Raw genomic sequence first — 140,532 nt, forward strand, 5'->3', positions numbered from 1 at the left:
CCATATGCCCAACACCGATCTACAAAGGCCTCCTCAAACTCACAAAACACGTGCAGTGACACTGAATGCAGGACATGGGTAGAAAGTCTTTGGATCCAGTGACGGCGTATGCATCCCAGCTCTGGCAGGAGTCTCCACACCGCTTCTCCAGCACCCAGGGCTGCATCAGGGTAAATCCATGTGGCTTCTCCTTGGATATCTTGCAGGAATTGAGTTTTGCCAGCTGAAGCAGAGGACTAGCTAAGGCAGCCGCACACTGATCAGAACACCAGTGAGCAAGAGACAAGACGGGTGAGGCTCGCCGAGCCATTTCTCGCTCTGGCCTTCAATTAATCCCACGTGTGCGCATTGGCCAGGTTGCACAATAAGGCTTAACAATCACAGAGATGATGGAGCTGTACAACAGCTTGGAGAAGCTGGACCTTTGGGACATCTTTAACCTCCATCACGTAAGAACTAACTTTGTGCTGAATTTTTAAAATTACCTCTTGGCAATTGTAAAGATGGAAGGGAACAAAAGGGGGTTCTACTACACGGAACGTTCTTTTGACCCCCCTTCAAGGCTGGGGGTTGTCCTAGGAGTCCTCCAAGCAGTCTCTCGAGCGGCTCAGAAACACAGACACAAACTCAACCCAGGGGGGGGTTGATGAACAGCAGAATGTAGCTCTACATTCTTTTAAAAAATATATTATTATTAAAAGATCATTTTATTGGGGCTCTTACAGCTCTTATAATAATCCATACACCCATTGTATCAAGCATGTTTGTACATAAGTTGCCATCATTATTTTCTAAGCACTTACTTTCTATTGAGCCCTTAGTCTCAGCTCCTCTTGCCCCACTCCCACCCCACCCTTTGTGACTCCTTGAGAGGCAGCCTCTACATTCTGAGACTAGAAGGAGACTGTCAATCAGGAGCCATCATGCCCCACCGCAGAGGCTGAAGGAAAAACACTAATCAGTACTGCAGGGAGGGTGGGGTCGGAATCTCTTAGTCAGCTGCCCTAGTCCTGTCCTAGAAGAAAGAAGTTCTGGAATGTGACAAAAAATGTTATATCCAAAAAAAAGATGTTAGATCCAAATTGGTAGGTGATGGCTTGGAGATGAATAATATCTTAGCTATATTTGAACTCCTCTTGAACATAGAAATTGGGCTCCAAGAAGCAGCATTTTATCTGAGCATTATTCTCTGCCAAGTGGAGTCACTTAAGGATTTTTTACAATTTTATTTTAAGACTACCAAAGCAATTTTACCTTATTGCTCACAAAGGGGACAGATGAGAAGGCGACAGAGCAGGACAGGCCACTCCGACTCCAAACCCTTAGTTGGATACAACCTGTGACTTAGTTACCTACAGGCGCTGAACAGAATGCCACAAGTGGGTGGCGTTAGAGAACAGAAATGTTTTTTATTGTTGTTGGTTTTTTTCCCCCTCAGCTCCAAATTCAAGGCACCCACCCTTGGGGATGGCTCTCTTTCTGTCAGCTCACGGGGAAGGTCCTGGTCTTAGCATCTGGGACATGCCATCTAGCTGCCTCTCATCATGCCTGCTTGTCCCTGGGCCCATGCTGCTCCTTGTAATTAAGAAGTGATTCGGCTTAGGACACACTGGCAAAGGGAGCTCTGTGGCCACAGAGAGTTACGTGTTGGGTTCCTAACTGCAAGGTCAGTCGTTCAAACCCACTAACCACTTCTTGGCAGAAAAATGAGGCTGTCTGCACCCTTAAAGATTTAAAGATTGAGGGGAATTCACTCAACAACATTGGTGTTTGTTTTAACTCTTTTTTTTATGAATTTGGGTGAAGATTTCCAGAGCAGAGCAGTTTCCCATTCAACAATGCATATACTTTTGTTCCATATCATTTAGGATCTCAGAAACCGGAGAGAGCAGTGCCCCTGTGTCCACAGGGTGGCTATCCGTCAGAGTTCACTCAGTGGCAGGTGGGTTTTTCTCTCTCAGTATGGCTTCACTTACCTAACAACGAAATACCCCATTTCTGAATGGAACTACCTGCACAAGATTCCAATACACAAGATTCCAATACAAGATTCCGGGGGAAACAAGTCGCATGGCCGAGAACGGGGAAGTGAGAAGATGGGGACCATTCAGATAGAGAGCCTGTGGGTCCTAGTTTCAGGGCTTCCGCCAATCTCTGTCCAACAATAAGCCTAGTCTTTTTCATGTTTTTGCATTTTGTTCCACATTTTTCTCCCACTCTGCCTGGGACCTTCACACCTGTCAGAGCAGGGGGACGTGGTAGCTGGCACCATCCGGCTCTTCTGATGTCTGGGTTATGAAGACTGGCGTCCGCATGGTCCACTAGACCGTTGCCACGTGTCTTAGATGCTCTTCATTCTTCTTTCCTCTGGACAGCTGTGCACTAGATGGCCACTTACAAGTGCTCAAGTCCCCTGTCGCTACTCACCAAAGTAGGATAGAGAATGTGGTCTTTGCTGTACTTAAAATAACAACATTATGATAATTAGCTAAATGAAAGAAAGTGGGGCGAGACGCCCTCAATAACCCAATGTTCCTCTCTTTTAAATAGGGTTCAATGAAATGTTTAGAAAATACAATGTTTTGGAAATGATGGCAACATATGTACAAATGTACTTGATACAATTGATGCATGGGTTGTTATAAGAGCTGTAATAGCCTCCAATACAGTGATTTATTAAAAAGCAAGCAACAAAAAAGAAAATATAAAATTCAGAGAAAGAGAAGCAACAAGCCCACATGGAAGAAGCACACCAGCCTGTGCGATCATGAGGTGTCGATAGGATCAGGTAGCAGGCATCAAAATACCCCAAACAAATAAAAGTCATATGGTTGAGAATGAGGGGGGTCAGAGCAGAGACCCAAAGCCCATCTGTAGACAATGGAACATCCCCTCACAGAGGGGTCACAAGGAAGGGATGAGTCAACCAGGACATAGTATAGCACTGATGAAACACACAATGTTCCTCTGATTCCTTAAGGCTTCCTCACCCCCCATTATCATGACCCCAGTCCTGCCTTTCACTGTGGGCTAGACTGGAGCAAGTGCACAGGTACAGATAAGACTCACGACACATGGAACCCAGAAACAGGAATGGGAGTATCGATACCAGGAGGGTAGGGGGAAGGTGGGGGGAGAGAGGGGAGGAAGAGGAAACTGATCTCAATGATGTCACATAACCACACTCCCAGGGGGGCAAACAACAGAAACCATGGGGGAAGGGGAATAGCAGTCAATGTAAAATATGAAAATAATAATTTATAATTTATCAAGGGGTCATGAGGGTGAGGGGGGGAGGAGGGAGAGAAAAAAAGGAGCTGATACCAAGGGTCCAATAAAAAGAAAATGTTTAGAAAATGATGATGGTAACATATGTACAAATATGCTTGATACAATTAATGTATGGATTGTTATAAGAGCTGTAAGAGCCTCCAATAAAATTATCTTTTAATTTAAAAAATAAAATATAAAACTCACAAAAAAGTAAACATCTCCACAAGCCTATCAACTTTTTGAGTATGGAAATTACATAAAGAAGTCCAAGTTTTTCCCACCACCACTCCAAATCCCAGAGGGAGCCTTAGTAAGTCTGGGTGTGCACTTCCTAAATTACAAAATGGGGACACAGCTCACCACCCCAATGTACTTGTTAGAACTATCCCTTTAAATACCCTCAAAACGGTTTGCCTGGTGTAATGATAAGGACAGCACCCATATGTGTGAATGGACCCAGGTCTTGGCACTCCGATGAGCTTGTAATTTAGAGATGATTAGGAAAGATTGGGAAATAACCAAATGTAAAGAAAGTTGTTCTCATTTGGTTCAGCTTGTTTAAAAAAAAAAAAAAAGGAAGAGAGTCTGTAATGATGACAAGTAACTGGAGGACAGGAGGTGTGAAAGTCACCCCCGTGTACGTGCTCCATCCTTCTGGCAAGTCACCACTCAGGAGAGAGATGAGGCAAGTCCACTCCCATGAAGAGTTACTGCCTTGGAATCCCTCATAGGGCAGATCTACTCTACCCTATAGGGCCGTCATGAGTCAGAAGGGACTGGATGGATGGCAGTGAGCTTGGGGTTCTTTGGGGTTTTTTGGGGGGTTTTTTGGGGGGAGAGGGGTTGGCAAGCCACCTAAGAAGCCCAGCCGTGCGTGGGTTGGGCACTGGGCTAACAGCCGCACGGTCGGCAATTCACTCCTGCCACTCTCGGGGAAAGATGAGGGAGGCGAGCTCGCTGTGAAATCTCTGAAGCCCTCTATAGGCTTGTTATGAGATGGAATCGACTCCATGACAGTGGGTTTGGCCAGGTCGCCTGAACAAATAGGCATTTGTCTGAGATGTGCCAGCACAGGTACTGAATGGAGTGCCTGCCCTCAGGGAGTTTGGCGTCTCCTCATGGAAGGAAATAGGTATCTACATTCTACACAGATCCTTTGTCCAAACGGCAGAATTTGACTAAAGCTAAGGAAAGAGGTAATAGGAACACAGGGAGACGGGGAGAGGCCAGCACCTGTGCTGGGGGGGGGGGGGGGCAGGGAACTGAGCCACCTTGACTGAAGCCTGAAGGAGAGCCAGAGAGGACCCTGGGGAGAAGGCTGTGAATGGAGGGCAGGGCGCAGAGACTGCCTGTCATGTCCATGGCCTGGTTAGAAAGAGTGGGTGAGAAACACCAAAGACAAGGGGCCTGAGCAGGTCAGCCTCTCAACCTGGAGCACACACCCCAGCTTTCCAGAAGATGCCCAGAGATCACAAGGAAGAGGCTAATAAAAGCCATGAGATAGGAAGGGACCTGGGCACAGAGGCGGGGGGTTCAGTGCCCTGGAGGAGCAGACTAAGGGGCAGAGGACTGGGCGGCACTCAGCTCAGGGACCCACCACTGGAGATGCTTATCTCACAAGGGGCAGGGAGACAAAGCAGGAGCTGTGTCCAGAGAGGAGTAGAAGGCGGAGCATCCAAACCTGAGACAGTACAGGCAGGAGAGTGCAGTGGTTAGGGACGAGTGTCTGGAACCCAACCTCTGAATGTGTATGTGTCCCAGCTCCTAGGATCACTTCCTGACTGGGTGATTCTGGGTCCAAACTGAACCTGTCTGTCCCTCACTACCCTCATCTATCCAGTGTGGCAATGGCAGTGAAATCGCCTCCCCCCTCGACATGTGCAGCAGGAAGGACATGAGCATACAAGTGTCAAGAGCTCGCAGCACAACGTTAGCACCATCAATAAGAACGAGGGAGTGTTTAGGCAGCTGTCCTGATTGCCTTCCTGTCTCTGTTCCACTGATTCATGTATTTCAACCAGTGGTTCTCCACCTTCCACAGGCCATGACCCTTTCATACAGGTCCTCATGTGGTGGTGACCACCCCCCCAACCCTACAATTGATTTTCATTGCTACTTCATCATTGTCATTTTGCTACTGTCATGAATCAGGCAACCCCCGTGAGAGGGTCATTTGACTCCCGATAGGGGTCGCGACCCACAGGTTGAGAAATGCTGATTTAAACCCACTCCATTTTAACCGCTGATTTAAACCCACTTCATTTTAACCCAGGGCCAATTCCTTCAGCTGGTCAAGACGTGGACTCCTAAGACCAATAGGCTGGCCTCCTCCGTCTCCATGAGTCCCAGCATGCTTCATTCTACAAAGGGGTGCAGCACCCTGCCAGCACAGGCCCCTGGCTGTCTGCCCTGGGTGGCCCTTGGAAGGCAGATGCCCTTGATCATAAGATAAGAAGAAGCAGGATGTCGACCTGGAGGAAAGCAGGACAAGACGCGCGCGCACACACGCACACAATTTAGATCGCGCCATTTCCATCATTCTTTATTTTTTAAAATAAGGAAACTAAGTATTTTTTAATGACAGGTGTCCATTCCTCTTTTTTTTCCCAGCTCCCTTTTGAGCTCTCCCACCCCCACCCCCAACCCCTGCCCACACACGAACCCCCACAGAAGAGGCCTGGCTTTCCTACAGTTCTGCAGAAAGGCTCGGCCTCCGAAAGATCCCTCACTCCCCCTGACGCAGCAGGAGCTGGAGGCAAAGGTACTGGCAGCAGGCGACCCGAAGCCTATGTCTGGAGCTGCCAGGAGCGCGGCCGTTTCCAGGGTGAGCTGGTACCTCCACTGAGGACACAGAGCAACTCTGAATGCAGAATTGAAGCCTGCCACGCTCACCTCCCCCGGCCCCCTCCCCAGCTCCTGCTCTGCTGAGTGCCCCACAGCTGGGGGAATGCTGCCCATTGGCAGTCTCAAACAGCCCTGGAGGAAAGCTGGGTCTTCCCGGGTAGGGGGATTTTTTTTTCCCTCAACAATGGGGCTCAAGGTGGAGAAATAATAGCAAACAAGTAAAGAGAGACCCAATGGTGGACATTAAGCAGGACGGGAACGCTGTCCAGATTAGCCAGGGTCCTCACATTTCGGAACGGAGGCAGGTGATGGTTGGTGACCAGTTCCTCTCCTGGGCATGTGTCATCAAAGCAAGACAACCATAAGGGCAATGGTGGTTAAGCAAGAGAAATGAAGGATTCTGGGTACTGACAGGAGGCATTTAGGAAAACAGGAAACTCCTGCCAGCACTGATTGGACTGCTCTCCCCTCCACCTGTGTGGTGGCAAACGAATTTCCATAATACGGAGCGGAGTGAGGCTCTGTTCTTTCTCACCAAGACCAGGATGATGGCCCAGGGGTGATGGTCACAAAGACCAGAAGACACTGTGGGTGGGTGCACAGGCCACCATGTCCGTGGAGATTTGCCCAGATGCAGTCTGAAGTGAGTGTGGAAGAGACAAACAAATCAAAGAGGCACAGAGATGGGTCCTCCAGAGCCAGGGTCCAGCAAGGTCACCAGCAACCAGGGGAAAGATAAAAATTCTTTCTTTAGAACAAAATTAAAAAGACATGGGTAGGCAGGGAGCAAGGCACTAACTCACCCAAGGGGAGGGTATTGTTTATATCTCCACAGGAGAGGGAGAGAGAGAGACCAGGCTTCAACCTGGTGCACCAAGACGTGAATATGACATACTGGCATGCACCAGGGAACCAATAGAGAGGTCTGCAGGGCTGGCCTCAATCCAAATTATGTAGACACCCCCAGCCCCCCCTCAGAAAAATGCACTTCAGAGAACAGTACTGGGACTACAGCTTGGGGAGGGGGACACATCTGATTGGAGCACACCGGAGAAACGAAAAGGGATGGAGAAGGAGGAGAGGACATCCTGACCCACCAAGCCCCGAGAACAATATTCCTGCTCAGAGCAGACAATGCACAAAGAGGGCCATAAAGCTGGCCCCACCATGAGACACAACATCTCTCACTAAACCATAGTGCTGTAGGGAACAACACTAGAGACGCAGTGCGGGAATTGTGCACAATCTGACCCCATCCCATTGGGGTGAAACACTAAGGGCATACAACAGAGAAGCAAGGGGAACAAAGTGATGAAATCCTCAGGGAATACCAAAAGTAGACTTTGGAGACAGAGTGTGGTATCCCATCAGACTCAACTGGAAAAACTCTCGTAAAAGCCAACAAACAGACCTTGAACTATTTATAGGCTTTTCCATTTATTTCAGTGGCTTTCTTGTTGCTGTTGTTTTTCTTTGTGTTATTGTCTTGTTGGTCTTGACTCCCTTTATTTTATTTGGCTTTGCTGGGTTTTTGTGCTTATTGACGTATGTGCATGTCTATCTAGATAAGATAGGTGGGGTAAATAATTTGGAGATAAAAGAACAGGACCAATGGTTCCTGGCGGGGGGGGGGGGGGGGGGGAAGAGGGGAGGGGGAGGGGAATACGGAAGAAAGGGAGGTAGGAGAAAGGAAGGTGGGAAGGGGGGTGGGGAACCAACTTAGGTACAAAGGAACAACAAGTGAACTAAAATCAATGGAGAGAAGGGCGTAGGATACCTAGTGGGGCTCAATCAAGGGCAATGTAGCAGCGAGGAATTACTAAACCCAAACGAAGGCCACAAGAGGAAAGTAAAAGGAAATAAAGAAAGAACCAAGAGGCAAAGGACTTTTATAGAGGTCTAAATACAGGCATGTACATATGTAAATATATTTATATATAATGAGAGGGTAATAGAACTATGTACTCATATCTATATGTTAAGAATTAAAGTTGCCTCCACTCAAGTACTCCCTCAACACAAGAACACTGTGTTCTAATAATCTGGCATTCTGTGATGCTCACCTTCCTGACACGATCGTTGAAGACAAAACGAGTGCATAAGCAAATGTGGTGAAGAATGCTGATGGTGCCAGGTTATCAAAAGATATAGTGTCTGGGGTCTTAAAGGATTGAAGATAAATAAGTGGCCATCTAACTGAGAAGCAACAAAGCTCACATGGAAGAAGCACACCAGCCTGTGTGATCATGAGGTATCCAAGGGATCAGGTATCTAAGACCCAGAACAAAATCAAACCTGATGTGAATGGTGGGGGGGGGGGTGGCATGGAGTGGAGACCCAATGCCCACCTGTAGATAATTGGACATCCCCTCATAGAGGGGTCACAGGGAAGAGATGAGCCAGTCAGGGTGCAGTATAGCATCGATGAAACAAACGACTTTCCTCTAGTTCTTTGGTGCTTCCTTCCCCTCATTGTCATGACCTCAATTCTGATTAGACCAGAACATACACACTGCTACAGATAAGAGCCCACACACAGGAAGTTCAGGATAGATAAATCCCCTGGGGTCAACAGTGAGAGTAGAGATACTAGGAGGATTGGGTGGGGGGTGAGAAACGGGGAATCGATCACAAGGATAAACTTATAACCCCCTCTCAGGGGGACAAACAATGGAAAAGTGGGTGAGGGTGACAGAAGACAATGTAAGATATGGAGATAATAATCTATAACTTATCAAGGGTTCATGGGGGAGGGCAGGTGGGGGAAGGAGGGGGAAGAAATGGGGAGCTGATATCAGGGGCTCAAGTGGGAAGAGAATGCTTTGAAAATGATGATGGCAGCATATGTGCAAATGTGCTTACACACTGGATGATTGTATGGATTGTGATAAGAAATGTAAGGGCTCCCAATAAACGTATTTAATAAAAATTTTTTAAAGAATTCTTTCTTTGTTGTATGTGGCAAGGTGTACTTTGCTAAAAATGGACACATTTCCATGCCACGTGTGTGCCCAGAATTTTGCTGCTCTGCTTCTCTGTGAGAGAGGGCAAGGATGGAGAGACAGACAGACAGAGACTGACTCTCTCTTGGATTCAGCCACCATGCTGTGAGGTACCCCAGGTTATGTGGAGAGTCAGTCTCGAGTGGATAGGAAGCAAGAACCCAACTGCTAGCCAGTAAGTCCTCCCTTGGCCAGTATGTGATCAAGCCCTTGTGACTCAATCCCCTAACTATAGACTGTGTGTATAAGATGTGCAGAAATGAGCCTTTCCTGATGGGATAGTTAGGTTTTGTGTCAACTTGGCTGGGCCAGGATTCTCAGACTGGCTTGGCAGTTAAAACCTAGTCATCGCCCCTGATGTGACCCAACACAATGTGATCACTTCCCTAATGGGATCTGCTTTGAGCCACCAATCGTTGTAAGATGAGAGTGGGACACAACATCCTTACTCAGGTCACAGCTCTCATGCAATCAATTGAAAATAAATGTCCTTGGGGTGGGGTGATGGGGGTGTGGGTGTTGGGAAGCATGGGGGACAGGGGGCATGACCTGCTTCAATATAAGTGGACTCAGAGACAAAGCTTATTTGCTTTTTCCTGGGTCTGGATCCTGCATCTGGTTTGTTGACTTCCCATTCTTTAGACTCAAGCCAATGACTTGCCATATTGCCTGCTGATCCTGGAAATCAGCAGCATCCTGCCCTCTGACCTGCCCACCTTGGATTCATTCACCTCTGCAGCCACCAGCCTGTGGGCTTCCTGTCCCCCTTGGGGTTATCAGCCCCTGACGTTACCGGAGACAAGAGAAACACCAGCCTAACACCTGACTCAGATTTGGAACCTGCCAGGCCTTGGATTTGCTTCTACGAGGCTGGGAGCCATCTTCTTGGTATCAGTACCTCACTGGTTTCGCTGCTCTGGGAACCCATCTTAGGACACCACTCAGGCCTTGCCCACATTTCAAATTTGCAAGTAAAATGAACTATTGCTCCTGTTTCAGACTACCACATTTTGGATGGTTTCTTATTCAGTAATAAAGAATTGAACTAGGAGACAGAAACTATTTTGGATATTTGAAAGAAGAGGTTTATTAGTGACTATTAGGAACTTAAAATCTTTGGAACGTCTGCAATGAATCCTAGAACATCAAATGCTTGAGTTTAGAAACACACGGCAGTGTATGCAATCTAGGAACAAGCAGTCCTTGGTAGCCAGCACAACCACCTTTCCGTACTCTCGAAGGCAGCAACCTCCATAAGCAAACCTCATGTGTCCAGGATGTAACTTGATGCTGGCAGAAAGACAACCCAAAGAGTCATGAAGTCCAAGAGCAGATGTGATCTATCTAAGTTTGCTGTGAGTCAGCATTGACCAGATGGCAGTGAGTGAGAACCCTGTACCTGTGGGTGTAATCCACTTTGGGAAGAGGGCCCTCTTTGTTGTGTTAATGAATCCCTATCAGTGTAGGGTTGTCCTAAACCTTGGAATCCTGAATCCTCCACCCTCCTCCTCCCCTCCTCCCTCTCCCCAACCCCAAGTGGGGGGAGAGGGGCGCAGAAATTCTGGGAGTTTTCCACCAACACCTTGATGTTGCTTCACTAACAACTTGATGAAAAATTGGAGCTAGAATGAGAGAGACGAGTCAGAAGTAACTCTAAAGAAATAGTAGATTTTATTGAATACCAACTGGGAACTACGCATTCCACTCAAAGTTGTGTGAAAACCGACGGGTTTCTGAGATGTCACAAAGTAGATCGGATGTAAAGAGAAGCAAGCCAATGATAGATGACAAGGAACCAAGGCATGCTGGGATTACAGGAGCTAAAACAAGGAGTTTCCTACAGAGCAGACAGGGGGCGCCTTCCCCAAGAGCCAGTGTCTTGAATTCAGACTTCTAACCTAAACTGTGAGAAAATAAATTTCTGTTCTTGTCTTTCTGTTAGAGCAGCACTAGGGGCTGTGTTCCAGCCATCCCTGACTTCCTGCAGCTCCTTCTTGTCTTCTGGCCTCCACACAAGCTCTCCCCTTTAGCTGGAACCTGCTCCTCGCTCCACTGTTCCCTTTTCCTGGTTAACCGTTACCCAGACTTCTGGTCTCAATTGAATAGCACTTCGTTTCGAAGCCCCCTCTGAATTTCTAGATCCTAAAAGAGAAAGACCCTTGACGAGATGGCTTAACACAGTGCCGGCAACAATGAGCTGAAATGTAGCAACTGTGAAGATGGCCCCGGATGGGGCAGTGTTTCGTTCTATTTGTGGTACACAGGGTTGCTATGAGCCAGACCGGCTTGATGCTGAAATCTCCAAACCATCCTGATTGTGTTAGTCTGGGTAGACTAGAGAAGCAAATTCAGAGACACTCATATGTGTATAGGAAAGAGCTTTACATACAAGTGCAATTGAATATGGAGAAAACATCCCAGCCCAGTCCAGATCAAGTCCATAAGACCAATATTAGCCCCTATGTCTGATACCAATCTATAAAGTCCTCTTCAGACTCACGAAACACATGCAATGAGGCCAAATGGGGCAAGATCACAGGCCAGTGGGTGCAAACTCTTGTGCATCCAGATTTCAGCGACATTGTCGTATCTCAGCAAAGGCAGGGATCTTCATGTGGCTTTTCCAACTCCCAGGCTCTAGCTGCCATCAGCCTGTCCCCATGTGGCTTCTCATCAGAAATGTCTCCCAGAACCCTCAGGAGAAGGCCATGCCCACACAGAGGCCTCATTGGCTGTGACCTGATTGACAGGCTAGAGTCCACCTCCTCACTCTTAATCCTCTCAATTTGACAAAGATTATAATAGATACCACATTGACCTTGCCTCCCATTACCTGCAACGCACCTTTCTGTAACAAGTTGTTGAACTGGCTGATATTGTAAGCCCTCAGTAAGTACTCAGGTGAATGAGTAAATGAATGAATGAGAACAAGAGTTGAAAGACAAAAAGCTAGTCATGAAACTCAAGTCATGGTGACCCACCCCATTCTCATATGAAGAGGTGCCCAGAAAACAGAGCTTGCACCCCTATGGTGGGAGAAAGATTGGGCTTTTTATAAAGAATTCTATAAAGTCCATAAAGAATTATAGTCTTGGAAATGCACAGAGGCATTTCTACCCTGCCCTACAGGGCCACCTTGAATCAGAATTGACTCGATGGCAATGAATTTTTTTTTTTTAAATATTGCCTCTTACATGGTCTCCCACATCTGTAGCAAGTGCTCCTGCCTCGACCATGGTTGATTCTAACTTTTCGTCCTGAGATTGCGAGTAGAGCAGATAAGAGACCTCTTTTCACTGGCGAGGGAATGCAGGAATCGAAGGAATTCTTTGCTCCAGATCACAGAGCAAGCAAGCTACAGGCAGAGCCAAGTTCAAATGAGGTCCCCTGAGCCTCAGGCTTGAAATGCAAATTTCCTATTGAGACTCTCTAGGTCCCCTGTAGGCCCAAGGTCTTTACCAAGTGTAGGGCCCACCTTTCGGCCTTTGTGGGAGCAGGAGTCCAGAAATTCTGTTATCGTTCCTTCCATGCCCGACCTACCCTGCACCAGAAACCAGCTGCACAGCCATGATATAGGCAGTTCTGGTCTAGATCCCAGCTTGTTGCTGCTGCTGCCGCCTCCACCGCCACCGCCTGGGGTCCGCGAACCTAGCCCCTCCCCCATGCCTGCTGGAGCCTTCACATGGCGCACCCCATAAACATGTGGAACCCATTGGTTGCCAGGCTGCATGTGGCTCCGGATTATTCTAGGAAACAAATCGGTTGTTTTGCTCTGGATTGCAGGAATTGCTAATTAGGGATCTTTATTTTGGGCATTGCTCCTGAGAGCTGGCAGAGAGATGGAGTAGGCAGGCGATTGGCTCGGGCATCGTTAGGCAAAGGGGACTAGCCATTCCTGCCGCAGCCAGGAGCCACAGCTGCCCAGCCCCTGCCCTCATCGACCCAGGTTGAGTCTTCTTGGGAGACTCCCTGGTTTAGGATGATTTCTTCCTCTCTGAAAATGGCCCCTACAACACAGGCACAAGCCCCTAGCAGACTGCCCCTTAGGTGAACCCGTGGGAGGACAACTGCAGGTGGCTCTGGGGCTTCCGATCTGGGACTCAGAGCAGTAACCCAGTCACCCCAGCAGGTTGAGGGTTAGAATCCAGAATCTGTTGGTGACCAAGTTTACAGTCATCATCTCAATGCACAGCCTCTTGGTCCACCAGCTCCTGACGCCCATTGCTATATTCCCCACCCCCTTGCAGGCTGGTTGGTTGGCTGACACTCCCTTGAGTTCTGTGAGATAGACGATCAATCCCTTTTCCATTATTATTTTGGGCAAGGGGAATCCCAGCCGCATCTCCATCACACCTGCCTCGTGGTGGGGAGAGGTCAGGGTTCAGGGCCCGCTCAATGGACTTGGCGGTGGATACACTACCTGAGGATTTGGGAGTCCCATTGTTGGATTCCAGAACACTTAGCATTCCACTCCAAAGTAGTTTTAAGAAGACTATCACAAGACAGGGGAGGAGAAAAGGTGAAAAAAAAGATGAGGAGGTGAGCTGTGGAAGGGACCCCTCCCAGGGTCTCTGCTGTGTCATCTACTTCTCCGTCCTGTCCAGTGCTGACTTTCACCAAGGAGGGAGATGCAGCACGAGAGATGGGAGAAAGAATCGTCTCCCTCTCTCCTGCAGCACAGGACAGCTTAGCGGTCCTCCACCTTCCTCAGGCCGCGACCCTTTGAAACAGTTCCTCATGTGGTGGTGACCCCCCCAACCGTCAAATTATTTTTCTTGCTACTTCATCACTGTCATTATGCTACTGTCATGAATCAGGTCACCCACAGGTTGAGAACCGCTGACTTAGAAGCTACCAGAGATCAATCAAAGAGATTTTCCCCGTAGTGAGGGCAGTCATCCGGTTCTCCTCCTCTCCCCCTCTCCTAGGACCCCTGGGGGAAGGAAAGAAAGAGAAGGGGTGCAGAAACCCGTATTCTGTATCCCTGCCCAGCTCTCCTTCCAGCCTACACAAGCTCACTTTCAGGGGTCAGACGTCTTTGCCTGTAGAGTGGGATGAAGAATCCCACTTAAATGTCTTTTATTCCCCCAGGCATCTCAGGACACCCTTAGTGCTTTGTCCCTTCCTTCGAGTGAGGCATGAAGTCCTGACGTTCTGCGAAAGGAACTACCAAGACTCTATGAAAAACTTTCCATTGTTACTGATACTGTTTGCAATGCAAATTAAACACGCCTGGTTCTGCTTCTTAGCTAGCTGCTGTTGGGACCAGCGGTTGAAACCATATTTGTAGAGGAAGATTTGGCAGTGGATATCAACATTTTAAGTGGTATTTGTACCTTTGACCCAGGCATTCCAGGTCAAACCCAGGCAGTGTAAATTTTGACACCATCCCTTACTAACCACGTCAACTTGAGTCAGAGTCTCAGTCCCCTTGTACCTCTGTTTCCTCTATTGCAGAATAAAGAGAATCATAGCACTCACGGGTTGTTGGGAGGGTTTATGGTAAAAATATCGAGAGCTCTTCAGCCAATACCTGGCAGAGAGTGTCCACAGTCAGGGTATGCACTTGTTAGCCAGCAAGCTGTACTGTGGTCACTCCCACCAGAGCCCCATGTCTGCACAACAGGGGACGCACAGCTGGGTTCTTTAGAAGAGTGAACAGCAAGAAACTACTGAGTTAGAAAATTATGTACAGCCAGATGATGGAATATTATTCTGGAGAAGCTAGAGACACCAGAGATCCGTCTGGATCGTGATAGAAAAAATAAAAAGCATTCAAGGTATAATGTCAAGTTCGTTCTAAGACTACAGGTAGTGTGAAAACATCATTTGTATACATGAGATCAATGATGATGCCACTGCTGAATACATGAATGTTGACTGAATAACCGTGAGGATGCTGATATTAGATAAATGAGTGTTAAAAGGATCTGCATGGAAAAGAATCTATAGGAATAGATCTAAACTATTTAAATGTGTATATCTCAATATATGGTTATAAAAGGCATTGACAAACGCTTAATATGTCTTTTCCAATGAGACTGGACTTCAGTGGGCATTAAAAAATACCCCTAAGAAAGAAAAATTCTGCTGACTCAAACCACTGGCTGTGGGCAGAGCACAGGAAGACAAGTACCCCAACAGTGGTCTCCTGCCCCAGGGACAGGTGATGAGACTCCTGCCCCAGTGACCAACAGGGCAAGAGGCCACTTCAAGGGCTTGGGAAGGGGCACTGGGTGCTGCAGAGGTTGCAATTACTAACACAGTTGATCTCTGCTGCAGCTTCTTTGGCCTTGTTCCTTGTTAGTCTATCAACCCTGCTTCTGCCCTCCTTTTAAACATATCCATTTGGAAGACAAGGGAGAGGGAATGAATGGGGTAGGTGGGAAAGAAGAGGAAAGAGAGAGGCGTGGCAGCAAGAGAGGGAAGAGGCCGCCATGGGAGGGGAGTGTGGAAAGGCAGCATCTCTGTGGGCTGGGAAGTGGGACGCCAAACTGCTCCTCAGCTCTGCTCAAGAGTCGCCATGGAGACCGAGCACTGGCCCCTTCCTGATGAATACTCCCAGGCAGCTGTCTCCCAGGAGCCTTTTAAAATACATACACCATTATTTGAACACAAAGGCACCCTGGTGGCACAGTGGTTAAGCACTCACTGCCACCCAGAGACCCTAAGTTCGAACCCACTTGCCCCTGGGTGGGAGGAAGAGAACTGGGAATCCACGGGGGCAGTTCTGTTCTGTGAGCTGGAATTGACTTGACAGCAAGGATTTGGTTTGCTTTTGTCTTTTGAATGTGGATCCAGAGGCCAGGCTGGGTGTGGGGAAGCAGGCAGAGGCATCATCAGAACTGGGTCAGAGCCTGCCCTCCCACCCCATGCCCTCACCTCCCTCCCTGGTTCTGGAGCTTCCGGGTTCCTCCACTGTGCCACGCTGGCAGGCATTTACAGGGCTTTGCTCAGTGAGTGTTTGATGAATGGATGTGCTCATTCATTCACTGGATCCAGCAAAGGTTGGTTCAGTGCTTGTCAATAAAGTCAACTCCCCTTTCCCCACCCTCGCCATGCTAATAGGAAGTTCCCTCCCCCCCCTCCCCAAGACCACACAGGCACCTACTTCACCAACATTTTTGACAATGAGTGGAAGGGCTCGGTATGTGCTCCTCCGTGTGTCTGCTATGACCCACTGTGTGACCGCCAGGGCTTCCCACAGGGATGGACGTGTGTGCCACACTTAAATGGAAAAGCTATCGGGAGAGTCTCCACCTGAAAAACCATCCCCAAGGAGTCAATTGATTCAATGAAGACTTTTCCTAAAGGATCTTGTGTGAGGCGGGGTTCTTTAGAGAAACAAAATCAGGACAGTCTATGTATAAAAGGATAGGTTTATACAGCAAGAAGGAATATAATGGCTAATTAGTCTACACAGCAGTACAGAGGGCTCCTTTCAACTCACTTTTATGGAACAGTTCATAGACTGAAGGTCCTTCAACTCCCACAGGCTGCTGGTCCAAGGTTAAGGAAGCAGACAGCGGAATGTTCCCTCAGGCCAGACCGGCAGAGTTGGCACTGCCTGCAGCAGGCAGCAGGGATGGGGTAGCAACAAAGCAGGCCCGATGGAATCTCAAACTCAGCAAAACCTCGGCAATACTTCATGCATGCAGCACGAAGGGAAACAGTAGCGAAATAGCTCTCCAAGGAGCCTCAAGCTCTAGCGACAGATCCATGGGTTAACTTGGCCCACAGGCAGTGCAGCACAGGGCCGAGGCAAGCGACTAGATCAAGAAGCAGCACATTGGTCCCTTACTCAGGGAGGAAGAGAGATGGGATGGCTGCCGTGGAAAGCATTTATCTCGGTCACCCTCCAATCAAGCTGCAACCTGATTAAATTCTGCCCACTTGTTCCTATGGAGGCCTAGTTGGCACAAAAAGCTAACTGTCACAGATCTCTTGGAGCCAGATCTCCTGGGCTTGTCCCTCGGCCCTCCCACTGAGTATACAGTGTGGCCTTGGACAAGTCATTTAACCTTTTTGAGTCTGTTTTCTCATCTGTGAAATGGGTTTACAACTTCTTGTTTTCAATCATTAAATGAGATGAGGCTTATAAAATGCTCATCATACGCGATTTCCTGTTTTCCCCCACACCACGTAAGGTTGTGTTTTTATGATCAGAGTATGATTTGGAGTGGAGCTCAGAAATCTTCCATTCCTCAAAAACAAATAAAAAACCAAACTTACTGCCATTGAGTTGATGCTGACTCACAAGGATTCCATAGGACAGGGGAGAGCTGCCCCTGTGGGCTTCAGAGGCCTTAACTCTTGACGAGAGTAGAGATTATGGTGAGCAACCCAGTGCGTAATGACGACACCCCTAGGGCTCCTCACAGAGTGGCTATGTTGTGTCCAGGCCCAGAACCCTTTTTAAGAGGGGAAGGGAGTTGGGGACTGGGGGTGGGGCAGGGTGGACGGTGCCAGTGGGTTGGCTGGGAAGTGCTTCAAAGTACTCAGCCCACTTCCCCTCCTTAAGAAGCTAAATTCAACATCCCCTTACAGAAGTGTCCTGGAGAGGAGAGGAGCCAGTCAGGGTGCAGTGTAGCAACGATGAAACATACAACTTCCCTCTAGTTCCTAAATGCTTACTCCCCCACCCCCGCCCCCACTATCATGATCCCAATTCTACCTTACAAATCCGGCTAGATCAGAGCATGTACACTGGCACAGATAGGAACCAGAAACACAGGGAATCCAGAACAGATGATCCCTTCGGGACCAGTGCTGAGAGTGGCACTACCGGGAGGGTGGAAGGAAGGTGGGAGAGAAAGGGGGAACCGATTACAAGAATCTACATATAACCCCCTCCCTGGGAGACAGACAACAGAAAAGTAGGCGAAGGGAGACGTCGGACACTGTAATATATGACAAATAATAATTTATAAATTATCAAGCGTTCATGAAGGAAGGGGAAGCAGGAAGGGAGGGGGAAAATGAGGATCTGATAACAAGGGCTTAAGTAGAAAGGAAATGTTTTGAAAACGATGAGGAAACAAATGTACAAATGTGCTTGACACAACAGATGGATGTATGAATTGTGATAAGAGTTGTATAAGCCCCCAATAAGATGATTTAGAAAAAAGAGACTAAATGCAAATGTGAATTGTCCTCCAGAGGTGAGCATCCTATGTGAGTGTGTCCAGGTGTGCAGAGAGGGACATGTGGGTCACTTACACCGAAAGCACTAGCTATCTTCCTCCCCTACTCACGCCTACACACCACACCTGGTCTCTTAGCAAGAGGAAGTTGGGGTGACTCAGACCCTTGTCCTAACAGCCCCAGCCCCAAAGCCCTTGGCAACCTGCAGCAGTGACCTGGCAACTATCCAAAAGAAGAGAGGGATGAATCTGTGATGGAGGAGGGGGAGGAAAGCAAAAGAGGTGGCTCCATGTCATAGGGGGTCTAGTGTGCTGGGACCTTTATCCTCCCACAATGTAGGAGAGCAGAAGTCCAAACTCAAGGTGTGGGTTCTAGGGGAGGGCTTGCTTTCTCTCTCGACGCCAGAGGAAAGTTTCTCTCTTGGAAGCTCTGCTTCCAGGCAATCTTCATATGGTTTGTCGGCTCTCTTGCCCTACTGCTGCTGAGCGTCCTTGCTTCCTTTCTTGTGTATTTCAAAAGCGAGGGACCCAGCGTTGTTTGTGTTCCGATTCTAAGACAGTCAGCTTGTTTTCAGGGCATCAGATTTCGATCCGTGATTGCTTTATAGGAGGCATCCTTACATGCTTTGTTTGACTCGTCCTACATGTTATGCTGCTCTTTTGTTTGTTTATTTGCTTGTTTGTGTCAATGTGAAGCCAAATAGTCTCTAACTTTCATAGCATCTTTGATTTAGAATCTTAATTCTTCTTGTACACAGAGATGCGTATAAACCTGTATTTTTTAAGTTCCATAGTAGGGCTAAGAAAGGGGACAGACATGGGCAAAGAATAGTTCTATTTATTGTATTATGTCATAGTCCGGGATTAATTTTGTAACCTAAAGATCACACGTGTGATTTCTATACCAAAGAAAAGTCGACTTTAATATTCGAAAAGTCGCTTTTTATGTATTTTGGAAATAGCCATTTTTAAATATGTAAAACTAAACTTAGGTTTTTAAAGAGAGATCGACTCAATATACACTCTGTACTGATCCTGCTTCATTCACATAACAAAGATGACCCATTCCTAAAGGCGATTATAGCCACAAAGGGTATAGGATTTCCAACATATTTTGGGTGACTGGACACAATTCATTCCACAACAGATGGGAAACCTGGGGCTGGCCAATCTGGCCTGACGGGGGAGCCTGGGGAGCTCTGGACACCAGCCCAGCCAAATCACTCCCTTCTCCCTTCTTCCAGGCCGCAAGATGCCAGCTTGTGCTTGAGACATGTGTGCCCTGCGTGTCTGGTGTGGGCTCACCTGGACTTGGCAAAGCACTTGGATGAGAATCAAGACCCCGGTCTGAAACAGAATAAAGCACACGTGCTGGCTTCTTCATTCTCTATAAGCAAACCTATGTGCTATCCCCATGAATTATGTGGACACAGAAATCTATGGGGCATTTGTTATGACAAATGGGGAAGCTTTTCTATGGTTCGCTGATTCCAGAAGATGCCTGCAAGGGTGTCCGCAAGGTGACTGTGTGATGAAACACACTCCGTGGACACCCTCAGGATGCTGGAGAGTGGAAGGTGGGCAGCGAGGGCTGGAGATGGGCTTTGGGGTCCCGATGCAACCATTTACGGACTAAAGACCGATTGGATGGATGAATGTTGAGATATTGAATGAATGGGTGATTGGATAATGGGCACAGGGTGAAAGGACTGAAAACTTGGCAGGTGCTGGGCTTTCTCAAGCAGGCTCTCTTGAAATGGAGGGTGGGGGCTGCGGAGGCAGGAGCCTGCTGGTAACCACACTGCATCCCTCGACCTCCAAAGGCTTTATTCCCATGTCTAGGACAGTAGAGAAGAAAGAGGAGCTCTGAGGGCGTAGTGGCTATTTGTTCGGCTGTCATCTGGGAGACCAGCAGTTCAAAACCACCAGCAGCAGCTCTGCTGGAGAAAGATGGCTCTTTCTACTCCTGTGAAGAGTTACGGTCTCTTTCTGCATGGTTCTACCCTGTCCTATCGGGTCTGGTCGCCGTGAGTCGGCATCAACTCAATGGCCCTGAGTAAGAGAAGGAAAGGGAAGCTCCAGTCTTCCCCTCTCCTCCCCCCTTCCAGTACCTAGTCTCAGGAAGCACTGCTCTTTGGAAAGAAAGGAAGGAAGGAAGGAAGGAAGGAAGGAAGGAAGGAAGGAAGGAAGGAAGGAAGGAAGGAAGGAAGGAAGGAAGGAAGGAAGGGAGTTAAGGTAATAACACAAATATTTTTTTTAAAGATGAGGAAAGGAGGCGGAGGGAAAACCAGCACCAAAGAGCAGTTAGACCAGGAGTAGAGTTGGGGGCGGGTGCTATTGGGGGGCAGGCTTCTCCCCTGGAGCTGACTCTGATGCTCTGTGGGCAGTTCACCATTCCTTAGGGGTCCACAGCGAACACCACAGACTCATTGCCAGTGGGGCCATTCGACTCACAGCAAGCCTACAGGACAGAGCAGAACTGCCCTGTTACTGAGGCTGTACATCTATATGGGAGCAGAAACCCTCTCTTCTTTCTCCTGTGGAGCTCCTGGTGGTTTCAAACTGCTGGCCTTGGAGTTGGCAGCCCAACAAGTAACACTGACATGGGGGCTGGGGGACAGGGGTGTAGTTGTTGTTATTTACCGGTAATTTGTCAGAAGTAGCACAATCACTCCAGGTGCTGATCCCAGGGAAACGTTTCCTGTGACTCAGGTGTGTTGCTGAGAATAGTAGCGTCTCCATCTGTAGGGAGCTGGACATAACCTTAAGGAAGGGTCGCAGGGAGGAGATGAGCCAGTCAGGGAGCAGTGTAACAACAATGAAACATACAACTTTCCTCTAGTTCTTTAATGCTTCCTCCCCACCACTATCATGATCCCAATTCTACCTTACAAATCCGGCTAGACCAGAGGATGTACACTGGTATAGATAGGAACTGGAAACACAGGGAATCCAGGGCAGATTATTCCTTCAGGACCAGTGCTGAGATTGGCAATACCAGGAAGGTGGAGTGGAAAGGGGGAACCGATTACAAGGATCTACATATAACCTCCTCCCCAGGAGATGGACAACAGAAAAGTGGGTGAAGGGAGACTTTTAACAGACAAGACATGACAAAATAGCAATAATTTATAAATTATCAAGTGTGCATGAGTGGGGAGGGAGGGAGGAAGCAGGGAAAATGAGGAGTTGATGATGGAAGCTTAAGTGGAGAGCAAATGTTTTGGGAATGATCAGGGCAACGAATATACAGATGTGCTTTACACAATTGATGTATGTATGGATTGTGATAAGAGTTGCACGAGCCCCCAATAAAATGATTTAAAAAAAGAACAATAGCATCTCTAGAGTGAAAGAAAGCCTAGGTGTTGGGGTAGTCGGAGGGTAGGGAGAAGAACAGCAATGTTCCTTTTCTGGAAGGCAACTAGCCAGTTATCAAAATGTTTCCATACCCTTGACTTACAAATGACACTCCTTGTAATGTAGCCTACAGTTCGCCAAGGAACTGAAAGAGAAAGCCTTCCCCAGAGCCAACACTCTGAATGTGACTGACAAGTTTCTGGGATTTGTTTCCCTAAATGGTGAAAGCACAAGGGGGCAGACTACAGACAGGATCACTGGAAGGAGCCAAATGAACTAGATCGTGCTCCACCCATGCCATGGTAGAGGTTCCAACTCACAGGGACCCTACAGGACAGAATGGAACTGCTCCTTGGGGTTTCCATGCCAGTAAATCCTTCCAGGAAGCAGACAAGCTCCTCTTTCTGTGGTGGAGCAGCTGGTGGATTTGAACCTCTGACCTTTCTGTTTGCAGCCTAATGCTTAGCCCATTGCACTACCAGGACTACTTACGGAGTGCTTTAATAACATAGGCCTAAAAGAGGATGAGGCTTCATGTGCTCTGACAGTGAGCAGTCTCTTAGTTATTTTAAGTGAAAAATATTCATATTGCTGAATAGTAGGGATATATATATTTTTTGAAAGAATGCATACTCAAGGAAACTAAATATAGCTATGTCAAGGATTGAGGCAAAGAGCGACTTTCACTTTTCAATTTCCAATATACCTTCTGCACTGGTGGCCCTGCCCCTCTCCATGACAAGTGTCACTGTACTTTCCCGTTTACGTAATAATTGTTTTTCTTAGTGTTAACTAGAAAAAGCAAGCTGTTGATAAAAAGTATAAACGCACAGGAGTGAGCGTAAAAAATGAACAAATGATGCCAGTGATCTCCGGCGTTTACTGTGCGCCCTGGCTACGTTCCGTAGCAAATTTACAAGCCTGGTGGAATATCTCTATTTTACAGGCGAGGAAACCGGCGCTAAGGGAAATGAAGGGGAGACAGATTCGAACCCCAAACTAGAGAATCCCAAGGCCCAAGAAATTTCCTCTCTTCGCCCCTAGGCCTCTGTTCCCAAGCGGACAGTGGGCACCCGGCCTCCGTCGGCCACCCGGGAATGCAGGCCCCTTCCCCAGGAGGGCGCGTCCGCGGCCCCGCCGCGCACGGGTTCCACGTTCGGGAGCGCGCGCGCACGCAGCGGCGCCAGCCCGGCGGCGGTGGCGACGGTGACGTCACAGCCCGAGCTTTCCTTTTCGGGAGTCCCCGGCACACATCCTGTGTCCATGTTTGGGCATTTACGTCACGGCGGCGGGGCTGGGGCCTCCCGAAATGGCAGTGGCCCGGGGAGTCGGAAGCCCAGAGCCAGAGCCGACGCTGCTATATAAGTGGGGGGGCCGCGGGGTGAGGGAGCCTGGCTGCGCTTTGGAGAGGCGAGACGCCGCCGCCCCAGGCCGGTCCCGGCGAGAGAAGACGCAGTGGTCTGCAGACCCATTCCCCAAAGGCGCGCGCCTGCAGTCCAGGGCTCGGGCGTCTGGTTCTGCGCGTCGCGGGGCGCCCCGGCCACTGGCCTCCCTTCCACCCGCGCGCCCCCAAACCCAGCGGGCGAGGCCACCGCCGCCACCGCCGCCGCCGCGCCATGCTCCACCTCAGCGAGTTTTCTAGCCCCGACGCGCTCCTGGTCAAGTCCACCGAGGGCTGTTGCGGGGACCTCAGCACCGAACCCCGGCTGCCTGCCAGGGACGCTCCAGTGACCAACGGCTACCCAGGAGGTAAGGGTCAGGGCTTGGGAACTCAGTGCCATGCGGCTGAGAGAGGGCAGGGAGTGGGGCGCAAAGCTGCGGAGGTAGCGACCGCAGGAGATGTGGGGACTTGGAGTGAGCACCCCCATTCCCCTCCCCGTGGGGCTGCCAGCGCCTCCGCAGGCACCTGTGCACGCACCCGGGCGCCCCGTTGCCTGTGCACGTGTGTTTTGCGTGTGCATGCTTGAATGTGCACCTTGGAGCGTCTGGTGGCCCCTGGCTGGACCGGTGTGCAAAAAAGGCCCCCTGTGTGCGTGCGCACCCAGAGCTTCGTGGGCCGGAGCTGCCGGCTCGGAGGCGCGCTCTGGGAGGCGCCGGGGGTTGACTCCTGCTCTGTCCCCAGCAGGCGACTTCTTGAGCTGGGCTTTGAGCAGCTGCGGCACCGCCGGGGACAACTTAGCGGCCGACTCCTGCTGCCCGGAGGGCCCTGCGCCCACGCCCCCTCCCGGCCTCAGCTACAGCGGGAGCTTTTTCATCCAGGCGGTGCCCGAACACCCGCACGACCCAGAGGCGCTCTTCAACCTCATGTCAGGCATCCTCGGCCTGACACCCTTCTCCGGCCCCGAGACGGTGGCATCCAGGTCCGCTCTGGACGCCCCCTTCCCCACGGGCTCAGACGCGTTGCTGCCCGGGCTGCCCGACCTCTACTCCCCAGATCTGGGCGCTGCTGCCTTCCCAGAGGCGTTTTGGGAGGCTTCGCCCGCCGCGGGCGCCCCCTCGCAGTGCCTGTATGAACCGCAGCCCTCCCCGCCCGACGTCAAGCCGGGACTTCGAGCGCCTCCGGCCTCTCCAGCCCTCGACGTCGCCTCGGCCTTCATTGGCCCCTATGCGTCCTGGGAACTGCTCTCTACCGGGGCCCCAGGGAGCTGCGGGTTACAGAGGGGCTACCAGTCCTCCCCTGAGCCCCACTTCCCCGCGGTGGGGACCAAGATTGAAGACCTGCTGTCCATTAGCTGTCCCGCGGAGCTGCCTACCGGGCCGGCCAACAGACTCTATTCCGCGGAGGCCTACGACATTTTCTCTCTAGCCCCTGGTGACCTAGGAGAGGGGACCGATGGCCTCCCAGGGCTCCTGAGCCCTCCGAGTGGGGATGGTGGGGGGAATGGCGACGGCGGAGAGTTTCTGGCCAGTACGCAGCCTCAACTGTCCCCGCTGGGTCTGCGCAGCGCTTCGGCTGACTTACCGAAACCTCTAGTGGCGGACATCCCAGGGGGCAGTGGTGTGGTTGCGCCTCAGGGGCCACCACCCGCCCCATTCTCCCCTGCCAAGCCGCGACGCAAGGGGCGCCGGGGAGGCAAGTGCAGCGCTCGCTGCTTCTGTCCGCGGCCGCACGCCAAAGCCTTTGCCTGCCCGGTGGAGAGCTGTGTGCGCAGCTTCGCTCGCTCCGACGAGCTCAACCGCCACCTGCGCATCCATACGGGCCACAAGCCCTTTCAGTGCCGCATCTGCCTCCGCAACTTCAGCCGCAGCGACCACCTCACCACGCACGTGCGCACCCACACTGGCGAGAAGCCCTTCGCCTGCGACGTGTGTGGCCGCCGCTTCGCGCGCAGCGACGAGAAGAAACGGCACAGCAAGGTGCATCTCAAGCAGAAGGCGCGTGCCGAGGAGCGGCTCAAGGGCCTCGGCTTTTACTCATTGGGTCTCTCCTTCGCCGCCCTGTGAGCGAGAGATGAGTTCCTAGGTTGGGGCGCCGCCGTCTGACGTGCACGAGAAGACCCCCGCCCCGCTCCGTCCCCATACGCCATCACTTCCCTCCCCACGTGTTTCTCTTGTGCGCTTCTGGGCGAGCCTCGGGTCCCACCTTCAGTTTCTGTGAAGCACCCGCCGCAAACGTCCCGTTCAGCACCAGCTCCGTGGACAGTTCCCTCGGCCTGCGAGTGCCGGCAGCCACGCTTGGGAAGTCTTCTGAGGCCAGCCACTGAGAATCCACTTCCTTGGGACTCATGACAGTCTTTTTTTTTCTTCTTTGTACCTGGCACCCACCCCCACGCCCTTCCTGTGCCCCCGGAGACAGGCTGGGGCCGCGCCGAGCCGGTCTCGCGCAGGACTTTATACAGCAGTGTCATTTCCAGCAGCCTTTGGATGTAACGTTTATTGCTTCGGGGCTTCTTTTTTGTTGTTAGTTTTTTGTAAAGCAGATGCTCCTCTCAAGCAGTTGACAAAACTGTTTATTTTTGCAATTAAAATTATTGTGCTAAAAGCTTACTGAATCTGTCATGTAAGCTCCTGACCGGTTCCTCCCAACACCACCCCGGAGGGACAGGAGTATATGCAGAAAGAAAAGGGACTTCCCTGTGCGCGTGCAGTCCAGGCTCTGAGTTGAGGGGGAATACAATAAATCAGACACATCGCACACCTACTGTCAGACACTGTGCACACCCAAGGAGATTCACTGGGAAGACTCGGGCATAAGTGGATTCTGATGTAAGTTGAACACCTCTTTTTAATCATTTTTAAAGTTTTCATTATTATCAATATCCTTATGAAGCCAAACTTTAGTTTGTCTCTGTGGGCTGAGGACATTACATATAGAAGCTTACAGATATGTTCTCTCATTATATGTAGTGCCTATGGCTAACGGTCCATGCAATTTAATCACAGCCAACTGAAGGGGTGTTTCTGGAATTTGGTTGAGAGGGGTAGGTATCAAACCTCATGCATCTATTATCCTCCTTAGTCTTCACAAAGGAGCCCTGGTGACACAGTGGTTAAGCACTCCACTGCGAACTGAAAGGTCAGTGATTGAATCCACTAGCCACTCTCTGGAGAAAAGGCCGGACAATCTGCATCTCAGCCTACGAAACCCCATGGAGTTCTACCCCATGATGCAGCATCGCTGAGTCAGAGTCAGCCTGACGGCACACAGGAACAGCCCTCACCACCTGGAGCAGTGGGGCAGCATACATCCCCTTTCCAAGATGCAGTAGCAAAACGCAGTGATTAGACAGCTTGCTGGGTGAAACACCCAGGGATCTGCTTGGCCCCAAGGCCAATGTTCTTTTCCCTACCCCTGAATGGAGGCACCTGAGCTTAACAAACGTTTGGATGACTTATTACTAAACTCACCGTTGTGTCATGTCAATTACAACTCAGAGAGACAGGGCGGGATCAAATTCCGTAGGGTTTCCAGAACTGTAAATCTTAATGGGAGCATCTTTCATGCCTCATCTTTCTCCTGTGGAGTGGTTGAGGGGTTCAAACTGCCAACCTTTCCATTAGCAACCTAACATTCAACCCCCTGCACCACTAGCGGTTCTTAGTTTCCTACCAGTTGAGAAGCAGGTTTGACAAATAGAGCCCCAGGTGGTGACTGTGACAGTGACAGCAGCAGCAGCATCCCACTGGAGTAGTACTGTCTTCTACCACACAGAATATTCAGTGTCGCTGCTGCAGTACTGTCTGTGTGTCAGTGGATCCAGGCTGGCAGGGCCCAAAGGGTCAGAGCACTCAGTTCATTACACCTGAGTCTAGTTGATTGGCAATGACAACAAGCCCAGAGAGGCGTGGGTGGTTGTCAAGAGACTCACAGTCACCTTAGTTACTGTTCCTACAAAGATCTTCTCTGGGAGGCAGAAGCCCAGTCATTCACATTCAGGAGCCAGGATGCCTTTTCCTAAGCTCTCCTTCAATGTGATGCCTTCATGACTGACCTTGGGGGTTAGGGATGGAGAGGAAAGCACAATACTGTGAGGGGGATGGTGGGAGCAGGTGAAGCTTGTCCCTCCATTAGTCCCTGGGCTCCTTATCCTGGGATACTTTTGTCTCTGGTTGCCTGGGACAGACCTTGGAGCATGAAAAGACTGCCATTCACCCCAGCTCTTCTTTCTGCTAAGGGTGGGTGAGGGCTTGTTTGTTTTTTTTGGGGGGAGTGCCCTTCTTTTCAGATCCTCTGGTTTCCTCATCACTTCACTCTCAGATACACTTGCCCTTAACCCGTGCAGTTCCATTTAAAAAGACAAACCAACTGCCATTGAGTCAGTTCTGACTCAATGTGATTCCAATGGTAGGACTGTGTTCCAGAGGGTCTCATTGGCTGGTGTTTTGGAAGTAGACTGCCAAGTCTTTCATCTTAGGTGCCTCTGGGTGGCCTCAAACCACCAATGTTTTGGTTAGTCACCAAGTATATTTACCATTTCTATCACCTGGGACTGCAATTAAGTTGACCAAATGCAAAATGATCGAGTCAGAGAATTCCACCCTTGTTTTGTTCCATTTCTCTCTCTAGATGCTAAGTGCTTTCACATGGTTATTTGTCTCTTGTAAACTACTCGGTGGTAAGCCCACTGCCATGATGCTGTAGGACAGAGTAGAGCTACCCCATAGTGTTTCCAAAGCTGTAAATCTTTATGGAAGCAGGCTGCAAAATTTCTCTACTATACACAAGTGGCTCATAGACTTGAATCCCCAACCTTTTGGCTAGCAGATGAACACTCTAAGGGCTCCCTTATTTCAAATAAAATTCTATCTAAAATCAAACCATCTTTGCATATACCCAGTTTCTGCTAAGGGCTACCACCACACTTGCTTGGCTCTCAATAGTTCTCCTCCCTCCAGTTGACTTTGACTCCTCCCTCCAGTTGACTTTGACTCCTCCCTCCAGTTGACTTGACTCCTCCCTCCAGTTGACTTGACTCCTCCCTCCAGTTGCCACCTAAATCCATGGGATCTTACTGCAGCTCTTCAGGGTTTTATCTGCTCTCATTCGTGGCACATTGTTACATTTCGTGCATTGTAATTTTTAGTTTATGAGCTCATGTTCATTGGAGAGTTCCCTGGGCAATAACTCGGTGTAGCTTGGGGTATGTTTCTAGATGTTTCCAGAGGCTGGATGTCTTTCTCCAGAGCTGTTTTGTGTTTGCCCCAAGGTATACCAGGGTGCCATCAGTTGCAGACCAGTCTTTATACTGATGTTCTGTCTTGGTGTTTCCGTACCATGTAGGTGATGGCACTTCAAACTCCAAAACCCAAGGACTCAATACCTTCTCTCAGAGGAGATGCTTCCTACTCTAACCAGGGTCCAGGTCAAGACAAACAAGAAATAGGCTTCTCTCCAAACCTTCCTGGGTTGATCACAGAATATATCTGATGCTTACATTTCTTGATTTTACTTCCTTGATTTTGGCCCATGTGGATTTTCCTTACTCTCCTGCAAGCTTAGATAAGCATTTCAGGAGAAGTCTGATATATTTCATGAAGCGTTCCAGGAATTCTCTAACAGGAGGGTTTGGGGGTTATCTAGGCCACAATATTGCTGAAAACTAAAGCCAGGAGACATTGAGTCTTTTATTAGAACAGTTCCCATATTTATCTTCCCTCAGCTTTCCCCCAAATCTTGGTCTAAGCCATACCCCGCTGAACACACACACGTTGGTTATGACAATTGCCTAGAATTATGTAACAACATTGTAGTTGGAAGGAGCATGTGAGACTATCTATCCAAGCCCCTATTGCATGGGGAAGGAGCCACATCTAAGATGTTTGGGGCTTTTCTTAGGGACACAAGTGAGAGGCTGTGAGGGGCCTTAAGCGTGACTCTTCCGTCATTCCCAGACACATGCATATCCGTATGCCCGCTAATTCCTCAATATTTATTGATTGCTTACTCTGTGCTGAGCCAGCAGCTCCCAACTTTGTTCTTCTCAGTTCCCCGAGTAAGTTGACAGACACACATCAGTAATATGGGCTCACTGCAGAGAGTAGTAAAAATATTGATGTAGTGAGACCTGAGGGAGCGTTCGACCAATTCCTGCCCTCTCTTCTTCCTTCACTCCAGCCTCCATGACCTGTTTGAGATAAGCCTGCACTAGTCTAAACTGCTCTCCAGGGGTGGATTACCAATGAGCAAGGTAAGCACAGGCTTACTTGTGCTTACTAATGTGTAATAGACGATGTCGCATTTTCACCACATCAAAGATCCTGCTTCTAGGTGTGGCCGACATCTGTCTGTCTTCCAGCCCTTCAGTGTCTGCCTACAGAGTCAAAGCCTCTTTTCAACATTTTGATCCCTGGCAGGGTTAGAGGAACCAGTAAGCAAGGCCTACTTGTGCTGACTCGTTCATCTGTAGTGAACAGTCCGCCCGTTTTTTGCCACACCAAAGCCGTTTCCTGTGACCCTTCGGCCTCTACTTCTTCCCCTTCTGCACAGTGGAAACGCCCCAACACAACCGTCGTCAACTATGAATGCTCTATCCCAAGCTGGCCTCGACTCCTACCTTCCCACAAACCCACACTTCTCACCCTTTCCTTTGCTGATGCTGGGTGCCATCCAGCCCATTTTGATTCAGAGGGACGGACCCCATGGATGGAGTAGAACTGCCCCTAGGTTCCCTGGACTGTAATTTTAGGAAGAGCAGTCACCAGGTCTTTCTGAATGGGTTCAAACCACCAACCTCTTGGCTTGCAACAAGTGTTTTCCAGGGCTCCGGACCCTTTCAGTTAAAGCCCTCTTTCTCTGACCCAGTCCCATCTTCCAATCCTTCCCTCATCTCTTCATGCTCTCTGCTCTTCATCCTCAGCTTCATGCCATCTATCACCTGAGCGTGCATCTTCAGGGCCAGAGACCAGGCTGGATCCACATGGTCTGATAGCACCAAGCTCACTGCCCCATATGCTTGCAGAAGTGTTTCAATATTGTGTTGATTGGTTTTCCAGACCAAACAAAAAACAAAAAAAAGACTAAAGGCCTACAAGGAGGGAAAAGGAGGAGAGCTGTGGAGCAGGAGGCTAGTAAAAATGAGAAAAGGGAGGAGGAAGGATCAGGAAAGAGAGGTGAGAAGCAGCAGGATGGAGGCCCTGATCTGCGCCGTGGCATTCCTGAGTGGGCCCACAGTTCTGATGAGTGTGGGCCTGTGTCCAGTTTCTCTGAACCCACGATTCTTGCTTTGACTCTAGGACCCCAGGTGTGTGTTGTACATCCCTCTCTGTCTCTTTTGGTTTCTCTGGCCCACATGGAGTGGGATTCAGTTTAACATTTTTAGAACTGTGGTTCCCATAACAACCAAGCAGGAACTGCTGTTTGTGAAATGAAGCATGGGTGCACATGCGCACATGCGTGGACACATACACATGTATATAACTGACACACACACGTGTGAACACATGGATGCAGGCATACACACATACATAAATGCACTCACATTAATACATGCACATACATTCATGCATATGCACACATATATTTGCATGCATTCATACACACACTAAGACAGGTACTCAAAAACACGTGTGCACTTGTACACACACCATGCATATGCAGATCAAAACAGATGCACATCTAAACACATGATTACATGCACACATGTATGAAATTCAGACACAAGTCAAAAAGCAAATCTGTTTCCGTCAAATCAGTTCAGACCCTAGTGTGCCCAAAATGGTGTACCCACATTCTCAGGAAGCTCAGAGTGAAGGCAGAAAAATATCACAACAAAGCCACTGCCAAGACACTCCTATATAGGTTATTTTTGGCTGTCTGCAAAAGTTGGTGGATATAGTGAGTCTTCCTTTTAGAAAGAGAGGCTCAGTGGTCTTTATTATGGCAAAGGGGGAACGAACCCCACTGACTTTGGCAACTTAAGTTCAAGTCCTGCGTGTGCCATTTGTTGAACTCTGAACTTTGGCTTCCTAGTGTGTAAAGTGGGGATGATGATAGAATCTACATAATAGGCTTATAGTTAAGCAACCACAACTGACCAGAATGTTGGCTATTTGAATCCAACCAGAGGAGCCTCAGAAGACAGGCCTGGTGCCCGACTTTCAACAGGTTGCAGCCTTGAATTGAGACCCCTATGAAGCAGAATCAGCTCCATGACAACCCAAATGACAGGTCTTCATAGGATGAAACAACAGACATAGAATTGATTCGCTTGCTGGTTACCACTTGGTTAATAAGAGCCAGTGGCTCCTCGTTCACTCAACTCGAGATTTCCTGGATTGGACTGGAAGGCAGACAAGATGCTTAAGAGGTCAAAGAGGAGTTTGACCTGGTTAACAATTTTTGCCGTTCCCCCCCAAAAAACCTCCAAACTAAATGCCACGGAGCCAATTTCAACTCATAGTGGGTAGGACAGAGTAGAACTGCCCTGTGGCTTTCAGAGACTGTACATCTGTAAGGAAACAGCCTCACCTTTCTCCCAAGGGGCAGCTTGTGGGTTTGAACTGCTGACCTGTGGTTCACAGCCCCATGCATAACCCACTGTGCCACCAAGGCTCTTTGTGGGGCCTCAGTCCTTATAAAATTCGTCTCTGCTCCAAAAAGCATGCAATCTGACAACAAATCTACACATGATCCTTCCCGATCCTGCCTTCAGAAAAAGGGAAATCCCTCAGAATCATTGCAGAATGCTGGCTACCTTAGAGCCCTACACTGATGGAGCCAGACCACCCCACAGCGTCTGGGTGCACAACCTTGCTCAAGCCTGTCTCTGCGCCTTTGCGAAAGCACTACACCTAACCTGAGATGCCTTCTTCTGTTTTCTCATCCAAAGTTCAGCTCAGCACAGTTCTTGGTGGAGGAGTGTGGTGGGATGGGGGCTGGGGCGGGGCCAGCCCTCTCTGATTCTCAGGCACCTGCAGCCTGGGAACCTCCCCCAAGCCCAGGGTAGCCAGATTGTTCTAGCCTTCCCATCTGGATAAGCGTTCCAGTGGATCCAACCTCGGAGCCCCAGCTTCTGCCGGACCACCCAGCTGGAGGTACAGATGGGGAGTTGGGACCAGGGCTGTAGAAGCCACCGCCCCTTCCTCCTCCTCCTCCTCTAGGACAGGGTGAGACTTAGGATGGGGACGTGTGCTCCTAGGTGGCGCCCTAAAAGGGCAGGGGCCCCCAGCTCCTCCGTGCCCTTGGGACGTCCAGAAGGGATTTGTCTCCACAAAGACCACGTGTTCAACCCGAGGTTACCCAGAGTACGACCTAGGCGTGCCGCCCGTGCCCACGAGGCCGCTTAGGGACCGTGGGGCACGCCCGAGGAGTAGGGCAGCGCGCCTGCCTCCTTCCTCACCAGCAGAACCTCCCATCTCGGTTTTTGCCCCGAGTAGGAGCAGGCCCAAGCGAGCGTAAGAGGGTTAAGGCATACAGAGAGTACTGGATTTGGCGACAGTCCCTAAAGGTGGGCAGCACAGGCCACTGCTGGACGTGCCCCGGCGGGGAGAGTGCACTGGGAGGTGCCGGGAGCCAGGCAGACAGGGGCCCTGGGAGGGGCACCACGCTAGCAGTCGCCGCTACTCCCCCCTCCCCTGCGCCGGACCCCATCAAAGCCCCACCCCCATCAAAGCCACCTCCATCCAAAAACGTGGGGTCCCGGCGCAGCTGCTCACGGCTGCATCAACCCAGCCCCAGCTCCGAACAGAGCCCGCCCCGGAGGAGGGGCTGGCTCCGCCCCACCTCCTCGTAGCCTCCCTCCCCCATCCCTTCCTTTCCTTCAGCCTTGCGCCCCCTCCTCCTTCTCCATCCTTCCCCCACCCGGATTGTGCGCCCCTCCCGCTGCGACTGGCTGGGAGGCTCGGCCGCCCCCGCCCCGAGAGGGAGGCGGGGGGCCCAAGCCGCGGCGGCCACCCAAGGCTACGGAGGGGGACGGGATCCGAGGCCCGGAGGCGGCCCTGCGTCTGGACCGGGCACCCGAGGGCCGCCTCTGTACCCTCACTCGGGGCGGCGGGGCCTGGCCTCGCTGCGGGGTAGAGGAGGTAAGGGCGAATCGCGGAGCGTTGCTGGACTGCTCCAAGAAATTGGGGGCGGGGAGCACCCCGAGCCGCTGCCTCTTCCTTCCCTGGCTTCTCCCTACCCCGCCCTCCCGAGGCCCGTGGGGCCGCCCTACCAGGGGATTCTGAGCAGGCCAGGCCAGAGGCAGGGAAGGGGTTAATTTCAGGAATTGAAATCAAGCGGATTTGAGAGCGGGTTTCCCTTCCCCCTCTCACCTGGGTCTCCCAGAGCCTGGCGAGGGGACGGGGGCGGGCTCCAGATCCCCTACGGGATGCTGGATTTCGGCGTACTGGACCCGAGGGAGAGGGCAGAGGAAGCGCCCTCAAACCGCTGTCCTCCCCACCTGCCTCTGTGTGGGGTGGGGGCGGGGGCCGGAGCAGCGACTGATTGAGGCCTGGCGGAGCACCTGTGCGGGCATCCGAGGTGGGAGGGTTTGGGCGCCCGTGCGTGCTGGTGTGCACGTGTGGTAGTCTGGAGGTGTGCATGTGTGTGCACGCGTGTTTGTCTCCTGACATCAGAGTGCCTGCTATCTGTGCAGACACTCGGGGTGCCTGTGCAGACGGTAGCTCTGGCTGTGAGTGCGCCCCACTGCATTGCTCTGCATGTGAGTGTGTGGCGCTGCCTGTGAGCGGGGCCTGCTAGATCCTCAGGCCCACGCTGCAGCCAGGGGCCCAGATGGTTTGCTGGGTGTGAGATCCAGGTGCCGGAGCCTGTGTGTGTGTGTGACCTTGGGAGTCGCGTGCATGTTTGCAGGCGAGGTGGGGGAAGCTGAGAAGAGAAAAGGCAGTGTTGCCTTCCAAGAAACAGAGGACGGGAGGAATTGCCTCTGTGGGTCTTCACTAGGCTGGAGTGACCAGTGTGGGAGGTGCACGTTGGGGCCCAGCTTCCTGGAGTGGGTGGGGGCCGGGCGGGCGGGCTTTAGAGGGTGTGTGTGTGTTATTCTTTATTCCCCACCACAGGGGTAGAATGGGAGTATTATGGTATTGGAGTCCAAGGAAATCTCTTTTTCCAAGCTGAGCCCAGGAAGGGAGAACAGAGCTGAACTCAGCCCAGCCTCTCTGAGTGGGTGGGGGGAGGGAAAACAAGCTATTATCCAGGGACACTTGCCGCTGCCTCCCCTCCCTTAGAATACCTCCCCCACCTGCCTGCAGATACTTCCTGAAAGCACTGAGCTTAGAGCTTCATTTCTATGACTGGGAAATCCATCTATTACCATTCAAACCTTCCTCCCTGCTCTCTGACATTCTTACCTTCTCTGCGTCCCTCCCAGCATGTGGGTTTTATATAGAAACCCACATAGAGCAAGATGGGAGAGACCTGGGAGGCCCTGAAGGCCCAGTGGGAGGGAGAAAAGATGCCAGGCGCATTATGGGAAGTGAGGAGCGGGAGTGGGGAGGACATGATGGAGACCCATAAGAAACAAACTGATAACTTCATCATTTTGCCCGATCTGCATTGAACAGAAAAGGGGAGCTCCTGAGCAGTGATATCCATACACTCCTATCTGGATTTAGGAGATCGGTTGCTAACTGGAAGGTCTGTAGTTCAAAGCCACCAGCCATTTTTTGGAGAAAGATGTAGTCGGCTTCCTTAAACACTAAAAAACAAAAACCCACTGCCATCAAATCAATTCTGACTCGTGGGGACCTTATAGGACACGGCAAATTGCTCTGTAGGGTTTCAGAGACTGGGAAACCCTAGTCATCTTTATGGGGGCAGAGTCCCATCTTTCTCCCTCGCACAACTGCGGGTTTGAACCTTTCCCAACCCCTAAGTTACTGTGCTACCAGGAGGGCTCCCTTCCTTAGAGATGGAAGCCTTGGAAACCGTGGGGGCAGCTGGACTCTGTTCTCTAGGGCCACTTGAGTCAGATTCAACTTGATGGCAACAGGTTTGGTTTGGCTTGGGTTTGGTGTGACATCTACTCCCAACCACAAGGAGCACTGTGCTGGGACTCGGAGCATGGATTTGGAAAGACAGGTCGTCTTCCAAGCCTAGCGTTCCACTTCTCCAGTTACTCATTGGTGCCAAATAAACCACCCCAGAACTTAGGGGGTTCACAGAACAATGGCACATTATTTCTCTCCATCAGTGAGTTGGATCAGGCCATGGCTGTGGACTCTGCTGGTCTTAACTTGGCGTCTGTCACACAGCTACATTCAGCTGGGAGAGTGCCCGGAGAGAAACATCAAGAGATGGCCTCTCATCCTCCCTCCAGGATCTCTCTGTACATGACATCTAATCATGGTATCTAGCCTAAGTTTCTTATCATCTGGCAGCTGGATGTCAACAGGGGATCTAAAATGATAAGTCCCATGTATAACCGCTTCTCAGGCCACCGCCTGAATCAACCTTGCTGATGTCCCATTGGCCAGAGCAAGTCACATGACAAGGCCCTGAATCAATGGGGCGGGGACCACATGGGCAAGAGACATAGTTCATTAGGAACCACCAAAGCAACAACCCACTGTGGTCACTTACTGGCCCTGGACAAGTGATTGGCCACTCAAAGTCAGTTTCCTCACACGAGATAGCAGCCATGCCGCCTTCCACAGCATTGTCTTGTTAATGCTATCCACTTGTGGCGTTTCAGCTACAACCACGCTAGATAACTAAGACACTAGTTAAGTTAAACTATTCACTGTGGGGTTTTTTTATTTATATAACTTCTTTGGATAGTTTTAGTTTGAGGTTCACATATTATCTCAGGGCAATCATTTTAGGGGTTCATTCACCCTCTGGGACTCGAGTCCATGACATTGTGAAATTCTGTTTTGCATTTCCCCCCTTTTGATAAAGATGACTTATCAGTTCAGTAATGATAGCCAGGCACTCTCCAGTTCTTCTGGTCTCCAGGAAAGGAAGCAGTTGTTCATGGAGACAATTAGCCACACAGTCCACATCCTTCACCTGTCCTGATGCCCCTTCTTGCTCCAGGTGAAAAGAAACCAATGGTTGTGCCTTGGATGCCTCCTTGCAAGTGTGTAAGGCTCCAGGCACTACCTAACACACTAGCAAGTAGAACAGAAGCACTAAATACGTCACAAGACCAGGTACTGGGATTTCCCACCAAACTATGACCCAAATCCCACTGAGGTCTTTGATTGTATATAAGCAGCCTCAGCAGGGATTCTTTTTTTTTTCTACTCCTGTTATAAATGTCTCTATTCCACAACTTAAAAAAATCATTTTATTGGGGGCTATTACAACTCAAAACAATTCATACTTCAATTGCATCAAGCATATTTGTACATATGTTGCGATTTACTAGTCATTTACTTTCTATTGAGCCCTTGGTATCAGCTCCTCTTTTTTCCCTCCCTCCCTCCCTCCAATCCACCCTTGTGACCCCTTGATAAATTATAAATTACTATTTTTTTCATATCTTACCCCGACCACTGTCTCCCTTCCCCCATGGTTTCTGTTGTTTGTCCCCGTGAGGGGGTCTACAACTTTGGCCAATTCGACGTTTCATAGGTGTTCAACTTACTGACAGCACTTAGAATTACTGACTGTGCAATGCTACCCTGAATCGATGCCATTTGCAAAATCCCCATTAGCCTTTCCCTCGCCCTTCGCCAATAATAAACTTTGTTTTCTATGGATTTGTCATTTAAAAAATCTTTTCATATGTGAGGCCATACAATATTTGTCTTTGTGACTGGCTTCAATCATGGTGGTTTTGTCATCTGCGTTGCCAAATGTAAAAATGCAAACTACATCCATGTAGTCTGACTTCCCACTGACGGCCCACTGAAACGTTAAGCTCATGGATTCTGCAACCTCCTCCTACTTCGCCTCCTTAACTGAGCTGCATCCCCATCCACCCAATTGCTCAAAGGCCATACCTGAGCCTCATCTTTGGACTCCTCCCCTTCTCACCTGCAAGTCAGATTCTGCCACCTTCTGCATTCCTCTCCATTAGTTGCTCCCCGAGCCACCCTTCTCCCCACTGTCTTTCAGCTGCCTTGGCCAACCATTTCCAGCTGGAAAAGGCTCCAGTGTACCAGCAGCCTTCCTCCTAACCTTGGCCGTTGGCGTTCCATTTTCTAAGTTGTAAATCTGATCATGTCCTTGCTTGTTTGAAATCTTCAGGGAGTCACCAGTGCCCAAGAAGGAAGTCCGTGCTGCACTGTATGGCCTGCTGGAGGCTTCCTGAACAGACTGGCCTCCATTTTCCTCTTCTAGAGCCTCGGTGGCATAGTGGCTACGAGTTGGGCTGCAATCCACCCACAAGACCCGCAGTTTCAAACCTCTGGCCACTCCATGGGAGACAAATGGGACTTTCTACTCCCGTACAGAGTTTCAGTCTCAAAAACTCAGAGGGGGCAGTTCTACACTGTCCTATAGGGTCACTCTGGGTTGGCCTCTACTTGATGGCATTGAGTTTGGCATTTTGGGGCCATCCCTGGGAATTGTGCCACACGGAAGTCCCTGTCATTAATTCATCCCACGAAAGCTACCACATACCGAGCACTACTGAAATGCCATGGAAAGAGAGTGATGAAGACAACGTCTTTATCCTCACGGAACTTACATTTTAGCTCCTCAAGAAGGCAAACCCTCTCTCACTTCCTTACCTGTGTAGATGCAGTTTCCTCCGCCTGGAAACCTCACAATTGCCCTTCCTCACCTGACAACTCTCCTTTGCTCTTCAAGAATCAGCCTAGATGTGGCATCTCTGGGCTTACCCGGTGCTCCAGTTCCAATTTGCGTGGGTAAATGGAGCATCTTGTCCCGTCTCATGTATGGCAGGTGTCCCATGATTGTAATCATCCATTTCCTCCTCAGTCTGCCCAAGGAGAAGAGAAGCCGCTTGCAGGCAAGGACCAGAGCTACCTGTGTGTCTTCGGCACACCTACAGCAGCACCTGGCACAGTGCATGGTGCGGAGCAGCTACTCAGGGAACGAACGTGTATTGAAGGACACTCGAGGAGAGCTGAAGAGAGGAATCTAGGCTAGTGATAGATCTGGGAGAGTAAGAGTTAGAACTCTTGATTGCGTCGCATAGAAATCCAGCCCAAGTAGTTTAAACAAAAAATTGAAAGGTCCCAATTCATAGAAGTGGAAAGAACAGGAGTCTAGAGCATAATGATAGCCAGGTTATAAAACAATGTGATAAATGTGTGTGGGGGGGAAAGTATGTGATGTGGACACTCTCATCTTCACTCTGGATGGTGCCACATTCCCCATCCCCTAGCCCCCTTTGTGTGAGTGCGCACGTGCGCGCGCGCACACACACACACACACACACACACGGCTTAGGCTTTCTTTGTGCAGTGGGATGGAGGTAGTACAAGCCCAGAGTTTCATCATTCTAGCAAGTGATCCTAGAGGACCAAGAAGATGCCCTGATCTGCCATATAAATTCCCAGTGAAAGACTCTGATTTTTTGAGCCAGAGAGACATGCCCATCCTGGGTTAACCATTGTGGCCAGGAGATGATGGTACTGGGGGGTGGCCAGGCCTGGGTCCACATGTCCACCCTGCAGAGTACTGAGACTGGCAGGTGCTCCCCAAACCACACAGAATGGGGAGGGGAAGCTCAGCAAAGAAAGAATGTGATGTTGTATTACCAGATGGTGAAAAAGACTCATTGAACAAATAAAAATAATATAATAAAAATAAAGTAACGTCCGCGGCAGGAACTATCAGTAATCACATGATAGCGAAAGCCATCGAATCGCAAGCTTATCTGTGCCTTTGGGAGCCAACTCAGGAGAAAGATAAGGAGGCATCTTGCTCCCCAGAGAGTTTCCATCTCGGAAACCCCCCGGGCACTTCTACCCCATCTTGAAAGTGTTGCTCCGAGCTGACCCAAGGAGGACGCTGCGAGTCCCATTCCACTCCACGGCAGTGAACTTGGTTTGGTTCAGCAGTCAACACCCGACAGCGGGAGGCAGAACTCACACAGAAAGCCTTCAAAAGTCGTACAAGATGGTACCCCTGACAGGTCCCTCCCACCTGTAGTCTCTACCCCAAATCAAGATGAGACTTGAAGGCAGGCGAGTGCGGAAGGAGCGGGGCGGCAGCTGGTCTGAGGTGGGGGTGGGAGGGGGGTGCGGTGTGAAAGGAGGCAGGGCCTCACTGGAAAAGGAGGCAGGCCTTTGGGTTTGGGGAGATCGGGAACACACAACACAATATTTTCTCCTTCTCTTCCTAGCCCGCATTCAGTGAAAGCGTCATGCTTGGCCTGAAGAGGTGCTTAAACCTGGGCAGAATGATCTTCAGGTGTGAGTCATCCTCACCCCTCAGCTCCAAGAGGAGGGAAACGGGTGGGTGGCCCTGGAGTGATGAGCCCCAGGGGCCTCAGAAGCTCCTTCCCTCCCAGACATTGCACAGCTACCCAAGGGCCTGCACCCTTCCCCTGCTCCTTCAGAGTCTGGCGAGCAGGGTGCCCTGTAGGAAAAGGGTGCTGTTAATGTGCAAAGATTCGGGGAGGACGGAGAAAGTTGGCAACTTCTGTGACCCGGAGAGGTACCCCTAGGACTAGTCTCTCTAGGTAAAACTGCCTCTGTGGGTTTCCCAGACTAATATTTTACAGGGGTAAAGTCTCATCCTCCTGAGCCCAAGGAGCAGCTAATGGGTTTTGAACTGCTAACCTTTCAGTCAGCAGCCTAACTCATAACCAGGCACCTCTAGGCTGATAAGACTTCTCAGAATAACCTTATTCCTGAAGACTGGCTCCTGTGATGTAAGCAACCGTTGTGTCTGTGTACTGAATTCTACTTATGTGATATCCTTGGTCATTTTGCCAACGTCTTCAGCGTTGTCCATGGTTATTAGTCTATTCAGGTTTTCTATCTCTTCTTGTCAATTTTGCTAATTTGTGTTTTCCTCAAAAGGCATCCAATTCACCCTGATCTTCACAAATTTAGAGTTGTTCCTGGTAGTATTTAAGCAATTAAAAAACAATTCTTTGCCAGTGATTCTGTATCCCTTTTCTCATTCATAGTGTTGTATGTTCGTTCTCTTCCCCCACTGTGCATAGACTTGCAAAGAGGGTGACGGAGTTGGTCATTTGAGAGAACCATCTTTTGGGCTTGCTTCTCAAGTCTCTTTTGGATATCCACAAAAAATGATCATGTTGGCACGATGATTAGGTATTTCTTTTAAAAAGAAACACCATTAAATCCCTGTCCATGCATACGGAGACATTTACAGAGGAAATAACAGGATCTCCAAGATTTGCTTAAATTGATTCAGTGTGTGGGGATGGTGTGTAGCAGGGAAGCTGTGTGCGGATGAAACCGAGAATTGTTGAAACTGAGTGACGGGTACACAGGAATTCATCATGATAGCCTCTCTATTCTTTAATATGGGTGAACATTTCCATGATGCAAAGTTGTTATTCTTTTTAATCCCTGTCTCCCTGTGCACTCGTAAAATTTCTAGATGGATTAAAAATGTCAGCATGTAAAAAGAAACCACAGAAGAGCAAGAGAAGCGAAAGAGAAGCGTGTGCAACTACTTCTGCCGTCTTTGCGCAGAGACTGACTTTCTCAGCATGACAATGAAAGCATAAAAATATCGATAAGTCTCACTGAAGCAAACTCACACTTCCCTCTCTCAGTGGAGGCCATACACAAAATTAAAAGCTAGTCAACAATCTTGTCCTATAAATGGTGAAGCGTCAATACTGTTTAAAGGAGAAGAGCCTTTGAAAGTCCATAAGAAAATATGACTTCAGTGTACAACTGAGCCCAGCAGAGCATGGCCCCACAGCTGGGAAGGGAGTGAAACCCAGCCAAGCAATGCCAGGGAAACTTCAAGCTGGCCAGAGCCCATGTGGGCCACATCAGGGAGCCGAGGGAGTGTCTGGCTGCAGTTGACGGACAATGGGGAGCTGCTGGAGGGGCTGTGCCTCATACAGAAGGTGGACTCTGACAAGGGAACAACAAGTGACCTAAAATCAATGGGGAGGAGGGTGTAGGTCTGGTAGAATTTGAGGAATTACTGAAACCCAAATGAAGGCTGAGCATGATAGATGGACAAGAGTAAAGTAAAAGGAAATAGAGGAACTAGGAGGCAAAGGACATGTATAGCATCTAAATACAGGCATGGACATATGTAAATATATTTATATATGACAATGGAGTGATAGATCTATTTGCATATATTTATAGGTTTAGTATTAAGGTAGCAGATGGACATTGGGCCTCTACTCAAGTACTCCCTCAATGCGAGAACACTTTGTTCTATTAACCTGGCATTCTATGATGCTCACCTTCCCGATATGATCACTGAAGACAAAGCAGGTGCATAAGCAAATGTAGTGAAGAAAGCAGATGGTGCCGACTATCAAAAGATATAGCATCTTGGGGTCTTAAGGGCTTGGATATAAACAAGCGGCCATCTAGCTGAGAAGCAACAAAGCCTACATGGAAGAAGCACACCAGCCTGTGGGATCACAAGGTGTCTATAGGATCAGGTATTGGGCATCAAAGAACAAAAAATCATATCGTGAATGAGGGGGAGTGCAGAGTGGAGACCTGAAGCCCATCGGTAGGCAACTGGACATCCCCTTACAGAAGGGTGGTGGGGAGGAGATGAGCCAGTCAATGGGCAGTGTAGCAATGATGAAACATACAACTTTCCTCTAATTCTTTAATGCTTCCTCCCCACAACTATCATGATCCCAATTCTACCTTACAAATCCAGCTAGACCAGAGGATGTACACTAGTACAGGTAAGAGCTGGAAACACAGGGAATCCAGGACAGATGAACCCCTCAGAACCAATAATGAGAGCAGCTATACCAGGAAAGGAAGGGGAAGGTGGGGTAGAAAGGGGGAACAATCACAAGGATCTACATATAACCCCCTCCCTGGGTGATGGGCAACAGAAAAGTGGGTGAAAGGAGACATTGGACAGTGTAAGACATGAAAAATAGTAATTTATAAGTTATCAAGGGTTCGGGAGGGAGGGAGAGAGGGTAGGGAGGGAAAGATGATACCAAGGGCTCAAGTAGAAAGCAAATGTTTTGAGAATAATGATGGCAACAAATGTACAAATGTGCTTGACACGATGGATATATATATATGGATTGTGATAAGAGTTTTGCGAGCCCCCAATAAAGTGATTTAAATTAAAAAAAGAAGGCTATGGACTTAGGCTGACACCAAAAGCGAGCCCAGCCGTCGAGGGGTGAGGAGGCAGGGGCCCGGAAGAGCACAGGCAAGAGAAAGAGGGTTCATCGGTGGTTCGGATCCGGATGGCACTGGAGGACAGTGGCACTGTTGACAGAGACACGGAGTCTTTCCCAGGGTGGGAAGTGGGAGCGATGGGGCTTGGAGACAACGGAAGGCCAGGATTGGGTTTTTGACACTGGGCCATTGGGTTAGCTTGGACTCTCATTGACAGGAGGCAAGCAACTGGTGGCATGGTGGTGGTGTATGGGGCTGCTCACTGAACGTCCCGCAGTTTGAAACGACTAGCCGATTCGAGGGGAAAAGGCAAGGAAGGCTTCCGACTCCCCTAAGTGTTTGAGTCTCCGCAGCTCACAGGGGCAGTTGTACCCTGTCCTATAAAGTCACTAGGAGACAGCATCGACTTGACTTGCTGGCAGTGAGTTGTTCTGGAACAACTGGTAGGAGCCCTAGTGGTGTCGTGGGTCATATGCGGGGCTGCTAACCTCAAGGTCAGTGGTGCCAACACCCTAGCAATTCCCAGGGAGAAAGATGAGGCTTTCTGCTCTCATAAATATCGTATAGCTTCAGAAACCCTCTATGAGGTCACTATAACGGCAGAGGTGTGTGTGTGTGTGTGTGTGTGTGTGTGTGTGTGTGTATGGTAAGTGACTGACTGAAGAAGCCTGGTGGCTCTGGTGGGGTGTGTGTGTGTGTGTGTGTCTGTGTGTGTGTGGTAAGCGACTGACTGAAGAAGCCTGGTGGCTCTGGTGGTGTGTGTGTGTGTGTGTGTGTGTGTGTGTGTATGTGTGTGTGTGGTAAGCGACTGACTGAAGAAGCCTGGTGGCTCTGGTGGGGGGTGTGTGTGTGTGTGTGTGTGTGTGTGTGTCTGTGTGTGTGTGTGGTAAGCGACTGACTGAAGAAGCCTGGTGGCTCTGGTGGACAAATGAGTACTATGATTCAAAACCACCAGCCACGCCGTGAAAGATGGAAACCCCGTGCAGGGATGCTAGGAGGTGACACTGGCTCAGCGGCAGTGGGTTAGCAACTGACTCAAAAGATCTAAGGAACAAAAATAATTTGCTTCTTCGCATAACTGAGAAGTGGTCCTGTATTAAGGCTTCGGGCACATCTAGATCACATGATGCTCATCAGGACTCTTTGGCCCACATGCCAAGGAAGGGCAGGCATGGCCACAAGCAGCTCCAGGCTCCCCTCCCACCACCTGAGCCCAGCTCCAGAGGTGGCACAGATTTGGCGTCATACCCATTCTGGAGCCAATTCCTATGACTGTCATTGAAAAGATGGCAGTCACATGCAGCCCTCCCTCTGGAAGCAGAGGTCGGGGTCAGCCCTATTGACCCTATGGTATCTGTTCACAATGGGCAGGCTCATTCCCTAAGGGAAAAATGGAGGCCTGGACACGGACTGGAGCTGGGAAGCAGAACAAGGACTGTCCACTGCATCCTACTTCCCACTGTCCAAGGTGTCATTTAAAAACAGTGCCTGTTTAACACAAGTTTCCATGTGAAACTTAAACTCATCCTAGGAGGCAGCTGCTCCTCCTCCTCATCCCAAACTGTGAGGTCTTGGCTCTGGACTCCCTGTGTGCTTAGGAACAGAGTCAGCCCCTGTCCACTCCCCCTGCCCCCTCCCCCCCCACCCCGTGGGCTCTTCATTGATGGCCAGACTTCATGGTGGAGGAAAAAGGCAGTCAGTGGGGAATCCACAGCTCCGTGTTGAAGAGGCGAGCTGCAGGAAAGACAGTCGTTGCAGATCCAGAGCCAGGTCCACGTCGTCTGCTGGGCCACATGGCAAAGGCCCTGGCTGCTCCCCGTCGGCTGCTCTGGTTCTGCTCCCCGCACCTTCTCCCTGGCCCATCGTGCTTGGTCAGCACAGGTGATAGGGGCACTGATGCAGGTTTTGGGGGGGGGGGTGCTTGTTAGAAACCTAGGGGTTGAGGAGTCCTTGTGTGGCTCAGTTACCTTCTAACAGAAAGGCTGGTGGTGCCCACATGAGGCAGTGCCTGGGACTTCAGGCCCGGTGACCTGCTGCTGCTGCTGAAAGCAGGTTCTCAGACACCCGTGGGGCTGAAACTGACTAGACAGCAACGAGTCTGCTCTCCTAGGGGCTGGGTACTCTCTGACCCATCTTTGCCAGGTTTGCATTCTTTTGCTGTTTCTTTTTTCCCACCTGGCCATTAAACCAAACCGGCAGCAACACACTTTGTCACATGGAGCTGATCCGGACTCGTGGGGACCCCATGTGTATCCGAGTAGAGCGTTTCCAAAGGCCAGTGTCGGGCGAGCACACTGAAAGTTAGAGTTCTTGAATCTAGTCCTGGTAGTGCTGTGGAAGGGAGGAGGGGTTGTCTCTTAGCAACAGGCCTCCATGCATCCCAGGGGCCTTCAGTTCGGTGGCCTCTCGCTGTGCCTCTGCCACAGGGCAATGCACACCCCAAGGCTGGGGTGGGCGGCAAAGCTCACTTGCCTCTTCTCCCTCATGAAGCGGCAGTAAAATGCTCTCTGTAATAGAAGCCCTGGGGGCCCTGGGAGGGGGGTCAGGAGAGGCTGAGGGGGCAGGTGCCTGTCAGGCCACGGGCTGGCCCCCCTCACTTGGTGTGAGCTGAGGCTGACTGGGAGCAGGCTCTTAACGATCTGTCTCTCCACCATATTGGATTACCGGCCTCAAGCAGGAAGCATGTCTCCGGGCTGAGGCTCATTTTCCTCCTCTCTGCTTCCAGGCGGACCCCTCCATCCAGCCGGTGTCGGGAAAAGCCACACACTGCAGCCTGCCAGGTTTCTACATGTCCCCTGAAGTCCCGGCTTTGGCAGGGATGTGGTCCGAGCACCCGAGGTGGTGGGAGATGGTTTAATCAGCTGCTTTGCTGCAGTGTGACCAGGTTTGCCACTTTCGGATGTGGGGGAGGGGGAAGCACTCTTTTCCACCTCCCCACCACCCCCCGAAAACCCACCCAACAACAGTGACGTTGTCCAATGGACTCCAGCTCATGGCGCCCCAATAGGCTTCCAAGTAGGGGCTTCTTGGCTGCAGCCTTTACGGCAGCAGATTGCCACTGGGTGGGTTTGTGCCACTCTTTCCCCCAGGGACCCACACCGCACTGTATTTCAGTGAATCTCTTCTTAGGATCTATGACTTGACAAAAAGAGGATGCATTTCTGGCTCTTGTTTTCTTAAAACTTTTTCCGGGTGTGAGTAACATGGACCCAACTCCAACTAGCTTGAGCCAAAAAGGGGCATCGATGGACTCCCGTAATTGCACCAACCAGCATCGCTTATAGCATCTGTGGGGAATCTTTCTCTCCGTCTCAGTTCTGCTTTCCTGAGCCGGCTTCAGTACCAGGTGGAGCCTCCAAACACGGGGACACAGACACCCTAGTAGGTGTGGTCTTCCCGCCCCTTTGAAACTTTGGCCCAAAGAGGATGCAGTCCCTGCAGTCCGAGAGAAGGCCGGAGCTACCTAGGCTCACACTGGGTGTTCCGTGCCCACCCCAGGATCCTGATCAGCCAGGCCCATGGCTCATTCTAACCCCTGGAGACAGGAGATGACCATCAGGCTTCACCTCACCGCTCCTGAGACCAGGCGGACTCAGGGAACGCTAAAGGAGGGTGCTGTGGTCATGAGGAATAGGTGCTGGGCTGGCAGAAGTGATGTGCAGAAGGCAACTAGATGGGACAGGAGCGGCAGAGTGAGAATCAGTGCCTTCGAGGTGTGAGTGAGCCCGTGGGAGCACACCAGATTGCCTGGGGGAGGGGATGGAGGCCAAAGCAGGCCTCCGGGAATACCCCATCCAGAGACAGAGGCCACCTGGGAGCCAAGATGAGAACCCAACAGGGACAGTGTAGGAAGATGAAGGGGTCAAGTCAGTGGAACAAGTGGCCAGCAGCCCTCAGTGACAACTGGACTGGCTGATTAGCAGGTGACTCTGAAGAGCAGAGTGACAGGGGTGGGTGCTGAACCCACCCACTAGGCTGAGAAGGGCTGACAGGAACCCAAGGAGGGAGGGGCAGCAAGACATGGTAATGCCACAGTGGGGAGCAGCACAGCGGAGGACAGATAACATGGCCCTTGGGCAAAAGGCAGGGTAGGGACACTTTACTGAAGGCTTACCTAGCAAAGAAACCTGAGACGGGTCTAGGTTAAGGTGACCAGGCGTCCCGCTTTTGGAGGAACAGTCCCGATTTTTAACAATTTTTCCTATATCTTGCAGCATTTTTAAAAAGTCCTGATTTTTTAAAGAATGCATGACAAGCTAGGGTATACGGTTTTCAGCTGCCTTGTAGCTATTTCGCCAGGATGAGTTTTATCGATGGTGTCCCACTTTCCCAATGTTAAAATCTGGTCACCTGAGTGTAGGTCCCTGACAGGGGCGGGAGGGTGAGGGACAGGAACAGACAGTGACACACACACACAGGTGATCAACAGATAGGGTAACATTTTGGTTGTTGTAACACACTGTCAATTGTCCTGGATGGGGTTTCTGTAAGACATAAATAACTTTTTAAAAAACTTTTTTTTTAGACCTAACATACAGTGCGTAGTTAGAGTGTAAACTAACTTGTATCAAGTCATCTTGTATAGCTTGATGCCTGTTTACATACGTATACATTTTTGATGACTGTTTATGTATGTTATCACCACTCACACTGAGGGCTTTCAGCACCCGCAAGGATCCCACCCACACAGCACACCCGGGGGCCTTTTGTCTCCTGTCATCATCAGTTGTGTCTGCTCTTGAACTCCCAAGCATGTCGAATCTTACACTGAGCACAGCAGTATTGAATCCAACCACGCATCCATGTGGCAGTGGTTCGTGTATCGATAGTTCTTTGTCTTGTTGCTGGATAGTGGTCCACTGTGAGGAGTCCTTCGTGGGTACCAACAGTTAAGAGCTGAAAGACTGGGGATTCAAACCCACCCAGAAGCCCATGGTGTGCTTGCTGAAGGCCCCTGCCACGACATACCGCACAGGCCACACTTGTAACTAGCCACATTGGACAGGGTGGCAGCTAACAGCAGTCTGCCATTTTGACTGTCCCACTATTTCTCCCCCTACTGCTGATGAGCACTTGGGGGTGTGTGTGTGTGTGTGGGGGGGGTGTGTTCCTGGTTGGAACTATTAGAAATAAAGGGGAAGCCCTTTTTAAGAGACATCTGTCTCATCGTCTTGCCCTTGCACATGCCCAGGCCTTCTGGGAACGTATGTCCTGGGAAAGGGGCAATGGAGAAAAGTGAAAGCAGCCTCCTAATTTTCATTCCTTCTTTTCCAGTTTCCTCTGCCCCTAGTGGCGGGTGCCCTGAGCCTTCCTAACCCCGCAGGGGGGGATCGCCCGCGGCCCCCCATGAGCGCCCCCGGCTGAGCTGTAGGGCGGCCGCGGTGGAGCCCGGGCACAGCGTGGACGGCGGGGCCATGGCCTCGCTGGACCTGCCGTACCGCTGCCCACGCTGCGGGGAGCACAAGCGCTTCCGGAGCCTGTCGTCGCTGCGCGCGCACCTGGAGTACAGCCACACCTATGAGACGCTCTACATCCTCTCCAAGACCAACAGTATCTGCGACGGCGCTGCGGCCGCGGCTGCAGCCGCAGCCGCCTCGGGCTTCCCGCTGGCGCCCGAGCCCGCCGCCTTACTGGCCGTGCCCGGCGCCCGGCGAGAGGTCTTCGAGAGCACGTCCTTCCAGGGCAAGGAGCAGGCGGCCGGGCCGCCCGCAGCGCCGCACCTGCTGCACCACCACCACCACCACGGGCCCCTGGCCCACTTCCCCGGGGACTTGGTGCCCGCCGGCCTTCCGTGCGAGGAGCTGGCCGAGCCCGGCCTGGTGCCCGCCGCCGCGCGCTATGCGCTGCGCGAGATAGAAATCCCACTGGGAGAGCTGTTCGCGCGCAAGTCCGTGGCGTCCTCGGCGTGCTCCACGCCGCCGCCCGGGCCCGGCCCCGCCTCGGCCTCGCCCGCGTCGCCCTCGCCCGCGGACGTGGCTTACGAGGAGGGCCTGGCGCGCCTCAAGATCCGCGCGCTGGAGAAGCTGGAGGTGGACCGGCGGCTGGAGCGGCTGAGCGAGGAGGTGGAGCAGAAGATCGCGGGCCAGGTGGGCCGGCTGCAGGCCGAGCTGGAGCGCAAGGCGGCCGAGCTGGAGACGGCGCGGCAGGAGAGCGCGCGCCTGGGGCGCGAGAAGGAGGAGCTGGAGGAGCGCGCCTCGGAGCTCTCGCGGCAGGTGGACGTGAGCGTGGAGCTGCTGGCCTCGCTCAAGCAGGACCTGGTGCTCAAGGAACAGGAGCTGAGCCGCAAGCAGCAGTGAGTGGGGGCCGCAGGGGGCGGGGGGTAGGGGGGGGAGAGAGAGAGAGAGAGAGAGAGAGAGAGAGAGAGAGAGAGAGAGAGAGAGAGAGAGAGAGAGAGAGAGAGAGAGAGAGACAGAGACAGACAGAGAGAGAGAGAGAGACAGAGAGAGAGAGAGACAGAGAGAGAGAGAGACAGAGAATGAATGGACAGGCCTATGTTCTGATGATCTGTGTTTGAATGGGGCTGTGGGGCTGGGATGGTATGTGCCTGCCAGCGAAAACGGTCTCTCTCTGTTCCTTCTGTCATCCTTGTCAAAGGGAACCAACCCCTGCATCTTCTCACCAGACCCTGTCCCTTTTGCCAAGTGAAAGGCAAGGCTCAACTCCCCCACCCCCCTCTTCGATCAATAAAAGGTCCCCATTTACTGTATCCTTCCTAAGAGCGTTCGAGCATGATGTCATTCCTCCCATCTGTCTCAACCCTACTTTCCTCTTAAGCCCCTGCCTGGCTTCTCTTCTCCTCCTTGCAGAGGAGCCCCGGGAGCACAGTGTCTACTCTTCTGGCTCCCCCTTCTTTGCTCATCATTCTCTCTTATGCCCACTTGGGTCGGTTTCTGCCCCTTGTGTGACCAGGGACCTTCGTGCTGCTAAGGCCAGCTCATCTGATCCACCCAACTGGTTCTCGAAAGCTCCTAGGTGTACTTACACTTTTCTGGGATTTCTTCCTGTCTCCTGGCCCGCTCCTTGTCATTCTTCTTTCTCACCCTTGTGTCCCCCACCCCCACCTCCTGCCATATTTCTCTACCCAAGGCAGGTGTTAGGAATATATGGATCTTATGTATCTGTGTATTTACTGTGATGGAGGTGCCCTGGTGGCACTGTGGGATAAACGCTGAGCTGCCTACCTCAAGGTCAGTGGTTCAAACTCACTAGTTGCTGCGTGGGGAGAAGGTGAGGCTGTCTGCTCTGTAAAGGTTTATAGCAGCGGTTCTCAACTTGTGGGTTGCGACCCCTTTGGGAGTTGAATGACCCTTTCACGGGGGTCACTTGATTCATAGCAGTAGCAAAGTTACAGTAGCGACGAAAATAATTTTATGATTGGGGGGTTACCACAACATGAACTGTATTAAAGGGTCGCGGCATGAGGAAGGTTGGAAATCACTGGTTGATAGTCTCAGAGACCCCGTCTAGGGTCATTATGAGCCAGAATTGACTCAGTGGCTTTGGATTTTGCTCTGGCTTTTGGTTTAGGGATATTTCTCCTTTCACTACTGAATCCTCACTCCGTAGCATGGTACCTAGCACTAGAAGGAACTTGCATTCGCTTTCCAAGGTGCCTTAGCACGACCAGAAACTGAGTGCCGTAACACAACAGGAATGCATTCTTTGACAGCTTTGGAAGGCAGAAGTCCAAATGGACTTTTGGACTGAGAGGTTAGTGAATGAGGGACACTGGATTCCATGTGGAGGATCTCTGCCATGCCTCTGTGCTGGCGCCCAGTGGCTGTAGATAATCCTGGGCATTTTTTGTTTATAGCTGCCTAACTTTAATCTCTGCCTTCACCAGGCCAACACATGCTCACAGAGAACCCCATGTCTCAAAGCTCCTTCTCCTTTCTCTTTTAAGGACACCCATCATTGGATATAGGGCCCCCTCTCCACCCCATCCCCATCATGTTAACTTCGATGCTTACCTTAACAACATCTGCAACAAAGACCCTCACAGGTGCCACCCTTACAGGTGCCAGGGGTTAGAACTTGGATACACTGGCTGGGAGGGTACACCCACTGGTTACAGAGCCCCCAGTACACGTTGACTGGATGAGTAGACACCTGTGAGCACATCTGGGCCGAATGCTCAGAGGACTGTGCACTGCGCTCCACCGGGCCGCTAGTGGAGAGACTACTGCAGCTGTCAGCACACGGCTGCTTCTGAAGCCATCTCTCAGGGTGGTGTTGTGATGGTGTGCCTGTGGGACTCAGACTGTGTGTGTGCTTGTGCGACTGGGACTGTGCCTCCATCATTGTGTCTCTGAAACTGCATGTGTACCGGAGAGGGACTGTGAGTACATAGCTGTGTGTGTGTGTGTGTGTATGTGTGTGAGTGTATGTGTGTGTGTGTGTATGTGTGTGTGTGTGTGTGAGAGAGAGAGAGAGAGAGAGAGAGAGAGACTGTCTGTGCTGTGTGTGTGGCTGTATGATGTGTCTGGTCCTAGTAGGTGACTGTGGGGATGCTGGGAGCGGGATCTAAGGCTCTGTGTGTCGTCAGTGTTTCCTGGGAACAAGGTGGCAGTGTGCCATTGAGGCACAGCTCCATCTGCGTGTGGTTGAGTGTTCAGTGGGGTGCAGGTGAGGTGTCAATGTGTATTCCTGCACTTCTGTGGGTGAAGGGCAGTGGGTGAAGGGCTGGTTCTAGAGCAGTGGTTCTCAACCTGTGGGTCTTGATCCCTTTGGGCTCGACGACCCTTTCACTGGGGTCAACCGATGCATCACAGTAGGAAAATGACAGTGATGAAGTAGCAACGCAAATAATGTGATGGGGGGGGGGGTCGCCACCACATGAGGGCCTGTCTGAAAGGGTCGCCCTGTGAGGCAGGGTGAGAACCACTGCTCCAGAGGGATCTATGTGGGCCTGAGCAGACCGCCTGTCTGTGCGCCAGCTGGGGGCTCGCCCCGGGCCGTGGGCGGGGCGGTAAGCGCTCGCTGTGGGTCCAGGGAGGTGGTGCAGATCGACCAGTTCTTGAAGGAGACGGCGGCGCGGGAGGCCAGTGCCAAGCTGCGCCTGCAGCAGTTCATCGAGGAGCTCCTGGAGCGGGCAGACCGCGCGGAGCGGCAGCTGCAGGTCATCAGCAGCAGCTGCGGCAGCACGCCCAGCACCAGCCTGGGCCGCGGAGCCGGGGCCAGTGGCGCCGGGCCTGGTCCCCGGGGCCCAGGAAGAATGGTGAGTGAACGCCCCATGGCTTGCCCTCCGGGGCCTGCCCAGCTGGCCCCTGGCTTCCCCCTGACTTCCCCCGGCTGCCCTCTTCGGGCCAGAAGTAGCAGTTCCCAGCGGGAACAGAAGTGCCATGTCCCTGCGGTGCACTCCGGGGACCCTGGCCCGGCCCCAGGGGCTTGTCTCTGCCCTTTCTGCCAGGGAGAACCCAGGAGCCACATGCCAGGGGCTGAGGGAGCTGGGGGGTGGTGATGGATGCCGGGAGGGGGCTGGTGAGCCTTCCTTTAGGAGCTGTCCGTCTGTCCATTCGTCCATCTTTCCCAACTTTGTGCCTTCTTCTCTCTCTTCTCCGGCCTCTCTCTGCCCATCCCATGCCCTGCTGCTCCTGTCCTTCTCATCTTCTTGCTTCCTCTGCCCCCTTCCCGCCCCACCCGCACTGGGGCCCGCAGCAGCGAGAGCACCACTCGGGCTCAGCCATGCCTAGCACATACGCCTTGTCCCGGCATGGCTCCTCACCTGGCACAGGGTAAGCCTCGGGCCTGGCCCGCCCCTCGCAGCCCACCCTCATCCTGGAAACACCCACTGGCCACTGGCTAGCCAGCTGGCCTGGGGGCTTGTCCCTCTTTCCCCAGCTGCCTGTGGGCCACCTGTGTCTGCCTTGCCACATTCAGAGGGGGCTCTTGGAAAGCAGGGTGGAGGGCTGCCCATGACCGGAAGGCACGGGGAGCGGGGAGGGGGTTTAGAAAGACCTGTCCCTCAGCCTCATCACCTGGTCTACCCCCCACCCACCCAGGGCCTCCAGCCGCGTGCCAGCTGCGTCCCAGAGCTCAGGCTGCTATGACAGCGACAGCCTGGAGCTGCCCCGGACAGAAGAGGGGGCCCCTGAGGATGGTGGTGCTGGGGGCATGGGCACACGGGCCCAGGGGGCCAACGGTGGTGGCTCGGAGCGGTCCCAGCCCCCTCGCAGCTCAGGCCTGCGGCGCCAGGCCATCCACAACTGGCAGCGCCGCCCCCGCCAGCACAGCACTGAGGGGGAGGAGGGGGACGTCTCCGACGTGGGCTCCAGGACCACCGAGTCAGAGGCTGAGGGCTCCTCAGATGCCCCCCGCCCCGGGCCTGCTGGGCCTCTGAGCGGTTGCCGGCTCCCAGGTGAGTTGTGGGGGTCAGGGCTGGGCAGACGAAGCAGCCTTTCCCGTGATGCCCAGCCTTCTCAGGACTCGGGGCTAGGTGGTGCACCTGCTGGCCATTTCAAACTTCCCGTCCCTTCCCTGAAGATCTGCCTCAAGGGCGTCCCCCTGAGGCAGGACGTAGGGGGCCAGGCAGATGTGTTCTGGTTGAGTTTACTGGGACCCCATGCCCTCCCCGCAGGGGACCATTTCCAGGAGGGGCTCCCTAACGCTTAGGGAAGTTGCATGCCCATCCAGATGCTGCAGCGCCCTCCTGGCCCGGGCTCACCCAGCCCTGCCACAGGGCCATGCCCACATGTAGGTAGGTGAGGGCTCGACCACACCAAGTGGCTGTTCCAGGCAGCCTGCGGCTCCCAGAGACCCAGTCTCTATCCCGGCCTGTGCTAGCTAGCCCCTACCCCCTTTCCTTCTCGGGACCTGCCCCTGTGCCTCATCTGGTGGGGATTGGGAGGGAGGGGCAGAATTCAACCTGTGGGATCATACAATGTGTTCAGAGACACCTGTGTCATTCGCAAAACAAACAGGGATGGGCTGATGCAAGCAGAAGTCCCTTGGCCTCTTCCAAAAGTGTCCAGTCCCCAGCACCTCTTAGCCCTGCTCAGCTCCACACCCACTGACCTCTGACCCTGCCTGTTCACCCTTGCCTCCCTCTCCCCCTTACTCTGCAGCCCGCTCAGAGGGCGGCAGTGGGCGGGGCCATCGAGCCGAGCGGGGCAGCCCCTCGCGCTCCAACGAAGTCATCAGTCCCGAGATCCTCAAGATGCGCGCGGCCCTGTTCTGCATCTTCACCTACCTAGACACGCGCACCCTGCTGCACGCCGCCGAGGTCTGCCGTGACTGGCGCTTTGTGGCACGCCACCCGGCCGTCTGGACTCGGGTGCTGCTGGAGAACGCCCGAGTCTGTTCCAAGGTGCGTGGGCGGGTAGTCTGAACTCTCCAGAAAGAGCCCATCCAGCTCCCCACATGTGCCCAAGGGGTCTGCGACCCCAGGGCAGCCAAGCTCAGAGCCGCCCTATCCTGGGACCCTCTCTCTGCAGTTTCTGGGAATGCTGGCGCAGTGGTGCACCCAGGCACACTCGCTGACCCTGCAGAACTTGAAGCCCCGGCAGCGGGGCAAGAAGGAGAGCAAGGAGGAATATGCCCGGAGTACACGGTGAGCCCCCCTGGGCGAGTGCGCGGTGGGGACTGCTGGGTGGCGGGCCCAGAGTTGAGCTGGAGTGCTTCCCGGAGGTGGCCTCCGCGAGCAGCTCCTTGTCCTGGCCGTCCCTAGAGGCTGCCTAGAAGCGGGATTGGAGTCGCTGCTGAAGGCAGCTGGGGGCAACTTGCTGATCCTACGCATCTCCCATTGCCCCAACATCCTCACGGACCGCTCGCTGTGGCTGGCCAGCTGCTACTGCCGGGCCCTGCAGGCTGTCACCTACAGGTGGGTGCGCAATACCAGAAGCCAGGTGCCTGTGCTCTTGGCCCTAGCCTCTGCACAGCCGCCCTCAGAGCTCCCCAGTGAGGAGATCCAGGAGCTCTGCGGCCCACGGGAAGGATGCCCCGGCACCCACCAGCCTGGGTGCCCCTGGCTCTGTCTTTCTCAACAGGAGTGCTACGGATCCTGTGGGCCATGAGGTCATTTGGGCCCTGGGTGCTGGCTGCAGAGAGATTGTCTCCCTCCAGGTGGCACCACTCCACCCCTGGTGAGCCCTGGTTGGGTTGGGAGGGAGGCCTGGGCTCATCTGGGCTCGCTGGGGACATGGACGCATACCCATGGGTCTGCAGTGTGGAGAGGTCTGGGAGCCATGTGGAGTCCACCTGGGTCCCTGCAAAGTGGAGGGGATACATGAGGACTCGCTTGGTCTTCTTAAGGCTTTTACAGCTCAGGTGGCATCCTGTGTGGACATAAAGCCAGCAGGGCACACTGTGGGTGGTCAGTAAACCCTTGCCACCTGAGAAGTAGTTCAGGGGATCCTCGTATCACTCCAGGGTCTGAAAGTCTTGGGTCATTCCTGCCAGAGTTTTCATACCCTTGTGTCCTTGATACCCCCCCCCCCAAGCCCTCCTTCCACATAACGGCTCTCCCCATGCTGCCCAGTGTCCCCTCACGAACACCCCCACCTCACGAACTCCTTAGCCCTCGCTGTAGTGCCTTCTGCATATCTTTGTACCTTGATGTCCCGCACTCAACGCCTGGGGCTCAGGGCAGAGGCTGTGAGTGTCTGTGGCTGTGACCCTGGTACCAGTTGCATAGCAGGCGCCAGGGAGAGATGTTTGTTACCTGGGTGACTGCTGAGAGATGCAGTATTCAGGGAGGCAGCAAGTTGAGCGTGGGGGGAGTAGGCAGGGCCAAGCTATGAGTATGGAAGACAGGCAGGTCCAAGAGTTAGAAAGGGGGTAGGTTTGTGCATTTTCTCTAGAACGTGCTAAGAAGACATTGAGGGCCATTCATTTTTAAGAAAGGGCTTAAGTTCACTGGTTAGATCCTATGCCTCCCTTCGGACCCCCATCCCACCCCCCAGGCTGCCCATTCCTCAAGGACTGTTGCCAGGCCTTTGCTGCTCAGTGCAGTTGCCCTAGGGCCAGGCTCGGTTCTTGGTTGCAGTGAGGGCTGGATCGGCGCTTGTTAAGTGAGTGAATGTGTGAAAAAGTGGCCACTTCGTGCAGGGCAGAGGAGTTGGCCAGGAGACTAATGGTAGCCTGAACTTGGGGCTCCAGAGTTATCCAGGGACTAGAATCTGCAGGATTTGAGGGAGGTGGTTGAGGAAGGAGAGTTGGTTATGGTTCAGCTTTCTAACCTAAGAAGTTGGGTAGCTGGTGGGGCCCTTGCCTGACAGGGCCCCAGAGGGGGAGCATGTTTGCGTGGCTGCCCTGACCGCGCCCTTCCTGACCCTGTTCTTCAGCCAGCAGCCCACCCGCTTCAGTAACCGCTGCCTGCAGATGATTGGCCGCTGCTGGCCCCACCTCCGGGCCTTGGGGGTTGGGGGCGCCGGCTGTGGGGTGCAGGGCTTGGCATCACTCGGTAAGTCTTCCCTTGAGACTGGGGTGGGCTTGGGGGAGCCACGCTGCATGGTTACACCCCCGAGGAGGGTTCAGGAGCTGAACGCTGGGTGGTGAGCAGGGGCACCAGGCTGCCAGGTGGGAGGTGACCTGCAGAGTTTGTCGTCAAGCTGCCCTCTCTCCTTCCCTGTCCCCAGCGAGAAACTGCATGCGGCTGCAGGTCCTGGAGCTGGACCACGTGTCGGAGGTCACCCAGGAGGTGGCGGCCGAGGTCTGCCGGGAAGGTCTGAAGGGTCTGGAGATGCTGGTGCTCACCGCCACCCCCGTCACCCCCAAGGCCCTGCTGCATTTCAACAGTGAGCCACAGAGGGTGTGGGCTGGGGTCACGTCTCACCACAGCTGTCACCAAGTCACAAAGCCAGCTCCCTGCACCCCCAACTAGCCAACACACAGCATTGGGCTTAGAGTGACCTGGAGTCCAGGAGTGACCCTGGCTTGGCCAACCAAGGCCTTCTGAGGCCAGTGGCATTCAAGGTCTGCCAGGCTCTGGCCCAGATTGTTCACTTAACTTCCATGTGCTAGTGTATCGGTTACGAGTTGGACTGATAACCACAAGGTCAGAAGTTCGATACCACCAGCTGCTGTGTGGGAGAAGGACCAAGGTTTCTACTCCCGCACAGAATGACAGTCTTGGAAACTCACAGGGATGGTTTTACCTCCACCTTACAGAGTTGCTACGAGTTGACATCGACTCCTTGGCAGTGAGTTTTTTTTCTTTTCATAGGTTGTGTTTGGGGCAGCTAGCCACAAGGTCAGCAGTTCGAAACTACCAGCTGCTCCTCGGGAGAAAGACGGGCCTTTCTACTCCCATAGAGTTACAGTCCCGGAAAACCCACAGAGCAGTCCTACCCTGTCTTATGGGGTCTCTATGAGCCGGCATCAACTTGCTGGCACTGAGTACCCACGTTGAAGGCACACGTTACCCAGCACCTGCTCCTGCTGCCCCAGCCACCTGCAGAGGCAGGAGCACTAATGGGTTAAAAACACAGGGCTGAGTGTGGCCCCAGTTCTGGCTCCACTGCTAATGCGACTTTGGGCCAGCCAGCACCCCTCCAAGAGCCCTGTTAGGGCCATCCTCTCCGAAGGCTCTGGAGGAAAGGCGTAAGGGGACTGAAGGGGCCCTACGTTTACGTCCTCCTCGCCTGACTGTCTTAGGGATGAAGACTGCTCTCTCCCTGGGGGGCCTCCAGCCCCTAACTCCCCACCCCACTCCCCATCTCTCCCCATCGTCACCCAGGATGCAGGCGTCCATCGTGGGCTCTCTCACCCAAAGGAGACTTCCTCCAGGGCCATCCTCTTCTGCCCCATGGCCACCTCCTGGACCACGTGACCAGTGTCCACCTCCAAACCACTGTCTTGGGGCTCCTTCTGGCTCCCGACTGCCTCACTCTGTGGAGACGTCAGGCCCCTGTGCTCAAAGCTGTGCTCTTACAGGCCCCAGCCTCCCACTCAGTGCCTTAGAGTTCACATCCGAGTTCCAGGTCTTAGCCCCACTGTCTGCTTGGCCAGGAGAGCTCCTGGAGCCCCGTGGACCTGGCTGCTGCCCATGCGTCCCCCGGAGGCGGCTGCAGCCTTGACGCTTACACAGCGCCATCTTCCAGTGTCTTCCCCGTGTCCGTGTGAGCCCCGGGGGCTGGGGCCTGCTCTGCTCCTGCTTGCAGGGGCTGGCTCGTGATGGCGCTCAGTGAATTCAGGAGGGGAAGGGTGGTCCCCCATTGCCTAGGCTGAGCAAGGGTCCCCGCCGTGTCCCCCCTCTTCCAGGCATTTGCCGAAACCTCAAGTCCATTGTGGTCCAGATTGGGATCGCCGATTATTTCAAAGAGCCCAGCAGCCCTGAGGCACAGACACTGTTTGAGGACATGGTGACAAAACTTCAGGTGAGGAGACCACTGGACTTCGTGGGTGGGTGTTGTGTGCAGAACCCCACCCCCACCCCCATCTGGCCTGCAGGGAGAGCTAACCTGTCCTGTCCCCAGGCCCTGCGACGGAGGCCCGGATTCTCCAAGATCCTGCACATTAAGGTGGAAGGTGGCTGCTAACCCGGGTGGGGGGGCAGCAGGGCCCCCGCCAGCCCCACATCAGGGCACACCTTGGACCTCGGGAGAGACTCGGCTTCAGATCGGACCTTCGGAGGCCTTGTGTTCTCCCCGACTTGCCGGGAAAGGACTGACAGTTTCCTATCCTCCTCCCGGGACTGAGGAGCAGCAGACCTCCCGCCTCCTGCACTGCCAGCCCCTGGCAGGGGCTCTGACACGGGCTGGCCGCTGACCCCCAGCTGGAGCCCAACCCGAGAGGACACCTTTGGGGACATCGTTGGGGACACCTGCAATAACCACCAGGGGCTCTCCACCCCTTCAGGCAGCCCCCCCACCCCGGGCCCCGCCTCCTGTCAGATCAGAGGGCGCCTGCCTACAAGGCAGCTCAGACTTGGCATGCAGGGCTCTTCCGCCCTCAGGTCTCGGGGGCACCGCCTTCAGACAGCCCACCTAGGCTCCGACCCATGCTGTCCAGCATGTGGTCGGCCAAGAGCTGAGATGGATGCAGTGGGCATGGAACACGAGGCGGGTGGGTTTGGAAGGGCAAAGCTGTCACCGACCACCTTCCCCCAGGTAGAATGTTTAAGAGCGCTTCTGTAAACAAGGACCGGAGCTGCCTGCCCCATACCTACCCACCGCAGGGCTCCAGGCAGAGCCCTCGGGTGCACGATGCTCACCCCCCAGCCCTGGGGACCCTTGTCAGCCCTGAGAGGTTGTTCCTGTCCCCATGGAGTATCCTTCTCACCCAGGTGCTTGGCCAGGAGTCTAATGGTCCCCAAGGCTGTTTGGGAGGGAAGGCCAGTGCTCGGGAGTGGAAGAGACTGGGAGGAGAGGGGCATGGCTTGTTCCTGGCTAGCTAGCTTGGTTGAAGATGCTGGGCCAAGGAGAGGACTCTCCGCAGTGGACTTGCTCCCCTCCTCAGACCCTACTGGCCCCATGGGCTGAGGGCTGCCATGGGGTTTTCCTGTCGGGCTGAGCTGGGACTTCAAGCCAGAATGTGAACGGGGCTTCTCCCTGCTCCCTACATGGTTCCCAAAGGACCAGGCCCCAAAGACTCAGGTGTGCCCGATTACCCCTCTCAGAACTCCCACGACAGCTGCCAACCTTGATTCGGGAAGTTTTTCCAAACATCTAACCAACTGTCTTGGGGTTACCTTCTCTCCTATGCAGGACCGGCTCCTGGCCCTGGCCCCGGGCCCTCCTTTACCAGGTTTTCTCCGCCACAGCCTGGCGTGAACTTTGAGACGAGCCCTGAGTTCCCTTGCAATGTGTACCCCAGGGCGGGCACCCCACGGGCCTACCCGGCTGGCTCTGCTCTAGGGCTTGGTGTCATGTGCTCAGTGTGTCCTCTGGGGCTTGTGCCGTCCCTGGCCATCCGAAGACCCAGAGTGCCATGGTGTCATGCTGACAGTCTGTCTAGTTTGGCATGGTGGCTCTGTGGCGCTCCGCCTCTACCCCTGAGTCCCCAAGCAGCTGGGCCCATCAGCTCCCATCTCCCTAGCCTGCTCTCCAGGAGTCATGGGAAGGGCACAACCTTCATCTGCCCCACCCCCACCCCCCGGGGGCCTGGAAGAGGGGGCGGCTCATGGTGCCCCGTTGTTCTGCTGTATGTGTCTTGCCAGCTGCAGCTCCTGTAGCCCCTGATCCCTGTGTTCCCAGGACCAGAGGTGCTGCCTTTCAAGCTCTTGGACAAGCACAAAGGAGTGCCCATGTGGTCTGACAGTAGCTCCCCACCCCCACCCCCTAACCTCCATCCATCCAGACTGAGCAGTTTCTCACTGGAATGCCTAGCATTCACCCTGAGACAGCCAGGTGTTGGGGGATGGGAATGGGCAGTTAGTGGGAGATGGTAGTGTAGTTCCCTCGATCCCTCACTCCACTTGCAGCTGGTCAGTTTCACTGCACACCTGCCCTGGGGACTGACGGGCATGCGCCCTGACCTGCATGCATGCCCCAGCATTGGCAGCTTGGCAGTACCCCAACCCTAACAGCAACCTAATGCTATCCCTTGTCTCAGGGGAGACGAGTGCGAGCTTTTGCTGGCTTGCTAAGAGCCTCCACTATGCAGTTACTTCACGGGCAAGGGCTACAGGTCCCGGCTATCCCTAGAAGCTCCTCATCCTCCCCTCCCCTCCTCCCCCAGGTAGCCCTCTCTTCCATGTCTCAGCCCTAAGAGGCGAAGAGGACCAAGGTAGGAGTCACTTGTTCCTTCCACCTCTCCTTCCACATGGTCCAGCCCCAGCACCAGACTTGGGGTATATTTCCACGGGGCTTCAGGCTGCTTCCCCCAGGTCTGACCTGAAGCCAGGGAGAGGCTGTGCTCACAGCATCCCGGTGAGGGAGGGGCTGCCCCTGGGTGGGCCCTCGAGTGTGGGAGGAGCTGCAGATAGTGGAGCCAGCTCCTCAGGAACAGCTTCGGAAAAGGGTTCTTCCCAAGCTCTGTGGCCCCGAGCTTCAACCAGTCCCTTGCCTACGGGCCCTGCAGCCTGGTCGCACAGATTCGAGGCCCTATGTGGGGAGCTGCCCAGGCCCCAACTCCCCCCAAAGGCGCTAAGTGGAGGGAGACCTTCCCTGAGTGACTATTGGTGCCAAAGACCCAGTTCCCAGGGGACTTGGGGTAAAAGCAGGACAGGGTGAAGTGGGTGCAGGGCCTTAGTGCCCAGAGACATTCTCTGGGACCAGAGGAGTCTGCCCATCTGTCAGTCCGTGATGAGTGCCCTTCCCTCCCTGGGGGCCTTGTCCCCGGCCTGCGTTTCTGTATATAGCGCTGTGTACTGTTGTGTATGTGTGTATTTATTCCTGGTCAGGTGTGTGCATCTGCAGCCTTGCTTAAGGATAAGGTTGAGGATTGAGTGAAAGAATACTAGGGCAACCAGCCCTGGGGGATCCCTGCCCGATCAGGCAGGCCTCTGGCCACCAAGGCTCCAGGGAGGTTTGGCCTGAGTTAGGCTCCTCAGCCTCAATTCTTGCCCTGGAAGGGGCCTGTCTTCAGGCAGAGAAGCCCAAGGTCACCAAGGCCTGGCCTTGTGGATGGTGATGCTGGGCTTGGCTTTGGTGGGCACTGCTGTTGGAGACCTCAACTGTCCCCCAGGCCCTGCCTTCCCCACACAGCCAGGCGCTGAGAGGGGAGCTTTACCACTAAGCACATCACGCAGAGGGGTGGGTGGAGAGCTTTCTTGGTTTTATTTTTCTGTACATTTCTGAAGTGGTGCCTGTACCTCCAGCCCCCAGGGGGCCCTCCCTGGCCCCACTTCTCTGCCCTACCCAGGCATTGCCAGCCCAGCACTTTGTCCCAGTCACCCATAGATGCCCTTGCTGAATGTACCCGAGTGTATGTATTCAAAGGAGCTCGTGGGCATCCAAATTCATGGCTCTGTATCCAATAAAAGATGGTGAAGCTGGAGTATTATCCGACCCAGAGAAACTGAGGTGTGGCCACATCTGTCAGTCAGCCAAGGGGGCGGGGGGCCAGGAGAACTGAGTAACCAGGGGGCACCAGCAGGGTGAATGTACAACTGCAGAAGGGCTGCCCAAGGGCACCATCCTCCCAAGCCCTATCCACTCTCAATGTCTGTGACCAGGTAACAGGCCTCAGAGGTGTGGCTCCTTAGTGAGCCCCGTGGAAGAAGCAGTTGGTGTGACCTTTGCTGGGGCCCAAATCCTCGGGGCCTCTAGGGGCAGGCTCCAACCTGGGGGGAGACTACCTTTCCCAAGTTGTCAGACAAGGTCGCTATGGACTTGATTCCTCAGATCCTGAAGTACTTCAAGTGAAATCAGGAAAAAAGACAGTGCTTACTAGACTTAAGCTGCGGCACTGTCAGATGTGACTGAAGAGCCAGTGAGACTGACGCCCTGTCAGTTACTGCGTACAGCCAGGGGTGTGGGAATCTAGAGCCGCTCCTGCTCGCTGGGTCCCATCCAGCCGGGATCAGTCAACTTCAGAAACATCCTCCTTTAGAACCACTTCCACATTCTGGGCAGCTCTGATGGTTCACTTACTCTGGGCTGGCCACCAGGCCTACTGTTGAGTGGGGCGTTGGACTAGAGTCCCTGGGTGGTGCAAACAGGTCACCCACAAATATTAACCAAGAGATGCTTCAAAGGTAGGTCTGGCAAACTTCCATCTCCAAGACTGTGACCACGAACACACACCCTGTGGAGCAGGAGCGGGGGTGGTTTTGGTTTGTGCTGGAGCCACTGGGACTGAAGAACCAGGGGTTGGCAGTGTGAGTCCTTCAGTCACTCCTTGGGGAAACCAGGCAGCAGCTGTTGGCTTCTGACACACGACCTCTGGACTCTGTCCCGGGGCTGCTATGCGCCATCATCACTTTGATGGCAACAGGTCTCTGGCTCTGGGAAACACCCACGGTAAATCCTAACCAGGCTCTCAAATGTAAAGGGCAGGAAAGCAAGCTGTTGCAGAGGCACGATCACCAAGTGCCAAGTGCGCATCTGTCTCAGACACTGGAGACCTGCCGGCAATGGATGTCTTCAAAGTGCAGCAGGAAAAAAAAAAAAGCCACCAGAATTTCACACGCAGTGAAACCAATGAAGGCTACATTAGGGCATTCCCAGGCAAGAAGCCAAGTTGACAGCCACCAGATCACCTACCGACACACAAAGCCCCAGTGGGAGTGGAAAAAACTAAAAACAAAAAAAACCAAACTAAAAAGTAACCCAACCACAGACAAAAAACTCTAGAAAAACTGCATGGAAAAGAACCAATCAGGTACTCGGTAGTTTGAACTGTCCTTACTTTTTCACACCTGTCGAAAGCAGGTGCTCGTGGTCATAGGTGGTTGGAATGACCTGATGGGTGCTTTCAGCGCTCAGTCAGTTTCTAAGAGGTCACTAGTGTTCAGGCAGGGTGTGGTCTCCCTAAAACATCCCTCTCAGGGCCTTTGGCCTCAAGGTCTTGATAAAAAAAGGCAAAAACTGAGCCAAAAGAAGACAGGGTACAAGGTGATATAATGCTCACTCACCCGAACACGGAGAAACCATGAGAACAAAGCCTGGGGCCTCAAGACAGGCTCTCGGGCTGATGCTGAGTAAGACGGCGTCAAAGGGAAGGGGTGACCCAGCCCCAGGAAACTGGTGTCGCAGTAGAAAAGCCTGCCTCTAAGGTGCCTCAGCAATGGGTCTTTGTGTGGCTTCAGAGATGGACCCAGCAGCCCCGGGGCCACCCCTGCTGTGGAGTCCAGAGCTGTGGAGTCCACCCCTGCTGTGGAGTCCACAAGCCCATGCACCATCGATGGATCGACATCACGAACACAAGACACACTGCATTTTCTGGGAACAAAGTCTATTCCTCACACACTGGCTACCCAGGTGGATTTAAACAAGCGACAGCTGGTCAACGGCTCCAGCGGCAATGGTTAAGCTAGCCGGTTCCTGGTGTGCTGCCAACAGACCTCCACAGTGTTACTAGGATGCAAAATGAGTCTAGAAAACACTGACGGCGCTTCCCCAACCGTGTAAAGTGCCAGTGCCACCTGAAAAGGATCTGGGGCAGACCAGTCCTTGGAAAAGGACAGCACACAAGGCGGCCCCAAGGAGATGGATGGGCACATGGCTGCCCCAACGGGCTCAGGCGTACCATCTGTGAAGACAGGGCAGGACCAGGCACTTCCGTTCTGTGGTACATACCAAGAGTCACAACCAACTCATTGGCACCTGACGGAATTGCCCGAAAGAGCGTGAGATGATGGCAACATATTCCTCATGAGTGTCTCCTAACAGCCCACCGCTGAAGCGCTGCCTGTCGACAGAACGCAGCTACTGATGACAGAAGTTGGGGGCAAGGTCAGAAGAGAGTCCTACAGGAAACTGCAGAAAAGTAAGGCGATCCTATACAATTATTTTATTATGTTAGTAAAATTGCTTGCTTGGTTCCTATTTAAAAACAAACTACTCAGCTACCTCTGGGACTAAGACCGCAAGCAGCCGGGCCACTGGAGGAGAGCCCACCCCTGGGTGAAGCACCAACAGCTTTGCTCACTGGCCTCTAGCTCCCCAAACCCAGCCCCAAGTCAGCCTGCCCTCTGCTGGCTGCCGCCTGAGTGTGTGCACAGCTGGGATTCCCAACAGACAGTAATGAGTCAGTCTACTGTCTCCAAATAATTTGTAAAGATAACACCAGACCTTAAGTTTATTTAAATAACTCCCAGTGAGCACAGAGAGGGCCAATCACTACCTTCCAGCCAGCTGTCACAATCGAGTGCTGAGCAGGCTCTCAATGGGGTCGGCCCCGGCCCCGGCCTCGGCCCCCGGGGGGTGGAGCGTCCACAGTGGAGCGAGGGTTCTTGATGGTTTCGTCTACAGACACGATGAGGCACGCGGCCTCCGAGGCTGCCGTCAGGGCATTGACGCGCACCATCGCGGGCTCCCACACGAAGGCCTCGAAGTTGTCCGCAATGTCCTCGTTGTTGATGTCCACCCCGTACCACATGCCTCCCTGAAAGTGGAGGAAGCAATCAGAAGATAGCTCTAATGAACTACTGCTCCCAGAGTTCATCTTGCTCTCTTGGACATGTTAGGAATGCCCAGCCCCAACAGTGCTGCCCCAGCCTGACTCCCTGCGGGCACCACAGTAGGAGCTGCCTGTGCCCCAAGCCCACCCACACCAGCGCCCTGGGGCCTCTCCAGGCAGGTGGTTGTGTCTGGGAAGTGACAGCTTAGGCTACCTCTGCTACGCTCATCATGGTTCTCGGAGAAAACACCATCACCTTTTCAAAGCACTTCCACTACCTACCTTGACCCTAACCAGCCCACAGCTCCACCTAGCCCACGTTTTGAGGACAGGACACTGAAACACAGCAGCACTGCACTGACTTGCTTAAATCCCTCCGCACAAGTCGGAACATGGCAGCGCTAACCACTCAATGGGCGTACCGCATCAGGACAGCCCTGGCCCTCACAGGCACAGCGCGTGGGTTCTGGGTTCAGTTCCGGCTCTGTCTCTGTCACTGGGGCCAAGCACACTCCGTCTTGGACAGCACGGAGCACATTGGGCGGGACCCAACTGCACCCACCCAAGCCCCACGCCTTAAAGAGGAAAGATCCACCTGGGCATGCCGCGCGCGCAGCTTGTTGAGGATGTTGGTGGCATCGAAGCCCGCGTTGTCGCACAGCTGGCGTGGGATGATCTCCAAGGCCTTGGCATAGGCCCCGATCAGCAGCTGCTGCTTCCCGGGGATGGTCCTGGAGTAATCCCGAAGGTACTTGGAGAGCTCCATCTCAATGGCCCCACCGCCAGCCACCACCGAATCGTTCTGCAGAGACCAGACCCACAGCTTAATGCCCCCGGTCAAGGCCTGGCCGTACTCACACTGTACTAGCCCAGAAAGAGGGTTCTTCATTCGGTTCCCAATTCTGACCCCAGGGAACCCAGACAAGGTCCCTGCTCATCAACACTGTCCCAAGTTCAAGGCATAAAGTCCACTCTGACTCACAGCGACCCTGGACAGAGTAGAACTGCCCTGGAGGCTTCTGAGACTCATTCTTTACAAGAGTAGTGAGAGCCCTGCCTTTTTCCCAAGGAGCAACTCGAGCCGCCCAACATGTCACCACTACTCCACCAGGGTCCCAGCACGTCCCCACCTCAGCCCAGTCGACTCCATGGCTTTCAGACCATCTGCACAGTCCTGGGGCTTGGCTGGCCTTATCAGTGCCAGTCTGTGCGCAACCAGCCCCACCCTGCGGGCAGGGTGGCACGGCTGCTTCTCAGACCGAGGTAGGTCACACAGTTACCCTCTACACCACCAGCCTGGTACCTTGATGGCGCGCCTGACAATCATGATGGCGTCGTGCAGGGACCGCTCTGTCTCCTCCATAAACTGCTCAGCACCGCCGCGGAGGATGATCGTGCAGGTCTTGGCCTTCGGGCAGCCCGTGAAGAAATTGTACCTACAGCCACCCAGGGTCAAACCCACACGTGAACTCTACATCACCAGCCTGCTGGGCTGATCCGTGCCAAGCCTTCCTGCCACTCAGCTCTCCTCACTAGGGCCCCCGACCCCCCTGTACAGACAACTTCGTAGCGAGTCTGAGTTTGTCTCACAAAGACATAAAAGATCATGGAAACCAGACCTGACTCAACCACTACTCGAAATCTTTTTTTTTTTTTTGGGGGGGGGGGCGCGCACAATTAGTTGTCATGGAAATGTGACTTTACTTCTCCTTCCCTTCCATCCCACACAGCTCAGCAGACTCAAGAGTGACAAGACAGTCTCTGTCGCCACCCCTGTAGGAGGAGCTTCTTTTTAAGAAGAAAAATAATCTTAAGTTTCTCAACGGGGGAAAAAGATTGTGTAGTCTGATTAGAGACTAAACGAACCCTGATTTTTTCTTCCTGAAATGCATGCTGTGACACCCCCAGAATGTGGCAGAAACCAGCCTCGGGCTCTACAGGGAGGACGCAGGAAACCTGAGCCACCAGGCACCCAAGACCCCGGCTCACCTCTCGCCTCCAATCTGGGTCTCCTCGAAGACCTGGCAGCTGCCCAGCACTTCTGCAGACAGAGCGTTCACACTGGTCTGGATGGAGCCTCCGCAGGCCTGAACAGCACAAGACAGGCAAAGGGCCCAGCAGTGAGGCGTTCCAGCAGGGCCAGAGTGCGCTCCCCACGCCCTAGCCTGAAAGGCTGCTCCCATGCCCTCTGCCATGGCACTGTGCTCTCCCTTCAGCCCCAGGCGATCCTCCTTACAGCCCCCTGCCCAAAGAACAGGAAACAAAAGAAAACGGCAAAGCATGTAGGGCAGACTAGTCAAGTGGAAGGGGGCCCCCGGCACTTCCTTGCTGCCCCCTGCAGTGGAGGGCTTTGGGCCAGGAGGACTGCTCAAGCCGCAAGAAGGAAAGAAAGACTTCGATGAGCTGGAAGCATCAGTACTTGGGCTTGAACAGCATGACTGCCAGGCTCCTGCAATGACCAGACCCAGCAGCCATCTTCTTCCCATTAGACCAACCACATGGCACCTAGCACGCCACAGAAAGGGAAATGCTTCAGGGCCGGAAAAACGAAGAGCGGAGGGGGTGGAGCTGAAGTCAAATGCCAACCTGACCATGGCCTCTATCACCCCAGAGGCAAGGGGCGGCCCTCAAGGCCCGGAAGTCTCCTGTGTAAGCTTCCTTACCATCATTGTTCTCTTCAGATCCTCTTCGGGCACTCGGCCAGCACAGAACATGTCCCGGTCAGCAAAGTACTGGGTGGCCACATCCCCGATAGGGAGTTTGGACAAGACGACTTTGGCTCCGGAACGATGGATCTTCTCCAACTTGTCATAAAGAATGTTCCACTCAGCATCAACAATTGCCTGGTAATCCTGCAGAGAGACCCAGAGACGGGTGAGGGCCCAGCAGCTATGGCAGGTGAATCTAGCACACTGAGCATTAGCCAGGGTAACACAACAGCCCTTTCTTGGGCTAAGCCAACAAAGAAGCCCTGTGAGATCACTTCGGAAGCACCGCGAAGCTCCAGACCCTAAGAGGAGCATGTGCTCAGGGCTGGGAGGCCTCCAGGGGCTGGAGCGCAGCGAGGAGGACTGGCCTCCCTGAGACGACACTGGGGACACGGATCTTAGGAGCATCTGAGTGACACTCAGCTGAGTGGCCCTGCTGGCTGGAAAAGGCTCTCACGACTGCCCTCCCTGGGCCAGGCAGCACCTTTCAAGCTGGCCTTCCCCGTCCACCTTTCCTCAGGTGACTCAGGCAGGACAGAGTGAGAAGAGGGCTCACCAGAGTGCTCGAGATCGGGCCTACCTCCACTGTGTGCACTCGGACCTCGGCGTTGTCCTTCTCGGCTTTCAGCTCCAGCTCCACGTTCAGCAGGGCAATCTTGGGGTTACTGTACTTTTTGGGCTGCATTTCAAACCCGGCGTAGGAGAACGTCTTCTTGAACGCGACGCCAGCGACCAGCCGGGACTCCTGTTTGAGAAAACACATGGAGAGAAGCCGGCCTAGCACCGAGGCGACTATCCATGTCTTCACTCATTACTGTCACCAGGTGCTTCATTACCATAAAGCGGGGGGGGGGGGGGAGGGCGGGTGTCAAAGACAAAAAATAACCCGTTTTCGGAAAGAAACTCATTCTGTATACAGACACTAGGTGTGGTACTGGCCTGTGTGAGCTGTCCTGGCTCTCCAGGTCTCAGCCCTGGTTCCCTAACAGAGCTTCCTGAGTGTCCCCTCCAGAGCAAGACACCCCAGACAGCATGCTGCACTTCCGGCGGAGAACTCATTTCAAATCGTGGGACCCTTCGATGAGCAAGTCATCCCCTAACTATGTAAAAACAATAGTGGAGTCAATGGCCTGGAGGCTCATCTGGAATCAAACCTCAATACACCCCCCACATCCCCCTTTGTGGCATCATTCAGACCCAAGGCGTCCTGAAGAGGGCAGGGGGAGGCCCGGGCTGCATCATGACGGAGGAGCCGGCACCCCCAATCAAGCAGAACACAGGAAGGAAGGGGGGCTCCCAAGAGGTGAGAAGTAGCATTATGGGATCACGGAATGAGACAATTTGCAATCGCTGCCATGGGGCAGGCAGCACGGAGGGAGGAGAGGCGGTGGGCATTCGGGAGCCAGGTGAGGACAGTGTCACAGGCTCTGCTAAGGTTCACTCATCTCTTGTGGGCAAGAGGGAACCACAGGGCAGTGTCACATGGGGAGGAAGTTGGGGGACATCACCATGCAACAGGAAGCAGATGAGGCTGCGGGACAAAGGCTAAAGGAAGAAGACCACTGTCCCGGAGGGTCTAGGAACCCACTGAGAGCGGAAACTGAGGGGACGGGCTGGTCCCTGTGAGAAGTCATTCAAACAGTCTGCCAGGATGATGCTAAATTTCTGATCGCAGGGACTCTAACTGACGGAGACACCACTGTGACTGCGCTGCAGAAGACGAGAAGGTCCAGGGACAAGCGGACAAGGTGGGTTCAGTAGCAGGAAGTGCAGGCATGTGAGGCTCAATGGGGGAGGTGAGGGTTAAAGATGTGGATTAAGAGGTCCTCATGAATCCAGAGAGTAAGTCAATAACCACTGCCACCTGTTACTGAATTCTGACCATCAGGATCTTAGCGTCTGGATGGAGTTCGTGGATGTGGGAAAGTCTAAAGAAAACCCAGCGAGGGCTGAAGCCCCGGCTTTCTCTCCAGATGTGTTCTGATGTCTGGTTTGGTGAATGCCAACCTCTCAAAGGATCCTGGGAGTAGGGAGGCCTGGGAGAAGGAGACCCGTTCCTAAAGCAATAAGTGCAGAGAACAAGCTCAACGAGCCACACGGTAGAACGTATTTAAGAAACCAGTGGCTCCAGTGGCCAAAGCTGAGGGGGTGGCGGAGATGGATCTCGATTCTACACCACGAGCAGCTCCGTGCCCCGGGCCTGACTGTGCGTGCCCAGGCAGGAGGAAGCAGGGAGGGAGAGTGAGAATGTACTTTGGGAAGAAACAAACAAAAACTAAGGGATTGGCCTTAGTTCAAGCTAATCTCCCTCTGCCCTCTTCCCAGGCTGAGGTCATGGGGAGGAGTGGGTCCCGTGGGGCGGCAGGGCAAACGGGGAGCCCAAGAAGGGCAAAGACAGCATGCGGCACCACTTTCCCAATCTCCAGGGCAGTTTCTAGACAGGAACGACTTGTCATGAAACGGAGGCGTTACAGTGGCACTGTCCAATAGAGCAGCCGTGACAGTTGTTCCCTTTACAAGTCATTCCCCAGTCACACTAGTCGCGCTTCCAGTTGTCAATGACGATAGGTGGGCAGTGGCTACAATGGCGAGGGCAGCCACCGCCGAACAACACAGAACCAGAAGGATGGCTCGGAGAACCGCAGTGATGTACACGTACATTTACAAACGGGCAGAGCGAATCGGGAAGCTAGCCCACAAACAGATGAAGTGGCTGCCCCTGGGCAGGATGGCTGTAGGACAGACTGACTGGCTTCAGAGCCTACTGGGAGCTGCAGCGGCTTACCTCCAGGGCTCCGCCTTGTACTTTCTTGATGCCAATCATCTTGAGCTGCAGCAGGTCATCGAGCATCATCACGGCATCAACCACCATCTTCGCGAAGAAGGCTTTCTGCTGGGAGATCAGCTTGGAGCTCAGCGCGGTCCTGGCACACTTCTCCAGCAGCTTCCTCTGCTCCCTGGACACAGGGCAGGGCTTGCGTCAGGCCCCATGCAGAGGCACTTCCCCAAGTCCACTTTCTGCTTGTCAGAGCCCCGTGGCGCAGGGGGTCCCTGCCGCGCTGCTTGCTGCCAGGGCAGCAGTGTGAAGCCTGGCAGACAGGCGTCTGACCCTGGAGCTAGTCTGAGACTCACAGGGTCCACAGGGTTGCTAAGAGCCAGGATGGACTGGATGGCAGGGAGTTTGGGTTGTGAGGGCAGATTACTAGCCAGATGGCCCCTGTGGGTCAAAGGCCTCACATGTGACAACCTTTGAACGACTGTCACTGCTTCTTTGTGCTATAAAGGCCGGGGCAGTTGAGGGTCAGGCAAGGCCCATGTAGTGGTGTGGTCACACCCAGCTTCCGCGTGCAGTGTGGCCACAGGAAGTCAAGGCTCTGACAAAGCCCACTGCAGACTTACACTTTATCTTCTCTCTTCACGGTCACGGCGATTTCTTTGATCTTGCTAACTGCCTGCCAAAACAGAAGCCAGGTGAGTCTTTCCTGCTAAAGGTGAGGCGGGACCCCGTCTCTTGCTAGCCCCTCTGTCGACTCCCTCCCAGGCAGTGTCTCTCCTCCACAGCTGCAAAATGTCGGGGGGTCTTGTAGCTGCACAGGAGTCTATAAAGCCCTGCAGTTTACAAAGTCCCCAAATTAGAAACAGCACAGTCATCTGCGTTTTGAGGACTGGGCCTGCAGGCAGCGGATACAACTTGAGTGGAAACAAAACCAGGACAGTGACAGGAGAGAAGCCCAGACTCCAGTCTAACTGAAAGCAGCAGGGCCACTTCAAGACCAGTGCACTTTATGCTCATCAAAGGACTCCTCTTGGAGGGTCTCATTTTACTGTCTGCCCCCTGCGGAGGTGACAGCAGAGGGAGAAGGTTAAAGCGGAGAGGTAGTCAGTGCCTTGCTCTGGGTCACAGAACAAAGAACAGAATGGCGGACCAAAGGAAGCTAGGTCCACAACTCCCGTACCAATTGGGTGGCGGTGCGGAAAGCTCGGATGATGATCTGGGGGTGCAAACCTTCCTCCACATACGGTTTCACCTGCTTGAGAAACTCCGCAGCCAGGAGGGTCACTGAGGTGGTGCCATCGCCAACCTGGATAAGAATGGCAGCAAACACATGCCCTTGAGGGTTAGGGAATACTCCGTTGCCCAGTACTCCATGGGGGCCAGCTACCATCTGAGCCAGCCCATTTTAATGGGTGTTGAGGTTATTTTGCAAACAGGTCTTCACAACAAGTGGGAGCAAGGTGATGGTAGAGATAACCGCGTCTAATGGTCCTGGCCCACAAAGGCCCGGCTCATCTCCACCCAGGCCTGATGTGGACACCCAGACTGTCTCAGCAGAGGAAAATGAACTGAGCGCGAGTTCATGACGTGTGAGGCACTCTGCTGTTCGAACCACCCGTGTTGTTGATGCTCCCAACAGGAGAGACTGTGCAGGAGGTGCAGCTGCTCACCTCATGCAGTGCTCACCTCTATGTTAATGAAAAGGGGAAGAAACCGGGAATTCCTTCTGAATTTTTCTAAGCACATATTCCTTGGACAGTTATACTTTTAGATACAGGAGAGCAACATTTGAGCAAAAAACGAAGGAGCTAGTGGGCTCATGCCCCAGCCTTCACTGCACACGTGCACTTGCGCCTCCTACCTCAGCATCTTGGGACTTGGCAATGTCCACTAGCGTCTTTGCTGCAGGATGCACGACATCGAGGAGTTTCAAAATCGTGGCTCCATCATTCGAAATTGTTGCTTTGCCTTCAAAGAAACAAACGTCAAGTCACCATTTTAAAGTCCTTTCTTCAGATCTGCCTTCCAGTTGGACCTTGAGGTTTGCAGTCCAACACTTCCCCAAAAGTGTACCACTGCAGCCAGGAAACGCACAGAAGCAAACAGTTCAGCGGTAGCGAGCCTACAAAGGGGATCACCAACCTCCTCCGGCCTTGACTCCTCCCCGCAGGAGGCCCCATCACTCACCTCGCCCATCCACGATGAGCTTGTCCATGCCCCGCGGGCCCAGGGTGGTCCGCACAGCCTCGGCGATCACCTGGCAGGCGCTGATGTTACTCACAAGCTGGGGGATGCCCTGTGAGCTATCTGTCCCCTCTTTCAACAGGATAACTGGGGTGGGCTGGAGGAGGAGAAAGAATAACCAGTGCCTTGTAAAGGGCTTGAGTTTCACAGAATTCAAGGTTTTTTTAAAAAACACACTCCCCATGCTCCACCATATTCATTTCCCAACCAACAGCCCCCTGCAGCTGTGGCAGGAAGGAAATGGTTCGACAGGCACTGATCGACCAATGTCTCCTCACTGAATGGGGAGGTCCCAGAACACTTGGCAACAGGCAGAGGTGTGAGCATACACCAGCAGCCAAAACACCACTTCAAAATCAAAGGGGCACTTGCCTGTCTTGCAAAGTTCTCAAGTGAAAAGGGACCACAAGGGGAAGCAGCCCTGATCTGGACTAAGAGAACAAATTACGACTGTCACCTGCTCCCCAGCGCCCAAGTAAACTGAGCAGCCTGGGTGCTAGGCCTGTGGGGCTTAATTTGCATACCTGCTTCAGAGACTCTGGGAACACAGGGAAGAGCTGCTGGCGGCTGGGGGCCTGAGCTTTGGGGGCTTTGCTCCCATGACCATTCTTCACGCCATGCCTAAGTCTTTAGAGACAAGTCCAGGGCTCCCAACACATTTTTATATGTGTGTGAACCAGAACGTAGTAGGATAAATATTATTTTGAAACTTTTGTAAGTCTCTGTTGTCAGTAGACTGATTTTGTCTGTCTTTGCAGTACCCCCAAACAATGGTGAAAGCTGCCGTCCTCGCTACTCTGAGGGGTACTCTCCAGGGCTGGGCAGGGCTGCTTCAACCTAGTAACTCACTGCCTCGAGAGGACCCCACAGGGCAGAGTGCAGCCGCCCCATCTTTGTCCTGCTGAGTGGCTAGTGTTTCCAACTACCTTGCTGGCAGCCCACCAAGTAAATCCACCACACCACCAGGGCTCCTACCTGGTCAGCTGGGAGGGGCCCCGCTGACAAGCAGCTCACAGAGGGGTAGTTCAGGGAGGAGTTTAGATTTGTTGTTACCATGAAGGAAATGTCCAGGAAAGACTTTGAGCAGAGGAATGAGCCTGGTCTGTGGTTAAAAACAACTGACACAGCACAGGAGCTTAGAAGGCAAGTGAGACAAGGTAGAATACACGACACACCTTTTTTTACTAGAAGGACGGCCATGTGCTCTAGAGTAAGAGACCGAGGACAAGGAGGGGTGGGCACTCTGAACTACTACTTCTTCTTATTTTACAAGTTTATTAACACATGTACTTAAAATGCAATTTATGAAATGCTTCATCTGCTCATTTAGGAGCCCAAGGTGATAGTGGGCAAGCTGCTCCCTCGCTACACCAACAGAGCAAGACTAAGGCCCTCCCTCCCATGCCCTTCACTTCAGTCACCCAAGGGGCTCCCTCCCAGCCCTGGGACATGACCAGGAAGGCTGGAAGTAGGCCCACCAGCCCATCCCTGAGCAGGGTATCCCCACATGAGGCAGTGTCGCTGGACGGGGCAGGTGGGCTCTGGAAGGGACTGATGGTAGCAGACAGGTGTTGCCTGCAGGTGGGGAGCACCCAGATTGAGTAGGCCAGTAAGGGCTGGTCACCAGGCCCGGACCCCCAGCTCCTTTGGTCAGAGGCTGACATCAGAGTAGTAGCTTATGGGAAGTGGTTCACTGGAAGGTCTGCGGCCTGGATCACTGTACTACTTGTTTTTGTTTTGCTTCAACTTTTTCCTAATGAATACACCATATGTTGCTCATTAAAGATTTCTAAAAAGAATGGCTGTCAGACCACCCCCTTAAACCTGGCGCCAGGCATAGCACTTTGGACACTTTTGGTTGGATGGAGTGTCCACTTGCGGGGGCAAGAAGAGCTCGGTGCCTCTGCCGGCATTCTTTCTTGCCCCTCAGCTGGCCCAGTGCTCGACACCTCCTGTCAAGAACCAACTTCACTGTCTCCCAGTCCTGGTAAGCTATTTCTTATGGCGCCTCCAGTGTTCTTGGGTGAGGTCAGCGCTGGCCTGGATAGATGATCACACTTTAAATAAGAAACCAACTTGAGACTCAATCCCTCCTTACCACCTCCAATGGGCTCTTGCCCCCACTCATCCAAGCAGCTGGCTTCTCCCCAGCTTTTTCCAGTTTGCTTCACCCCACCTTAAAGTTGCTGCAGGGTCGATCTCAACCCCTGGTGAGCCCATCTGAGCATGCAGGGTGCAGCTGCTCCCTGGGGTGTTCTAGGCTGGGGCTTTTCGAAAGCCCTGTCTTCTCCGGGGCCTCAGGGTAGGCTCGAACCATGAACCTTTCAGCTAGTCATCTCAACTCTTTGTCCCACTCAGGGCCTCCATTTGAAATGGAACCTGCCAATTTCCACCAGAGCCACTTTCCTAACACCAAGGCCAGCAATTCCCCAGAGCCCCAGGTTTCCCAAGGAGTTTCTCTGTCAGTGGCGAGCCCGAGAACCCGACCAGGCGATGCTGTGACTCTCTTCACTTAGCTTCGCATCCATCCATTGTAACCACAGAGGGCCCCCAAAGGGCAACGACAGTATCCACCACTTCTAAATGGCTGCTTTGGCCATCCATCGAGCAACATTCAGCAGGTTGGGGTGGGAACATTTCAGCTGTGACATGTTTTAGAGGGGCGTGTGTAGTGTAGTTCAGTGATAGATACAATTCTTGTCCAGGTTAAATTCCCGACGATGTACCAATTTGTCAGTGGAGACTTACCATGATGACAAACAGGTTTCAGCAGAACTTCCAACTCAAGGAAAACTAGGAAGAAAGGCCTGGCAATCTGCTCCCGAAAATCAACAACAGAAATGCTGTGGATCATAACCACGCTAAAAAACTTCAAGTCGATGCCGACTCACAGAGACCATACGGGAACCACCCCGGTGAGTTTCTGAGACGGCAACCACTCACCAGAGTAGAAAGTCCCACCTTTCTCCCATATGGATCATAACAAGCAGTTAAACCAACTGCGCACAAGGTCATCAGCAAGAGCCAGGGTCGACAACTAATACCATATACTAAAATTGCAAGCTCAGGGACATGAAAAAAGTACTGGTTTATTTCCGTGAAGAGCTGCGAGCATGGTTAATGCTAAATTCTTAGGTTAATACAAGGGCTGGGAAGCAGCTGGCTGCACACTACCCAAGGGCTTTCTGATTCAGAGTCGGAGGGTGACACGGGCCTGGGTTGCATTTTGTTCTGTTCTGACAGGGTTCTTGAGAGTTGGAAGTAACTGGACAGCATCAACAACAACAAAACGGCAGAGGGGTGACCCTGTGGAGAGGAAGCAGGGCCTGAAAGTCAAGCTGGATCGGCCCTTTCCTATGCATTCCCCAGGGCTCAGGGCGGTTCTGAAAAGCCCAGGGTCTGTCCTAAAGCTACTGTCTAACCCCCTTCCACTTTGACTTCTCCAGTAAAGGACCAGCAGAATGCAGCAATATGCCTAGAGTTTCATGAACGGCTCAGGAATTGTAGCTTACTGACCTTCCTGCTCATCTTCCGTGAGGACCTACCTTCATTACACCCGATGGTGCTTGAAAGGTGTTTCTATGCCGCGGTGTACTAATCACCACAAAGGCAAGGGGGTGACATCCTGTATAAGTTGTACAACACTCACAGGACTTCAGTTTTGTGGAACCCTCTTACTATTCTAAGGCCTCTAAAATATTCTAGGCTAGTGGTTTTCAACCTGTGGGTCGCGACCCCTTGGGGGGGGGAGGGTGTCGGATGACCCTTTCACAGGGGTCACCCAATTTATAACTAGAAAAATTACAGTTATGAAGTAACAACGAAAATAATTTCATGGTTGGGGGGTCACAACAACAGGAAGTGTATGAAAGGGTCTCAGCATTAGGAAGGTTGAGAACCACTGCTCTAGACCAGTGTGATGGTGGCAGGATTTCTGGCAGCCATAGCAGCAGGATGAAAGGCAGGGCAGAAGCAAGGAACTGCTCAATTAAAAAAAAAAATCGTCTGCTGAGTGCTTACTACATGCTAGGCCTGGCTCTAAGCACTTTATAATATATATAAATTCACCCATGTAATTCTATTAACAATGCACATTATTCATTGCTTTACCTTCTAGCTGACCGAGAACCAGAAATTAAGCAATATGCCTTATGTCACACAGCTGTTAAGTGGAAAAGCTGAGTTATCACCGGAGGCATTCAGTACTATTCCACCATGCAGCCTCTGTCCAGAAAGCGAAGGCTACTTCAGGGATAGTGGTAATTGTGAGGGAGGGCACTGGAGGCTCAAATCGGGGAATGGGTTTCAGATTAAACTAGATTCCTCCCATCTTGGGCACACACCCTAGACGCCCAGGGCGTGTGGCAGCGGAAGCCTGCAGACAAAGTACAGAGGGCCCTTCGGCGGAAAGATCGAAAAGGATGCGTGAACCGCCAGGTTCTCTGAATGTTACCAGCAAATGCCTTCTTCGGTGCTGACCCTGCTCAGACAGCACCTCGGTCGCCACTACCCAAGTCTGACACTATGGAAGGTACCTGCAGCTGCCAGCTGGAGAGACCTGGGGCGGGGTGCGGGTGGGAAGCTCCAGGATTCACTAGCTCCAGGTTCTAAGAACCTACTCCGGGCTCAGGGCCAACTAGAAAAGTACGGGTCACAACAGGAGATGCAGGCAGGGCAAGGGTCTGAGCCCGGGTCTGCTCGCGCTGTCCCATTTTGGCCGCGCGAGCCGAGCCCGGTACATTCAGAAGCCATTAAAGATGCACTCACTTGATAAATGGACGAATGCGCAAATGAATGAAAATGCGGGCGGATGCATCGGTTTCCACTTAAGCCGCCGCAGGTAGGCTGGGGTCAGTGACTGGCCCCACAGAGAAGCCCTGGGCTCAGCCCAACCTGAGGTCCTCGTGCTGCTTCTACTCGTTCTCGGAAGCGCACAGCGTCATTACACCCGGTAGCCTCAGGGGCGGCCGCCTCCTAGTCATGCCGCCGACCGCATTAAGTACGCCCAACCCGCACTCCTTCCACGTAGACCCCCGTGGTGGGAACCCCAAAATCGGGGTCTCCGATATGGGCTCGGGGTTCCGAAGCACCTGGGGACTTGTAGTCCCCAGCCGGCCCGACCGGACCCTTCCCTAGGGCCCCACGACGTCCTCGCCAACGGTCCCTGCTCCGTGCGCTGACCGAGCCAGGCCTCGATGGGCCGGGGTCGCCCACAAGCTGGGGTCGGGGTACAGACGAGGTCGGAGACAGGGAGGGCCCTATGGGAAGGGTCCCAGCTAGGCAGTGCCAGCCACGGCCTGGATGGCATCGGATGGCGACGGATGCGCGAGTCGCGACTCACCATCATTTTGATAGCTTATCTGGTGCACCGCTCTTCCTCTTCTCTCCTCTAGGTCCCGGTCCTCCAGTGATCCCACAATGCCCCGCGCCAGAGAAATCCCCAGAAGCTTTGCCCAGCCGTTATGCGGAGGAAACGGGCAGGTCACTTCCGGAACTCTATGGTTCAATACCACCGAGTCGGCAGAGGTAGAAGGGCCAGAGGCTGGGCCTCCGAGGGCGCTCTGGTTTCCGTAAGAACGGCTGTGGAACCGTCACTGGATTCTGGTCGTGTTATTTTGTTTATTTTTTTCTCTTTTGGAACATCCTTATTCCCACCTTGTCATCTTCTAATTCTGTTTCCACCCTATGCCCCACTGGACGCCAGACCAAGGAACGCAAAAACAAAAAAAACAAAAACCGCATGCATTTCTTGAATGCTAATGGGATGGACCTGTATGTGAAGTAAGCACTTTACGTGAATGATCTTTCCTTATCACGCTATTACTTTGGTACTGTTATTATCCCAGTCTTAAACATCTCAGAGATGTCAGGAAGTGGTTCCGAATTCACTGGTGCACACAGCGATAGAAAAGCGGGGTGGGAACTTGGCCCCAAGAAGACCCGTGTTCTGGCCAGAGCCTCGCGGCTGGGGCGAATTCGGGCCGCGATCCCAGCATCTAGAGGAGAGCGGGTCTTGAACCCCGAGCCAAGAGCGGAGGCCCGCTGGGGCGTTAGATCAGTGCCTTTCCGGGGAGGCGGGGCGGGCTGGGGGAAAGCAAAGCGGCGTGCTCGCGCCTGGGAGAGTGCGAAGAAAGGGTAGTTGTGTGAAGCGGACACGGAGAGGGCCTGGCCCACGTCGCCGGAGCTCTCAGGCCGGACTTTCGGGAGGCCGAAACGAGTCCCGCAGAGTGCCCACGCCCTCCCCGTCCGCCAGGCCCGCCCACCAGTCGGAGGAGCCAGGAAAGCTCCAATCAAAACTCAGAAATACCAGGGCGGGGCCGAAGTGAAGGCAGGCTTTTGCTGCTCAGCGTTTCAGCCAATCAGGCCTCAGCCCCACTTCTCTTGGCCAGTAGGAAGTGGGCTGCGGCGCAAAGGATGGCTATACGAGCAGGCGTCAGAGCCAATCGGCCGCGGGCCTCATTTCCGCCAGCCAACGAGCGCCGAGAGCGGGTCTGTGGGCGGGAGACCGGAGCATCTGTCAGGCTGAAGTCCGGAGGGGGACGCGCGGCTGGGCGCTGGGAGAAACCGCTGAGCTGGGCCGGGCCCTGGAAATGGTCCCTGGGGCCGCGGGCTGGTGTTGTCTCGTGCTCTGGTTCCGCGCGTGCGTCGCGTCCCACGGTGAGCAACGGGCGGGACTGTGCGGCGGGGCAGGCCGTTCAGCTTGCGCGCGTCTCGGGCCGGGGGCCACGGGTCACCTTGGGGACCCCGCGAGTTCGGGGCAGGACAGGTGGCTGGTGTGGGCGGGTTCAAGTCCCCAAGGATAGGTGCTGGGCACAGCCTGAGGCGGGGCTCGAGTCCTTAGGTCCCTACGTTGAAGCAGGACCCATTGCCCAATACTAGTACTTATCCAGATGGCTGAGGGTTGCTACCAGGACAAATGGAAAATGCAAGCTGGAGATACATACATGTGAGCACTCCCGCACATACAATTTGCACCCACACACAGTCACACGAGTATGTCTGCTTACATGTAGGTAGACATATATATGTATATACAAAGCATTGCTACAAAATAATAGAAACGGTATTATAAAAAATGAGGACCTGATGCCAGGGGCTTAAGTGGAGAGCAAATGTTTTGAGAATACACAACTGATGTATGTATGGATTGTGATTAAGAGTTGTATAAGCCCCTAATAAAACGATTAAAAAAAAGAAACGGTAGTATGTGGTAAACAGAATGGAGAGACCGTATGCGGACAAAATCTTTATTCTCATATTTAAGAAGCTTGGGAGGCCAGGATTCTGGGTGGAGGGAGGCCTTTCACACTTGTGGGTTAGAGCTGAGTCCCAACCACATTCTCATGACCAAGAGGAATCCCCACAATATCCTCCCACAATAGTGCTGCCTTAAAGTTACCTCTCACAAGCACACGGCTGTTTGCTATCTGGCTGGCAGCTTTATCTATAGGAGCGGACAGGTTGCAGTTGCTCTCTCTGCTCAGGGGACAGTCACTCCCCCTTACCTGCCTCCAGCACGGGTGTTAGGTTACTCCCCCAGTGAACTCAGGGACCTTTAGGGTGAGGGTACAGGCCACTTTGTTAAGGATGTGGTTACCTGTAGAGGGCTTGCATGCCCCGAAAGTATATAAAGTGGTGTGAGAATACAAACTCTTTCTGCTCCAACCTGGTTCCTGAAGCCACGGCAGAGGTGAGCATCCCAAAACTTTTGTCTCTCATAATTTGAAAATTTTAATCATTTTATTGGGGGCTCTTATGGCTCCTATCACAATCCATACATTCATCAATTGTGTGAAGCACATTTGTACATGTTGCCATCATTTTCAAAGAATTTTTTCCTGCTTGAGCCCTTGATATCAGCTCATTTTCCTTTCCTTCACAAACCCTTGATAAATTAGAAATTATTGTCATCTTAAATCATCTGCTGTCTCCCTTCACCCACTTTTTCGTTGTTTGTCCCCCCTAGGAGGGGGGGTTATGTCGATACTTGTGATTCCACCTCTTTCCCCACCTTCCCCTTACCCACCTGGTATTTCTATTCTCATTGTTGGTCCTGAGGGGTTTATCTATCCTGGGTTCCCTGTGTTGCAGGCTTTTTACCTGTAGCAGTGTACATGTTCTGGTCTAGTCAGATTTGTAGGGTAGAATTGAGGTCATGATAGTGGGGGGGAGGAAGCATCAAAGAACTGGAGGAAAGTTGTATGTTTAATCAGTACTATACTGCACCCTGACTGGATTGTCTCTTCCTTGTGACCCTTCTGTAAAGGGATGTCCAATCGTCTACAGATGGACTTTGGGTCTCCGCAAAACCCCCTCCCCCGCCCCCTCACATTGGTATGATTTTGTTCTGGTCTTAGATGTCTGATACCTGATCCCATTGACACCTCATGATCACACAGGCTGGTGTGCTTCTTCCATGTGGGCTTTGTTGCTTTTCAGATAGATGGCCACTTATCTTGAAGCCTTTAACCCCAGACGCCATATCTTTTGATAGTTGAGCACCATCAGCTTTTTTTACATTTGCTTATGCACCGATTTTTTCTTCAGTGATGGTGTCGGGAAGGTGAGCATCACAAAATGCCGGATTATAAGAACAAAGTGTTCTTCGTTGAGGGAGTACTTGAGTTGAGGCCCAATGCCCTTCTGCTACCTTTAATATTTAACATACAAATATAAGTACATAGATCTATTTCCCTATCATTATACTTACATATGTACATACCTGTATTTAAATCTCTATAAACGTCCTTTGCTCCCTAGTTCTTTCCTCTATTTCCTTTTACTTTCCTCTTGTCCCACTATCATGTTCAGCCTTCATTCAGGTTTCAGTAATTCCTGTTACATTGCCCTTGATTAAGCCCCACTAGGCACACCCTTCTCTGCATCAATTTTATTTACTTGTTATTCCCTTGTCCTGGGTTAGTTGACACTGGAGCCACAGTGCAGAATTGTGCCCGATCTGATCTCACACTGGGGCCAAACATTAAGAGCATGCACACAACAGCAAGGGGAACAAAGCAATGAAGTCCCTGGGGAAGATCAGAAATAAGATTTAGGGAACAGAGTGTGGCACCCCATCAGACTCCACTGGAAAACTCCTAAAGGTCAAAACAGACCTAGAACTATTTATAGACTTTTCCTTTTTTGTCATTGGCTCTCCTTTTTGGTTGTTGGTTTTGGCTTCCTTCGTTTGGCCTTGCCTGTTTTTTTGCGCTTATTAATGTCTCTGCATGTCTATCTAAGTAAGATGCGGGGATCAACAATTTGGAGAAAAAAACAAAGGGACCGGCGATTCTGGGGGACAAGGAAGGGAGGTGGGAGAAAGGAAGGGTGTGTGTCAACTCTCGTAATTTCTTCCCTTCAATTACACAATCATCCCTTAGGACCCGTCCGATGTAAGGCTGGATCTTAAACCTTTATTAAACAAAAACATCAAAATATGAAGCTGTTGCTTCTCAACATAACCCCCATCATGGTCTATCCATGTCTGAAGGGGTTCTTTCCATCTCTCTAACCCTTTCTGGAAGGGTTCTGTACTCTGCAATTTAGACATCAAAATGGCAGTAGTCTTTAAGGATTTAAATCGTCTTCCTTTTATATGTTCTCTGAGTTGGGGAAATGAAAATTACGTTTAAAGAGACAAGATCAGGACTAGAGGGTGATGGAGTAAGGTTTCCCAACAAAATTCTCGTAAGATGGTCTTCCGACCCTCAAAGCATGAACCGGTGAGGGGGAAACTCCTGTGTGAAATTGTTCTGGGTTTCTTCTCACCAACCAGGTTTTCTATTTGTGAAAACTTCTCCAGAATAAGCCGCTGTGATCACTTGTGACTTTTGAGGAAAACCTGCCAAAAACAAGAGCTATAGGCTTCGGAGCTGACCACTGCCTTGACTGTAACTCACTCGGCAGATCCCCTTGGGAAGTGCAGCTTTGATGGATCTTTAGGGAGCAGTCCTACTATGACTCAAACAGTGTACTACTGTGGAACGTACCTGTAGCCCTCCACCAATCACAAAGACGTTTCAACATGGTTGTTTGTTTGGAGCAACCATGTGTGTACAAGCTGGACCCCGTGGAATGCTGATTTACACTCAGGTGCATGTGTACACACACACACACACACACACACACACACTCATTCTACAAGGGGCTTCAAAATCTTAATGGAAAAGGGGATTGAAACAGAAAATTCCACAAATTTTTGAAGTCTACACACACTTCAGTTTACCCAGAAAACAGATGCAGAGATTAAGGCAAGGAAATGGGAGGTGAAAGAGGAGGGGGGCTTATCATGAATCCAGGGAGGCTTGCCAGAGTGCATCAGCGGTCAATCAGTAGTCCTCACTTGCAGGGTACAAGGCCAAGTGCCCAGCCAATGGACCACTCCTTGGTAGCGATGATTTAGACAGTAGGCAAGAACAGTTAAGGTTCCAGCCCAATGCCTGGCACACAGCAACAGCAAGGTAACTTGCTGACCAATTCACCTATGGCATGACTTTCACCCTTCACCCTCTTCCAGTGTCTGCCAGCTTGGGTAACCAGGGACACAGGCCAGGTAAAATGTACTGGGGTTTCAAAAAGTTCATGGAAAAAGCTCATTCTCTTTCCATTTCCTTTTTTCATGAACTTTTGGATACCCCTCATATTAAACTTTGGTTCTGGAAAGAGCTCCCTTAGTCCAGGAAAATCTGGCAATTGTCTTCCTCAGTGTACTGGACTCAGAAACAGTGACTGTTCATTCACCCGATCATCAACCCTGTGCGTACCCACTGTGTCTTAAGCACCGTGGTAGACATTCGGATGTGACAAAAAAGTCAGGCTATACATTTCTAATCCTTGCCCTAGAGGAGGGAACAGGCATTAAAATCATTATTAATGCTATATAAGTCCAGGTTATGCTGAAAGTATCCACGGAGAAGTCTAAGGGGAGCTCGGGCACAGGGGAAAACCGTATCTCTGAGCGAGACCCAGAGGGTGGGTAGGAGGGTGTCATGCTAAGAGCTGGAGTGGGGAGTATGAGGGAGCCTTCTAGAAGGGAAGAGCTTGCATGGCCAAGAAACAAAGGAAGCCACTGTAACCTGAAGACGGGTCGTAGCCGAGTGAGGTTGGGCTAGTGGCCAGCAGCCAGGTTGATTTAAGAGTTGAGATTTGATTTTAAGTGCAAAGGGAAGCCTTTGGAGTCCTGGGGATGATGAAGTGATCACGTTTTTGTGTCAAGGTGATAACTATTGGACCTCAGGAACTAGAATGGAGACAGAACAGTTAAGAAAACTTTCCCTCAAACCATACTTCTTAAAAAGCAGCAGCTAGAACAGTCTGGGCGAGACAGGCTGGACGGGAGTGGCAATGGGAGCAGGGAGGGGACACCAGCTCTCAAGCTCAGGGGTTGCTAGCTCTGTCCACATCACCCTCCCAGGGAGGCCAGTTGACACCACAGGGTCCATGGTCTGAACCTGAGCCAGCTGGTTTCCCCAGAACTCTCATCGGCCCCCTTATCCTTCAGGCTTACGCATCCATGACTACTTGTATTTCCAAGTGCTGAGTCCTGGGGACATCCGGTACATCTTCACAGCCACGCCGGCCAAGGACTTCGGAGGTATCTTTGTAAGTGTTGGGAGGCCCAGTCCTTTGTCCTCTCCTCACTTAGCTGAAGTGGCCCTCTCGTCCCTCCAACCAGTGCCTGAACGCTGCCACCAGAATACAGCCGAGCCCACCAAGGGCTGCAGTGCAAGCAAGAAATACTTTCTGCTCCCCCAGGGGCACTGCGAGGGGCAGGCTCTCATGACACAGTGAGGAACCAAAGGCACCAGCTTCCCCTGCCAGGACCCCTTCTAAACTGTGTGACTCCAGGCAAGACTATGCCTGTTGGGTCCACACCAACCCCTGCCCAGCTGGGGAAGGCAGGTGGGGCAGGACAGTCAGGTAGGCGGTTGTGCACATTGAGCATACCAGGCACCAGTGTATCCTGTGGAGAGAACCCCGCGTTCTTTCCCACCGCACCTGTGGTGGGCCACCCTCACCCCCTCGCCCCCTTGGATGTCTTCTAGCACACCAGGTATGAGCAGATCCATCTCGTGCCCGCGGAACCCCCTGAGGCCTGTGGGGAGCTCAGCAACGGTTTCTTCATTCAGGACCAGATCGCTCTGGTGGAGAGGGGGTAAGGAGTGGGCAGGCAGGCAGAGGGGAAAGCTGGCATCATGCAGCTTCAGGGAGAGTTGGTAGGGCTTTCTAATAGTGTGTGTATATGTGGGAGTAATGCTTTGAAGATCTTTTAAAAAGTGCCTTAAGGTCACCCCTGCCCCTCTTGGCTCTTAGTAACCATTAAGGGGCTTCCTTCCACCTACACGATGGTCTGAGAAGGGGCAGCCAGCCCCCTTTCCTGTGGTCTCACCACCACCTCTTCCAGGGGCTGCTCCTTCCTCTCCAAGACCCGGGTGGTACAGGAGCACGGTGGGCGGGCAGTGATCATCTCGGACAACGCGGTGGACAATGACAGCTTCTACGTGGAGATGATCCAGGACAGTTCCCAGCGTACAGCTGATATCCCAGCCCTCTTCCTGCTCGGCCGAGATGGGTGAGGGCCCTGGTCTCTAGCTTTATCAGGCTGGGTGGCATGGCTCAGGGAGGCCAAGGGCAATCCCCAGTCCCTTCTAGCAGGCCTGATCTTGAGGCACCCTGGCAGAAAAAGACCTCAAGGCTCTGGGACTCCCCAAGTGGTGGGGGGGACAATGGGTCACAACGGGGTACTGTGGTGACCCTTACCACTGTCTCCCTGTCCTCCCAGCTACATGATCCGCCGATCGCTGGAGCAGCATGGGCTGCCCTGGGCCATCATCTCCATTCCCGTCAACGTGACCAGCATCCCGACCTTTGAGCTGCTGCAGCCACCCTGGACCTTCTGGTAGAGGAGCTGCTCCTAAGTTCCAACCATAAGCTACTTGGGGTTGGGAGGGGAAACCTGGAGTTCAGCTGATTGGGAGTTGGGGGCTGGCGGGGAGCAAGGAAGCGGCCGCGCCTCGGCTAGACGGAAGCTGCACGGGCCTTCTGTGCCCAAGCCCCAGGGCTTCTGGCTGGGAGGATCTGGACAAAGGGCAACCGATTACTTCCTACCTGGCTCTCACCTCCCCCACTAAGGTCTTCTCCCAGTGGGTTCACAGCACCTCTCCCAGCAGTTGCTGGTGTTTTGGGACTAACAAACCACCACAGACTTTTAGCAATAAAGCTACTCCTCAGGTTTGAACCGGTGTCAGAGTGCTCTAAGGGCGCATGGGTGGGAAGCACCTTCAGAGCCCACCCACCCCACGCCCCAGTCCTGAGAAGGAATCAGGCCAGGGAGGAGTCCACGAGGCCCAGGGCCCAGAATGCGGGTCTCTCACCTCCAGGGCGTCCTGCTTAACAGCCTCTGAGGGAGAAGCCTCACCCTGCAGCCTGGACTGGGTGCGTTTCAGAAGACTCTCGCTTAGGGCTTTATGGCAGAAAGGGGCTGGGACCAGAGAGGAGGGCACATTAAGAAGCTGAGGCTCCATCTCACACCACTGCCTGGCTGGCTGTCACCACCCAGTGACTGCTGGGGACCCTGGGTAGCCTGTCACCCCACCCTCTAAGCATTCCAGCTGAGGCCTGTCACCACTCACATTTTATTGAGACGGGCGGGCAGGCGGGGTGCTGGCTGCTGTGCAGGAGGATTAAGAATCCAGCAAGTGCAAGGACAGCAAGCACAGTCCAGCGGGCTCCATGACTCACAGAATGACCTGTGGTGGGCGCCTGCCCTCCCATGAGTCCTTGGCAGGACCTGACCGGGCCCTCAGGGAAGGGAGGCAGAGGGAATTGGATGCGCTGGGTTGGAATTTACGTGGCAGCCAACCAGAGCGCCACACGAATGCTGCCTGATAGAGGGCCGTGGGGCTCCTCTAGTCTCCAGCCTCCCTCTTCCAGGTTTCTGGAATGTCTTCTTTCTTGGACACCCTAGAGACTGTGGCCAGGAGAGCCCCTCACTGACTCATAGAAGACTCTAGAACATCCTAAATTAAGGAGCACAAGGCCTCAGCCGTGCTGCAGGGGTTTGCAATGTGCCTGTCTGAGGAAGGCCAGGCCTCCTCTATGCCCCATAGGGCTGAGGCATGAGGTGGAGCGCCTGGGCCGCATGGGAGGGCATGAGGAGGGAAGAAATCACCCTGATCCAGTGTCCCTCCCCTCCCCTCCCCAGGGAGCCCCAGCTCTGGAGGGCTAAGTCCTCCCCCGCGGAGGGAGGGGCTTCAATGAAATCAGCTCTCCTCGGATTTGCCCCTGGCCGTGGCTCATTGCTGTCCTGTTGATTCGTGCAGAGTAGCACTGCACCTTGGAGCTCTCAAGGCAGAGTCACTTTCGGAGACAATCAAAATACAACAGAACGCTAAGGGGGACACGCTTTGGTGGGTGGGTAAGAGTCGGCCAACAGCCGGCGGCAGAAATACTGGTCGGTGTTTCAGCCCCTCTTGCCTGGGCGGAGCACCTCGGGGGAGGCTCGGTGACAACACAGAGCCTGTGCCAGCTCAGCAGTGGGGTTCAGGGCGTGAGGTCTAGTGGGGACGGAGGTCCAGGGCCCAGCCTCTGTCCTACCCTCTGGCAGAGACAGAGAAAATGGGGGCAGGCAGGGGAAGCAGGCAATGGGGATGGGGGTGGGGGACAACTTTCTTCCAAGCCTCTTCTCTGGAGGAAGGGCCCCCTTTTCCAGCAGGGTCTGGGCTAGGCCCCTCTGGGCAGGCCAGCATCACACGTCGGTCATCTCGTCACCCAGCTCTGCACCTTCTGGTTCTCCTTCCTCCTCCTCGTCGTCCTCCTCCTCCTCTGAGGTCACATTGGGCTCATCAGCCTCTGCCAGGCATTTAGGGCAGGAGCAGACAAACAGATAGTTCTCCCTGCAGCAGGACCATTGGGAGGCATAGAGTCAGGGAGCTTCGGGGACAGAGAGCCCCAGAGCCCCGCTGCCCACCAGGCCCCCAGCCGACACCTGAGGATCTTGTGGCGGCTGTGGCGGCTGCGCTCCCTCTGACAGCAGTCTAAGTAGCTGATGCAGATTTCCTGCCGAGGAGAGGGGGAAGGGCCCCCATATTAGATGGGCTAAGTGCTTCCCCAACTACACCCCCCACCCCATCTCCAATTCTTAAGATGCCAGGCCTCACCCCCAGTCTTCTGCAGGTAGGCCACAGCATCAGTGTCTGAGACAATGGGGGCTGTGGTTGGTCTCAAGCCATAAAGCCTGACACTGGTCAGGCTCTGAGACTGGGGTTAGGGGTCATCTCAAGGTAATGCCACCTGGCTCTATGCCAACAGCCAGGACCTCCTGATCCATGCTGCCAGGAGTCATCTCCTTGTACTTCTTGGAGATTCCATTTGCTGACCAGGAGGTGGCTAACGACAACATCCTGGGCCCGCACAGCTGCCCTTCCAATCCTGCTCTGAGACACATTCTGGAGTTGTTTTGGGAGGTGTGGGGTAGGAGCACAACCCATGAGCAAGAGGATCCGCGTCCAGCTCGTGGGGTGGGGTAGAGGAGGAGAGTGGGTGGAGCCAACCCAGTAGCCTGAAACTTAGGGGCCTCTAGCCACTGCTGCTCCTCATCCCTGGTGAGAACTTAGGAGGCCCACTGCATGCCCTCCAGGGCTCCTGGCCCCTCACCTCTCCTGGCTTAATGTCCTCCAGCGCAGTGACATGCAGAAGGAAGTTGTTTTCTGGGAAGGAGGTCTCCGCGTTGGGAACGCAGCTGTGGTTGCCTGGTCGGTGAGAGGAGCAGGTGGTGGTGAGCACTGACCAGCTGATAATAGGCAAGCACTGGACCCTGCCCTCAGCCTCTGGTGCGCCACCCAGTGCTCTATGCTGAAGGCCGCAGACGGGGTCACTGCTCCCACCACCCTGCATGCTGCCTCACAGCCAACCTCATTCTGAGTTTGTCCCCAAAATAAAGGCCAGGGTGCTAAACGACCACCAAGACCCCCAGCAGACCACTTCGTTCGGTCTGCCACTGAATGTGTGCTAACAGCAAAGACTGGCTCTCCGAGAGCCCAGTACAGGCAGGTGACATCGCACTGCCAACCTCGGCAGGAGGTGGTTTGGGAAAGTCAGGTGTGAGCCCAGCCCTCCTCTCCCATCAGGTGCTGAGGGTCTCCTGCTTCCCCCAGCATCCCCTGACAAGGCTCCCAGGCAGTGCCAGCCTGTGCTCCCCTTCCCGAGTCAGTGCTTTCTTGGCACGGGCCCGCGACCACTAGAAGGGGTTGCTGATGAATGTAGGCTGCATGCTCATTTACACGAATGAAAACGGCTGGCACCAAATGTGCTTGACACAATGCATGGATGGATGGATTTTGAGAAGAATTGTACGAACCCCCAGTAAAATGATTTTTTTTAAAAAAGAGAAGAAAACGGATGGCACACGGGCCCAGGGAAATGCTCAAGGGAGCGCAGACCTGACCCGGCTGCAGCCTCCACCCAGCTGCCCTGAAGGATTCTCAGCAAGTGTGCCTCCAGGGCCAGCCGGCCACGGCAGAAATGCCCACGGAGCCCCTTCTCAATGCCACGACTCACAGCAGCTCTGAAGCACGAAGAGGCCGGATCCTTCACAGTTAAGAAACTCGCCAGTTGCTGGAAAGACAGGAAAGTACAGGCCTTCTTTGACACAGGCTGACGGGACAGGGACTGGCTGGGCCACCCACAGCCGCCCTCCTGAGACAGTCTTTGCTTTTCTGTAAGTATCACCCTCTTGGACCAACACTCTTGCCCCACACTGAGCCTCTACGTGGCCCTCAGGCGGTTTCCTGTCCCCGAACCCTGGGAAGTTCTGAGGTACCCCACAAGCACACAAATGTAGGGGGACAGGCTGCGGGGCCCAGCTCACTGACCTGCCTCGATGTCCTTGTACAGCTGGTCGGTGAAGGTGTCCAGCTGCTCGCGGTCCCGAGGCTTCAGCTCCAGAGCGTCACAGGCGTGGACCCACTGGCTCAGGGAGCTAGGGGCCCAGGCAGCCATGGTTAAGGAGGGGGAGGGGGCTCTCCATCACCAGGCTGGTGGAGCCCTGGTAGAGGGGTTTCCCACCCAAACCCCAGGTCTGTCCCTTTTGACATTTTGCAGTTCTGCCCCAGAAGGTGGAATCAACCTGCATCGTTCCATGCTCCCCCAGTGACTCATAAATGTACACAGGGAACACCTGCGCGCTTGTTATAACGTGGCTTCTGAAGCATTAGCTCAGGTGGATATGCAAATTCTCAAAGTGGGCAGAGCCGGGCCCTGAAGAAGAGCTCCAGATGCCTCATTGTTCTGACCCTCTGTGTCCAGCATAGTATTCTAGCCAGGGAACCGCTCCCTGTTCTGCTCACTTTAAAGGATCCGTGGCTACCTTTCTCAGTCCACCCCCCCCACCTAAGTCCAGTAGCCCTAGAACATTCTATTCTCTCCCTCCTCACCTGGTCCCGATGCCTTGGCCGTTGGTCCCAACAAGAGCGAAGAGAGACCGGAATCCATCAGGAGTGAACCACTATCAGGGAGAGAGGGGTCCACTGCTCAGGTCACGGCCACTTGGTTCCTTTCCTAAGTCCCTCTCTGCTCAGGAGGTCTTCAGTGAGCGGCCCCACCCCACTGGCCGACTCCACTCACCTGGCTGAGCGCGTCCTCATAGAGGGCGTCTGTGAAGAGCCGCCGCAGAAGTTCCAGCTGCCCCTGGTCGAGAAGAAATGCCCCATTGGCACCCAGCAGGGCCCAGAAGGCAGGGTGGGAGGACAGGGGCCCACTCTGCAAGCCGAGCTTTCCCTGAGGCCAGAGGAAAGCCCCACATACAAAACAACACCCTAACTCACTGCCATCGAGTGGATTTTGACACACAGTGACCCTATAGGACGGGGTAGAACTGCCCCGAGGCTCTAAGACTGGAACTCTATGGGAATAAAAGCCTCGTCCGGTGGTTTCAAACTGCTGACCTTGCGGATCGCAGCACCGCACGGGACGGGAGGGCACCGCCTAGGCTCCTGGAGGAAGTCCACAGAGGCTCTCTGCAGCTTCGGCAGCCGGCTAGCCTGCTCTCCCATGGTGTGGCAAACACCTCAAACCGTCCCTATTCCCCAGCACTCCAACTCGCAGGCTGGGGCCAGTCCTTACTTCCAAGCTCCAGGCCTTCCAGACCTGACCACACACCCTGAGTCCACCCTCAGGCCCATCTCGCCTAGAAGCTGGGGGTCCTGAGCAAGTCATTCTTTGACTGGAAATGGGTGTTCAAAAAGTTGGCGGTTAAGATTCCGTTTCTGACTGCTTCTAGCGGGTGGTGGGACCTAAATGCTCGCTTTCCCATTGTACCCGATTCCCTGGGAAGACAAACGGTGACACTGCTCGGACACGCAGGGAGCTGCCCTGAGCTGGGGCAATCACAACATCAGCTTCCCATAGCAAGGTGTGAGCACTTTCAGGATGGGACACCCAGGCCTGTGTTCATGTGTCACCACTCAATCTCCCAACCCCCAAATCTCAGGGCCACTTCAGGCCATGAAGCTAGACAGTAACAGGGACACGGGTTGTTTTACCCAAGCTCTAACTTTTCTTGTGGCTGGGATGGGACTGCATGTGAAGGACACCCCACACCCTCCTTCTCAGGTACCAAAGGGAGCCCAGGTTCTGGGGGTTGGGCTCACCAACCTTGAATTTGTCCCCCAGGAGTTTGTGGACGATCTCCTCCTCCTCATTGGCCGTTTTGTTACAGAACTGGGAGAAGAGCCTGATCCAACGATCCTTATCCTTTGCCTGCGGCACACCCATGTGGAGGGGCAGGCTGTGAGACTCAAGCCCCTGCCACCAGAGGGCCACAGCCAGGCACAGCTCCCAGGCCAGCGGTTCTCAACCTGGGGGTCGAACGACCCTTTCACAGGGGTCGCCTGATTCATAACAGTGGCAAAATGACAGTAATGAAGTAGCAACTAGCATAATGTTATGGCTGGGGTCACCACAAGAGGAACTGTATGAAAGGGTCACAGCATGAGGAAGATGGAGAACCGCTGCCCCGGACAGACCCCTGCCCAGTCCAACTGTCTCCCCAAATGGAGCCAAGCCAGTCAATTCAAGCACACTTGGGACACTAAGGCCGAGGAGCCACATTCTTGAGAGTTATGTGCAGGACTCAGTCTTGAAAAGGTGGCCCTGTAAATCCAAGGCATGCATTGCTACTTCCTAAGAAGTCCCCATATGCCTGACTGACAGATGGCGTACTCCTGAGGCTTTACAGAGCAAGCAGTCCTCCTTTGGGAAGCCAGGGAGAACCATGCATCCGAGGCAGGCCTCGAGGTGAGGAGGAGCCTGAGGCCAAGGGCTCACAGCCACTGAGTCTGCTCCCCTAGAGGCCAGGTGGGCTCACCTGCTTCACTGTGGCCACCATCCGGGCCATCAGCATGATGCTTGCAGTCTCAGGGGGGTAGTGGACACTCCTGGGAAAGAGAGAAAAGTGCAGCTTAGAAATTCCTCCCCAGTGGCTGGAGGGCCCAGTCTGCCAGCTACTGAGAATCCAGAAGCCAATCCATCTGCAACCCAAAAGCGAGCCACGGCAGTGACTTGGGCAGGGCTGTGCATCCTCAGGGGCGGGGTACTCATGCCTTCTGTGGGAATACGTCCAACGGTGAGGAGGGCGGGGCTGGGCGCTCAGGTGAACAGCAAGGATTGGGTTTATATGAGGATGGAGGGACAATCCGAGGGGCTGGGGTGGTCCCTTTGAGACAGCTGCAAGGCTGAAGCAGACAGGGAGGGAGACTGGAAAGGAGAGGGAGATGCTACTTACCTCCATGCCTCCTGCAGCTTATTGAGTGGATGCAGGGGGTCGTCCTGGGAGGGCCCTGCGCAGAGGACCCGATGGTACTGGTCAGCGGCCGCCAGCCGACACTCTGCACTGCAGTACACCGCCTGGTAGGCGGGGAGAGTGAGCACCAGGGGAGGTGTGCCGGGCGTTACCTCCTCTGATGGATGCACTTCTTCAACCAACAACCCAGAGGCATGAGATGAGCACAGCCAGGGTGCTGGGGAGAGGCCCGCTCAGCAAGGGAAGGGAAGGAAAAACCCCTGCCAGGCAGAGGGCCCACAGGGGCAGGAGGGAAGAGGGCAAATCCCCACCATGCCCATTTCCCAGACAGCAGCCCCGGAACAGGGAGAACAAGGCTGGAACGATCGCTGAGCTGTTTCAACATCTCGCCCTCTGTTGTGAGTCTCACTCCTGCCTCCCCAGGCGTTCAGCCAAGGCCTCCCCAGCAGGGTGCTCACCTGACAGTGGGGACAGTTCTGGTGGAGGTCCTTCTTCACAGGGCATAGCTCTGGGTAAGGCAGCACCTGGCCTGGCTTCCCCGTCAGCCTTTGGGCATTCTCCTCTGCCTTCTCCAGGGCCCGGAGGCAGTGGTCACAGGCTGGCAAGGAGTCAGACAGGCCCACGTGGGTGTGGAGCAGGCTGAGGTCAGGTCTAGCCAGGCACCCAGCGAGCTCAGGGGCACGCTTGGGGAGAGGGTGCATGAATGGACGTCACCTCATTGCTCTTGGGAGCACTTACCCCTCCTGTCTGACTCCCGCTTCAGGGGGCTTCGCCCGCCTCCCAAGGATGGGCTTTAGGCTAAGCGTGCAGCGGTCTGCAGTCAGCAGCGCCCAGGCATCTGACGGCCCTCTGAACCCTGCCTCGGCCGGCTCTGGCAAGGGCTCTGCTTTGGCATGTGTCCATGCAGCATGACATCCAGTCCGTGACACTTCATGGCCAGACTCCTGAGTTGTGCCTGCCCTCCGTCCCACTGCCCTCCGCACGCCACTCCCCCCGCCCCCCGCCCCAGGGGAGCACAGTGGAAGGACACGCTACTCCAGGCTCACATGCCCAAATGGCCTGAATGAACAGAGGCTTGTCTCTCAGGGACAGGAGGAGGGAGTGTGCGCTGGGGGCGTGCTCACCTCGGTAGCGATACAGTGCATTCCAGAGGAACTGCGCAGCCACCAGCGGCCGCTCTACGAAGATCGTCTCCCCCTTCCGGATCAGCTGTTTGGCAAACAGCCCCTTTCCCTGCAGGCAGAGAAGGGAGGACCATCCAGCCTCTTCCTCGTGTGCCTCCCTCTCTGCAGAGCGCGCTGTGCTCACGGAGACCACTCGGCGCCCTCCACAACAGCCTCTTCTAGAAACGCACGTCTGGCCTACTTTCCGAGGGGCCCACAGCTAGTCCCTTCCGAGCGGAGGGGCTGACGCTGGCAGGCGACAGGGCGGCGGCCAGCTCACAGTAGAGCATGCACAAGATGGTCTTCAAGAGCAGGCTCAAGGCTCCCCCCAGAGGCTGGCTCTCCTCTAGGCTGCTGGCCGTGCTGCTGTCGCTCCGGCTTGTGGAGGAAGCGCAGGCCCTCAAGAGGAACCCCGAGTCTCGGGAGCCTGTGCTTTACTTCCCCAGCCAGCCGAATGAGTACCTGCAGCGCTCACTGAGAGGAAGGGGCTCATCTTAGTGCCAGTCCGAATGCCAGGCCAGGATGCAGCGATCTGGCATGGTGAACAGACCCTGAGCTCCAGCTCCTTGCTACCCAAAGCCAGGTCCGTGGCCCAGTAGCCCCCGGATCACCCCAGAGACTGTCAGACATGCAGAATCTTGGGCTCCACCACAGGCCTGCTGCATCAGGATCTGCATTTCAACAAGCTGCCCGGGGGATTCACACGTCTGGGAAACACTCGCAGAGCATGATGTCCATCAGGCAAGGAGGGAAGATGGGGAAACAGCTCCACGCCGCCACATTGCACACACGTGCACAAGCAGACAGCGCTTCCGGCTCTGCGGCGTCTCCACCATGCACTGGCACAAAAGGGTGGTGGCCCTGCCAACACTGAGCGGCCATAACACAGGGAGCAAAGACAACTGACACACCACCCACGGAACGTCCTGTCGCAGTGTGGCTGCCCTACGCCTCCGCTTTCCACGAGCCCTGGTACTCCGACCAGACAGACACTGCCAACCTCAGAACAGCAGGAAGTGCAGACAGTGGGCCCATGAGCCCCGGGGCTCAAGCCCAGGAACCAGTCTGGGATTCCCAGCAGTCCATGGAGGAGCAGCAGTAAAGGAGATGCAGTGGCAAACAGGCCCAACCCAAACCAGAGCCATGGACTCGGGTCCAAGGGCAGAGCTGCACCTCCAGAGAGAAGGCATGCTCCTCTGTCTCCAATAGAGCTGCTGGTGAGTCGGGGCCACTGGCCTTGGGGCTAGCAGTTAAAGTCAGAGCAGAAAGAAAACTTCTGGGCCAATCCAGGGCGGAAGATCCCTCCAGGACCAGGGGTGTGAGTGGCGATACTGAAAGGGTAGAGGAAGGGTAGGTTGGAAAGGGGAACCGATTACAAGGATCTACAAGTGACCTCCTCCCTGGGGGACGGACAACAGAAAAGTGGGTGAGGGGAGACGTCAGACAGGGCAAGATATGACAAAATAATAATTTATAAATTACCAAGGGTTCATGAGGGAGGGGCGAGCAGGGAGGGAGGGGAAAAATGAGGAGCTGATGCCAGGGGTTTAGGTGGAGAGCAAATGTTTTGAGAATGATGAGGGAAATGAATGTACAAATGTCCTTTACATAATTGATGTATGTATGGATTGTGATGAGTTGTATGAACCCTTAATAAAACAATTTTTTTTTAAAAAAGAAAAACTGCTGGGCCAAGACATGGGTATACTTGGTCTTCCTGGAGCCATATCCGGTCAGGTTTGTGTTCTGATGAGTGTGTCTCTGGCACGTTGCTGTTGTTAGGTGCCATCTAGCCAGCTTCAAGCCAGAGTGACCCTATGGCAGAGCCCGGTGCCACAGTGGTTACGAGTTAGGCTGCTAACGGCAAGGTCAGCAGTTTGAAACCACCAGAGGCTCCAAGACAGAAGAGGCTTTCAACTCCTGCACAGAGTTACAGCCTCAGGACCCCACGGGCACTGTTCTGGCCTGTCCTACGGTATCATGATGAGTCGGCATTGACTCGAGGGCAGTGAGTTGTTGGTGCTTTTTGACTCTGGCAATAGCACGCAGAAAATTGTTAAAAGTTATTCCTGTCGACCAACCCAGGGACAAGGGAGCAACAAGTGATCCAAAATCAGTGGCAAGGAGGGTGTGAGAGGCCTGGTAGGGATTCAGCAAGCGCAATGTAAGCAAGAGAAATTACTGAAACCCAAATGAAGGCTGAGCATGATAGTGGGACAAGAGGAAAGTAAAAGTAAATAGAGGAAAGAACTAGGAGGCAAAGGGTATTTATAGAGGTCTAAATACAGACATGTACATATGTAAATATATTTACATCGGATGGTGGAGAAATAGATCTACGTGCATATATTTATAGGTTTAGTATTAAGGCAGCAGAAGGACATTAAACCTCCACTCAAGTACTCCCTCAATGCAAGAACACTTTGTTCTATTAAATTGGCATTCCACAACGCACACCTTTCTGACACGATCAGTGAAGACAATGGGTGCATAAGCAAATGTGAAGACAGCAGTGGTGCCCGGCTATCAAAAGTTATAGCATCTGGGGTCTTAAAGGCTTGCAGGTAAACAAGCAGCCATCTAGCGCAGAAGCAACAAAGCCCACATGGAAGAAGCACACCAGCCTGTGCGACCACGAGGTGTCGAAGGGATCAGGCATCAAAGAACAAAAAATCATATTGCAATGAGGGTGCATGTAGAGTGGAGACCCAAAGCCCATCTGTAGGTAACTGAACACCTCCTTACAGAAGGGTCACGGGGAGTAGTGGAGCCAGTCAGGGTGCAGGGTATTAACGATGAAACATACAACTTTCCTCTAGTTCTTAAATGCTTCATCCACCCCACTCTCATGATCACAATTCTACCTTACAAATCTGGCTAGATCAGAGGATGTACGCTGGTACAGATAGGAACTAGAAACACAGGGAATCCAGGGCAGATGATCCCTTCAGGACCAGTGGTGAGAGCGGTGATACCTGGAGGGTGGAGGGAACGATGGGGTAACAAAGGGGAACCGATTACAATGATCTACATATAACCTCCTCCCTGGGGGATGGACAACAGAAAAGTGGGTGAAGGGAGACGTCGGACAGTGTAAGATATAACAAAATAATAATTCATAAATTATCAAGGGTTCTTGAGGGAGAGGGAAAAATGAGGACCTGATATCAAGGTCTCAAGTAGAAAGAAAACATTTTGAGAATGATGAGGGCATCAAATGTACAAATGTGCTTGACACAATGGATGTATGTATGGATTGTTATAAGAATTGTATGAGCCCCCAATAAAATGATTTTAAAGTCATTCCTGTTGCTGTCCATTGACGCAAAAGAGCAAGTGGCTGAATTATCCCCATTGGACTCTCTCAAGCCTTCAAAGTAATTCCGATGTTACCTAAACCTCCAATAAGCCCGAACAGAAACACTGACATGGTAACCTGAGGAAAACAGCACTGGGGGGGTGGGGGGGATTTCAAAATCACAAATCCCATGTGATGAAAAGTACAGAGGCAAAAACTCGAGAAAAAGACACGGCTGGCATGTGTGCTTTTCTCCAGCAGCAGTTGAAGGCAGAGATGGAGCCAGCAGGTGTGGGGGTGGGGGTGGGCAGGATCATTGGGCAAGTAGAGGGTCAGAACTTCCGGGCAGTGGGTTCTGTTTGAGAGGGAGCGGCTGAAGCGATGAGCCCAGAAGACAGGAGATTGGGTATCAGGAGGCTAAGTGAAAATAAAGGTGTCTGCCATGACCCAATTACTAGTAGTCCAGGACCTGAGAGACTGTCCCGCTGCAGGCTGAGGTGACATGTGGCCAGTGAAATCGACCGGGAGCACCAGGGGGGGTCTGGGGTGGAGGTGGGAGATTGGAAGTTGGGATGGGTGACTGGATCAGGAAGTCTGAAGACAGCGTGCAGGAAGAAGCAAGTGACTAGGGCTGGCATCTTGAGCAAGGACCACAGACACATCCAATCCAGCCACTCTCTGACAAATACAATCAATTAAAATGGTTGGAATTTAATTCTCTATCCCTGTAGCTATAAACCCATTTGGGAATAGGATGTCTTTGTCCTGTTACTGAAACAGCCAGCTTAGTGCAGGGTGTGGGAGTGAATAGAGATGAAAATAGATGGCAAAAACACAAAGGTCCCCAAGGAACCAGGAAGCAGATGCTGAAGAGACAGAGAAAAACTTCCCTTAGCCAGCCAGGGCCCTGGATTCCATGTTCGAAAACATGTCTTTTAAAGCCGCTTCTAACAATATAACTTAAATGGATATCATTGAATAAGTAGAAGTGAAAAAAATCAGCGTGGTAAGATTAATTTTTAATCCTTTCTTCCCTGCATTGTTTACTCTCTTGCTACAATGAACTTTGAAAACACGACCAAAACGGGCAAGCTCACGCCACTACCGCGCTGGCAAACACCGGCCCGGGGCCGGCTCCAGGCCACCCCAAGAGCCGTTCCGGGGGGCCTCGCCGCCCCCCTCAGCAGTCCCCCTGGGCGTCCAGCTTTCTGACACCGAGTCCCCGGCCACACGCACCGGCCCTGCTCCCACAGGCCCCGCACACGGTCCCCGGGCGCGCTGCGAGCAGCCGGGCGAGGCCGCTGCCCGCAGGGCGTTCGGCGGCGAGGGGCGCGCGGACTCCGGGCCCCCACCCCACCGCGTGGGCGCGCCCCGAGCGCGCGGGGCCCCGCAAGGAGCCAGCAGGCCGCGAGCGGGACCTGGGCATCCGGGGCTCCCCCGGGGGCCCCACCCCCGCCCCGGCGGGCCGGCCTCGGCCTCACCTTAGAGCTGCTCACAAAGCGGACTTCCACGGCGACCCGGGCCCGGCCCGCCACGCCCACGCAGAAAGAGAACACGTCGCACATGGACGCCGCCATCTTGGGGGCGCCGGCGCCTCCGCCTCCTGACCCTTGACCCCGCCGCCCCCTGAGAAGCCCCGCCCCCTGCTGGCCCCGCCCCCTGGCGCCAGGGGCTGAGGGGCGGGCCGCGCGCGTGCCCCAGCGAATCCGAATTTAAGGCCTTTTTGGCCGTCAGCGTCTAGGTCAGTTTGTGCACCGACCAGGTGCTTTTCTGTCTGTGCAGGTGGGGTGTCTTCGCATGTCCCCCTAGATCGGTGACTTGTATGGGAGCGTATTCTGTTGATGGGTCTCCGTGGGAGCCCGTGGACTCCCAACCTGACGTTCACTCTGGGCTCCCTGGCCCTATGAACTCCTTGGTCGTGGGGTAGGCCATTCTAGGGCAGACTCGCGTCAGCCTGGGGGCGGGTGGACAGGCCAGGGTGGACTTCAAGAGATCTGAAAATATGATAAATGGATTGCCGCCCAGTTGATGCCAACTCAGCAAGCCTGTAGGACCTGGTGGAGCAGCCACTGCAGCAGTGGTCCCCAACCCTCCTCATGCCGCGACCCTCTAACACAGTGCCTCGTGTGGTGGGGACCCTCCCAACCATAACATCATTTTCGTTGCTACTTCACTGTCATTTTGCCACTGTTATGAATCGGTCGACCCCCATGAAAGGGTCTTTCCACTTCCAAAGGGGTCGCGACCCACCTGTTGAGGACCGCTGCACTGTCAATTTCTGAGACTAACTCCTTATGGGAGCAAAAAGCTCTTTTCCTCCCCGAGCAGCTGGTGGTTCCCAACTGATGACCTTGCATATGGCACCCCAACATGTCACCACTATGCCCCGGGACTCAGGATCCAGAAACTGCAGTGCAGAATTGAGTGTGCACACTCTCCTGAAGCCTGCTCTCATTCAGAACCCCAGGACCCAGGCTGCAAACCCAGGTAGCACCTGACGCCCACTCGCCCGCGTGGCTTATCTCCCTCTGGCTCTGTGCTCCGTGAGAAGGCGCCTGCGTCAGCGTCCACGATGATCTCACGTGAGATTTGGGAGCTGGGTGGGCTCAGCAATTGCTGGATAGGTAACTCACGGTTGGCTGAACCAGTGACCTTCGCAAGAGGCAGAGGCAAGTGGGTTCTTTTAATGAAGACAGTCGACCAAGTCCAGCTTTAGGAAGGTTCTCCCAATGGGCAGGGAGACGTCCTTGAAGCTGAACGCCTGCCTCGCTTCAAGTTTGCAACCAGGGGCTACAGTGGGCACAGGATACTTCCAAGGCCGCCTCTGCTCCTCTGCCTCAGAACCCCTTTGAGAGCATGTGGGGAGTGTGCCCCTCTGACCACTGGGTGGCAGGGCAGCCTCAAGGCAGCCAGGCCAGACCCGCCAGCTGGTGGGTGGGTCAAGCCAGACAATTGCTTGGAAGGCCTGAGAGCAATGAGTCAAGGTTGTGTATGGATGGGTGTGTGGTCTTAACCATTTTGTGAAAATACAGCAGAATTTATGATACAACGCTAGCCTTAGGAGAGACAGTAACGTTTCTCCACTCTAGGTAAAGATGGGGAGGGAGCAGAGGCAGGCAGGTAGCTGGATTCGGTTGAGAAGGCAGTGTGTGGGGGTGGGTGGGGGGGGCTGGAAGGGGCTGAACTACTTCTAAGAGTGATGACAGATTTAAAAAACAACACGACACAAGCCTTCCAAAACAGAGGTGGTGAAGTGACTTGTCTTTGGCTCCTCCCTGCTCTTGACTCCACCAGCTCTTGTCAGGAAAGCGCTTTGCTCAAACACTGATTGCAGAAGGCCCCCAACCCACAGCCAGCCCAGGAAAAGCCCAAGCCATGGGGCCAGCTGGTTGCAGAGGCAGGCCTGTGAAGACCCTACAGTTACTGTGCAATAAGCTCTAAGCCTGGCACGTCTTCAGTACGTCACAGGCATGGCTCCAGCCCTGTGAGGCACGTAGCACACACACCACACAGAGAAGAACGCAGGTCCGTACCACGGCCAAGGACACGGAGGAGAAAGTCCACATCCCCGCCTCTGCCAGCTGCGTCACTCTAGCCTTCTCAGTCTATGGGGGCCCCTGATGGCGGGGTGCCTCCTGGGCCCTTGGCGAGTGGAGAGGCTCTTTGGGGAGACCCACATGTGTGGGATGGGGAGGTCCAGTGGGGATGCCTCTAGGGGGAACCAGCTCAGGCACACTCCACAGACTCTCTGCCCAGTTCTCCCTGGTCCTCTCCTGACGTGGCATCTTCACTCCTTGACGGTGGCAGGGCTGCCGAGGGCTCGTCCGGGGTGGACAGGTTCAGCCTCGGGGTGGACAGGTTCAGCCTCTGCTGCTTCTGATACTTCACCCTGCGGTTTTGGAACCAGACCCTCACCTGTAATCAGGGGCAGTGGGCACAGATCAGAACGTGACCAGCAGTTCCCTCCCGCTGCTCCCCAGCTGCTATGCCCACCACTCTGCCTGACAAACCCTTGTTCTTTTTCCTAAAGGATGCACTGCTCTGAAAACAGTTTCCTGCAATGCCAGTCACCATTCCCTTGGTAAGAACTGCTTGCCAGGCGTGGCCCGAGGGGAGGAAGAGAGAGGTGAGTGCCAGAAAGCTGGGGAGCTCACAGTCGGCCAGAGGAGGACCAATCTCAAACGAGCCAACACAGGAACACAAACGCTGGCAAAGATGGCCATGGGGGGCCAGGGGGTACGGTATGGAAGGACCACCCGGCCCCTGAGGAACCAGCACTTAAGCCAGGGCTCGGAGGATGAGGGGTCAATCCAGAAGGAGAGAACAAAGAAGGGCAGGGCAGGAGACAACCTGTAGGAAGTGGAGGGCCTGGGGATCAGAAAGAAGAGCCTCTGTACTGCCGTCATGTCCAGCCCATTCACTGCGGGCCTGTGAGGCTTCACGGGCGCAGCCTCAGCTTTCCCCCACTAGCCTCCCTCCCAGCTGTCAGTCCAAACGTTACCCTGCGGCTCCAGCATCGAGCCCATTAGAACACATCGAGAGCCTACAGGTCAGGGCCCAACTGCCCCTGTGGGCTTCCCACACTGTAACTGTCTTTGGGAGCCGAAAGCCTGGTCTTTCTCCCTCAGTGGTTTTGAACTGCTGCCTTGCTGTTAGCAGCTCCGTGGTGCCTCCAGGGCGCCTCCTGAGAGAGGGTAGCCAGCCCAAATCCAAGAGAGAGAACGAAGCTGAGAGGGAAAGTGGGGAACCCTAGTGGGATGGGGTGAGGGGCGACCACCAGGCAGGCTGAGCTGAGGAGTGCCAACTTTGAGACTTCAGAAGTGAGATGTGACCCGGTGCCCTGGAACTTCCTGGGACGCTGGTGCCAGGCTACTGTGTGGAGAATGGGTGGAAGCGGGAGAGACAGGTGGGTGGGACGGAGCAGGAGAGGTGGGTGCTCTGAACCTGGGTCACGGACAGATGGCAGCTGTTTTGGAGGTACATGAAGAGGCTTGCTGATGGATGAGAAGTAGGGGTGGGGGGAAGGAAGACAAAGAAATCAAAGAGGAGTCGGTTTGGGGGCAACCGGGTAGAGGGTGGGGTCTGTTTGGAGAAAAGGATTTGGGAGGGAGAAAGTAACAAGATCTGAGGTTTAGACTTCCTGACATGAAAATGCCTGCTCGTGAGACACCTAGGTGGAGACCTTGTACAAGTTAGGAAAGACCAGACAGATTTGGGACTCGTTGGCTATTGGCAGTGTTCTAATCTACCCAGCTGACTCAGCTGGGAGGAAACAAGGTCTGATGGCAAGACATTGGCAGTCACAGAACAGTGGTCTGCAAAGGAGTCAGAAGCGGGGAGGAAACTCCAGGGGATGTGGTGCCCTGCAGGTCAAGCACAAAAGGTGCTTCCAGAGAGGAAGGAGGGGGCCGTGCATGTGGCGGGGTGCTGGGTAGTGGGCTAAGAGGAAGAAAGGAAAGCAGCTATTGAGTTCAGAAACATGGAACTCATTCGAGGCCCTCATGGGAAGTTTTGGTGGACGCTTTGGTTGAGAAAGACGTATCGGGAAGGCAGTGAGTGAGGAAGTTCTGGGGAAGCTTGCTGCCTGTCATGGGGAACAGAGCTCAATCAATGGCTGGAGGGTAATCTGGGGGCCAAGGGGATACTATTTCATATCTAGTCCCTGAAGACCTACTTAAATGTACTGTCTGCTCATTATTTGGCATGGACATGGTATAAAGTTCTAGATTAATATCCAGATTGACTGGTATGGCTCCCATAATGTAATTTCAAATGGAATTATTTTCCTCAACATACAGGAAGGATGCCAATGGCTAAGGCCTGTCTCCCCACTCCTGCTCCCCTGCGCCCCCGCCCCCCCTCAGCCCCGCAGTAGCCGGGCATAGAGGAGGAAGGCCCATGTCCCTCCCACCCCCAGACCCAGAAAACAGTGTCTGCCCCTGGGTGCATGTAGCCCGGACACCCTTCCCACCCCCATCACCTGCTCCGACCTGGTTCTCTGTAAGGTTGAGCCGGGCAGCCAGCTGGGCTCTCTTCTTCCCCACCAGGTTGTGCTGTGTGGCAAACACTTTCTCCAACTCCACCAGCTGCTCCAAGTTGAACATGGTTCTAGCCCTCTTTGGCGGATCGGTGTCATGAAGGTCCTGGGCTGTGGACCATGCTGGGGGCTCCCAGAGGGCCGGGCAGTGGGCCAGCTCCAAGCCTAAAGAGCAAACATCAGGAGCGGAGCTAGCCGGCAGCCACTTTGCAGGAAAAAGAACAAACACCCAGCTCCCTTCCCCTGCCTTCCCCTGGGCCAGGCAACAGAAAGAGGGTCAAGACTGTGGACAAACAACCACAACAAGCGAGAAAGAAGGGACAATGCCAAGAACTACGTCTGCCTCCAGTGGCCTAACCTCTGGACCCTGGTCACTTATTGCCCCCCAGTCCATTTCGACTCTCAGAAAGCCGATGGCCCCAGGCAGAACTGCCCTCGGCGGTTTCTGAGACTGTGAATCTTTATGGGAATAGAAAGCGTGGTCTTTCTCCCACGGTGATAGTGGTTTTGGACTGCTGGCTGAGGTTAGCAGCCCAAAGTATCAACGCACTATGCCACCAGGGCCCTGTAGGCGTCGCCAATCCTCTTCTCCTCGCCCTCCTCCTCGCCATGGCTACCGCAGGGAACTCCTGGGGATGAGCAGAGAAAGGGCCTCTAGAGGGTCACCCTTGTTATTCACCCAGAAAATACTTTTTGAATGCACATGCTGTGGCAGGCATGGGTCCAGGACCCAGCAGACAGACAATCCCGCCCTCATGGGCGTGTGGCTTGAATAGTTCCTCCAGATTGCATGTTGAAATCCTCGCCCCTGTGTGTTCCTAGAGTGTGAGGCAGCAGATAAAAGGCTCCGGTGCAAAAATCTCCAGTGGTTCACAGAAATGTTGGCAGCTGGAGCCCACCAGCCCCCCGCCCAAGGGTGATGTCAGTTCAATTCTGAACAAATTACAGTTTTCGGAGCCCTATGGGGTCATTCATTCCTGTCTGTAGTGTTGCTATGGGTTAGAGTTGACCTGATGGAAGGGGCTTAGGTTTTTGTTGGTTTGTTTCTGCTTCCTATATAGATCATGACTGTGTTTGGAAATAGGGGGTGTTATGCTCATGATGTCATACAGGATAGAGTGGGTCCCAAATCTAATCACTTGAGTTATAAGAGGACAAATGCACCCAGCAGATACAGCTACACCAACCTAGGAACTCCTAAGATTGCTGGCTACCGGAAGCTGGAACAGATAAAGACACACCTCCTCTGAGAACCACACACTGACTTCGGTCTCCCAATCTCCTGAACAACAAGAACATTAACGTCTGTTCTGTAAAGCCAGGCACTTGTGGTATTTCTTAGTTAAGGAAGTGTGAGGTACCCAAGAGTTTTATAACTTTTGCTCCTGTTTCCTCCCTGGACACTTGAGGACCCCATGAACCTGACAGCTAAAAATGGCAAAAGCTCAGGTGAAAAACAAACAAGCAAAACCCTTGCCATCGAGAGGATGGCACCTCATAGGGGCCCTCTGGGACAGGGTAGAACTGCCCCCACAAGTTTCTGAGACTGTAACTCTTTGCAGGATTAGAAAGCCTCCTCTTTCACCTGTGGAATGGCAGGTGGTTTCGAACTGTTGACCTTGCAGTGGCAGCCCAATGGTAACCAGGGCTCCTGTAAAACCCATGTAGGTGAATGTTAATGCTGGAAGCGAAAGTCACTTTAACAGATACATTCTCACTGAGATTTAAGTGCTTAGAAGGGGCCCTGGTGAAGGAGTGGCTACTGTTACAACTGCCGGGTCAGAAGTTCTAACCACTAGCCAGTCAGCAAGATGAGGGTTTCCATTCCGGTAGAGTTACACGCTCAGAAACCCATGGGTAGACCTACTCTGTCCTACAGGGTCTCGCTGAGAGTCTGGACTCGAATGGACGGAAATGAGTTTGGTTGTTTCCGGTTTTTCTTTTGGGGAGGGAACCAGAGCCCTTTCCCCGGCTCATGGGTAGCATGCAGAGCGCCACGATCTAGTAGTTTCTAATTGCTGACCCATCAGTTAGCATCCCAACACATAACCACACCACCAAGGGGACCTCGTGTAAACGTCCCTGCCTTAGAAACCCTTTGGGGCTGTTCCACCTTATCCAAAAGAGACCCCATGAATCGGAAGCGGGGCCGCAGCAACGGGTTTAGCAACCAGAAGACAGGGCCCTGGGAGAGGGGCGAGAATCCCCTTGGCTAAGAGTCTACATCACCAAGCGTTGCCCACAGGGGTTGAGGTAGAAACCCCTCCTCCAGGTACGCGGGAAGGGGACTGAGAGCAGGGCTGGGGCTGGGCACCCACTCGAGACCCTCCCCGGCACCTGCTTCCTCTGCTGGGCACCCCCCACCACCCACCCACCCTGCCTTTCCACCGACCCAGCAGCGTGTGGGGGGCGGGAGGAGGACAGGGCACGCTCGAATGTGATCTCAGCTAGTCTTGCTCCCAGGCGGGCCTGTGGTTCTCAGAGGCTGGGACACCAGTCCCCTATGCTCCTGTGCCCACTGGAGCGCTTTCCCCCATTGCAGGAGCCCGTACCTGTGGCGCCGAGGCCTGGGAGCACGCAGAAGTGAGCCCCGCGCAGCCCCTGCAGCGAAGCCTGGGGGCACAATGGGTAGAGGCCCACGCCCAGCTGGGCGGGCAGCCAGGTTGCAGGGCACAGCCAGGGCACGGCTGGGCAGACGGGCCAGTAGCGAGCGGCCCAGAGGCCCGGCGCAGCGCAGGCGGCGACTGACCACCGGGGGGCGGCGGGGGCGCGGGGGCCAGGCCTCGCCAGGATGGCCTCGACGGAGAAGGAGGACACCAGGCGACCGGGGCCGCCCGCTCGCAGGGGCGGGCCTGGGGCCGGGCGTGCCGGGGAGTCCCTGGGGCTCCCGGGCGGTTCCCAGGAGCCTGCGGAGGTGGGCGGGCGGCGGCGCGGCCCTGGGCTGGGCATGACGCGGCGCTCACCCAGGCTGGCACGGAACGACTCCTGCCGTCGGCGCGGGCTCTTAAACTTGGCGGGTGGGCGTGGCGTCCGTGGGGGCGTGCCCGTAGGCGGGTGGGTGGGCTCTCTCCCTGGAACCTGGCCCGCTCAGAAGTCGGTGCTCAGAGGATGCCGTCCACCCAGGGCGATCCACGCGGACCACCTCGCCAAGAGTGCACTCTGACCCCGGGGCAGTTCACTGCGGCCCGCGGGAAGACCCCGTGGGCGAGTCACCCAGCTTTGTGGCTCTAGTCAGGGGGGCCGGGCAGAGCTGGAGTCGGAGGCAGCTGACCGGCAAAGCACCTGCTGGCGTACTCTCAAAGAGCCAGATGCCACGTTTTTCCTGGAAACACCCACCACGGGAGTGACCCATTTCTGTTTGGATCCTTCCGAGGACTTTCAGCGCTCACACCCCCCACTGAAAGGATCTCTTCTAGACCTAAAAGAGATGCGCGCGGGGGGATCGATGGGAAAGATTTTTAAAATATGAAGTCAGTGACGAGTTTCAGGTGAAGAATTCTGGTTCGTTTTTGTCCCCAATTTACAGATGGATCACCGGTATGCACTAACCGCGGTCCTTGGTAACAATACCAGTCACCGCTTAATAGCGGCGTTCATTGCCCGGGGCTTCGCTAAGAACTAACCCAGTTAGCTGGGCCAGTGTTCAGAACTGGCTTCCCGATCGATCCAATCAGGTCTGGGTCATTTCAATAAGCGTCAGCCTTTACAGACGCCAATAAGAGGACAGGTCAAACCTCCCTCCTCCGGCATCCCGCCCCCCCCCCCCCCCCCCCCCCCCGCCCAACACACACTCAGCATCCAGAATCCCTACCCTCCACCCCAGCCCAGCCCACCTGCCTTCAGCAAACAGCGCTGCAGCCTGGAGTGTGAGTTCGGCAGCAGGAGGCCACCTTGGTCCAGGTCTAAGCTTACTGTGTTCCGGGAGTGCTGCTGGCTTAGAAAAGAAGTCAGGCGCATAAGGCTCCACTTGATACTCCATCTCAGAACGCAAGCTTCTGAGGTCGTGCCCAGTGCTCCTTGTGCGGAGGGGGTGGGGGGTCAGGTCAAAATTCCAGAGAGTCCCTCTACTCCCTAACCATAACTTCCAAGTCCTACACGCACAACTCTGTGGCTCTACGTGGTCTGTTGCAGGGGAGTTTAATCCTGTTTTTTGTTTTCCCCTCTGAGAGGTGCTTCCTGGGGTCTCCCAGACAAAGCGCCCAGACCCCTCAGGAGCTGTCACAGCAATCAACCATTCCAGGCCCATAAAGACAACAGTTGCTGGTGGGCGGACAGTGGGACATGGTAGTAGAAAATGGCGGGTTTTGGAATTGGACAAACCCACTCACTGGAATTCCTGCTCACAGCAATAGCACAGGACAGAGCAGAACTACTCCATAGGGTTTCCAGGACAGGGGTTCTTTAAGACACAGACAACAGGGCTCAAGTAGAAAGCAAATGTTTTGAGAATGATGAGGGCAACAAATGTACAAATGTGCTTGACACAATGGATGGATGTATGGATTGTGATAAGAGTTGGGCGAACCCCCAATAAAATGATTTTTTTTAAAAGGCAGAAAACATCATCTTCCCCCAACACAAGGGACAGTGGATCTCAACTGCTGACAGCAATGACCAGTCCAGTGCTTAACCCCCTGCACCACTAGGGCTCCTGGAGTCGGGCAAAACCCCAAAAACCCCTACTCACTTCCATGGAGTCCATGCTGACTCGCAGCGACTCTGTGAGGACAGGAGAGAACTTCCTCTGGGTTTCCAAGACTGATCACTCTTTAGAGGAGTAGACAGCCCTGTCTTTCTCCCAAAGACCTGTTGGTGGTTTCGAACTGCCTCCTTTTCAGGTCACGGCCCAACACATAACTGCCACATGGCGGGGCCTCCTTGGAGTTGGACAGAGCTGTTGCTGACTGGGTCTGTGCCTCAGACGTGCAGTTTCTTCACTCTGAGCTCCAATGTTCTTGAAACTGGGAATGATCCCTTAAGTACAAAGATAACGTTTATCCAGTAGAGTGGTTTCTAGAATGACATGCGTGTGTTTTGCCCATATATCCTACAAAGAAAATAGAGTTCTTGGTACGTCATGGTAGCTATTGTGGGGAGAGAGGCTAGTGACAGAAGCAGATGAGGTGCATCGGCTCAAAGGGGTGCAGTGAGACATGGAATGAAGTCAGATAGATAAGGTATTAAGTGTCTCCTTTGTGACAGCCAGAACCTCCACCGGTTAATCTGATAGCCACGAGGGGTGGGATCAGTAGGGCACAATCAAGAACAGCACAAAACTTGTAACTTGGAAGACTTATGAACATTTTGATTTGACTATTAGTGCTATTGGAAGAAAAAGATGGTCAATGTGACTTTTGGGGTGGATTTCTATTTCCATACATAGTTATCTACTTTATTTCCCTATCAGACTGTAAATGCCTGAGGGTATCCATAAATACCCCCATTTTACAGTAAGTAGGATGAGAAGTTAGCAGAGTGTATAGGTTCAATCCCCTAGCTATGTAAGCTCAGCCAAACTAGCCTGAATGTGCATTGCCCTGAAGGCTTTCAGGTTGAATGAACATCTTTGCATATGCTTATCTCACTTAGATGTTTTCTTTTGTGTGAAGTTCAAGTGTTTTGCTTATCTTTGTGTTGGGTTACTATTTCTTATTAATTTGGAAAAATATGTATACATAGACAAGAGCGATTTTGAATTCAAGTTCTTTGTTGAAATATATCTAGAAGCAAACAATCTTTCTGGTCTGCCTTTTCATTCTCTTATTTTTTTAAAAAAAATGTGATTGCTGGATGAAACATACAACTTTCCTCTAGTTCTTAAATGCTTCCTCCCGCCGCCCCCCCCCCCACTATCATGACCCCAATTCTACCTTACAAATCCGGCTAGACCAAAGGATGTACACTGGTACAGATAAGAACTGGAAACATAGGGAATCCAGGGTGGATGATCCCTTCAAGACCAGTGGGGAGAATGGTGATACTGGAAGGTGGAGGGAAGGTTGGGTAGAAAGGGAAAATTGATTATAAGGATCTACACATAACCTCCTCCCTGGGAGACAGATTACAGGAAAGTGGGTGAAGGGAGACATTAGACAGTGTAAGATATGACAAAATAATAATTTATAAATTATCAAGGATTCATGAGGGAGTGGGGAGTGGGGAGCGAGGGGGGAAATGAGGAGCTGATGCCAGGGACTTAAATGGAGATCAAATGTTTTGAGAATGATGAGGCTAATGAATGTACAAATGTGCTTTACACAATTGATGTATGTATGGATTGCGATAAGAGTTGTTTGTATAAGCCCCTAATAAAATGATTTTAAAAAAAGGAAACTCAAAACTAAACTACTGCCGTCAAGTTGATTCTGATGTACATCAAACCTACAGGACAGAGTGGAACTGGCCCTCGGGGTTTCGAGCCGAACTCTGTGTGACTGTAGAAGACTTCTTCTTCCTCCCAATGGGCAGCTGTTGGGCTTCTGACTGTGCAGCTCGCAGGCCAACTATTAGTCACGGAGCCACCAGGGCACCCAGCCATGCAGGTAGTCTCCCATAATTTTTTTTTCAGACTTTATTTCCTACCTAAATTTTTGATTCTTTGTTATTTTACCTTTTACATCTAGGTCTGGAATTAATTTTTGGATAAGTAAAAACCTGAGGCCATAAAGGAAAATGTTTTTTCTTTTAATCATTTTATTGGGACTCTTAGAGCTCTTATCACAATCCACCCATCCATTGTGTCAAGCACACTTGTACATTTGTCGCCATCATCATTTTCGAAACATTTTCTTTCTCCTTGAGCCCTTGGTATCAACTCCTCTTTTTTCCCTCCCTCACCCACCCTCCCATCCTCTTGAATCTTTGATCAATTATAAATAATTGTTATTTTCATATCTCATACTGTCTGCTGTCTCCCTTCACCCACGTTTCTGATGTTCGTGGGCGGGGGGGCGTGTTATACGTTGATCATTGAGATCAGGTCCCCTTTTCTCCCCCCACCTTCCCCATACCCTCATGGTATTGCTACTCCCACTACTGTTCTTAAGGGGTTTTTCTGTCGTGGATTCCATGTGTCCAGAGCTCACATCTGTACTAGTGTACATGCTCTGGTCTAGCCAGATTCGTAAGGTAGGACTGGGATCATGATAGTGGGGGAGAGGAAGCATTAAAGAACTAGAGCAGCGGTTCTCAACCTGTGGGTTGCTACCCCTTTAGGGGTTTAATGACCCTTTCACAGGGGTCGCCTAAGACCATTGGAAAACATATATTTCAGATGGTCTTAGGAACCACCGAGAAACTGCTCCTCTCTCCGTCTCCAAGTGGGTCTGCCCACATGCAGATATGCTGATCTGGTGAGAAAGAAGCTATCTCAACCTTCACACTGACATTGGCTTTTTATGCATACTGTTGCAGAATGTAGCAATGTAGTTTACTGCTGTTATATTAAGACTGTTTACCATGCTACCCCATGCTTCCAGAAAAAATTTCATTTATTTGTCATTGGAAATAAATATTTCACAATATATAATTACATATTATATTTGTGATTAATCACTGTTTTAATTATGTTCAATTTGTAACAATGAAAATACATCCTGCCTATCAGATATTTACATGATGATTAAGAACAGTAGCAAAATTACAGTTATGAAGTAGCAACACAAATGCTTTTTTTAAAATTTATTTTTAAAATCTTTTTATTGGGGCTCACACATCTCTTATCACAATCCATACATACATCAATTGAGCAAAGCACCCTTATATATTTGCTGCACTCGTCATTCTCAAAATTCACTTTCCACTTGGGTTCCTGGAATCAGCTCGGTTTCCTTTTTTTTACCCCTCCCCCACAACACAAATAATTTTATGGTTGGGGATCATCAGAACATGGGGGACTGTATGAAAGGGTCACGGCATTAGGAAGGTTGAGAACCACTGAACTAGAGGAATGATGTATGTTTCGTAGGTGCTATACTGCACCCTGGTCAAGTCGTTCCTTCAGAAAGGAAGATACTGACTTAAGTACTCATACAAAAAATTGTAAATGTGCCCCCAATAAACTAATGATAGATTTAAAAATTGTGAAATGGCACAATGTACACATTTTATAGAAGAAATTAGCTAAATACCTTAAAAGCATATGAAAGTATATGTTCAATTGTGAATCATCAAAGAAGTACAAATTAAAATCACAACGTGATACTACAACACACCTTAGCAGAGGGACTAACTGCTTAAAGATAGAAAGTACTAAGTGCTGGTGAGAATGTGGAGCTACAGGAACTCTCTCATCCACTGCATGAGGGAGTATAAATTGCTGCAAACGGTTTAGAAAACTGGTTGGCAGTGTCTACTTAAGCCGAACATAGGCATACCCAAAGAGGCAGTACTTCCTCTCCCCAATATAGACCCCCCAAAATGTGTGTATGTGTTTACAGAGAGATATGTTCAAAAATGTTCATGGCACAATTGTTTGTACCATCCCAAAGTTGGGAACGACCCCAATGCCCACCAACTGTAGGATAAAATGTGATCTACTCATGATGGGTTCTTACACGGCAAAGGTCACAAGCAATAATATGGGTGAATCTCACAACTGCACTGCTGAGAGAAAGAAGCCACACACAAAGACTGCATTCTCTATCATGCCATTTGTATGACGCTTAAAGACAGGCAAAACTATCTATAATGAAGCCAAGAGAATGACTACTCTTGTTGGGAGGGCTAATGACTATTGGGGCCATGAGGGGAGCTTTGGGGTGCTGATGATACTCGATTTCTTAATTTGGCTTCTGGTTTCATGGATCTGCACATTTTGTGTAAATTCAATGAACATTTTTCTATATGCATGTCTTGAACAGACGTTTTTTGTTTTATTTCCTTTTTGTTTGTTTGTTTGTTTGCTTTCTTCTTTAAAGAGGGGCTAGGATGTAACATTTTGGTGTGCTTTGGTGCTGGGTTGATGACCGTCCGTGGCACTATTGCGGACATATTGGACTGCTAGCAGCAAGGTGTCTGTTCGAACCCACTAGCTGCTCCAAGGTAGAAAACTGAGGCTGTCTGCTCTGAGAAGGGTTTGCAGCTTTGGAAACTATAGGATCCGTGTGACTTGGAATCAACCCTATGGCAGTGACTTTGGTCGCCCAGTGAGCTAGGCATTGAGCTACTGCCCACAGGCCTAGCACCCACCCACTGTGCAGGAGAAAGTTGAAACTGCCTGATCCTGTAAAGAGTTAGTCTGAGAAACCCTAATGAGTAAAAGGTCCGGCAGGAACACTCGGTTCTCAGCCATAGCCGGCATCTCTAACCCCTTCTCCACTCCCAGGGAGCAGACGGTGACCCCTCGTCTTCTCAAGACATCTCACAGAAACCTCCCTGTCTTCTCCATTCTGCTGGTGCCACAGCCAATCAGAGGGAAGCGCGGCTCCTTTTAGACACAATAATTTATTTCTGTCGCAAAGTTTATTAACAGGGGATGCCTTTGTTTGCTCTCTCTCTCTCTGGACCTTCTCGTGTGGCCGCCCGTCTGTCCCTCTGTCTCTTGCTCTCTGTAGCTCTCCCTCTCTTACTTTCCGCTGTTCTCTCTCCACTCTGTCTTATAATCTCCCTCCCCCTGCCCCCTTGACTCTCATTCCAGTCTAAACACCCGGGCAGGTCCTTAACTCTAATAAACCTGTTCATTGAAGCACATGCTCTGGGCCAGCCGCTTTCCCTTCACTCATTCCCATTCTAACGATGAGCAATCGTACACTGTCCTACAGGCTTGCTATGACTCAGAATCGACTCCCCGGCAGTGGGTTTAGTTTGGGTCATCTTTTATACACAGAATAATGATAGATAACATATTAACTGAGAAATTAAATCTCGAAGATAAAGCCAGGCTCCAAAGCTGAAGGGGTTTCTGAGGCCCCAGGAGTCCTTGGCTCTGGGTCGTTGGGCTCCCGTGGGTTGATGGCCTCTCTTAGACACCAGGTTTTCATCATGTGAACTTGCAGGAGAAGATGGGGTTCCTCTGGTTTGGAAAGAAGGTTGAAGAAATCTTCTGGCAACTTCTGCTTGGAGAAGGTGGCAAGAGAATGAAGTCCAGCCCCAAACCAGGGAGTAAACCAAGCCTTCTACTGGGTCATAGCCTCCAATACTCTTAGTATTAACCCTGGGCAGAGATCCTGCCAACCTTCAAATAACCCAGATCGGAAGGTAGAGGTAACTTCAAAAAGTCTACACGGGGGATAAAGTAGAAAAAAGAGGAAAACCCCTTTTTATCCAGTGTTCAGAAATGGGCACTAATATATTTGGAGCATGCAGTGCAATTCCAATGAGCTTGTGCAGTAAAGTCCTGAAACATCCATAAAAGTCTAATTCTAGGATGGATAGGAGATCAACAAGAGGAGGATGGAACTCACTCCAAATGAAAGGAATTTTGTGAAACCATCTGGGAAAGATTTTTATTATGCTTTCCTCTGTGGGAAGTTCACTCCAAAAGGGGAGGCAGGATATTTAGCTCCTTGACTTCTCTGGGCAAAGATACACCGACGGAAGTGATGATTTCATCAAAATACACAGGACTAATTTTTAAGAGAATTAGATTCAAGATCACACACCATTAGTTGCTGAATGCCTTCAGCCTCTAGAATGAGGAATAACCATATTAAATGGTGGCGTTTTTTTCCCTCAGTCATTCACAGACCTCCCCCCAGGAAACTAAAACCAATAGGAAAATAAAATGAATTGTAAAACAAAACAAAATGAAGAAGAAAAGATGCAAATAACCAATATGGTTACACTACTGCATGCCAGTCTCAAAATTTATAGAACTGGTCCCCTAAAAAAGGGTAAATTTTAAATTAGAAAAAGAGTGAATTTTACTACAAATAAATTATGCAGTACCTTTATAAATCTTACCTAACATAACAAAATAGAAATACTGGGGGAAAGGGATTGTGCATTGAAATTAAAATATAAATGGAATGAATTAAGTTCACCCTGAAAAGCAACAGAGGGATAAAAGATGTTTAAGAGTTAAAGCACCCGCTGTGTGAAGGGATGGAAGATACTGGAAGGATGCTGACAAGTCCTCCATCAGGGTGCTGGAGGAAATGCAGAGAAACGCTTTTTGGAAAAGAAATAGCTGACAAATTTTTAGAACAGAATAAAGATACAGGGCCTTGGTTTAAAAATATATTCAGGTTGCAAAGCGGGGCTAATGAAAATAAACCCCCACTAGATACGCTGTAGAACATCAAGAATAGAACTCTGAAGCGATACCAGAGATGAAATGGCTTTCTCTAATTAAAGGAACACCAATGACAAAAAACAGGTGAAAAGAAACCAGGAACAGATGAAGAATACCTGGTGGTGTGGTGGTTAAAGTGGGTTGGCTGTGAACCAATAGGTCAGCAGTTCAAACCCACCAGCTAGGTGGTGGCCCCCTGGGGAGGTTCTCTATTGCCCTGTGAGTGGGAATCAACTAGATGGGTTTATAAGTGGGGATGGAGGAGAGAAGACTATTTTTTTAAGGACCATGAGTTTAAAATTATTGAGGCTGGCTGATAAGGGCACAGATTTCATCTCTTCTCCCACAGAGCCATGGACGGGTTTGAACCACCAACCCGGAGATTGGCAACCCTAACCCTAACCCACAGCACTATTGGGGCTCCTTATAAAATCAGTCACCCAAACCAAACACACTGTTATCAGTCGATGCTGGCTCATAGCGACCCCACAGGACAAGGCAGAACTGGTCCTGTGGGTTTCTTAAGCTGTCACTCTTACGGCTGTCACTCTCCAGAAGGCCAGCTGGTGATTTCTAACTGCTGACCTTGTGGTGAACAGCCCGGCTCAAAACCACTGGGCAGGTTGTGCTTGCACAAAATCAGTAATGGACAGTAAACTAAATGGAAAAATATATCCCATTCATAACTTCATAGACACTATAATGTACATAGAAGTAAATTGAAAAGTATGTGTATAAGAAAGAGCTTTATATAAAGAGTAATTGTATATTAAGAAAACATCTCAGCCCAGACCAGATCAAATCCATAAGTTCCATATTACCTCATATGTTTGATACCAGTCTATAAATTCCTCTTCAGATTCACGCAACACATGTAATGACACCAAATGCAGAAAGATTACAGGCCAGGCAACAAAGCTCACATGGAAGAAGCCCACCAGCCTGTGTGATCACGAGGTGTCGATGGGATCAGGTATCAGCCATCAAAAACCAAAAAAATCATATCATTGTCAATGAGGGAGAGTGCGGAGTGGGGACCCAAAATCCATCTGTAGGCAGCTGGACATCCCCTTACAGAAGGGGTTGTGGGGAGGAGATGAGCCAGTCAGGGTGCAGGGTAGCAACAATGAAACATACAACTTTCCTCTAGTTCTTTAATGCTTCCTCACCCCCACTATCGTGATCCCAATTCTACCTTACAAATCTGGCTAGACCAGAGGATGTACACTGGTACAGATAAGAGCTGGAAACACAAGGAATCCAAGACAAATAAACCCCTCAGAACCAATCATGAGAGTAGCCATACCAGGAGGGCCAGGGGAAGGTGCCGTAAAAAGGGGGAACCAATCACAAGGATCTACATATAACCCCCTCCCTGGGGGGTGAAGGGAGATGTCGGACAGTGTAAGACATGACAAAATAATGATAAATTATTAAGGGTTCATGAGGGAGGGGCGTGGGGAAGGAGGGGAAAATGAGGAGCTGATACCAAGGTTGGGTCCCTGAGGACTTGAGCTCTGGCATAAGCTAGAGCAAATAAAACCTCTTTTGTTATTGCGGCCTTGTGTCTGATCTCCTTCCGCTGTTGGGGTAAGCGCTCTGGGTCCCTACATCCTGACCCAACCCTCGTTCCTACCAGGGAGGATACAAAGTACTTTTACTTGTCCTGCACCCTGAAAAACATTACCCGAGTCCTGTGCTGTAGTTCTGGCTTCAAAAGGCCATGCTCTGTTTCTCTCAGTCCCCGCCATCTGCTTCAGGGTGAGGAGGAAGGAACAGGTGAGACCAGTGAAGTCCATGAGGCTGCACTCGCTGCTGCATTTCATGTGCTCTAAAAATAAATCCTTTGATCAGAAGCAATGCTGCGTGGAATGCCACGACACTCTACAGGGCCGTATGTAAGTTCATGGATGATGATACTGGCCAGGATCCAGGTCAGAGTAAATGGAGGAAGAGTCCAGGAACTGGTGACTGACTGATTGCTGCAGAATGTTCCCATAGTGAGGGTCGCTGTTGATCTTTGCTGTTGTCCAGGTGGCCACGCCACAGTGGCTACAGCAGCGGTTCTCAACCTGTGGGTAGCACCCCTTTTGGGGGTCGAATGACCCTTTCACAGAGGTAGTCTGATTCATAACAGTAGCAAAATGATAGTTATGAGCTAGCAATAAAAATTATTTTATGAAAAAATTAATTTATTAAAAAAATTTTAAAAACAAAAAAAAATTATGGTTGGGGGATCAACACAACATGAGGAACTGTATGAAAGGGTCGCGGCACTGGGAAGGTTGACAGCCACTGGGCTATAGCCAGAGGACTCCAGTCAATGGGAACCCATAGTAGACTCCACCTCCCGCACCACACACAGCTGGCCGCAGTTTTTCACGCATCCATTACAGTAACCATGACTACTTGGTCGTTAGGGCTTAGCTACCTCCACCCAGCCTTGTCAACCTGGGACCCCATCACCACCACTGGCTTTGGAAAACCCCATTCAATGGCAGAGTTCCCACCCATAGTCATTTCTGGCTCCTTTGTCTCACTTTCTCCCTCTTTCTGCTATTTCCTGATGGAGGCTTACAAACCAAAGCTGGATCAATGTGCACAATTGTGACCAGGCAGGTCTTTAGAACTGGGATGGGGGGACCTCGCAGACATCACATCTTAAGATGAGCCCCGCTTTCAGGAGGGGGGTGCTCCAGGCTGCCTTGGGGAAGTCCTGCAGCTCCTCCTTCCTGCCCAGCTTTCTCAGCTCCAGGCCACACTTGCTCCTCCCCTCCTCCCTCCGTCCCTTGTCCCTTCGAGGAGCCCTGCACCTGACCGGGCCCAGGGCAAACAAGGCTGTTGATTCCTCCCTGGAGGGAATGCACAGGAACGGGAGGCGGAGCCCGCAAGCTGACACACATTGCACTTTGCAGCCACCCAGTGTGACCTAGCTCTTTGGATGGGGCCTGCTTTAAAGACCTCCTCCGAACCCCCCAGGCGCTTCAATTAGACCGAAGTCAACAAACCTCTGCTCCAGGGGATCCTGTGTGCTGGCTTTTATGAGGGACATAAAGAGGTCAAATGCCTTTTCTGCCCCCTGGGAGCTCGTGCCTCCTGAGGGGAGGTGGAGGGGAGAGGCTCTTCCCCACCCAAGTAGTGGCAGTACCTATCCAAAGGGACACACTTGGTGGGTGGATGAAGGCAGAGATCACCATGGTTTCCGGATCTTCTAAACGATGGATCTCCAGAGATCCCGGGTGGTGGGGAGGGAGGGCTCCTGGTAGGAGGCAAGGCTCTGCAGATCCCTCCAGAGAGAGAGAGAGAGAGAGAGAGAGAGAGAGAGAGAGAGAGAGAGAGAGAGGCAGCTGAGGGTATAGGAGTGAGTGCTTGCTGAAAGGAGCCAGACCCCAGACCCCCTGGGACCTGCCCACCCTCTGAGGGAGGATGGGCAAAGTCAGAAGGCAGAGGGAGGCTGAGGAACAGGAATGGGGTGCAGAGCCCTCACACAGTAAGCTCATCGTCGACTTCCCACCGTGCCCACTGCGTCACAGGGGCACACATAGTTGCAGAATTGAAACTTGTTTCTTCCTGTTTCTGAGGAAAGGGGACAAGCCGGAGGGACAGAGCTTTGCCAAGCCCCTCTGGAACCACAGGAAGCCAGTGAAACGTGGGCGTTTCCGTGGTCAAACACTCGCCCTTCCTGGGGGAGGCCCCAGTTCGATTCCTAGCCAGTGCACCTCACAGGCACCTGTTGTCCGCCTGCCAGTGGAGGCCGGCCTGCGCTCTGGCTGATGCTGTGCCTGGGCTTCCCTGCATGGTGACCGACTTCCAGGACATCCAACAGCGACTAGGCAAGACACCGAGGCTGGCTTCTTGCTCGGAGGCCACAGCTATGCGCTTGCTCCCACTTGGCAGCCGAGGACACTGGGTCCAGGAGAACGAACTGGTTTCGAGAAAGAACCGGTTGTAATAATCCTAAGTGGCGTTTCCAAGGGCAACAAGGTTGAAGCTTCATCTCAGTAGAGAAGGCGAGCAAAGGCCCACTTTGCATTTTTCAAAGCAGCGATTGGCTCGCCAAGGCCTTCGTTCAACCTGTCCCTCTCGGCATCTCACCAGTTGGACTTGGGGGTATCCTGAAAGACGTGGGTCAGGATTTGTGTCAACTGGTGGGGTAGTGGGTACAGGTTGGCCTGCTCACCTCACGGTCAGCAGTTTGAATCCTCCAGCCTCTCAGAGGGAGAAAGATGAGGCTTTCTCCGAGGATGTTCTGAGTCGGAATCACCCCGTGGCAGTGAGTGAGGTGGAGAAGGCGGGAGAGAGGACCACCTAGAAAGAGCTTTCTGTGCTCAACAGGGAGAGAACTCGGGGTGCGCATGAGGCTGTATGCCCGAGGGTGCAGGGTGGTTGGTGCTGGGCAGCAGGGAGAAGACAGACTTGGTACGGGCCCTGCTTGCCAGCCCCAGACTGTCCTCATGCCTGTCACTCTCCTAAGGCTCACAGGTGGCCTTCTGAGATTGTCACCAAGCCTTTGTCATCCCCATCCCAAGACGGGGGAGCTTGAGCGGAGAGCAAGTTGAGAAAGATTAAGAGGGTAAGACTAGGGAGGTGCTAAGGGGTCCGGAAGTGGAGGGAGACCCCATTCTCCAGGCCAGGTGCAGAGAGTGGGCCTTGAAGGCAGCTGGGGGGTCCAGGAGTGGGGCGGGGGCTCAGGCTGACTGTTTGGTCAGCACCGAATCCAGGTTCCTGTTAGGAAGTGCCCTTGTTTGTGTCCCGACTGATTTGTTTGCTCTTCACACTTGCCAGGAAAGCTGCCTCTTGAAGTCCTGCTTCAAACAGAGTGATGAGGGTGGGAAGGGAGTACATGGGCCAAGCGCGGAGCCCCCAGAGATCATCTGGGAAAACCAACACCTCTAAGCTCCCGAAGAGCAAGCTGCATGAGATGGCGAGGGCCCAGTCTGAGATTCCCCCTTTCCCACGAAGAGCCCTGATGGGGCTCAGCCAGGGAGGGGTCTCATTGGAAAGGGCTTAAGGACCAGTCTCTTGCTCTCACCAGGTGTGTATTCCTAGTGAGGAATACCATCTCCCCTTGCTGCAGGGCCCCTCGTTGGCCCCTCGTTGGCCAGCAGGGCGCCTGCTGCGGTGAGAGCATCCAGAGGCGCGGCTGAGGACCACTGTTCTAGAGAATAGTGTATCTCCAGCTTGCACACCTGGGCCCGCTGGAGGCCTGGGCTGGTCCAGGAGCCCTGCTGGAGCACGGGTGAAAGTGCTTAGCGGTGAACCCACAGGTCACGGTCGGAACTGTCCCATCATCCCTCCCCCTCGGAGACTCGGCGGTCTGTTTCTATAAAGACGTCGCCTTGGAGACCCGAGGGGACCGTTGTACTCTGTCCTGTATGTACCATGATGGGTTAGAAGCCACCGGGTTTGGCTCGAGTGAGGCGGGGGTCCCGCCTCCTGCATTTCTCATGTGCTGCTGCTCCAGGAGCTGTGATTTGAGTATTAAGACGCTATCCCTGGTGTGGACTCGTCATTCTCCTTGTCCCCCCAGCTCAGAGGGCAGGGGGCAGAGCTGTGTCTGACTCACCCCCCAGCTTCCCACCCTCGTTCACCAGGCCCAGGCTTGCCTGTCACCTGACCATCAGAATCCCCTGCTTCTCTGGCCGTGGGGGGCCCTCCAGTCCTACCCGGTCTAACTGGATGCAAGAAGCCCCCGAGAAACAGTCTGGGGAGGGACAGGGCTGGTGGTGACTGAAAGGAGCAGGAGCGTCCGTCTTTTGTCCTCTTGGGAATTCTGGCCTTCTGGGAGGATAGGACACAAGCACTGTGTCCAAAGGCGTGTGTTTCCAAAGATGGTGGCGGGAATTCTTCCTTCCTGTATACTCTGTTGGGAGAAAGACGGGCTTTCTACTCCCATAAAGAGTTAACACTCTCAGAAACCCACGGGGGGCAGTTCCACCCTGTGCTAAGGAGGCGCTGTGAGTCGGCATTCACCTGATGGCAGTGCGCTTTGGGTGTGCAGGCTCTGTCAGGAGTCCCGGTACAATGTGGGATTGCACGTTGGATCCTTAACTGCAAGGTCAGCAGTCTGAAACGACTAGCTGGCTCATGGGAGAAAGACGAGGCTTTCTCATCCCAAAGAGATTTGAAGTTTCAGAACCCACATGGGGTAGTTCTGCCCTGTCCTGCAGGGTCTCGGTGAGGCAGAATCAACTGGATGGTGCTGGCTCTGGTTGGGCTTATATGTTCTCCTGTGAATGGCTTTACCATCTCTCCTTCCCCTCAGCGTAGCTGTGTGGCAGTCCCGTGCCGGGTGTCGATTTGCGCCCTCCCCCAACTCACTCTTGGGATCCTGCTGTCAGGAATGAGGCAGTCAGAGGGAGAGGCCTCAGCCTCCCGGCCAACCCTGCCAAGACCCTGTCATTTTCAATGGAACTACTTGCAATGGTTTGGCCTCAACCACCGTTTTTTTTTTTCCCCAACCAATTGACATTTATTTTGGACAAATTTGTTTTAAAAAAATTATTGGCATATAATTCATGAATTGAACAATTCCAAAGTTCAATCATATTAAGAAGAACTGTACAATCATCACCACAATCAATTTTAGAACATCTTATCCTCATGGTTATTAGCTCCCTATTTCCGCCCAACCCCCTGCTTCCCCTGCCGCACCCCCAAGAAGCCACCAACCCAGTGGCTGTCTCTATATATCTTTCCATTCTGGGTTTCAGCTACAGAAAAACATTAAAAAGAACAAACCAAAACTAACAATCATAACAAAGGAAGACCTCTATTGGAAAGACAGAAGAAGATACTAAAACTTAGAACAAATGTAAAATGGGTCCAAAAGTGGATCACATGATCAGGTGTTAAATTTTAACCCCACGACTCTTGCAGGCATCCACTCTCTCAAGACCCTGTGCGTGCTGGCAAGGCCGTTCACATCCCTGCTCTCTGGTCAGGGGCCTTCACCAGAGCCCAGACCCCTGGATCAGCTACCTAAGGTGTAGTTTCTATGCGTAACAGTTGCGTGTCAGGCTGTGGTCTGCAGGTCCAAACCACCAGCTGCTCCGGGAGAGAGACTGGACTTTCTACTCCTGTGTTAGTCTGGGTAGACTAGAGAAAACAGATCCATGGACACACATATGTGTATAAGAAATAGATTTATATACAAGAGCAATTGAACATTGAGAAAACATCCCAGCCCAGTCCAGATCAAGTCCATAAGTCCAACATTAGCCCATATGTCTGATACCAATCTATAAAGTCCTCCTCAGACTCATGAAACACACGCAGTGATGCCGAATGTAGAAGCTCACAGGCCAGTGGGTAGAGAGTCCTTGGATCCAGTGGCCTTGGAAACATCTCAGCGCTGGCAGGGGTCTCTGCATCAGGTGGGCCCACGTGTCTTGTCAGCTGCAATGTCTCCCAGGGTGTGAAGAAGTGAGAAAGATTCTCTCCTGCCTCCAAGGAGGAAATACCAGATTTCCCAGAATTCTCAGGAGGCCATGTCCACACAGAAGTCTTATTGGTTATTGACAGCCTAGACTCTACCCCTACACCCTTAATCCTTAAATTGACACCAGATAAGGTGACTGCCACAACTTCCATCAACAGAATCTCAAAACTAAGTTTGCCCGTGGTTTGTTCCACTATGTTTTAGGGTGGTTTGGTTGAGGTAGTGGTGGTTTTCAAATCACTAAGTTTGGGGAGATTTGCATTGCATGCTCAGATGTTTCCTAAGGACGGGAGATTCCTGGAGAGGAGGCCCTGGCAGGTCAGGAACCAGGGCTCCTGGCTGGCTCAAACCGGGGCCAGCTGAATAAATGACAGTGCGAGTTGGCTCAGCCTCTATGAAGAGGTAGACCTGGTCACAAGCTGCTCTGTCAGAAACTGCCTCCATCTAGTGACGGAAGGCGCAGGGAGAAGCTTTGGGGACCAGACACCGAAGATTAACTCAGTCCATAGTCACGTGAGGAGAATTTGGGGAGCTCACCCCTCCTCCTATGCACCTCTCCTACTCCTCATGAAGGTGGATCCATCCCAGGAAACAGCAACTTCCTCTTTCCAGCTACTCAGGACCCCCATCTGTCATCCCTGGTTCACTCTTTCCTTCGATAACGCAAAGTCATTGCCATTGGGTCAAGGTCGACCCATCGGCACCATTTAGAACTGGAGAGTATTGCTCCTTTGGGTCTCTAAGGCTCTCAGTCTCCCTCCCCACCCCGTTTCTTAAGAGCTTTATTAACTCACTGACCCGAGATTTTCAGGGACCAGAGGGGTCCGGCTGTGCTCAGCCCAGGGCGGGCAGCCACCACACCTTCCAGTCACCGCAGATCAGTGGGGCTGCTTGGGCCCCCTTTGAAGTCCTCTGGGAGAGACTGAAGGGCTGTTTGGGGCCAGGGCTCCAGAGGCAGTGCTGGGCCTCTAGGAACAAAGGCTCCAACTGACTGCTCAGTCCTGCTGCTCCCTACCCTGTGGGCCCTGCAGAGGCTGAGGACGTTTGGGTGACAGAGAGCCGATGGGGCCAACTCCCTGTCAGCGGCCATCTCTACTACCCCTATCCCTATAGGGGGACTTCTCTTTGCTCCAATCCCTCAACATGACCCTGTTGGCTCTACCTTCAAAATACAAACCGTCTGACCTCGTCTTACCAATATGGGGGCCATGTCCCCATTACCTCTTGCTGGATTGCTGCCAATGTGCTGCTCAGCCTCCACCCTGACCCATCTACAGTCTTGATGATGGGCTGGGTTCTCTAGAGAGGCAAACTCAAGCGATGCTTGTATGTGTGTGTTTAGAGAAAGAGACTTATATCAAGGAATGGCCCCCACAGTTGTAGGTGTGAGAACATCCAGCCCAGTTCAAGTCTGTGAGTCAGGTGTCAGCTGGAGGCTTCTTCAGACTCCTGTGGCTGCAGAGAGCGATAAACAGGAAGACGAGGCAGGAAGCCCACAGGCTGGTGGATGCAGAGCTGAATGAATCCAATCTCAGCAGTTTGCTGATGGTCCCTGGGATCGGCAGGTGAGCTACCAGGAGGCTGAGGAGCAGGATCCAGACCCCCCAGTGGAAGTGAGCTGGCTTCCACACATGGTCCATCTCTCTAGGAGCAGGCCACGCCCCTACTGAAACCTCTGTCAATTGGATCAAGGTTGTAGCCAGAATAAGGTCCTCCACCTATTCTTCCCACAACTGCTTGGCTGTTTCACACAAGATCATGGAGTTGACCGCACTATGTTAGATCCCAGCATGGGAGAATCCTGGCCTAACCACGTTGACATCAGACCTATCGCATAAGCTATCACCCAACACTTCCTCTTCTGCCTGGTGTCTGTGGGGCTCACACACGTTGCCCTCGTCGATTCATTTCATTACTGCCCAGTATTCCGAAGATGACTCTATTACAGTGAACCTGTCTATTATCCTGCAGATGGGCGTTTGGAAAACGCCAGTTCCAGCAGACTTGAACAATGCTGCAGAGGCCAGGGCCTGCTGTCCTGGGCTGAAGGCAGTTCTGGGGACTGACCAGAGATCCCGAGTCAGGGATTTCAGGGCTAAGGGAACCCATGGTTAGTGGGGCATCTGCTATCCGATGAGATATGGAAAAATTGTAGCAGTGAATCTTTAACACATCCTAGCCAACAGCTTGCATTCTGGTTACAATGAAGCAGCACAGGCTGAGGGAGGAGGGCGGGCCGCTTGTCCTGACCACATAACTGGTATGTGACAGAAACAAGGAGGCCCCTTCCTGCCTGTCCAGACTGCTCTGGCCCTGATTGGGAGCTCCTTCCTTCCCACCTGAAACTCGCTGTCCCTGGGGGAGAGAGTGGTGCTTCCGGACCCTTCCTGGGCTGATGCTCCCCAGCTGTCTGGGACACGCTGGTCTCAGTGCTCACACCTGGGTATGCTGTGCCCAGAGCAAGAGCAGGTGGACCCAGGTGTGGGCACTTGGCAAGGCACAGGATCAGGCCCCTGCTTGCCTTGAGGCTCCAGGTTCCTAGAAGATTCGAAAGACAAAAATGCACTGCTGACCAGCCGATGTCACTCCTCCTGTGAGTTTCCAAGACTGCAACTGTCATATATATATATATATATATATATATATATATATATAATTTTACTGGGGGCTTGTTCAACTCATCACAATCCATACATCCATCGTGTTGAGCACTTTTGTACATTTGTTTCCCTCATCATTCTCAAAACATTTTCTTTCTACTTGAGTCCTTGGTATTGGCTCCTCATTTTCCCCCTTCCTCTCCTCCCTCATAAACCTTTGATAATTGATAAATTATTATTATTTTGTCATGTCTTACACTGTCCAATGTCTCCCTTCACCCATTTTTCTGTTGTCTGTACCCCAGGGAGGGGGTTATATGTAGATCCTTGTAATCGGTTCCCCCTTTCTATCCCACCTTCCCTCCACCCTCCCAGTATCGCAACTCTCACCTACTGGTCTGGAGGGGATCATCTGTCCCGGATTCCCTAGACTGCAACTCTTTATTCGAGTAGAAAGCCTCCCCACCCCTGTCCTGTGGAGCTGCTGGTGGTCTTACACTGCGGACCTTGCAGTTAGCAGCCCGATGCGTAACCGCTACTCCACCAGGGCTCCCTAGGACCATGCTTATCTCTGCTCCGAGTCTCCACGGAGCTCTTTGTGCTGTGCCTCTAAGTCTGGCTTTATGGTTTGTATGACTCTGGGCTGGATGCAGGAAACCTGGGTTCCAGTCCAACTCTAGAAGCCCTGGTGGTGAAATGGGTATGCATTGGGCTGAGATCCGTATGGTCGGCAGTTCGAAACCACCAGCAGCTCCACGAGAGAGACTGGGTTTTCTACTCCTGTCAATAGTTACAGTCGTTGGAACCCACAGGGGATCTCTAGGAGTCCGCATGGACTGGATGGCAGTGAGTCCAACTCTGTCTCTAACTTGATACGTGACGGCCATAGGACGTGGGACGATAGCATCAGGGGTCCAAGAATCCCCCCTAAAATCAGCTCACTGACATCGAGTCGATGCACACTCACAGCGACCCCATAGGACACAGAACGGCCCCTGTGGGTTTCCAAGACTACAACTGTTTTCGGAGTAGAAAGCCCTGACTTTCCCCCAAAGAGCTGGCTGGCTGGTAGTTCGGAACAGCTGATCTCGCGGATCAAGCATGATGTGTAACCACTGCTCTATCGGGGGTCCGGGCCCCAAACTAGAGAACGTGTTCTGTATTTTAAGCCCTCCCAAACCAGGGTGCTGTCCTAGCGCAACCCCTGGAAGGCACAGAGATGTGAGGGGACCTTGGCTCCTGGGACCAAAGGACAAGGAGCAACCATTTCTAGTGTCTGACAGCAGAGGGCGCGCGCAGACCGTGTGATGCGAGTGCGAGCCCGCTGGGACTGCCGGGCAGGGGCCTGGAAGCGGGGCGTGCTGGAAAGAAGAGATCCCTTATTCCGGAACCCCAGGAAGCTGCAGGGATTGAAGCTTAGATCTGGGGAGCAGGGGCAGGGTGCTGTGCTCTGAGGGTGATAGAGGCTGGGTGTAGGGAGAGAGGTTGTGCAGGAACCCAGGACCTCTGCTGGAATGAGTTATTTGTAGGAGGCCCCTAAATGCATGGTGGAGGGGACCCTATCTTTTTGGTTCCCTTTCCCACCCTCGAGAGTCCAGGGAGGAGGAGGAAATGGACTGCTTCCACACAGACACAGCCGATATCCAAATTACTATACATGAAAATACAGCAATCACAATTACCAGGTGGAAGCCCTGCATAATCTCCTAGCAACATAATCACTGTTATTTTTCTCAGATGTATTGCTATCCCATGAATAGCCCCAAACCAAACTCACTGCCATTGTTGGTGCCGACTCATAACGACCCTATAGGACAGGGTAGAACTGCCTCTGTGAGTTTCAGAGACTGTTTATGGGAGTAGAAAGCCTGGTCTTTATCCTGCAAAGGAGGCTGGTGGCTTTGAACTGCTGACCTTTCATATTGCAGCCCAACGTGTGACTGCTACGCCATGGCTCCTAATATATATATTAATTATATAATACAATTAATGTCTATGTTAATTATAATAGTTTTACTACAAATTGGATCACACTATAAAACTTTTATAATTGACTTTTTCACTCAGTAGGTCTTGGAAACTTCACCGCCTCAGTATTTACTTATTTATGTGTGAACTTTTTATTGTGAGTCAAGTGAAGTTTCACAGAGCAAGCGGTTCACAGTTTGACATTCCATGATGCGCACCATTCAGATTCACCTCATCCACTGCAATCCCCTCAAGGTACCGTCCCTAACCCCACCCCCTCCCTTTTCTCCAACCCTGGGAGCTTTGAGTAAATGCAGCCCTTTGATCTTAAATGGTTGATTATTCTAACAAAGAGGCAAGTTCCCTTTCAGGTTGTGGCAAGGATCGGAGTGCTGGGAGTCGACCGTGTCTGACCAGAAAGCCTGGTCTCTCTGATGATTGTGAACTCTCCTCCATTCTCCTTCCATTCCATCCAGGACTTCTGAAGTGACCCTTTGTAGAGCTAGCGGGTCGTAGCAGCCCGGGGCTATCTAGTTCTCCTGTCTCAGAGTGGTAGAGGCTGCTGTGAGGGAGTGGGGTCCATGAGCGCTCCGATTGGCTCCAAGTCCCTCTCCTTTCCTCTGGACGGGGAGAGACCAAGAATTGCACCTTACATGGTTTCTCCTGCGTTTCTAAGACCCCAGTCATCACTCACCAAGTGAGGATGCAGAACGTTGTCGTTGTGAACGGTGGGATGCCCGTTGATCTTGCCACACCTTTTTAGAAAGTCGCTCATGAACGGTGCTACCATGTATCACCGAGCCAGCTTGCACTCCCAGGCGGGCCCCTGAGGTGGTTCTCCATGTCCCGGGACACCAGAGAGGTCAGTTGATGTTGCTGACTTTTGACAACTTTATAAGCCCCAGTATATTCACCCACGGTGAGGGGGGAGTTCTTGATGGCTTTAGCCATAGCTTTCTTGCCCCAACCCTTCCTCCCTCCCCACACACCTCTAAATCTTGAAACTGGTGGTCGCCCAGTAGTTCACTAGGGAACTTAAGGGCAGGTGAAGTGTGTGTGTGTACACGCGTGCATGCTGGTTTGGCCGGTGCAGAAGTGAGAGGTTAGACAGAGTCACAGGACAGAGGCAGGGTTCAGACAAACCGAGGAGTGAAAGAGAAGGATTTTATTGAGGGAAAAGAACTCCCGGACGGATTCCGCAATCCAAGTGTAGGCTGAGGAAGTCGTGCCTGGTGCCAGGGCAGCAGGATATAGATGATATGAGCTTAAACTTTTGGCGGACAGTCCCGATTTTTAACAATTTTTTCCCGCGTTCCGCGGCATTTTAGAGTCCCAATTTTTGGAAAGAATGCACGACAAGCTAGGGTAGACGGTTTCCGGCTGCCATGTGGCTATTTCGCCAGGATATGAGTTTTATCAATGGTGTCCCACTTTCCCAATGTTAAACTCTGGTCCCCTTAGCGTAAAGGCATATGGACCAGTAAGGGGAAGGAGGTTCTTTGTACTGCGGCCGCAAGTTTCGGGTCAGGAGATGACGCGTCAGTAACTCATCTTGTTCTCAGCAGACTTGCTTCCTGGAACAGTGGGGAGAGGGGGCTGTGTCCTGCCCGGGGAGGTGAGCTTTGTGAACTGCTGGAGGCAGGTGCTTCCAAGTTCAGCAGGTCCTTTGTCTTCTTGAGAAGCTGGTGCAAGGGGCTGCCTGGTCCCGACTGGCCCAAAGAAGAAGGACTTCATAGTAAGTCCAAGAAGAAGATTGGTTACAACGTGGCCTTGTCTCCCAAGGAGTGAGAAGAGACCAGGAGAGCCCGTCCATCTCTGGTGGGTGTCCCTGGGAAGGCCCTGAGGAGAGGGGCTCACGTGGGCAGGTGGGCCCCAGGGAGCAGCTCACTACCCCTTCCCCCAGCAACATCTTCATGGAGGTGGGAGGAATCAGTCCCAAGGCGACCAGCCCTCCCAGCCCACCAGCCTGACTTGGGGACCTGAGCAGGGAGATAAAAGGCCCTCCATGAAGACGGATAGATCAGGGGCTGCTCAGCTCAGATCAGAGGTGGACGGCCCTCCCAGCTGCAGCCGGTTGTGGGCAGGGGGGCAGGATCTGGGCCCTCTGAGGCTACTGGGCTCAGGCACGTTTGTAGGGCCAGGCCCAGGCCCAGGCCCAGGCCAGCATGGCTGGGCGGTAGGAGACCTGGCAGGAGCAGCTCTGCCCGAGGCCGGTGAGGGTCATGATGGTCTATCAGGAGAAGAGATTCTATGCGTTTCTGAAATTGTAAATCTTTATGGGTTTCCAAGGGTGTACATCTTTTCTCTATCAACAGTTTTATCGCTATTTCATTCACGTACCATACAACCCAATGGCCTAAATAAACTAAACAGCGTGTCAGCCTTACTAGGAGCAGAAAGCCTCCTCTTTCTTCGTGGCGTCCAACTGCTGACCTTGCGCTAACCGCTGCGCCACGAAGGCGCTCTCGGATCCTGGGGAGCCTTCCGCAAGCCCCACCGGGACCCCTCCCGCCTCCTCCCGGGCCCACTTTTTAAGGGAAGTTGGTTTGCCACGGCTGCTGATTACAGAAAAAGTGCAAAAAACAATCGGAGCCTTGGGGGTAGGATTAGAAAGCCCCGGTGCTCCCGGCACGATCTGGGCCGGTCTCCCCGCGGCCCCGGCACGGCGCGGCGGGCGGTTTGCGGGCGGGGCTGCAGGCGGCGGGGTGTTTGCGCAGCGCCGCCCCCGCCCGCTCCCCGCGCCCTAATCTCCGATACACTTGCGAGTTGGCTTCCTGCCCCGGGGCCGGCTCCCCGAGCAAACAGGCCGACGCGCCGCTGCATCTGAATGCGGCCTTTGAGGCGCGCGGGCGCAGAGAGCCGGGGCGCGGCCGCGCCGAGGTAATTGCCCTTCTCCGTCCTAATCCCCCGCCGGCCCCTCCGGCGGCTGCAGCCCGCAGATTAGCGCGGGGCCGCGGGCGCAGCCCTGCTCCGAGGGGCCCTGCCCACCCCCGGCCTCGGAGGGAGCGGGGCCGCCTCCCCCGGCCCACTTTCATCCTGGACTGGGGGTGGAAGTGGGGCTAGGGGTGGGGTGGAGGATGCCCTGGAAAGGGCAGCGAGATGGTGTAGGGACAGATGGGCGTGCGGCTGGGAGGGCGGCGAGCCGTTCGCCAATTTGCCAAGGGATTTGTGGCCCGGCACAGGGCGCCCGCATAACACCCACGCCCCCCCGCCCCCCCCCCCCGCCCAGTGTGATGGAGTGGGGAGCAAGGACCTAGGCTGCTGGGAACCCGCCCAAGCCACCCGCCCAAGGGCTCACTCCTGAGCTAGCAGAAGGGGAGGGGTGGGGAGGTGTCCTCGTGTCCATAAAAGCACCTCTAAGACCCGGGTGCCTTTGCCATGGCCAGGGGTCAGCGCAGAGGGTCCCGGGCTCTTGGCCCTTCTCCAGCCAGCACAGGGAGTGCCCGGGCGGCCTGTTGGCAGCAGTCAATTCCATGGGAGGAACTGAAGATTACATCCAGTCAATAAACAGACACTGAGCTTCCATCCCAGGTAGTTAAGGAGAGAAGGTGCTGGGGGACCCACTGGGGACTGGCTGATGGCTTCACCAGGACACAATGACCCTGCTTCCAGCTGGGGGTGGGGGGAAGTTTTGTTTCTTCCCTTCCACTTCCCATCAAAGTCTGAGGCCCACCCCCCTCCCTGCTCCCAAGATAGCCACCCTGGGCCACCAAGGCTGAGTCTTAGCCTCTGGACTCTTAGGCCCAGGGCCCCAAGTTTGGCTTCTTTGTCCAGTGTTAGGGGCCCAGTGATCAGGAGCCTTATCTGGCCCCCTGAGGCCCAGGTAAGGAAAGGTTGGGCCATGGGCAGTGAGGCCAGAGGAATCTGGGGGAGAGCCTGGAGCCAGGTGGAGGCTTTGGTGGCAGTGTGTGTGTGTGTGTGTGTGTGTCTGAGATACAAATGCTAAGGAGGTGTGCACTCAGGATCATGGGAGTGGGGTGGGGGGTGTCAGCACAGGGAGTGGATACTGCCCTAATTTTTGCACTCTAAGTGCCTCTGTCACCAGACCAGTGGCAGGAGTGGCTTGGAGCTTGGAGCCTTACCAGTCTGGTATCTTCCATGGGAGAGAAGGCAGTACAAGCCAGGCTGCTCAGACAAGACTTTTTTTTAGGAAATTTACATCCAGAAGGCAGCGCCAGACACCTCTCAACAGACAGTGAAGTCTCCAGAATCAGCTGGGCAGAGGGCTAGCACAATGGTGAGGACTGGGTTTATAGGCCAGCGGTCCGCCAGGCCGTTGTCTGCTCACTTGTAGGGAGGACAATGTGCCCAGGTGCATGGAGGAGAGGCAGTGATGAATGGGCTTGTTTTCCTGTACGAGGCACTGGGCCTCAGTAGACATGGTGGTAAGGTCAGCTATGTTCGTTCCTGGCCCCTGATGGTACTCTGTCCCCAGAGTCCCTTGCGGGCAGGCCTTGTTTTGGGATGCTGTCAGCTGCCTCACCTCATAGCCGCAGGCAGGCCAGCTCTCATTGCCCACAGAGACCCCTCCCCTGTCACTCCCCTGTGCCCTGCTGATTTGCCTCATGGCGGTCATCCTTACTGTTCTCCTGGTGGTTAACCTTGAGTGGTGCAAACAGGTGGCTAACAGAAAGGCTGGGGGTTCAAATCCACCCAGAGGTGCCTCCTAACAAAGTCCGGGCAATCTACTTCCCCAAAACCCTGCCATTGACAACCCTACAGGGGGACAAACAACAGAGAAGTAGATGAAGGGTGACAGGGGATGATGTAAGATATGAAAATAATCTATAATTTATCAAGGGTTCATGAGGGAGGGAGGGCAGGAGAGGGAGGAGGAAAAATGAGGAGCTGATATCAAGGGCTCAAGTAGAAAGAAAATGCTTTGAAAATGATGATGGCAACATATGTACAAATGTGCTTGGCACAGTGGATGAATGCATGGATTGTGATAAGAGATGTAAGAGTTCCCAATAAAAGTATTTCATAAAAATTTTTTAAAAAGAAGGAAGAAAACCCTTCGGAGCACAGTTCTGTGATGCAGGTGGGGTGGCGTGAACCAGAATGGACTTGCTGGCAATTGGTGGTCCTGATATTCACTAGGTTGGTACCAACTGTCTCCCAGCTGGGACGATGGAAGCTGCACAAGGCAAGGACGACATTCCCCGAAGTGTCGCCAAGCGCAGCACCTCATAGGCAGTGAATGAGTGGTCCCCGGCCACCTCTCCTTCACAGCAGAGTAGTCCAGTGGCAGCGGCCACTTGAAGGGGCTTTTTTGTCTCCCAGCCCCATTCAGCCCTCAGGGTCTGCATCTGTGGGTGTTAACATACACAGCGAGTGTGTGTAGACTCAGCTCTTCTGCTTTTAAGCTCTGCTTCTCTGAGGACAGGGACCCAAGTTTGGGCTACTGTTCTTTTATCTGCCCGATAGCACCCAGCCCAAAGCGGGCATCCACGAATGCTGCCTATTAAAACATGAATGCCTGGGGCCCTGCCCCCATCTGAAGCCTTGTTTGTGGTTGACAGGGTGACCCAGGACCCTGGTCTCTGCAGTGACAGGGCTGAGGTGAGAGTCAGGGACTCTCTGAAAGCCTGCTCTTTCTACCCGGCCTGTGAGTTCTACCTGATACTTAACCAGAGCACCAGAAAATTGTAAAAGGCAATGCACTCTGCCTCCTGCATGTGGGGGGTGGGTTGGGTGGGAGCAGGGCGGGGCAGGGGGGCTGTAGGGAGTGGGGCTTCTTATCACCTACCAGGTCCATGGTCACTGGCGCCAGTGAATGTGTGAGTTGGGGAGTATGGGTGTGTGTGGGGGATATGTTGGTGTGGTGTCAGAGAAAGTGCCTGTGGACCCTGACCCTGTTGCCCGGGAGTGTAGGCTTGGTGGGGCTGTGGCTGGATATGTGTCTGCAGCATTTTGGTTGTGTCTGTGCATTTGCTAAGGGTGAGTATTAGTGAGGCCTGTGTGCAGTGTCTGAGGGTGAGGGTTGGTGCGGTCTGTGGAGAGGGTGGTTGTGGGTTCTGAAGGATGCTGCCCCCTGGAAGGTGCCTGCTGATGGGTATCCTCCCCTGACACACACACACACACACACACACACACACACACACACACACACACACACCAGTGATGCTGAGGGCTAGCAGTCAGTGCTGTGACGGACACGCAGACCAAGGCAGGGGCCAGTGTTGTGAGATCCAGGAGGCCTCATGTCCTGCTGTGTGGGGATGGCCAGCTCCCCTCTCTCCCCTTATACACACAGTGCAGGTTAGGGCAGGGGGTGGGCATGTTCAGTCCAGGGGACACATACAGTTCCAGACAATTCAGGAGAAAAGGCTGAGTGGTCGGGGCAGGGAGAGAAGGGAGCCAGCTGTGAAGGGCCAAGGCAGCAGTCGCTAGCTCCCTTCTGAGGATGCAGGGTACAAGTCTAGGTGAAAGGAGCAGGGCTGGACTCTGTCCCCCTGTCCCATTCCCCATGCTGTCTCCGCCCCCGCCCCCCCCCCAACCAGCCAGGTGACCTTGTACAGTGTACTACGGCCCCATGGTGCACGGTAGCCCTGAATATCGTGTGGAAACCTGCGAGCTCTGTTTCTACTAGAGGCTGATAGGTGACTGGGTGAAGTGCTCAGCAGGGGTGGGCGTCCCCATAACCCCCAGGGTCTGCAAGAGAGGGATGGGCTGGCTTCAGGAGCAGGGTCTGCAGAAGGAGGCTGGGTACACTGTCTGTCTCCTGGGTGCCCTGGGCTGGCTTCACAGCAGCCCCGAAGCTTCCTGCTCCCAAGAGTGCCGGAATGACTGCCCCTCAGCCCTGGGAAAGCCAGGATGGGGAAGAGAAGATATAAGAAGCAGGGGGGTAGCGGGGAGCTGACCAGACAGGGCCCTCAGAAGGGAGTCTGACCAGAGGGGTGACTGCAGGTGGCCAGACAGAAACCATTGCCAAGCTGCCTCTCTGAAGGGTTGGATCACGCGAATTTAACTCTGGCCTCAGTTTTGCTAGCTCAGTGGGGTGGGATAAAATGATCTCCAGGGTGTTTCTCCCTTGACCACAGACACACAGAGAAGTGGCCTGGCGTCCGGCTGGCCTTTCCCAAGTGCTTGTCTTCACTGCTGTGGGCAGTTGGCCGTGGGAAAGGGCAGTGAAGCCCATTTTCAGGTGAGCGGCTCAGGGCTCTCATCTTGCTGCCTGGAGCACTGAGCTCCCATGTGGACCAAGGTGGTGCCCACTGCCTGCTCTTCTTCCAAGAAGGCTTGGCTCTTTCCGGCACAATTCTGGAATCAAATTCAGACCTCTCGCTGTCCGACCCAGCTCCCGAGCTGATGTGAGCCGCACTGACGGCTTTCTGGGCCCGGGGGATCTGGAAGACAGACAAGGGCACCAAGTAGAGAAGCCCTGGCCTTTGGAGGTCACAGGGAAGAGGAGGGAGGAGGGAGCTGCCTGCCCCTGCACAGAGGAGGGGGGAGGGATTGATGAGCAAGCTTTTCTTTCACCTCTTCAGTAAAACAAAACACACACAAAATTATTCCTATTTCCCTCTCTGAGATTAATGATAAACGGTCTATCCCCTAAAAGAAAATGATAAAGACTCTAATTTTACTGGGAGGCTTAGAAATGCCATTTCTACGCAAAACAGGGAGCCCGTAATCAGACTGGCGCGGGCAGAGCTTTGATAGAAAGTGTTTTTTCACCCTCTTTCTCTTATTCGTTCCCCTCCACCCCTCCCAAACCAAGATGCCCGACAGCTAAGAACAATGCTCAATAAAGTGAAATCATATTTTAGTCAAAATAGGCTGAGACTGCTCCCAGCCAACTGTAAATTAGCATTTTGAGGGCAAATATGCAGACAATTTGAGATAATGAAGCCTGATTATTCAGTCCAATGAATGTTAACTAGGGAGCCCAGGCTCCTCCGCCTTATCTCCCTGCCTTCGATTTATTTTTTTTTAATCGTTTCACATTTGAACTCTTTATTTGTTTCTGTTTTGTGCACCCACCCTTTCCCTCCCTCCTACACACACACACACACACACACACACACACACACACACACACACTCCTTCCCTTCCCCCACCTCCTCCACTCCTGTCCAGGCGGCAGGAAAGGACAATCTTGGGGATGGCCAGTCGGTCTTCTCGGCCCGGCCATCAGCTCCAGGGACAGCTCGCTCCAAGAAGCATCCACTTGGAGGGGCTGCCCAGCAGCATTGAAGCCATGCACAGACCCCGCTTTTCAGCCTGCTAGAGTGTTGAGTGTAGACCCCGCTTTTCAGCCTGCTAGAGCGTTGAGTGTAGACCCCGCTTTTCAGCCTGCTAGAGCGTTGAGTGTGGAGGCGCTAACTGCAAGGTCACCAGTTTGAAACCACTGGCTGCACGACATGCTTTCCACTCCCAGGAAGAGTTTCTGTCTGCCTTGGAAGCTCACAGGGGCAGTTCTACCTGGTCCCTGACTCGCTGGCAGTGAGTTTGAGGGCAGGGCTGGGGAGAGCAGAGAAAAGACATGCTTGTGCCTAGAGGAGGGTGTTGGGTGAGAGTGCGGTGGGCGATTCAAGGTGAATGTGGAATCTGCAATGCCAGCCTTTCAAATGCTCTGCCCACCCTCCCGGAGAGCCCCACGGGGAGCATCCTCTGACTCCTAGGAGCCACGGCTGTCCCTCCGAAGTGATTCTTGGTTCCTGGTGGGACTGGCCTTGTAATCTGGAGAAGCGCATCGAGAGGAAAAGGAACAAGAACCTTGTCCTCAAAAAGAAATGAGAATTTCCCGATGGAGAGGGCGGGCCATGAGCCCCCGCATGGCTCCTGCCCTGTGAAGCCCGCCTGGCTCCAGGACTTAGAGGACCCTCAGAGCTGGGTGGAGCTCATTCCAGAAGGCTCTCTATGGGAGGGAGGGAGGAGGCTGCTCTCACTTGAGGCCCCACCTTGGGAGGGTCCCGGCTGACCGCAGCTGGCTCAGTCTTGGGACAGCTGTCAGCTCAGCCATGTTTCCCCCTTGACATTGCCCCTTGGCCGGGTCCCCCATGTGTGCTGCTCCCATGAGTGTCTTCCAGACCCTTTTGGGGAGGAGATGGGGAGAACTGAGCTCTGCCCCTACTCTTTTTCTTTCTTTTCATGATTTTTTAAACATTCTTAATTTATTTAAAAAATCATTTTATTGGGAACTCTTACAGATATCATCACATCCCATAGTTCAACCACATCAAGCAGGATCATGTCACTACCATCACCAGTTCCAAAACATTTTCTTTCTTCTTAAACTCCTTATATCAGCTCCCCTTTGTCCCCTCCCCCAGCCCACCCTACCCCCCAGAAGCCCTTACTCCCTTTTTGTTTCTATACTAGGTTTTTTTTTGTGCCATATCTTAGACATGCAATGTATCCATGCACATACCATTCTGTTACTCAATCCCGTGCAGCCCAGTCTCTTTCTTATCACCGCTTCCCTCTTCGTGCATGCCCCAGGCTTCAGCCCGGCGCCAGCCCCTGCAGCTTCCCAGGCCTCTGTGTCCACGGAGCATCCTCCAGGGCAATGGTTCTCAACCTCCCTCATGCCAGAGTTCCTCATGTGGTGGTGACCCCAACCATAAAACGGTTTTTGTTGCTACTTCATCACTGTCATGTTGCTACTGTAATGAGTCGTCATGTAAATATCTGATAGGCAGGAAGGATTTTCACGGTTACAAATTGAACATCATTAAACATCATTAAAACATAGTGACGAATCACAAGACAATATGTAATGATAGATTGTGAAATATTTGTGTGTTTTCCGGTGGTCTTAGGCGACCCACGGGTTGAGAACCGCTGCTCTGTGGCAAGGCAGTTGTAAGTCTTCTGCTAGTACGGCCTCACTTCTTTGCTCCTCTCCTCAACAGGCCATGAGCACTGCACACCAGCCTGTCCACTGAGGCCGGGCTCCTTACTCTGAGAGTCTGCTGCGTTCCTTCTCCCCACGACTCTATCCCCATCCACCTCTCCACGCCTCACACCCAGCTCAAGAGCTCTGGGGTCAGGAAACCTGGTTCTACGCCCAGCTCTGCCCTTGGATGGCATCCGCTCTTGGGCAAGTTATTTCACGTTTCTGAACCTCAGTTTCCCTGCCAGCAAGTGTGGAGATATTGGAACCTGTAAGTGCCAGGATGGACAGAGCCAGCCTTTCATCACAGACGGACACACGTGAATGAGTACGAGCCGGTACACAGCTCTGCGATGCCTTCCTCACAGGACAGCCTCAGACTTCCGCAGGCATTTGGAGTCCCTCGCCAGGCAGCATGGCCTGCCCACAGTCGAAGCCGTTTCCTTGCCCCAACGGTGAGTTCATGAGGAATGGTGTGGTGAACCCTGAGTGGGTTCCCTCAGCCCATGCCACCCTTCTGTTGGCCGGAGAGGTGAGGAAATGGAAAACCACCGCCTGACTCTGTGACAGCGCCCTCCCTCACCCTCTCACTGCCCTTGAGTCGATTCCGACTCACTGTGACCCCAGAGGGCACAGTGGAACTGCCGAGGGGTTTTTGAGGCTACTCAATCTTTATGGGAACTGGGAGCCTCCTCTTCTTTCCACGAGAGGCCGTTTCAGCAGTTCAGCTCATTGCCTGCTACACTGCAGGCTCCCAGGATTCTGGAAGTGAACTGGGTTCCATGAATCAGTTCCAGTGAAGACATTCAGAAGACTCCCATAAAGAAGTTCAGGAGACAGAATGGAGGATGGGAAAGTCCCGGGCAATATTCCCTTTCACTGTGTGCAGGGGAGCTGTGCTCTGAGGGCTGCCTGGGGGCAGCGAGCAAGAACCACACACACCGTGAACCGGACCGGGCCCTTGGTGCTGCACACAGCATGCTCAGCAGTTTCCAAAGTAAGATCTATTGGTCTAATTGCAAAAAACTCTCTCTCTCTCTCTCTCTCTCTCTCTCTCTCTCTCTCTCTCTCTCTCTCTCTCTCTCTCTCTCTCTCTCACCATTTAAAACTCTGCAGAGCACAGTTTGCTCTGCAAGCTACAGGGTGGACTTGCCTGGAGGAAGTTGCGTTTGTTGGTTTGAGGGTGCCCTGGGGGCTGAGGTCACCTCTTTCTTCCTCAGGGACCCAGCCTGTCCTTCTGGGGCCTGCCTGGCCAGCCAGTGGGTCCCGCCCTGGCTGCAGAAACATCTGGACAGAGTCCTTTGGGGGTCTCCTTCCCGAGCTGGGGAGTGTGGGGAGTGGGGGCTGGGGGAGGAGCCAGGACTGAGTGGCAGCTTTTGCCAACACCTCACTCTTCTCTTCTCGACATGTTTACTCACAGGCTGTCTGGGAAGTGAGAATCCTCCCTAATGGATGTTTCACCCAATTAAATAATTAACTCGCAGTGTTGCTAAGCATCCTCAGAGCATGTCTTCCAGTCCTGGAGGCTCCTTCATGCTGGGTCAGGTCGGGGCTGCTGCCAGCCTGGGCCTGGCCAGTGGGAGGAACCAGGGACCGAGGACACCCCATCCCCGGGGCTGGAGAGGTAGGTCCAGGGTGGGTGCTTCAGAGGAAGGGGCCGCAGAACTTTCTGGAGTTCTGAAAATCAGCCCTTCAAGAGTACACACCTCCCTTACCCCCATTCTCCCCATGCCCACAGAGGGTCTCTGTCCCTTCGAGGTAAGAAGCATAAGGTGCTCCCTCGACGTGGTCTCCCCTGAGCAGCCGTGGGACGGAGCCTGCAGCGGTGACACTCAGAGGCTGTGTGGTCTAGGCACACTGTGGGGTATCGCTGCCCTTACAAGGAGTGGGGTCCATTGACATGCCTGGGTGTCCAATGATCTGTAAGACACTGTCGCGGGGCGTGGGGTGGGGAGTGCAGAGCCCTATAAAGGAGTCCTGCTGGCGCAGCGGGTTAAGTGTTGCACTACCAGCCTCTCTGCAGGGCAAGGAGTTAGTTTCAGAAAATCTAGAGAGCAGTTCTACGTTGTCACGAGGAGCCGGAATCGAATCAGTGGCAGTGGATTTGGTTTGACGCATGTGTCACTCAACTTAATCCATCTAAAAACACACGCACGCACTCGTAGACTTTACATCGATGGAAGGGGGACCAGACAGAGCAGCCAGGGCCGGGGCTCTTCATAACGGTGACCTTGGCCTGGGAGTGGGATGGGGTGAGAAGATGTTCTTTGTTTGCTCCGGGTGCTCCTAGACGGCTTGATTCTTTTGCGAGAAGTATTCTTACATTACAGCCACCACTTAGCAAAAAGTACAGAGAGGAACCCAGGAAATTCCCGTAGAAGAGAGAAAGATCTACATTTAAACAGCAGCAAACTGCAGAGAGGATACGGGAGTGGGCATAAATGGAAGAAAATCTGTTCTCAACCCCAGCGAGTCTAGTCATTTCAATCATTTTGGTCTCACCCCACAGTAAACTAGATTTTCTTTCTTTCTTTTTAAATTTTTTTTATTCCATAGTATTTAATTTCTTGGGGCTAGGAGGAAGTGGCGATCGAGGGGGAAAACAATCAAAAAAGATTGCTTATGAAGACAACTTTTTAAAAAAGTAAGGACACACTGTACTAGAAGGATGAAGGTCTTTGAGAACGCATCATGAGCTTTCCTGAGAAGGATGCTGTAAGAACATCAGAACTGACATTGAACTCTGACACCTTCAGACTGGCCTCTGAACGCTCAGTCAATTTCCACCTATTCTTTCCACCGAGGGAACTAATGGCTTCCAGAAGCTTTTGATACTTCCTCTCTCCATCATTTTCCCCTTCATCTTCACTCGCACTTAAAGGGTAGTCTTTTGGCAAATCCACGAGTTCGTCTTGCTGGCTCAAAACCAGAAGGCTCTTTGCCGAGGTCGCACTCATTTTCCAGCCTCGCTCTCACACGTAGGCCAGGAGCGGAAGTCGAGAGAGGAGCAATTTTCTCACTGCCGCAAAGCAATTCCGGCTTTCATCAATCACGCCTCTTTTTTAATTTTTTAAATAGGTTTTCACCAGAACCCAGGCCACACAGGGCTGTGTCATACACCGTCCTCAAGACAGAAGTCCCACGGAGATCTGCCTTTCGTCCGCGTCGTGCATGCTGGGGTTCCCGTCTTGAAATTCTCCCCCGTGGCATACTGGCTGCAGACAGGGGACCAAGCTGGAGAACGTTGCAACATTCCAGTTAAAAATAAAACGGGGCGGGGGGGAGAACAATCCGATTTAAAAGTAGGCAAGGGTCCGGTGATCTCCCGCTATCCATCACAGAGGGAGGGAATTGGTTACTGAACAGAGTGCATCAGAGAGGGGACTACAGGAGCTCAAAGGAATAAGTCTGACTTGAACGGTAAAATCTGTGCCAATTGACCCCCCACCACCTCTGATGCATGCTGGACCTGGTCTGGTTTTCAACAGGCTCTGTAATTCTTTTGTTTGTTTATATTAGGGTTTATCCCCAATGAGTTATGTCAATGGGGTCACGCTCTTGAAATTGTGTTCTAGGCTTTTCTGTTTTCTGGTGTATGGAACCCAGGATTGGCGATCCTACAGGGGCAGCGAGTAGAATAAGGGGTTTGGGGTGGGTAAAAGTGAGACCAAATCAAGGAGTCCAAGAAGAAAAAGAATGTTTTGAAACAGATTGATGTAGCCACTGTACAGTACTGCTTGATGTGATTGGTGTGCTGTAGGTATTAACTCCCATTAAAAAAATAAAATGAAAAAAAAAAGTCAAGGGACATGAACAGATAGTTCACAAAAATGACATCCACATAGCTAACAAATATCCACAGGAATGCTTACTAGCCACCCGGGAGATGCAAATCAAAACAAGGATAAGATACAACCTTATGCCAACACCGGCAGCCACGCGAACACCGGAGGGGACAATGGAAAAGAACAGGTACCCAGAGGCTGTGGAGAGGTGGGAACCCCACACCCTGGTGATAGGAGTGTAACTATGTACAACCACGTGGGAAAGGACACGTTGCCACCTCACACCACCGGGACTAGAAATTCCACACCATCCAGCAGTCCCTCCACTGGGTTTGTACCCTAAAGAGTAAGAGTCATCGCCTCGGACACATTTGCACACCCATGTTCAGTGCAGCGCCGTTCACAATGGCAAGAGGATAGAACCAGCCTAAATGCCCTGTAGATGGATGGACAAAACAACTCTGGTCAGTATACACCAAAGGCGTACAAAGAAAGTGAAGAAGCCATGAAGCCCATCATGGCGTGGATAGACCTGGAGATCACTCTGCGGAGTGAAATTAGTCAGTCATAAAAGGACAAATATTATCTAAGACCACCAGCCACTCTGAGGGAGAAAGACCGGGCTCCCTGCTCTTGTAAACAGTTATGGTCTTGGAAACCCACAGGGGTCGCGATGAGTCAGCATTGACTTGAAGGCAGAGAGTTGTGAGAGGTTATAAAGGGAGAACAAAACCAGGGTTAAAAAACAAACCAGGGCAAACAACAGAAACACGGCCGAAGGAAGACGGCAGATGGTGTCAAATATGAAAATAAAAATAATTCATAAATTACAAGGGTTCACAAGGATGGGAAGGTGGGGGAGGGAGGGGAAAAAAGAAGCTGATACCAAGTAGAAAGAAAATGGTTTGGAAATGATGGTGGCAACTGTGTTTGTCCGGGATTACTAGAGAAACGAATCCAGAGACACTCAAAGGTGTGTAAGAAAGAGCTCTATGTACAAATCCCAGTCCAAATCAAGTCCATAGGTCTGACAATACCAATCTATAAATCCCTCTGCAGACTCACACAACACATGGCAATGACGCCAAATACAGGACAATCACAGGCCAGTGGGTGGGAAGTCTTGTGGATCCAGTGGCAGTGGAAGCATCTCAGCGCTGGCAGGGGTCCAAGTGGCTCCTTCAGCTACAGGGCTCTAGCTTAGCTCCATGTGTCTTGTCAGCAAGCATGACTCACAGTGAGTGAGTCTGGGTCCCACCTCCAGTGAGCTATTTATCTCCTTAGCGCCTCCAAATGAGGTCATCAAACTGTGACCTGACTGACAGGTTAAACTTTACCCCTTCACTCTTAAGTCTCAAATTGAAGACAGATTATGTAACTACTACAGGAACATATGTACAAATGGGCTTGATACAAATGATGTATGGATTATTTTAAGAGCTGTAAGAGCC

General features: G+C 52.8%; 5 protein-coding genes across 5 annotated transcripts; 3 read left to right on the top strand and 2 right to left on the bottom strand.

Annotated features, from left to right (window-relative positions):
* Positions 1-23,223: 23,223 nt before the first annotated feature.
* EGR4 (early growth response 4) lies at positions 23,224-25,471 on the top strand. The gene is made up of 2 exons (XM_075555797.1): positions 23,224-23,371; positions 23,745-25,471. Exons 1-2 carry the CDS (start codon positions 23,239-23,241, stop codon positions 25,064-25,066), a joined length of 1,455 nt encoding a protein of 484 aa, XP_075411912.1. The 5' UTR covers positions 23,224-23,238; the 3' UTR covers positions 25,067-25,471.
* A 22,187-nt stretch (positions 25,472-47,658) lies between these two features.
* Positions 47,659-57,891, top strand: FBXO41 (F-box protein 41). The gene is made up of 12 exons (XM_075555799.1): positions 47,659-48,536; positions 51,236-51,461; positions 51,905-51,978; positions 52,246-52,601; positions 53,308-53,549; positions 53,677-53,792; positions 53,910-54,062; positions 54,229-54,324; positions 55,525-55,643; positions 55,819-55,977; positions 57,443-57,558; positions 57,658-57,891. Exons 1-12 carry the CDS (start codon positions 47,659-47,661, stop codon positions 57,718-57,720), a joined length of 2,598 nt encoding a protein of 865 aa, XP_075411914.1. The 3' UTR covers positions 57,721-57,891.
* A 5,943-nt stretch (positions 57,892-63,834) lies between these two features.
* On the bottom strand, positions 63,835-77,414 carry CCT7 (chaperonin containing TCP1 subunit 7). Its single transcript, XM_075556947.1, has 12 exons — positions 77,256-77,414; positions 71,858-72,011; positions 71,532-71,638; positions 70,851-70,976; positions 70,294-70,346; positions 69,680-69,851; positions 67,475-67,639; positions 66,850-67,038; positions 66,176-66,273; positions 65,490-65,622; positions 64,782-64,988; positions 63,835-64,171 (listed from the first exon to the last, which is right to left on the bottom strand). Exons 1-12 carry the CDS (start codon positions 77,259-77,261, stop codon positions 63,950-63,952), a joined length of 1,632 nt encoding a protein of 543 aa, XP_075413062.1. The 5' UTR covers positions 77,262-77,414; the 3' UTR covers positions 63,835-63,949.
* Positions 77,415-78,419: 1,005 nt separating this feature from the next.
* On the top strand, positions 78,420-85,167 carry PRADC1 (protease associated domain containing 1). The gene is made up of 5 exons (XM_075556949.1): positions 78,420-78,571; positions 83,418-83,518; positions 83,962-84,071; positions 84,321-84,488; positions 84,699-85,167. The coding sequence occupies exons 1-5, from the start codon at positions 78,505-78,507 to the stop codon at positions 84,817-84,819; spliced, it is 567 nt and encodes a 188-aa protein (XP_075413064.1). The 5' UTR covers positions 78,420-78,504; the 3' UTR covers positions 84,820-85,167.
* Positions 85,168-85,514: 347 nt separating this feature from the next.
* Positions 85,515-97,790, bottom strand: SMYD5 (SMYD family member 5). The gene is made up of 13 exons (XM_075556948.1): positions 97,658-97,790; positions 92,840-92,948; positions 92,174-92,313; positions 91,698-91,819; positions 91,281-91,350; positions 90,569-90,673; positions 89,540-89,602; positions 89,350-89,420; positions 88,789-88,895; positions 88,475-88,531; positions 87,572-87,666; positions 86,904-86,974; positions 85,515-86,811 (listed from the first exon to the last, which is right to left on the bottom strand). Exons 1-13 carry the CDS (start codon positions 97,751-97,753, stop codon positions 86,664-86,666), a joined length of 1,254 nt encoding a protein of 417 aa, XP_075413063.1. The 5' UTR covers positions 97,754-97,790; the 3' UTR covers positions 85,515-86,663.
* Between the last annotated feature and the right edge of the window lie 42,742 nt (positions 97,791-140,532).

Source organism: Tenrec ecaudatus, chromosome 8, assembly GCF_050624435.1.
Source record: "Tenrec ecaudatus isolate mTenEca1 chromosome 8, mTenEca1.hap1, whole genome shotgun sequence".
In the NCBI taxonomy this organism is placed as follows: Eukaryota; Metazoa; Chordata; class Mammalia; order Afrosoricida; family Tenrecidae; genus Tenrec; species Tenrec ecaudatus.

Excerpts from the sequence above, each read along its gene's own strand:
- CCT7 (XM_075556947.1), bottom strand. Across the intron at positions 71,639-71,857 it reads GCTCATCGTGGATGGGCGAG|GCAAAGCAACAATTTCGAAT; the intron begins GTGAGTGATGGG and ends GTTTCTTTGAAG. Across the intron at positions 65,623-66,175 it reads ACCCAGATTGGAGGCGAGAG|GTACAATTTCTTCACGGGCT; the intron begins GTGAGCCGGGGT and ends GGGTGGCTGTAG.
- SMYD5 (XM_075556948.1), bottom strand. The coding sequence starts at position 97,753 with ATGGCGGCGTCCATGTGCGACGTGTTCTCTTTCTGCGTGGGCGTGGCG. Across the intron at positions 89,603-90,568 it reads TCCTGGGGGACAAATTCAAG|GGGCAGCTGGAACTTCTGCG; the intron begins GTTGGTGAGCCC and ends CTTCTCGACCAG. Across the intron at positions 89,421-89,539 it reads ATGAGGACGCGCTCAGCCAG|TGGTTCACTCCTGATGGATT; the intron begins GTGAGTGGAGTC and ends TCTCCCTGATAG.
- PRADC1 (XM_075556949.1), top strand. The coding sequence starts at position 78,505 with ATGGTCCCTGGGGCCGCGGGCTGGTGTTGTCTCGTGCTCTGGTTCCGC. Across the intron at positions 84,072-84,320 it reads ATCGCTCTGGTGGAGAGGGG|GGGCTGCTCCTTCCTCTCCA; the intron begins GTAAGGAGTGGG and ends CACCTCTTCCAG. Across the intron at positions 84,489-84,698 it reads TTCCTGCTCGGCCGAGATGG|CTACATGATCCGCCGATCGC; the intron begins GTGAGGGCCCTG and ends CTGTCCTCCCAG.
- FBXO41 (XM_075555799.1), top strand. The coding sequence starts at position 47,659 with ATGGCCTCGCTGGACCTGCCGTACCGCTGCCCACGCTGCGGGGAGCAC. Across the intron at positions 51,979-52,245 it reads GGCTCCTCACCTGGCACAGG|GGCCTCCAGCCGCGTGCCAG; the intron begins GTAAGCCTCGGG and ends CCACCCACCCAG. Across the intron at positions 52,602-53,307 it reads GAGCGGTTGCCGGCTCCCAG|CCCGCTCAGAGGGCGGCAGT; the intron begins GTGAGTTGTGGG and ends CTTACTCTGCAG.
- EGR4 (XM_075555797.1), top strand. The coding sequence starts at position 23,239 with ATGCTCCACCTCAGCGAGTTTTCTAGCCCCGACGCGCTCCTGGTCAAG. Across the intron at positions 23,372-23,744 it reads GACCAACGGCTACCCAGGAG|CAGGCGACTTCTTGAGCTGG; the intron begins GTAAGGGTCAGG and ends CTCTGTCCCCAG.